Source organism: Mercenaria mercenaria, chromosome 2 (assembly GCF_021730395.1).
Source record: "Mercenaria mercenaria strain notata chromosome 2, MADL_Memer_1, whole genome shotgun sequence".
NCBI lineage: Eukaryota > Metazoa > Mollusca > Bivalvia > Venerida > Veneridae > Mercenaria > Mercenaria mercenaria.
In genome coordinates, this window is record NC_069362.1 from 60,025,860 (window position 1) to 60,170,038 (window position 144,179).

Below are 144,179 nucleotides of genomic sequence, written 5' to 3' on the forward strand. Positions count from 1 at the left end.
TACGGATTGTGGGGTTGTGAGGTCAATCTTTGGGCTAGGCGTATGCTCTTCATGGTGATTTGTTGAAAGATATTGTGTCAGACATCCTTCTACCACCACTTTTGACTCATGTGGGGAAGTTGGCAGTTACTTGTGGAGAAGAGGTTTGTACTGGCACAGAATCCAGGGACACTGGATAGGTTAACTGCCCACCATTACATAGCTGAAATACTGTTGAAAAACAGCATTAAACCCCAATCAAATAAACAAAATATCTTGTTGTATATTTTCAGGATCTGCCTACTTTTACACAGAACTTACAAAGATTTGTGAATGATCTGCGATACTATAGACTAATGAACAGTAGTTTACCTGAGGGCTCAGTGCAATTTTCATGATGTCAACTGATCTTAGGACATCTTTAAAAGCAAAACTACAAGACAGTATTTCCGTGATATCAGCTGAACGTAGCATGTCTTTTAAAGCAAAACTACAAGACAGTATTTCCATGATATCAGCTGAACGTAGCATGTCTTTTAAAGCAAAACTACAAGACAGTATTTCCGTGATATCAGCTGAACGTAGCATGTCTTTTAAAGCAAAACTACAAGACAGTATTTCCATGATATCAGCTGAACGTAGCATGTCTTTTAAAGCAAAACTACAAGACAGTATTTCCATGATATCAGCCAAATGTAGCGTGTCTTTTGAAGCAAAACTACAAGATATATTCTGATTCTAGTTTACATTGAAATGTGAAACTTCCAAGACAGCATTTCCAGTTTTAAACAGTCAGAAGTCAGTCAGCATGTTTGCATTTTGTTGATGCAATATAATGTATTGGTGCACATTTTATGTTAAAATGCTCACCAGTATTTCCTCAATGTAAGCTGATAATAGGTGAGCTACAAATTGAGTACATTATGGTTATAATTATGCCCCCCTTCGAAGAAGGAGGGTATATTGTTTTGCAGATGTCGGTCGGTAGGTCTGTCGGTCTGTCGGTCGGTCGGTCGGAATGTAGACCAATCTGTTTCCGGATGATAACTCAAGAACGCTTGGGCCTAGGATCATGAAAGTTGATAGGGAGGTTGGTCATCACCAGCAGATGACCCCTATTGATTTTGAGGTCTGTATGTCAAAGGTCAAGGTCACAGTGACCCTGAATAGTAAAACGGTTTCCGGATGATAACTCAAGAACACTTGGGCCTAGGATCATGAAATTTGATAGGGAGGTTGGTAATGACCAGCAGATGACCCCTATTGATCTTGTAGTCAGTATGTTAAAGGTCAAGGTCACAGTGACCCTGAACAGTAAAACGGTTTCCGGATGATATCTCCAGAACGCTTAGGCCTAGGGTCACGAAAGTTTATAAGGAGGTTGGTCATGTCCAGCAGATGACCCCTATTGATTTTGAGGTCAGTATGTCAAAGGCCAAGGTCACAGTGACCAGGAGCAGTAAAATGGTTTCCATGCAATAACTGTAGAACGCTTGGGTCTAGTGTCAGGAAAATTGATAGTTAGGTTGGCCATGACCAGCAGATGACCCCTATTGATTTTGAGGTCATTAGGTCAAAGGTCAAGGTCACATAGGCCAGGAACAGTTAAAACGGTTTCTGTTCTTGTCCAAAACCATAGGGCCTAGGGCTTTGATATTTGGTATGTAGCAAAATCTAGTGGTCCTCTACCAAGATTGTTCAGATTATTTCCCTGGGGTCAAATATGGCCCCATCCTGGGGGTCAAGTGGTTTATATAGACTTATATAGGAAAAAACTTTGAAAAACCTCTAGTCCAAAACCACAGGGCCTAGGGCTTTGATATTTTGTATATGATATCATCTACTGGTCCTCTACTATGATTGTTCAAATTATTCTCCTAGGGTCAAATATGACTCCGCCCTGGGGGTCACATGGTTTACATAGACTTATATAGGGAAAAACTTTGAAAATCTTCTTGTCCAAACCACAAAGACTATGGCTTTGATATTTTATATTGTAGCTTCATTTAGTGGTTCTCTACCAAGTTTGTTCAAATTATCCCTCTAGGGTCAAATATGGCCCCGCCCCAGGGGTCATATGGTTCATATAGACTTATATAGGGAAAAACTTAGAACCTTCATGTCCATAACTTACACCATTCAAGTTTGGACCACATGTATAGTTTTGAGTGGCAAGATGAACCTTGACATGAGTTGACCTTGATCTTGACCTAGTGACCTACTTTCACATTTCTGTAGCTACAGCCTTCAAACTTGGACCACATGCATACGTTTGTGTACCGAAAAAAACTTTGACCTTGTTATTGACCTAGTGACCTACTTTCACATTTCTGAAGGTACAGGCTTCAAATTTGGACCACATGCATAGTTTTTTGTTCCAAAATAAAATTTGACCTTGATTTCGACCTAGTGACCTACTTTCACATTTCTCAAGCTACAGCCTTCAAGTTTGAACCACATGCATAGTTTTGTGTACCGAAATGAACTTTGATCTTGAGATTGACCTAGTGACCTACTTTCACATTTCTGAAGGTACAGGCTTCAGATTTGGATAGCGGGGATATTTTTGTGTTCTGAAATAAAATTTGACATTGATTTTGACCTAGTGACCTACTTTCACATTTCTCAAGCTACAGCCTTCAAATTTGAAGCACATGCATAGTTCTGTCTACGGAAATGAACTTTGACCTTGAAATTGATCTAGTGACCTGCTTTCACATTTCTCAAGCCACAGCTTTCAAATTTGGACCACATACACATTGTTTTGTACCGAAATGAAGTTTGACATTGATTTTGACCTTGAGCTAGTCTTGAAATTTGGAACATTCAAAAATGGCTCAGTGGATGGTGCCAAGATCAATCACTCTGTAATCTCTTGTTAGGTTAATAGGTTAAAGGTCAAGGTCAGATTAAACCAGAATGGTAGAACTTTTGTTTACAGTGAGCATATAATTTCTGTCGCTTGTGCAATTACTGAATGCATCAAGGGGGGCATTTCGTGTTCGACGAGCTCTTGTTTATCCAATATTAGTACAGCAGCTTTTTAAGTTATACAAAAAATAGGAACATTCAGGTGGTATTTAGTTAATTAATTAATTGATTCAAGGCAATATCCTCCAGAATTTGGCTAAAAATGACTTTTCTTTAAAACTGAAGATTGGTAAGATTGGTGCTCTCCATTGAAGCTACAAATAGACATTGTTAGCTGATGTTAAACCTTTTTTTAAGTTAAACTGCAAGATAACATTTTCTTGATAAAATCTTGAAGTTATTTACACTGTTAAGCTGTGTGAACTAAGAGTTAACATTTTTCATGATGAAAATGGATGTTATTGTATCTTGTACTACAACAGTCTGATATTTTATATTTGTGCTTCAGTGATGGTGATGTAACAGTTTAAAGTAATTGTCTGGTGCTATTGTATAGTGTACTCTATACTTTACTGTTACTTTATAAAATTTTTGCTATATATTTATATTTTAAATATAATAGTGCTGAACTATACCACTGTAAGGAAATACAAATTTTAGACTTTCAGTCGTCCTAGATTTACTGTCAAGCTGATATAGTCAGATATAATAAGAAAAAAAAAACAGGTCTATTTAAAGCTTGATTTTTTTCTTCAAATCTTTTCATTTTACATACTTTTGTGCTAAGTAAGATATCCAAAAAGTTCTGTGTCAGTCTGTGAACAAAATAAAGTCAAAATATTAATTTGTAAATTTACAACTTCTTGTCTTTTATTGTCAATTTTTTTTTAGGATTTATTCTAAATAAAGTTATTTTTGAAAATTTTAACACTGCCTATACCATTCTCATATTTTTTTTAAATTGATGATACAAAGCAAGAAATGATATTGCCTTATCTTTAAGGAGTAATAATGGGTAAACTTGTTCTAGAAAACATTGATCAAACACTGTGAAATTTTTATCAGCATGTCTAGGGACTGCTATATTAACTTTAAGTATACTGACTTAAAGTGCATTTTTCTGCAAAGTCACTGATAGTTAAAATTACTAACAAGACATCTGACTTTATTGTTATGTAGCTTTTAGTAATTATACTGTATGTTTATATGATAATCTTTTTGACGCCAGAAGTATTATTATTATATTACTTCTTATAAATATAAATTGTTGGTCCGTTGTTTGTACAAGTGACAGTACGTTTGCCTTAAGTCAAAACTTGGAGAAATGAAACCCATGAAAATGTATTTATGATGTAATGTAATAAAACTCTTATTGAATTGCTTACCAGTCTATAGTCAGAACTATTGCCTGAAGTCTAAAGGACCTAGGACAAATAGTTTTGACTATTGATTGGCAAGCCATCTTGTAAGGGTATAGATCTACTATTGGATTGTTATGTATTGTAACATGCTGAAATGTTACTTTCTGTTTGTAACACAGTTTTTCTAATTTCCTTTTTTTCATACCTGAAAAATTTACGTTCTTTGCTTCCAAAGGATCTTCTTATAGATTTTATCATGTATTTCTAGAGATCTGAAGAAGGCCTAAATGTTTCTAATTCTTCTGACTTTATTTATATATCAGTATATACATATTTGGATTAAACACACTTTAAAATTAAATACTATACAAACTGTACACTGGTCAGCATTGAACTTTGGTATAGACTTATGGCTAACGTATTTGAGAAATTTAAGATGCTCCTACATTATATATGCTTTATATAATGCCCTGTATATCTTGCATTCATAACTGGAGGATTAAAGAAGAAAATTTTGAAAACTGATGTTAAGAAGAGGTGTATTTGGCATTATTTCTTTCTTCTGTGATATGTTGTATAGTGTCTTGTCCAAATTAAGCTTATGTGATTGTTAAACCCAGTGGTATGCAATCAGTTTTATCTATATAATATATAATCATTAAATTTCATGGGCATGAGATTTCATGGTTTGGGCCAAAAATGTTCTAATGGAATATAAATTCATGGATTTCAAATGTTGAACATAAAATGAAAATTAGGATTTAATATCATGTATTCACCAACCATGAAATCCATTAAAGTTAGTCCCTCATGAATATTAATGAATTCACAGTATAAACTTAATTAATAGAGTGTATAAGTGGTCAGTCAAAAATATATACCGTAGATACCCATGTATAATGCGCTGTTTTTTTACCCCTGGGACCACCCCCGAATCGTGGGTGCGCATAATACACAGGTATAGACAATTTTCCAACTTCAAAACAAGTTTGTTACCGATGTTCGCCATTTTGGTAAAGGGAAACTACTCCCCGCGCTTACTGTCATCGCTAAAATCTAAGATTGCCGTTACGTTCCGTAAAAGATCGAATGGTTTACTTTTCTTTCAAACAAAAATAATTTCATATAAATTTAAAAGTATTTTGATGAAGGAAATGTTAATAAATCACAAAAAATATGATACTAATTAAAGATCGAGAATTATCGTCAACCGAGATCAAACTGTGAACAACATAATTGACACGAGGTGACACGTTAATTGCCGATAATTACTGGCTATTTGATCGTGACAAAAAGACTATCACACCTTTTGTTATCGGTTTGAATTGAGAAGCTCATGTCATTTTGAAAGATACCATTCTGAAATATTGAATCAGCTGCTATTTATTTATTCAAAATAGTTAATTAAAAAAGGTAAAACAACAAATACAACAATATTTTACTGGTTTTATTTTCGAGAAAACAAAAATCGATAGTACCGCGAGACCGATGCGGCTCTCCGCCGTGGAGATAAAATTTATTACCGGTGTCGATGTAAACTCTACTTTCGTTTTCCATCCATCTCAAAATTGACTAAAAATGTTTTTTTCCCAGGATTTTGGGCTAAAATCGGGGGTGCGCATTATACACGGGTGCGCATTATACATGGGTATCTACGGTACTGTTGTATTAAATACAAGGTTACCCAATTTAAATGCAATTCAGATATATTTGCACATGGTTTATTTTTTTATCAGTACCCATCCTTTAACCTGCTTAAGTGCTTAAGTGAAAAGCAATAAAATATGTTGAGATTGTCAAAATTTAACCTGCGTATGAATACAGTGGGATTAATAACTTTATCGGTTGTTTTAGAATATCTGCCATTGTTATTGTATTGTTAGATTTTGGCAGAAATAGGAAATGCTTTCATTACAACTGAAACGAAAAAGAAAAAGTTACTTTAGGGGAAAAAGATCATGGCCAGACTTTGCGGATGTTGTCATTATATAAGCATAATAATTGTTACTGTGTCTTTAACTGTACTTGTCAAACTATATTTTTCCATCTGTGGTATTTTATGCTTGCAAATAAAATATTTAATAAAAAAATACTTTTCTCTTTAACAATTTACTTACAAAATATGTATGTGTTTGCTCTGCTGTTAAGCAAACCTATGACAAGCAGTTGTAAACTGTGGTAGCCCCATGTGTATATGCTAAGTGGCAGGTTGAAAAGTAAATGGATAGTTGGAAAGCAAAATTTCCACAGAGTGAATGTTTGCATATATTTAGCCTTTACATACAAACCTTTATTATATACAGTCAAAATCCTACAAGACCATATGTAATAAGCGACTTTTAAATTAAACCACCATTAAAAATTCATCCCGAACATTTTCACTATATAAATTAATTCTACTAAGTGATTTTTAGCTCATCTGATTTTTTGAAAAAAAATGATGAGTTATTGTCATCACTTGATCGGTGTCAGCGTTGGCGTTGCCTGGTTAAGTTTTATGTTTAGGTCAGCTTTTCTCCTAAACTATCAAAGGTATTGCTTTGAAACTTGGAACACTTGTTCACCATCAATATCTGACCTTGTACAGCAAGAAACATAACTCTGTCCTGCTTTTTGCAAGAATTATGGCCCCTTTTGGACTTAGAAAATATCAGAGGTTAAGTTTTATGTTTAGGTCAGCTTTTCTCCTAAACTATTCAAGCTATTGCTTTGAAACTTGCAACAGTTGTTCACCATCATAAGCTGACTCTGTACATCAAGAGACATAACTCCATCCTGCTTTTTGCAAGAATTATGGCCCTTTTTGGACTTAGAAAATTATGGGTAGGACAATTTTTCTATTATACAAAAAAAAATCAGATGAGCGGCAGCACCTGCAAGGCGGTGCTCTTGTTTCTTATGCGACCAGCAGCCACAGAAAATATGTTCCAATCTGTAAAGATATATCTGTTAAGAGACTATTAGATTTAACGGCCAATCTTCCCTTAAGGCATTTTGAACCTGTCTAAAGTCGGCTGGTACTTTTGCGATTGTACATGGTATAATTATGGCAATTAAATCAAGATTTCAAACTCATTTGGCGGTCATTTAACTATGAAATAGCTGTTCACCACAAGAAAACATGTTTTGATGATTTGACAAATAAGGTTAGACTTCAGTCACTTACTTTCAACCAAATAATATTATCATTTCCGGTTTACTTCCAGGTCTAGGTTAAGGATGTTTTTCATTTTAAAAAAATTAAGGCCAAGTCATACTTAAATTGAATCTGTTGGCTTTTTAGGGCCACTGACTATTGAGCGAGCCATGGCTATTGCATGGGACTTGGGGAACATGCAACTTTTTCAAGAAAAAATGATGATGATTAATAATAATGACTGATGGTGACTGGTTAATATATCTAATATATCGATTCATGCAAAAAAAAAAAAACAAAAAAAAAAAAACATTTATTTTACATAATTGGTTAATTGACAAACATTGTAATAGAATGTAAAATTAATGTATAATTATAGTATACATAGTTTTTTAACAGTACAATAATACTAGTGTTACTAAAAAAATCTGTTAAGAGACCTTTTTGAGGGACTCCTCGGTGGTCTCTGTTACAGTGCTGTATAATTATTCTGTCAAAAATATGGCTTGCATTTTACAAGTTAGTACCATCTGGCAGAAAAATTTTGTATTGTGTCTTTTGTATTGCATGTTACCGGACTACTTTAATATGCAGAACCCGATAAACTTCTATAGATAGCACGCATAAAAACTACCAGTATCGTACATTCATATTCGGCAACTTTCACTGGAGTCAAATACAGCATTTCTGTTCAAGCTACTATTATAATGACCCAATTTTATTTCATCCAGTTACTGTAAAGAATGTATACAGTGCAAAGTTTTGATTGGTTTGTTATGTTGCTTTGTTTGTTTTGATTTAACACCTTTTTCAGTTTATTTACAGTATTTCAGTTATGCCAACCTTACCAGTGTTCCAGGATATGTACCAGTACAGACAATCAGAGGCGGAGGACGAATGATCGCCAGTGATCGATCCTGCAATCTGTTGATCTGCACTCTCCCTACTAAGTGGATTGGTAATTTGCACCACAGTGGCACAATTATAGGCATTATAGCAACTTTCCAGTTTTTTAGCTCACCTGTCACATAGTGACAAGGTGAGCTTTTGTGATCGCGCAGCGTCCGTCGTCCGTGCGTCCGTGCGTGCGTGCGTAAACTTTTGCTTGTGACCACTCTAGAGGTCACATTTTTCATGGGATCTTTATTAAAGTTGGTCAGAATGTTCATCTGGATGATATCTAGGTCAAGTTCGAAACTGGGTCATGTGCGGTCAAAAACTAGGTCAGTAGGTCTAAAAATAGAAAAACCTTGTGACCTCTCTAGAGGCCATATTTTTCAAAAGATCTTCATGAAAGTTGGTCTGAATGTTCACTTTGATGATATCTAGGTCAAGTTTGAAACTGGGTCACGTGCCGTCAAAAACTAGGTCAGTAGGTCAAATAAAAGAAAATCCTTGTGACCTCTCTGGAGGTCATATTTTTCATGGGATCTGCATGAAAATTGGTCAGAATGTTCATCTTGATGATATCTAGGTCAAGTTCGAAACTGGGTCACATCCGGTCCAAAACTAGGTCAGTAGGTCAAATAATAGAAAAACCTTGTGACCTCTGTAGAGGCCGTATTTTTCATTGGATCTGCATGAAAATTGATCAGAATGTTCATCTTGATGATATCTAGGTCAAATTTGAAACCGGGTCAGCTGCGGTCAAAAACTAGGTCAGTAGGTCAAATGATAGAAAATCCTTGTGACCTCTCTAGAGGTCATATTTTTCATGGGATCTGCATGAAAGTTGGTCTGAATGTTCATCTTGATAATATCTAGGTCAAGTTCGAAACTGGGTCAACTGCGGTCCAAAACTAGGTCAGTAGGTCTAAAAATAGAAAATTCTTGTGACCTCCCTGGAGGTCATATTTTTCATGGGATCTGTATGAAAATTGGTCAGAATGTTCATCTTGATGATATATAGGTCAAGTTCGAAACTGGGTCACGTGTGGTCAAAAACTAGGTCAGTAAGTCCAATAATAGAAAAACCTTGTGACCACTCTAGAGGCCATAATTTTCACAAGATCTTCATGAAAGTTGGTCTGAATGTTCATCTTGATGATATCTAGGTCAAGTTCGAAACTGGGTCAACTGCAGTCCAAAACTAGGTCAGTAGGTCTAAAAATAGAAAATTCTTGTGACCTCCCTGGAGGTCATATTTTTCATGGGATCTGTATGAAAATTGGTCAGAATGTTCATCTTGATGATATGTAGGTCAAATTATAAACTGGGTCACGTGTGGTCAAAAACTAGGTCAGTAAGTCAAATAATAGAAAAACCTTGTGACCTCTGTAGAGGCCATATTTTTCATGGGATCTGCATGAAAATTGGTCAGAATGTTCATCTTGATAATATCTAGGTCAAGTTTTAAACTGGGTCACATGCGTTAAAAAACTAGGTCAGTAGGTCAGATAATAGAAAAACATTGTGACCACCCTAGAGGCCATAGTTTTCATGGGATCTGCATGAAAGTTGGTCTGAATGTTCATCTTGATGATATCTAGGTCAAGTTTGAAACCGGGTCAACTGCGGTCAAAAACTAGGTCACTAGGTCTCAACATAGAAAGACCTTTTGACCTCTCTAGAGGCCATATTTTTCAATGGATCTTCATGAAAATTGGTCAGAATTTTTATCTTGATGATATCTAGGTCAAGTTCAGAAGTAGGTCACATGAGCTCAAAAACTAGGTCACTATGTCAAATAATAGAAAAAAACGACGTCATACTCAGTTCATGTGGGGGCAGGTGAGCGATTCAGGACCATCATGGTCCTCTTGTTGTGAAGAAGACGTTCTCAGGTAAAAAAACTGACTTTTACGAAATTCAACAATGATTGTTTGGAACGTTATTGTTACTATGTGTTACAGTAAAGAAAAGCAACGTTTGTTTTCCTTTATTTTAAAATTCTAAAGTTTTAAACGGTCATATTGCACAATATTTTATCAATATCTTGAATGAAGATTTTCTTGATTAACTTGTTTTTAGCTTGACTATACGAAGAAAATAGAGAGCTATACTACACGCTGGCATGGGTTAAAGTTTTTTTATAATGTCAGATATCTTGAACAATATAAAAGATATTCAACTGAGACTTGGAGTACTTGCATATAGTGACAGTGTGTACATGAATGACAAGGGACATTACTCTGTCAGCAATATTTTCAGAGTTATGTCCCTTTTTAACTGAAAACATTTTGGTAAAAATTTGATAAAGTCAAATATTTTAAAACACTATCAAAGATATTCAACTGAGACTTGGAGTACTTTCATACAGTGATAGTGTGCAAATTTATGACAAGGGATATTACTCTGTTAGCAATATTTTCAGAGTTATGCCTCTTTTAACTTAGAAATTTGATTTAAATTATTTATAATGATAGCTGTCTCTGCAATGCACTGATATATTGGATTCAGACTTCACTCATGGTCAGTAAATATAGTCACAGGTCCAGGTCCTAGAATTCTAACGTTTTTTAACAAAATTATGTGCCATTTAATACTCAGAAAATTCATGTGTTAATACAGAGTACATTTTTCTGCCTTTGTAAGTACTTGGGGGTGGGGGGTGAGGGGGGGGGGGGTATTGTATTGAAACTTCACTTATGTCTTGAAGTTATAGCAGATAGTCACTGGTCAAAGTCCAATAATGAAATATATTTTAACAGATCTTTACCCCTTTGTCTACTTAGTCCATATTGAGGTTTTGCATGTCAAACTCACAGAATGGATGTTTGATGATGTATTAGAGGTACGTTTTTGGTCCATATTCCACTTCTTTGTGTATTTTAGGACCCATGACAGTGTTAAATTGACCATCAACATGTTAGATTCAGATACTCCAACTTACTTGTATTTGTATAGACTAGGCATTAAAGACTTTTACAAAATTTCAACTTTTTTATTTTTTGATTAATATGTTGTACAAATGCCAGTCTTTTTCAGGGAATTTTGCAGAAAACATAAAATAATATTATGATAATGGACATATGATATAGACTAGATGTATAGACAAATTTTACAAATATAAATAAAAAAATATTGTATAGTCTAGGAGCTAGTCTAGTATTTATACTGGACATTATATTCCTTGTCGTTTTTGTGTATATATACACAACTATACATATATATTTATATGATTTTGTCACTTTAAAGTACAGCTGATATCAATAATTTTTGATCATTGAAAACAGTCTTTTGATAGAACTGTTTTAGTACTTTTACATAAGAATCTATAAACTTTTGCTTAAGACATTCCTCGCAAGAAATTTAACTTTTGAACTTTGTAATCAGCTAGTATACACATTATTGTATACCATTAATTTCATATGTGTATTATACGAGTTACATTCATTGGTGAATTAAAGGCTGTCTGGAATGCTGCTTTTCGACATGTTCGAAATATGACTATATATATTGTTAGACACAAGTCGCAATAGAATATTTGCCTTACCCTTACCCTTACATTACGCCTACATTTACACCTTCATCTTACCTTACCTTACCATAATACTTAAGTCTTTACTTTAAGAGCTTAGATATTTGGTGTTTAGCATTGCCTAGTGGATCTCTACCAAGTTTGTTCAAATCATGACCTTAAATGCAAATCTTCATAGTAACCATTCAACCAGGTGAGCGATACAGGACCATCATGGCCCTCTTATTATTTATTTGTGCAGTCTTAGTGAAGTGCTATTTAACTTTTTTTTTCAGTTATGTAGAGAAGTTCACAGACTTTTTGAGGTTGTTTGTTAGCTATACATCTGTGGAGATTCGAGTCAAGCACACAATTTCCTGTAATAGAATTCCTGGCTTTACTCTTCAAATACACATTTAGACAGGTAAAATTGGTACAGTTTTTAGCTTGACTATTCGAAAAATATTGAGAACTATATCTACTCACTCTGGCGGCAGTAGCCTAGGAATCCAGTCTGACAATTTCTAACTTTTTCTACCTGCAAATTGTCAGCCTGGGGAAACCTGTTTTCTGATTGCAGCGCCACCGGAAATAAGCAGATGTTTGATAAAGAACATTAACTCTGAAAGCAATAATCCATGGCTAAAAATAGAAACGGAATTCTCACAGAAAAGACGAGATCGGAATCATGTATTTCCAAAGGCTTCCAAACATTTCCAGGCCATAGACAAACACCAGTTTGTAATTCCCATAGCTTTTTCAGCAAATTGTTACAACTTTTAAATATGTTAGTATAAACTTAAATTTGCATCATAGCTATCAGGATGTTACATAAATGCAGACCTAGTGATCTATGAAAATTGCAGAATTTTTGGCAGTATTGCCTCATTTTCATTTCAAACAAGCGCAAAATATGATCACATGTATATTAGGCTAATTATAGAAAATCGATAATCAGTGGTGACATGGAAACTCCTTCAGATTTCCCCAGGCATTGATAGTATCAGAAACTTGATGAATGACAATTTAAACTTATTAGTGCAAATCAAGTGGGATCTTTAATGCATAGATATTAGGTATAATTTCTTCTGACAAAGCACAAATATTATCAATGGCTTCCCATGCTATGGCGACGGCATTGGTTAAAGTTTATTATAATGTCAAATATCTTAAACACTATCAAAGATATCCAACTGAGACTTACAATACTTGTATATAGTGTCAGTGTGCACATGTATTACAAGGGGTATTACTCTGTCAGCAATATTATATGTCTCCCACAATGGTGTGGGAGACGTATTGATTTACTCCTGTCTGTCTGTCTGTCTTTGTGTGTTTGTCTGTCACAAAGGTTGTCTGCACTCTAAGTCGCACATTTCTCATCTGATCTTCACCAAACTTGAACAAAATGTGTTTGCCAATAAGTGCTCGGCCAAGTTCGATAACTAGCCAAATCTGCCCAGACACTTCAGAATTATGGTCCTTGAATTACCAAAAAAACGCTCAGATTTCTTGCGCATTTTTGACCTCAAAAGGACCCATATACTACTTTTAAAAGTAGTTTAGGGATCCTTTTGGTGTCAAAAAAGCACATGCACATGTGCTCTAAGTAAACAGTATATAAAGACTGACTTACTATTTAGATGATTAGGTAGTTGTGGGAGACATGTGCTTTTCTCAAAAGCATCTCTAGTTTTTAGAGTTGTACCCTTTTTAACTTAAAAATTTTGGTTAAAGTTTTTGATAAAGTCAAATATCTTGAATACTAGATCAAAGATATTAAACTTAAATGGAATACTTGCTTAGAGTGACAATGTGTAGACATATGACAAGGGAGATTACTCTGTCAGCAATATTTTCAAAGTTATGCCCCTTTTTAACTCATAAATTTGATTAAAATTACTCATAATGATAACTATCTCAATGGGTTCAAACTTCACACATGTCTTAAGGGTCAGTTAACATAGTCACAGGTTCAGGTCCTAGAAGTCTAACTCATATTTTAACAAAAGTGTGCATTTTAAGCTTGACTATTCGAATAGTCTAGCTGTTCTACTCACCCTCGCGTTGGCGTTGGTGTCACACCTTGGTCAAGTTTTTGCATGTAGGTATATACACCTATCTGCATGCAGGTATATACAGCTATCATTTAAAGGCGTATAGCTTTGAAACTTATTTATTCTTTTTCTAGATCAATTACCAACCTCACTGGGTCAAGTTCCATAACTCTGACATGTATTTTGGGCAAATTATGCCCCTTTTGGACTTAGAAAATCCTGGTTAAAGTTTTACATGCAAGTTACTATCTCCAAAACTAATGCAGATATTGAATTGAAACTTCACATGTGTCCTCGGGGTTATAAAACTAGTTGGTAGTATCAAGTCCCATAACTCTGACCTTCATTTTGGCCAAATTATGCCCCCTTTTGGACTTAGATAATTCTGGTTAAAGTTTGCATGCAAGTACATACAGCTATTACTTAAAGGCATATAGATTTAAAACTTATTTTTTTCATTTTCTAGATCAATTACCAAGCTTACTGGATCAAGTCCGATAAGTGTAACATGTATTTTGGCAAATTATCCTCCCTTTTGGACTTAAAAAATTCTGGTTAAAGTTTTAAATGCAAGTTACTATCTCCAAAACTAATGCAGATATGGAATTGAAACTTAACATGTTTCTTCGGGATTATAAAACTAGTTGTTAGCGTCAAGTCCCTTAACTCTGATATGCACTTTGGTCAAATTATGTCCCCTTTTGAACTTAAAAACTGTTTTGATATTTAACATTTTGGGTAATATTTTCCTGCTTCTGGGACAATATTTCGAATAGTCGAGCTTGGCTGTCTTACGGACAGCTCTTGTTTAACTCAGAAAATTGTGTTAAAACATAGGACAATTTTCTGCCTTTATAACACTTGGGGGCTATTGTGTTGTAATTTCACACATGTCTTGGGGTCTTTGCATATGGTCACTAAGCCAAGTTTAATAACTCTGAATTATAATTACTAAAGTAGAAAAATGTTTTCTTCAAACTTCCTTGCTTCATGGCACTGCAGTGTTTCTAATTAAACTTGTTTTTGCAGAAAGTTTCACCAATTATGACAGACTGTGATGCTAAAAAGAAGAACTATTATAATGGGAGTTTTCTGTTTGTATCAACTTGTTTGCATTGCCCAATGTAATGTCAGGGTTGCCACTTAATGTTGAAAAGTCAGGGAAAATGATTTTTTTTCAAGGTCATTGAATTGTCAGGGAAATCTTGATGATTGTCATTTCAGAAAAGTCAGAGAAAAATGAAATTCTGGGTTTACGTTTTAAAATGCTCATTGGCGATGGCAGTCTTCAAGCAGTATTTATAAGTATTTCCAAACATATTTTGTATTAACATAAATTAAATGTGTTGAATCAATTATGTTTTTATGTTGATGAAAGTTTGTAATATCTGAAACAAAATAAATATAAAAAGGTGGATCATGGGCTGTGGGAAATGAGGAGGCCGAAGAATGTGGTAGTATTGATCAGTGAAAAGTATGGTTTAGTCAGGAAAAGGTCAGGGAATTTCATTTTCTCAACTAAGTGGCAACCCTGAATGTGGTAATGGTTAAAGAATACTTGAGAAAAAGTCAGAAATATTTAGAAAATGCTAATGTTTCTACAAAATGGATAGTAAAGCTGTTAAAATGATCAATAATTTGAAATAAGAGTTCCTAGTCATTGTTCTGCAACATAATATGCAAATAAACAATATTATCAGTAGCTATTTTGAACACTGCATGATACACTAGTTTAAAACTGTTTGGATATTTTTTTAAATGTGTAAAAAATGGAGGTAAAAAACATGAATTGACTGCTTCTGTTTATTTCCAGCCTATATATGCACCTTCATAACATTGTGAAGTCAGATGGATAAAACTCTGGCTTGCAAATTATTTCAGTAGTTGAGTCTGGTGTATATCCAAGCTTGTTGTTTTATGTGCAATTTAAATGAGAATACAAATATATGAAGATTAACTAAAAATGACTTTTACATTATTTTGATGTTGTTTGCACTTTGATTCTGTATCAGTATAAAGTCAGTTCTCTAAGTTATGACATTTTGTAGATTTGAATGAAGTTCATTTCTTTTTTGTCATCACTCCAGTTACTGACATAAATTGTTTTGGTTGCATTACACCAGCAAATAGCCGCTGGACGATCTAAATCCTTCAGTACAGTTGTACTCTTTTTACAGTCACCATTTACATTGAGTATGTTCCTTTTGTTTTTTTCCTTATCAGTCACAAAGAAGGATCCTTCGTCTAACATGGCAAGACCTTTTGGAAATCCCATTCCTTCATAACTACCCATTATTTCTCCTTGCCAGTTTAACCAGATAACTGCTTTCATTCCATAGTCAGATACATAGATAGCATTGCTGTTGGTGGTCACATACTCTGGTGCACTGAAAATATTTTCACCATTTGAGTTTGTTATGACTGTTGTTAGTACAGTGCCTTTCAAGTCCATGATTTGCAGTTTTGCAGGAATCTGAAATGTTACTGCAAGTTTTCCCTGACAATAACTGATACCATAACACTTTCCATCTACTTTAAGTGTGTTTTTCTTAGAGAGTCTGTTTGAGGAGTAGGATATCAACTGTATTGTATGGTAATCTGGCATTGTAACAGCAAGTTCATCTCTGGTGGTTGTGATAATATCCCATGGCCATGAATCTAGGTTCAGTTGTTGAACAGCTTTACTATTGATGTCTACCATTTTAATTGAGTGATTGTTATAATCTGCTAGAAATATTTGGTTTGGAAAAGAAGCTGCAATTCCTGTTATATAACAATTATATTTATCTGATGATGTCTTGACACAGATGTTTTTATGATGTGAAATTGTTCTTGATTTTAAAGCTGGGGTTGAAGGAGGACTTGGCTGTTTTAGTATTTTTGCTGTTAATGTACCAAGTGACTTCTCGTTTTGAAGAAGTGTTTGAATGGCTTGATTTGGATCAAATGTATATTCTTTTGTAACTCCAGTAGTTTTCAGTTGGGATATTCTTTCTTCATTATCTTGGAGCAGTTGCTCAGCATTTTTAAGCTCAGTGAAAAGTCTGTCTGCTTTCTTGGTTTTGTTGAGGTGTTTTATCATATCAGATGATGCTTTAAGAGATTTTATCATACTGTCACAGGTTTCTTCTGTAGTCTTCAATCTTGTTTCATTCTCTCGTTTTAGAGCATTTGCTGCATCTGAGGCTTCCTTTTCAAGTTCATCTAATTTTCGGTTGATCTCTTCTCGAAACTTTGTTATTTCTGCGAGAACATCTCTCAAAGAAGTGTTTGATTTTGCAACCATTTGCTTTAGACCTGCTGTAATCTTCTGACATTTTTCAGTTATTTTGTCAAGCTCTTTAAGAGTATCTTTGAACTCAGTGCTGTCGATGGTGTGCCCAGATATATCAGGTATATAATCAACTTGGCAGGATGTACGGGTATGGTCAAGGGTCACACATACACTGCATAGAAGTGCTTTATGGTCATGGCAGTAGAACTTGATCATTTCCTTTGTGTGTTTAGAGCAAGGAGATGTAAGATCATCTGGCTGTTCAACAGTAGTAGAACTATACATTGTAGAAAGATTTTGTGTGTGTGGCATGTTGTCTTTATCTAGGAGTTTATGATGTCGAAGTAGTTTTGGTCTTCTGTGGGTGTTAAAGCACGAGTCACACAGGTGCTCTTGACAATCTACACAGTAACCAGCAGCAGGTAGTCTGAGGTCATCTCTGTCACATGGCTGACAGAAAACTTCGAAATCTTCTTCAGAACCTGGAGACAGAGTTGAAGATAATTTCTTTGATACTTTTTTACCAGGGACAGCCATGTTTCTCTGAAATTAACAAAATAAACATTGTGAAAATCATAATTTACGTGTTTATACATACACAGTCTTTGTGTGAAAACTTGACCTTTTGAAATGAAATAATTTATTTTATTAATCCCCCGCCACAAGTGGTGGGCGGTTATAGGAATGGTCTCCGTCCGTCCTTCTATCCGTCCATCCGTCCTTCCGTCCGTCTCTCCGTAACACTTTTGTGTCCGCTCCATATCTCCTAAACCCCTTGATTGAAGGATTTTCATGAAACTTGGGTTTGAGCATTCCATTTTGTGACTGCTCTATATCTCCTAAACCCCTTGAAGGAATTTTATAGAACTTGGGTCAAATGATCACCTCATCAAGATGATGTGCAGAACCCATGAGTCAGCCATGCCGGCTCAAGGTCAAGGTCACAACTTGGGGTCAAAGGTTTGAGCCTTCCATTTTGTGTCTGCTCTATATCTCCTAAACCCCTTGAAGGATTTTCATCAAACTTGGGCCAAATGATCACCTCATCAAGGCAATGTGCAGAACTTATGCGTCAGCCATGGTGGCTCAAGGTCAAGGTCACAACTGAAGGTCAAAGGTTTGAGCCTTCCATTTCATATCTGCTCTATATCTCCTAAACCCCTCGAAGGAATTTTATAAAACTTGGGTCAAATGATCACCTCATCAAAACAATGTGCAGAAATTATGAGTCAGCCATGCTGGCTCAAGGTCAAGGTCACAACTAAGGGTCAAAGGTTTGAGCCTTTCATTTTGTGTCTACTCTGTATCTCCTAAACCCCTTGAAGGATTTTTATCAAACTTGGGTCAAATGATCACCTCATCAAGAACTCATGAGTCAGCCATGTCAACGGAAGGTCAAGGTCACAACTGAAGGTCAAAGGTTTGAGCTGTTTATCTCCTAAACCCCTTGAAGGATTTTCATGAAACTTGGGTCAAATGATCACCTCATCAAGACGATGTGCAGAATTTTTGAGTCATCCATGTCAGTTCAAGGTCAAGGTCACAGCTAAAGGTCAAAGGTTTACCCTTTCACTATCCATAGCAGTGGCGGGGGATTTAGCTGTCTTTCAGACTGCCTTGTTTTATGAGTTTTGGCATTTATTTCCATAAATCAGTTCCCAGTTGATTTACTTAAGAAATGAAACTTTTTTGGTGTTCATGCGAAATGAACTACAGAATAGGATCTGAAAATCCATGAATTATGCTAGCAATTCATGTTTAATTTGCCAATCCTATTTTGTCGTTCATTTCGCATGAATACCAAAAAAGTTTTATTTCTTATATTTACATTAAAATACCTTTCCATTTTTAAATAAGATACTGTTATAAAGTGTGCACATTTTGTTGCATTTAACATTAAAATCAGCTTCCCAGCCATTCTATTCACCGATGGAACAATTATGACGTCATCTAAGGAACGTTCTCCCTGGACGTCATCAAAATAGCAGTCTGTTATAATATCACTAAGCAACGATGATGTAACTACTGCGCCTTTCCTTCTGCTGTTCATACAAAATGAAGGTCATAATTTTTTTCAATGGAAAAGACTAGGGTGAATTTAAATATTATGTCATAAGCTAGTGTAACTAGTTGAGTTACTGGTGTAAACTAGTGTTACCTGTTGATTTACTACCAAGAACCAGTGTTTAATACCAGTTTATTTACTTAACCACAAACTAGTGTTACCAATTGATATACTACCACTTACAAGTGTTAAAAGTTGATTTTTATGCCCCACTTCGAAGAAGGAGGGGTATATTGTTTTGCAGATGTCGGTCTGTCTGTCGGTCTGTCTGTCTGTTGGTTGGTTGGTCTGTCTGTCTGTCGGTCGGTCTGTATGTAGACCAATCCATTTCTGGATGATAACTCAAGAACGCTTGGGCCTAGGATCATGAAAGTTGATAGGAAGGTTGGTCATCACCTGCAGATGACCCCTATTGATTTTGAGATCTGTATGTCAAAGGTCAAGGTCACAGTGACCCTGAACAGTTAAATGGTTCCGGATGATAACTCAAGACTGCTTGGGCCTAGGATCATGAAAGTTGATAGGGAGGTTGGTCATGACCAGCAGATGACCCCTATTGATTTTGAGGTCAGTATGTTAAAGTTCAAGGTCACAGTGACCCAGAACAGTTAAATGGTTTCTGGATGATAACTCAAGATTGCTTGGACCTATGATCGTGAAAGTTGATAGGGAGGCTGTTCATGACCAGCATATGACCCCTATTGATTTTGAGGTGAGTAGGTCAAAGGTCAAGGTCATAGTGACCAGGAACAGTAAAACAATTTCTGGGCGATAACTCAAGAACGCTTGGGCCTAGGATCAGGAAAATTGATAGGGAGATTGATCATGACCAGCAGATGACCCCTGTTGATTTTGAGGTCAATACTGTGGAATCATTAATATTCGTGGGGGACTAATTTTCGTGGATTTCGTGGTTGAGTCAATCCACGAAATTTAATCCCAACGAATAAGTAAAATTCCCATTCATTTCATGTTCAAAAGTTGAAATCCACGAATTCATATCACCACGAAATTGCCGCTCTGATCAAAACCACGAAATTTCATGCCCACAAAATTAAATGATTTCACAGTAGGTCAAAGGTTAGTGTCACATTGAACCAGAACAGTAGAACTTTTGTTTACAGCGAGGAAATAATGTCTGTTCCTTGTGCAATTACTGAATACATCAAGGGGGGCATTTTGTGTTAGACGAGCTCTTGTTACCAGTTGATTTAAAACCACAAGGTTAATACCAACTGAATGCATTGAAATTTATCTTGATATCTGTAGGATAGGAGGCCTTGACAAGAAGTTTTGATATATTTTCAAATTTCTGCAGTCATCAAATAAAATTATTAGAGAGATAGTTGTGGAGGTCATAACGCAGCAAATTACTTTTGATTATATAATAATGTCTGCTAAAATCTTCTGATGAATTATGTCTCCCCCCATAAAAATTCTTGTTCAGCTTTCACAGGTCAAACTGCTTGCTGAAGTTCAACAATACTTCAGAGGAGTGATCAGTAGAGACCCTAGTTGTGCTTATCACTGTCACGTTCTGCTTTGTTGTACAAAATGACCACCAGAGCTAAAAATAGAAAAATCTTGTCCGGCTTTTACAGCTCAAACTGCTGGCTCACCAGGATTTCATCGAAACTTCATAGGAGTGATCAGTACCAACCCTAGTTGTGCATATTGCCGACACGTTCGTCTTTGCTGCACAAAATGGCCACCAGAGCTAAAAATAGAAAAATCCTGTCTGGCTTTCATAGGTCAAACTGCTTGCTGGATTTCGATGAAACTTTACAGGAGTGATCTGTACCAAGCCTAGTTGTGCATATCGTTGGCATGTTCTGCTTCACTGCACAAAATGGCCACCAGAGCTAGAAAAATTTTGTCCGGCTTTCACAGGTCAAACTGCAGGACAGATTTCGATAAAACTTCACATGAGTTATCAGTACCAAGCCTAGTTTTCCATATTGCCGACACATTCTGCTTTGCTGCACAAAATGGTCGCCAGAGCTTAAGGTATACATAGGGGGGAGACATATGTTTTTATGACAAAAACACCTTCTAACACCTTGATAGTCAAGTGGTAGAGCATCTGCTTCGAGTGCAGGAGATCGTGGGTTCGATCCCCGGCTGCGTCATACCAAAGACGTGAAATATGGTATAAAATGTGAAATATGAAATATGCTTGGAGCTCAGCATTAAAAGGGAAACTAGCTTCTTCTCTCATACCCTCGTGGCGATGGATTCCATCAGGAATGAGGTGTCGAGAGTGATAAATGTAAGTTGTAGAACTTCCTTCACAATCGGCCTAAAATAAATTATGTATAAACATAAAACACACAAGTTCTGCACAAAATGGTTGCCAGAGCTAAAGGTATACATAGGGGGGAGACATATGTTTTTGTGACAAAAACACCTTCTAGTTTTATTGTGTTGTTGGCTACAGGTAAATCAACACCTTTAAAACTTTTGAATTAAATTTTGACACAAACAGCTTTTCAGTTGTCTGAACTTTTTGTCCCAGAAGCTTGAAATAAAGACAACTCATTTAAGTATGAAATACCAGATTGAATGTGTATTTTCTTAGTATTGAAATATTGCAGTACATTTAACATTAAATAGAGACTTACCCTAGCCTTCTGTTACAGAGAGGAAACAATCTGTTTATATAGTGAAATTGTTGAGTGAACACCGTTTGTTAATCCTAATCCTGTACCTATTAGATCAGTGCAAAGGAAAAGTAACATATCTATGTTAAATACCATGCTTGATAACACAGGTATGCATCTAACAGTCCTGAAATTGATTTCTTTGATTTTCATATATTTCTAGATATTTTTCCCATACTTTGACGCATATGTATGGGTAGTTGAGATTGTTCTCTATCCAGCTGTACAACCTTTTCAACATATTTCACCTTGTGAAATTCTGTGGGTTTTGACGAAGTGCGTGCTCAAAGGTGAGCTTTTGTGATCACCCTGTGTTCGTCGTCCGTCCGGCGTCAACGCATTTGGGTCATGGGTCTTATAGCATACCTAGGGGTAAGGTATAACATGTACAGAGGCATTTTCTTTCTGTTCTGGTGTCAGTGGGTAGGGTAATCATTTATTTGATCTTTACCTATTTTTCTATTCAGGTTGCTAATCAGTGTGGCAATTATGCACACTTTTTCCATGCTTGCAGGTAAAAGTGCATAGTTTGCATGAGGTTCTAGGTCAGTAGCCTCCTAAGCCAGTATCATAAAGTCTTAGGAGAGTTGTCTCCATTTTTTTCCAAATATTTTATCTGGGATCATTTTTTTCAGCTCAAATAACTCTTTTTCAGGAAATGATATTTTAATAATTTTTTTCAGTCCTTGTATGCTGATGCAGTTAACTACACATATATCTTATATAGATAGCTCCTACTTGAAGTTTGTATTTTTAGTTACAATGCCTACATTAAGGATTTATTTTGTTTAGATTTTGTGTTAAAGGTCCATTACTAAAACCCGAACGAGTATTATATGAAAACCAGAGTTTGTAGCTGAGACTTCCTATTTACTGAAAATATGGCCCACTGCATCGGATCTGACCAAATAGTCATGAATATGTTCAAGAATAACTAACAAATAAACAAAAAATGTTGCCTATGTCAAACCGAAAGTATGTTTTCCGACTGCTTACGAACCCGTCGAGCATCTTCGGATTTTTTCGGAAGAATCCTTCGAAACGAGGCTATAAGTTATAAATAGATGCAAAATATATTATATGCCCAAACGATAACGCGATTTTTACAGACTTAGCACATGGAATTCAACAATTTTATAACTCACAAAAACTTCATGAAAATCATTCTTATAATACAGTTAATAAACAGCTATACTACAAGTTTGCGGGAGGACAATTCAGGCCCTTCCCGAATAAAAGTGTTTTTACAACTTCGTCTGCAAATTTTTTCAGTTAATCTCTTTTCAGTAAAGTTTTAAGAATATAAATGAATAACTGTCTTACACTGCAGAAACAAAATGTGATTGAAATTTACCTAAATACACTGCTTTATGTACATATGGCTACATTAATTTAATAAGATTTTAGACATTAAACACATTGTCTTGACCTAATATATGTCACTGTCAATTTTAAACATAAATTTTATACATTTCATATTTTTCGTGCAAGTCGTGTATAATTACCATCATGGAAATACAGTTATTTTGTCTGCATCTTTAAACAGATATTCGTTCGAAACAATTTTAAAATCACGTGATCCCGAAGAATTTCCGACCGATTACGGAAAAACGATAAACATGAAAGTAGGACAAAATGACCCCCCATGTCAGTCTAAGAAAATACAGAAACAATCATTTGTTTCTCTGTTCTTGTGTTGATTTCAAGGGAATATTGCACGGCTATCAATTGTTTAGTACTATATTTCAAAATGTTTAGTCTTTTTTTAAGATTTATGTCTATTCATTTGTCTTTATTTTGCACCTTTAAGGGTTAGGCCTAAAAAAAAAAATTGCTTGTTTCCAGTGACATGGCCCAAAAAAATAGGGTAGGTAGGTAGGGATTTTTTTTTTTTTTTTTTTTTTTTTTTTTTTTTTAACCCAACATCATCGTAGTTTCAAACAGGGAGATTATAAACCTTATAAACATGCATCCTATTGTTATGTTTGATTTACACCTGAATGTACAATGACTTTGATGATGTTAATATGATGTTTTAGCAATATAAAGTGCCATTTGATTGTGTATTTAAATATTATGAAATAAATATTTGCTTTACATGTTTGCGTTTTGTTGTTGTTGTTTTTTCATTTCCAGATTAGCCCATCTGATTAGCTCAATAGGTAGAGCAGTCGATCTACGGATCAAGTGGTCATAGGATCGTTGTGACCTATATCATTCATTCTCCGCCGCTAATTCATGTGGAGAAGTTGGCAATTTCTTGCGGAGAACATGGTTTATATTTGATTAAACATGAAACTTGAATAAAATCTTGCTGTGGATTCTCTCTTTAAATAATACATTTAATGTTGAATATTATTCAACAACCAACATTTATATTTCAAACTAAAACCAAATTAAAGCCCACTGGCCATGAATATTATTTGCATCTTTTAGCTGCATTGAGATTAATACCATCACCCCCTACCCCAATCTAAAATTCTGGATTAACTGGAAATGCCAGACAATGGATTTTTGACTGGTATGCCCAAATTGTGAATTAATAAAGCTTCAAATGGTTGTTCAATGTCTTACTACTATAAATCCCATCTTAAACCTGACTTTTCAAGACTCTACAGGCCTCGACCTTAACTTTTTTCAGCAGGTCCAACAACTGCTGAAATCTAGTAGACCTGCTCAGACTTTAGTGGACCTCCAATTCTATCACATAAATTGTGTTATCGCATAGTGCGGCAATTTTCCTTTGATCTTTGCAGCATGTTATACATAGTAACACACATTATTACTACAAAACTGTGCTGATATCTTACAAAACTGTTGCGATATATATCAACACGGAAATCTCTATGGAGTTTCATAAGAAAAAAAGTGTTCCGATATATATCAGCACAGTAAAACTGTTCCGATATATATCGGAACACTTTTTCTCTATTGAGGCCCTATCAAGGGAGTATAATTTTTTCCTTTCAAAGAAAAGATGATTTTAGCTCCAATTTACAGTTCAACGAGCAAGAATTGTCACAAACACCTACATTTATAAAGTAAAAGAATAAATAAACTAGAATATTTCAAAAACTTGATAGTTATTGCCAAATTCAGAAATACATGAAATATATGAAATTCTGAGATTTCTCAAATGTTTCTTTTTCTTTGATTTTTTTTTACAAACAAAACAACAAGTTTTACAATATGTCTGGCCAATGAAATGCAAAGATTTAAAACCAATGCAGAAATTTGTTGGGTACTTTTATCTGGGGAACACATTTTCTAAAACAGAAGTTTTAGTGTTTCAGTCAGCGAGGCGCAGAAAGGGAATCAAAATAGTAAAAATAATAATAAACAAATTTAAATGAAAATGATATATAAATTTTAATGATAAACTATGCGATAAAACAGTTATAATATGTAGTGCTCGTGTGTTACCAGGATATATCAGAGCTAGGGGTACATCTCGTTATTTTTCTCTTCACATATCTGTCTCGGCCTACCGGCCTCGACGATATGTGCAGAGAAAAATACCCTCGATGTACCCCTAGCTCTGATATATCCTGGTAACACACTCTCACACATACTATAACTATTACATATTGTAGACGTGATAACTTCATATGACTCAAAGAAACGGGACTTATTTCTAAAATAATTAAAAATGGAGGACTGTAGCAATCTGTTATCCCGAAAAATAATTATTTTGAAGTGCCCCAAACTACGGACACAATAATCATCATCCACCCGACCCGTGTTGAAAGTGAAAAAAAAAAAACATTAACAATTATCAGTAATTATTCTGATGATAAACTAGGTAATTAGCCTTGTTTTCGTCATCAGTTAACACCCCCGCAAAGAGCTAAAAGAAGTGTGTCGGTTATTATGGCATCTGAAGTGGAGATCAAAGCGGTATAGTTGCCCGAGATTGTCATGGCATTACGTCATGTTTTCGCGCCATGTGAGACATCACTGTCTGGTCGTACTTTCTCGATTCCTTAAATTGTTGAGAAGAAATCAATAAAAAGGTTTTTCTTTATCTTTTTTTAAAAGCGAATGTGCAATATCCGGAATAAACTGACATGTAAATGTGTCAAACCGTGAAAGATGATAGTGGATAGCCTATCTCTCTGACCTATTTGCCCTCAAGGAATTTACATTATTGTTTGAAAAGAATATCTAACAAAGTGTTGTGTCAAAAAATACATGTACAAAGAATCATTTAAAACTTATTAAAATCCGCAACAACGTAATACTGCTTTATTTTAAAACCACATTTCTATTTACGTTCACGAGGTCACGTAACCTATTCTGCCGTGCTAACAGAAATCTGTTTGCCAAAAATCGTTTTACTCCATGTATTTAAATTGCTGCCGCTTTTTCATTATTTAAGATTTTTTAATTGTGTTTTTTGTACATTCTGGTCAAAAGTCTGAATTTTATTACCATAGTAAGTACCGTTTATTTACTTTAAGAAAGAAGTAAATAATCAAGATCGCGCTGTTTGAAATTTTACAAAACATTATATGAAAATTCGATCGTTTTTAAAGAATTTTGCCCACATTCCTGTCGATATCTTATTAAAATTGTTATAGAACTCAAACTGTATTAGTTCTCAAGCAGTGTTGAAAATTTGAAGCGATTATATTAAAAAATGAATGCACTACGCGCGTTTTTTTTGTGTCAAAAGTAACCGCGATGTAAATTAGATATTACGATAGGGCGCACGTGCTTGTGGAATGGAAAATTACCAGCATGACGTTTTGATATTTGTACGATTCGTGGGTAAATTCCAGTCAATCCAGGTAATTTTGCCTGATTAATTTCCTAATTTGGTAAAGTTACCACGTAAAAAACACTCGCCCGATCGGTGGAGTAGTCCATTCGTGCAAAGAGCTATAAAAATAATAATATACTTATTTGCAAAAATATGTGGCCAGATTTTACCCCTAAAAAAGTTTAGGGTCAGCGGTAAAAAAATAGGGTAGGTCGGGCCACTGGAAACAAACAACTTTTTTTTTTACGCCGTATACATATTATACAATCTTGTTTATGATAATACTGTGTTCTAAATTCTGAATAATCACTTTAAGATTAGAGGGTCAAATTTCTTAAATGATATTCTTTAGCGCAAATATATCATTTACAAGGACACAATTGCGCAGATGAAAATTTATATGGATTTAAGTTTTAACTTGAGATAGTGAATTATGATAACAGATAAATTAATATAAACTCACCTGTTTTACTATTACACTGTCAATATTTTTAGCGACAAAACTAGATTTAACAAGTTTACACAAGTTTAGGGGTATAATATACTTCCTTTCATGGAATAAATGCTTGACTGCAGTTCGTTGGCGATTACAAACCTGATTGTTATTGATATATGATACTTAGGTGAAAAATAAAAATTGTATGGTTTAGGTAATGATCATATCCCCCTTCCCCAAACAAAAAGAGAACATTTTAAGGTAGGCAGAGATTTTTTTGCTCACCAGAGCACAAAGTGGTCAAGGTGAGCTATTGTGACCGGTCATTGTCCGGCGTCCGTCGTGCCTCGTGCGTCAACATTTGCCTTGTGAACACTCTATAGGTCACATTTGTGACCCAATCTTTATGAAACTTGGTCAGAATGTTTGTCTTGATGATTTCTAGGTCAAGTTTGAAACTGTGTCATGTAGGATCATAAACTAGGTCAGTAGGTCAGATCAAAGGAATAGTTTGTGAACACTCTAGAGACCACATTTTTGACCCAATCTTTAATAAACTTGATCAGAATGTTAGTGTTGATGATCTCTAGGTCAAGTTAGAAACTTGGTCATGTAGGGTCAAAACTAGGTCAGTAGGTCAGATCAAAGGAAAATTTTGTGAACACTATACAGACCACATTTTTGACCCAATCTTTATGAAACTTGGTCAGAATGTCAGTCTTGATAATCTCTAGGACAATTTTGAAACTGGTTCATGTTTGGTCGAAAACTAGGTCACCTGGTCAAATCAAAGGAAAGGCTTGTGATCACTCTAGAGGCCACAGTTGTGATCAAATATTTATGAAACTTAGTCAGAAAGTTTGTCTTGATGATTTCTAGGTCAGGCTTGAATCTGGGTCATGTGGGGTCAAAATCTAGGTCACCTGGTCAGATGAAAGGAAAAGCTTGTGAACACTTTAGAGGCCACAGTTGTAACTCAGTCTTTATGAAACTGGATCAGAATGTTTGTCTCAATCATTTCTAGGTCAGGTTTGAATCTGGATCATGTGGGGCCAAAAACTAGGACATTAGGCCAGATCAAAGGAAAACCTTTTCAACACTCTAGATACCACAATTTAAGTTTGAAACTCATGAGAATAAGTCAGAATGTTTGTTTTGATAATCTATAGGTCAGGTTCAAATCTGGGTCATGTGTGGTCAAAAACTAGGTCACCCAGTCAAATCAAAGGGAAATCGTGTGAACACTCTAGAGGCCACGGTTCTGGGACGATCTATGTATGAAAAGAATTGGAACCACTGCCTTACCCTTGCATGATCGTAAGAGGCGACTTATAGGGTCTTAACACTTGGTTTCGCTGTAACTCTGTGATTCCAGCAGGTGTGCAAATTTTGATTCCATACCTCATGTTTTTATTTCGATGTAAATGAGATATGGAACCAAAATTTGTAGTCCTGTTTGGCGCCATATTATCTATACTGTGTTGGTGCGCTGTTAAACCCAAATAAATAAATAGTTGTAACCAAATCTCTATGAAATTTAGTCAGAATGTTTATCTTGATGATCTTTAAGTTCGACTCATGGTCATGTGGGGTCAAAAACTAGGTCAGTAGGTCAGATCAACTCTAATGAGTGTTATCGCATAGTGCGGCAATTTTCCTTTGATCTTTGCAGCATGTTATACATAGTAACACACATTATTACTACAAAACTGTGCTGATATCTTACAAAACTGTTGCGATATATATCAACACGGAAATCTCTATGGAGTTTCATAAGAAAAAAAGTGTTCCGATATATATCAGCACAGTAAAACTGTTCCGATATATATCGGAACACTTTTTCTCTATTGAGGTCCTATCAAGGGAGTATAATTTTTTCCTTTCAAAGAAAAGATGATTTTAGATCCTATTTACAGTTCACAGAGAAAGAATTGTCACAAACACCTACATTTACAAAGTAAAAGAATAAATAAACTAGAATATTTCAAAAGCTTGATAGTTATTGCCAAATTCAGAAATACATGAAATATATGAAATTCTGAGATTTCTCAAATGTTTCTTTTTCTTTGATTTTTTTTACAAACAAAACAACAAGTTTTACAATATGTCTGGCCAATGAAATGCAAAGATTTAAAACCAATGCAGAAATTTGTTGGGTACTTTTATCTGGGGAATACATTTTCTAAAACAGAAGTTTTAGTGTTTCAGTCAGCGAGGCGCAGAAAGGGAATCAAAATAGTAAAAATAATAATAAACAAATTTAAATGAAAATAATATATAAATTTTAATGATAAACTATGCGATAAAACAGTTATAATATGTAATGCTCGTGTGTTACGAGGATATATCAGAGCTAGGGGTACATCTCGTTATTTTTCTCTTCACATATCTGTCTCGGCCTACCGGCCTCGACGATATGTGCAGAGAAAAATACCCTCGATGTACCCCTAGCTCTGATATATCCTGGTAACACACTCTCACACATACTATAACTATTACATATATAGGGCCATCATGGCGTGGCCCTCTTGTACTGTCTAAGGGTCCAAAGTACAAAAACATATCATTGTGAAGTAAACTTGCACTTAATGTATTGAAATAGTGTACTATTATACCTGGCTTAGGATTAAAAGCTCTTTGAAGTTATACAATAACAAAATGATATTTATAACAAGATGCTCAGATGAGTTTTTAAGATCACCCTGTGTCCGTCATCAGTCCTTCAGTCAGGGTAAACATGTTGCTTAGAAACCACTTGTCAGAACTACACTAAGCTTGGTCTGTAGCATTTTGGCAGTATTATCTCTTAGATTTGTTCAAACGGTTCGATTTGTCTGAAATTAGGTTCTCCTAGAGGTAAAAAATAGAAAAACCTTTATAAATGTGCTGGCAGGAAGTAATTCTGCCTTTGTGACCAGTGCAAACCAAGATCAGCTGCTGCAAATCTGTTGCGGGCTGACCATGGTCTGCATTGTTTGCTATTCAGTCAGTAACTTTTCAGTGAACACCCCTTCCAGTTATACATGGTATTGCCCAAATTGAATGATGGACCAGTCCATTTTAGAAATTTAGCAGACTTAAGCTCAGGCACCATATGATGAATCTTTACCAAACTTGTTCTGTATCATCCTTGTATTATCCCTGTTCAAATGGTTCCACTTGGCCACTTTTTGAGGCCGGCAGAAAGGTGTTTAAACATAATTTTTCATGAACCAAAATTAATGATCTTTGATTAGACCTCTCTCAAAAACGTTTGTCTTTCTTAAATATATTTTGTTACTACTTGCTATGAAGTTATAGGGGGAATATAGAAATGTTGTTTATACATTTGTGCATAAAATATGCATTAAAGGTATAAAAGTTTTTGTCCCATGTATCTGACCAACATTACAGGATTGATAAAGAGCATGTGAAGTTGCACACCTGGGGCCGTATTCATAAAGCATCTTAAGTATAAGTTTTGACTTAAGTTTAAGATTTTACTTAAGTTTGTGGTGATTTCAACTTAAGTCTAAGTAAAAACTTAAGTTCTAGTCATAAAACAGCTAAAACTTAAAATACGTAAGAAATGACTTAAGTCAGAAAATAAAATACTGTAAGTGTACTTATATCAGTGTGTACATACCACGTGGTTTGTGACGTCATTTTCGGGTATTACGGCAAGAAAATTTATAAACAAATCCGTCGATTCAGAACTTAAAAGCACCGTAAGTTTTTCATTTTTTCACCGATTTGAATAATTCTTTTACGAGGCTCAAGCCAAGATAGTGGGCTATAAACACAAGACCAAGTTTTCCTGAAATTTTAAGCAGTTTTTGCAAAGGTCGGTTCCAACCCTGAAATTCGGCAAATTCTTGGATGGTAATACGGCAAGAAAAACCCGTATTTTACAAAATAATGCAGGATTGCTTTTCTTTACATTGTTGTGCCTTACACCGCTGTTGATTTCGGTTCCAAGAAGGCCTGTGGACCACTTTACTTGACATAAAATGGTATGTTTCTCTGTGAAAACATATGTCTTCGGAAAATTCTAATACAGCAAGAATGATGTGACGGCAAGCAGATTCATGAATATGCATATTGTTCCTTTACGAACAGTTTCACGAATTATTGAGTTTGAGACTCTTTTCCTCATGTATAATACCTGTTTGCAGATTTCTTTAGATTCTATTCAGATAAATTTAGGTATGATGTGATATGAAGGAACGGCTTTTTTCAATGCTTCTTAAAGACTGTTTAGTAGATCTACTTTTTTCTGTTTCATTACTTGTTATCTAATTAGAGCTTTCAAGAGAAGTTTCCTAATTTCTACTTTATTTATAGTCTCAAGAGGTATCTTATAAATGAGTTCCTATGTGTCTATACTGTTGCATCCGCGAATGCTAACAACCATCTTAAAAGAGTCAAACTGCTAAAAAGTCTACAAAAAAGGTTTAAAATTGAAAATATATCCTACATACATGTATTCACATTATGTGTTTACTTATCAATCATTAGTGATAGCTGGGCCTCTGAACAATGCCTGTCTATAATAGTAATTGATAATGTATCGAAACTGTATTTCGAAATAAGTCTTTGAGATTTCGAGATTATAGTGACATATCTACTAAACTTTGATACAAAAAAAGCAAAAAGAAACAACAACTTGATGTTAGCAAAGACAAATACTCGGACGACGTATTTTTAGCCCACCATCATCAGATGGTGGGCTATTAAAATCACTCTGCGTCCGTGGTCCGTCCGTCCGTCATTCCGTCCGTCCGTTAACAATTTCTCGTTATCGCATCTCCTCAGAAACTACTGGGGGGATTTTGACCAAACTTTGTCAGAATGATGTATTGGTACCCTAGTTGTGTCCCCCTGAAAATCAGACTGATTCAACAATTCTGAGTGAGTTATGGCCCTTTGTTTATTTCTATAATTTACATAGATTTATATAGGGAAAAACTTTGAAAACCTTCTTGTCCAGAACCACAGAGCCTAGGGCTTTGATATTTGGTATGAAGCATTATCTAGTGGTCCTCTACCAAGATGATTCAAATTATTTCTCTGGGGTCAAATATGGCCCCGCCCTGGGGGTCACATGGCTTATATAGACTTATATAGGGAAAAACTTTGAAAAACCTCTTGTCCAAAACCACAGGGCCTAGGGCTTTGATATTTTGTATGTGACATCATCTAGTGGTCTTCAACTAAGATTGTTCAAATTATACCCCTAGGGTCAAATATGGCCCCGCCCTGGGGGTCACATGGTTTATATAGACTTATATAGGGAAAAACTTTGAAAAACCTCTTGTCCAAAACCACAGGGCCTAGGGCTTTGATATTTTGTATGTGACATCATCTAGTGGTCTTCAACTAAGATTGTTCAAATTATACCCCTAGGGTCAAATATGGCCCCGCCCTGGGGGTCATATGGTTTACATAGACTTATATAGGGAAAAACTTTGAAAATCTTCTTGTCCAAACCACAAAGCCTAGGGCTTTGATACTTGTAATGTAGCATCATCTAGTGGTTCTCTACCAAGTTGGTTCAAATTATCCCCCTAGGGTCAAATATGGCCCCGCCCCGGGGGTCACATGGTTCATATAGATTTATATAGGGAAAAGCTTTTAAAATTTTCTTGTCAATAACTACAACATTCAAATTTGGACCACATGTATATTTTTGAGTGGCAAGATGAACCTTGACATGAGTTGACCTTGATTTTGACCTAGTGACCTACTTTCACATTTCTGTAGCTACAGCCTTCAAATTTGGACCACATGCATAGTTTTGTGCACTTGAAAAAACTTTGACCTTGATTTTGACCTAGTGACCTACTTTCACATTTTTGAAGGTACAGGTATCAAATTTGGACCATATGCATAGTTCCGTGTTTCAAAATGAAATTTGACATTGATTTTGACCTAGTGACCTACTTTCACATTTTTGAAGGTACATTCTTCAAATTTGGACTACATGCATAGTTTTGTGTTCCGAAATGAAATTTGACCTTGATTTTGACCCAGTGACCTACTTTCTCATTTCTCAAGCTACAGCCTTCAAATTTGGACCACATGCATGGTTTTATGTACCGAAACAAACTTTGACCTTTACATTGACCTAGTGACCTACTTTCACATTTTTGAAGGTACAAGCTTCAAATTTGGACCACATGCATAGTTCTGTATTTTGAAATAAAATTTGACCTTGATCTTGACCTAGTGACCTACTTTCACATTTCTCAAGCTACAGCCTTCAAATTTGGACCACATGCATAGTTTTGTGTACCGAAATGAACTTTGACCTTAAGATTGACCTAGTGACCTACTTTCACATTTCTGTAGCTACAGGCTTCAAATTTAGACCACATGCATAGGATTGTGTACCGAAACAAACTTTGACCTTGACATTGACCTAGTGACCTACTTTCACATTTTTGAAGGTACAGGCTTCAGATTTGGACCACATGCATAGATTTGTGTTCTGAAGTGAAATTTGACCCTTGATTTTTGACCTAGTGACCTACTTACACATTTCTCAAGCTAAGCCTTCAAATTTGGACCACTTGCATAGTTTTGTGTACCGAATTAAACTTTGACCTTAAGATTGATCTAGTGACCTACTTTCACATTTCTCAAGCTACAGCTTTCGAATTTGGACCACATGCACAGTGTTGTGTACGAAAATGAAATTTGACCTTGAGCTAGTCAGTAAGTCTTGAAATTTGGAACACTCAAAAATGGCACATTGGTGGGCGCCAAGATCACTCTGTGATCTCTTGTTACATTTTAGCGTAATGACGCGAACAAAGACTAAACTTAAACTTGGGAAACAATCTAAGACGTCAGTGTTAAGACACAGAAACCAACAAGCGAGTTCAAGTGTAAAGTTTGTTACATTATGGATACACACAGAAATTGAAATTTTCAATAAAGTTACTTATTTTAATAAAATAAACGTGTTAAACATTAAATTGTGACAGTATAAGCAGATAGTTACAAATTTTAGAAAATGAAACGTTTTGAAAACACAGCAGTAAATTTTAAGTAAAATTGAACAACTCATTTTATCAGACCCAATAAAGCAACGGTAACACAACAAATGCAAAATCAACAAAGGTCACCAAGCCAGCTTTGAAGTTTCCATATACGCAAGTAACACAACGACATATTATACACATTGAAACTTAGTAATCAACGTTCATAAATGAATACTGGGCAGCATCCTTTTGTGATAAATTTGTATTTCAAAATTATCTTTTATTCAAACAAAAATTTCACTGACGATGGGCAAACTAGCACATAAATATGATATAAAATTATTGTAAGTGCAAAGGATTTCCATCTCAACTCTGCATTTGTCGTATCGTCCATTAATCACAGTTTAATCAGTGTAAACCATATAATCATTAGTAACAAAAATATGCATGTGTACTTCTAGTATGTCATACTAGAGTGTAAAATGCAGATGCACCTTTAAAAAATAAAAACAATATACAAAACGTAATGTGTTAAAATATTTTCTTAAATATTTGGACACTTTCAACGCGTAAACCAACGATTCTTTGTATCTCATAAAGACCACACCGAACGTGAGAGAAAAAATTATTGCATGACCTTTGAATAAAGCGTTAGTAATTAGTCAAAGAGCACACATCAGTGCGATATAGATCTGCTCCTGAGGCATACCAATCTGTTGGAAAATAAAACATAGTTGTCACAGACGGAATCAGGGGTCGGTGTAACATCTTCTTAATACAGGTCATGTCATGAAACAGTTGTTTACTAAGTTATGACCCTAGTTATGGTAAGGATCGCAGAATCATTACTGAAGATAACTTGGGCTTAACATAAAACTTAAGAATCATATAATGATGAATCCAGAAAACTTTACGTCCTAAAAGGGGACATAAAAGTAAAAGTATGAAAAGAAAAGAAAAGAAGGTTTATCCTGTTCGGTAAACGTAACATTATTTATGTGCATCTGTTCACAACGAAGCACTGACCCTGGGGACTATGTATGGGAAAATATAAGAGTGAACTAAGTGTTGACTGAAAAAGGGCAATATTTATTTTGCCGAACAATACCTTAACAAATATATATTTTCACATATCTGGGCGAAAAATACCGCCCCGTACCAAAATACTTAACAAATATATATTTTCACATATGCTAAACAATACATTAACAAATATACATTTTCACATATCTGGGCGAAAAATACCTTAACAAATTTATATTTTCACATATCTGGGCGAAACATACCGCCCTTAACAAATAGATATGTCCTCATAACTGAATGAAGTTACAGCCCAATACCATAACAAATATATATATTCACATATTAGGGCGGATAAAACCGCCAAAAGCATATCAAGAAATGTAGATGAATTTGCATATTAAGAGAAATCTTTCAAAATTAGAAAATTGTCACTTGAAAGAGGAGGTGGAATGGGAGGTGGTGGTAAGATAAAACCAGAAATTAGCCAAAATAAAATTAAAGAAAGAAGCGTGCTATTCACTCTTGAATGCTGACGAAGAAGGAAGATGCCGTTTCTCGATTGGTTCAACGGTATCACGTGATAAAAGGAATTCATTGATTGGCTTTTACCGTAGTATATAAATTAACATAATTCAGAATAGGACCGATTCGTCCCAAATGAATCCGTGCTGATGACAGATAATTTGAGTCATCAACCCGGTGATTACACCGAGAAGTGTAGCGGCCTGTTTCAGAAGGTTGTCATTGGCAAATAAAGCAGATTAGCACTCTTTTGACGTATTTAATAAATATTAACCTGTCCGCAAGATCCAAATTCATGAAGTAACAGTGTTGAGGTCCGCCTCTGTTCAAGAGAAATCGTTTGTTCTAATCATGAGAACCATAACGTCCGTAGAAAAATTATCAATGTCCGACAAATTATTCCGTAGTGTTTCGACGTTAGCTCCAGGATAACAAGAATATTTGACCAATGACGACGACGATAGTTTTAAATGGAAATGTCACAAAAGAATGACCCAAAATCTGGATGTAAACAGCCATTCTGAATTATTTAACAAAGTTTACAGTCCAACACCGTGTACAGGAAAACATTGAAATTTACAAGTATATCCCATCCGTACTGCAGTAAACCAGAGTGTAACTGTTAACAAATATGTTGTGTATTAGATTACCGTAGATATTCAACCAAATCACTTAAGATAAAACCAGAAATTAGCCAAAATAAAATTAAAGAAAGAAGCGTGCTATTCACTCTTGAATGCTGACGAAGAAGGAAGATGCCGTTTCTCGATTGGTTCAACGGTATCACGTGATAAAAGGAATTCATTGATTGGCTTTTACCGTAGTATATAAATTAACATAATTCAGAATAGGACCGATTCGCCCCAAATGTACAACAATGACATAAATCATTTTATCTACCTATAAAATTCATAAATTTGAATTTACTTAAGATTTTGCATAATCTAATATCAAAATTGTACAGTATTACATGCTTTCTTCAGACTCCTATATGTAAGTTGTCATAGTATCAAATTATTTTTGACAAATGATAAATATCTTTTAGAACAAAATTACAATCGTTCAAAATATCGTTTCAGAATCATGTTCGTAAAATAGAATGTAAAACTATGCCTATGCAATCACTTTACTTGCCAAAACGTATTTTCAAGTTGTGTTAAACAGACAGACTTTAAAAAATAATCTTGAGACGGCTATGACCGTCCTCAAATTATCGCTCTCATAGTACAACTGCTTGTACAGCAAAGCTCCCATTTTTAGCTCACCTGAGCAATGCTCAGGTGAGTTTTTCTGATCTTTTCTGTCCGGCGTCTGTCTGTCATCTGTCGTCCGTCAACATTTAGCTTGTGTAGGCTGTATTTTTTAACTGATCTTCATGAAATTTGGTCAGAATGATAACCTTGATGAAATCTAGGCTGAGTTCGAAAATGGGTCATCTGGGGTCAAAAACTAGGTCACTAGGTCAAATCAAAGAAAAACCTTGTGTATGCGATAGTGGCTGTATTTTTCAATTGATCTTCATGAAATTTGGTCAGAATGATAACCTTGATAAAATCTAGGCCGATTTTAAAAATGGGTCACCTGGGGTCAAAAACTAGGTCACTAGGTCAAATCAAAGAAAAACCTTGTGTATGCAATAGAGGCTGTATTTTTCAACTGAACTTCATGAAATTTAGCCAGAATGATTACCTTGATAAAATCTAGGCCGAGTTTGAAAATGGGTCATCTGGGGTCAAAAACTAGGTCACTAGGTCAAATCAAAGAAAAACATTGTGTATGCAATAGAGGCTGTATTTTTCAATTGATCTTCATGAAATTTGGTGAGAGTGATTGCCTTGATGAAATCTATGTCGAGTTTGAATATGGGTTATCTGAGGTCAGAAACTATGTCACTAGGTCAAATTAAAGAAAAAAACTTGTGTATGCCATAGAGACTGTATTTTTCAATTGATTTTTATTAAATTTGGTCAGAATGATATCCTTGATAAAATCTAGGTCGAGTTTGAACATGGGTTATCTAGGGTCAAAAACTAGGTCACTAGGTCAAATTAAAGAAAAATCTTGTGTATGCGATAGAGACTGCATTTTTCAATTGATTTTTATGAAATTTGGTCAGGATGATTGCCTTAATGAAATCTAGGTCGAGTTTGAATATGGGTCATCTGAGGTCAAAAATTAGGTCACTTGGTCAAATCAAAGAAAAAACTTGTGTATGTGAAAGAGGCTGTATTTTTCCATTGATCTTCATGAATTTTGGTCAGAATGATTGCCTTGATAAAATCTAGGCCAAGTTTGAACATGGGTCATCTAGGGTCAAAAACTAGATCACTAGGTCATATCTAAGAAAATGCTTGTTTAATCTCAAGAGACCAATTTTTTGGTCCAATCTTAATGAAAATTGGTCAGAATATTTGTTTCCATGAAATCACTAGGTCAAACATATTTTACACTGTTATGGTGTGTTTCTTAGGTGAGCGACCTAGGGCCATCTTGGCCCTCTTGTTTCCTATGGACTGAAAGTGCATGAAAACGTAACAATAGTTTTGAAAACAGACCACTGAATTATTCGTTTTAATAAATTTCAGGCATACGGAAAAATGTTTTGTCAAAACTTCAAAAATGAAATAGGGCTTTACTGTTTATAAACGGTTCCCTCTAGTTTAGCATACCATGCACTTATAATAATGTAGGTATGCCCTATTTACTAACCTGCAGACAGAAGTAAGTAAGTCTCAACCGCTGTTAGGGACAATAGGAGTATTCGTGAATCTGCTTGCCGTCATATCATTCTTGCCGTATTAGCATTTTCCGAAGACACATGTTTTCACAGAGAAACCTACCATTTCATTTTCAGTCAAGTGATTCACTGGCCTTCTTGGAACCGAAATCAACAGCGGTGAAAGGCACAACAATGTAAAGGAAAGCAATCCTGCATTATTTTGTAAAACACAGGTTTTTCTTGCCGTATTACCATCCAAGAATTTGCCGAACTTCAGGGTTGGAACTGACTTTTGCAAAAACTGCTTGGAATTTCAGGAAAACTTATGTTTATAGCCCACTATCTTGGCTTGAGCCTCGTAAAAGAATTATTCAAATCGGTGAAAAAATGAAATACTTACGGTGTTTTTAAGTTCTGAATCGACGGATTTGTTTATAAATTTTCTTGCCGTAATACCCGAAAATGACGTCACAAACCACGTGGTATGTACACACTGTATATTAGCGCAGCTAAATTTTAGCGCAAATGCCTTGAATTGAGTAGTTTCGACTTATTAGCACGTACTTGTATTAGCACAGTATCACCAGCGCTAAAATGACCAGTTGGTGGCTGAATGGTATTCATAATGAAATCGACCAGGCACGCACATAAAAATGCATAGGTCTACAGTATGACATAAAATCTACATTCGTTTAGATTAGTGTTAATCTGTATACTGTAAATTTGTACATGTACACAGTGCAGAATGGTGAATATTGTTAACCAGGTTTTCAACGAAAACCTGAGTTATTAGATTGGGGTAGATGTCGGTCAGGCGGGCGGGCGGTGGTGGCGGTGGCGGCGGCGTCAAACTGGTGTTTCCGGTCAATAACTTTTGTTTCGGTAAAGATATTTGAATAAAACTTGGTATGTATGTAGCTTATATCAAGACAAAGGCTGGGATTGATTTTGGGGTTTCTGGGGTCAAGGTCAAGGTCACTGTTACTTAAAATAGAAAAAGGGTTTCCGGTCAATAACTTTTGTTTCGGTAAAGATATTTGAATAAAACTTGGTATGTATGTAGCTTATATCAAGACAAAGGCTGGGATTGATTTTGGGGTTTCTGGGGTCAAGGTCAAGGTCACTGTTACTTAAAATAGAAAAAGGGTTTCCGGTCAATAACTTAACTTAGGAATGAGCTATCATGATGAAACTTGGTGTATAGGAAACTTATATAAAGTTGTAGCTTTGGATTGATTTTGGGGTTTCTGGGATCAAGGTCAAGGTCATTGTTACTAAAAATAGGGTTAGGGTTAGGTTAGGGTTAGGGTTAGCATATCTTCTACATGCATAGAGGGATTTTGATGTAAGTTGGCACAATTATACACCATCATGAGACGAAGTGTCTTGCGCAGTTCCCTTCTTTAGAATTACTTCCCTTTGTTGTTACTATAAATAGCTTATATTGTAACTTTTTCATTACTAGACGTAGGGAAAAATCGAGACCACTTTTCTGTAGTACAACATGCATGTTACATCCAGTTTTGAGGTGTATTTTGACCAATCTCTACCTGGTAAGGATTTCTGTGTGGACTTGCAATTTTTTTTTTTTGTATTTTTTTTGTATTTTTTTTTTTTTTTTTTTTTTAAGATTAACTTCCCTTAGTTGTTACTATAAATAACTTATATTGTAACTTTTTTATAATTGACCATAGGGAAAAACCAAGACCACTTTTCTGTGGTACAACATAGTTGTTACTTTCTAAGTTTAGGTGTATTTTAAGGTATCTCTACCTGGTAAGGAGTTTTTTTGTGGACTTAGAAAAACAAAAGAATTACAATGATTACTAAACAACCACAAAATTAAAATTACATCTGCAAATACAGGTGCTAGAGTAAAGAAATTTGCTGTGACGGGCGTATATTGTGACATTCTGGCACACTTGTTTATTCTTATGAAAAGTGTTGAAAACCTGGTTTCGTGGCATTGCCGCGTTTCTTGTTTGTTTTCAAATTTGCGCTTGGTTTTCAAAGCAGTATAATGTTATGGTGACACTTGTTATTAGCGCGACCGGACAAACTGGCGATCTACTCCGAAGGTGTTATATACCGTGTTTATGGACAGTGGCGAAGAAAAAAAAGCAGCTTAATTTACAAAAATAGATGACTTTTGTACTAATATTCAAACAGGTTAAATTATTCTATTAAAAAAATCTGCAGAATAATAGTTAGGAATGCAGTTATTGCCGTATTTACACAATTAGTATATATTTCTCTGTGTTCTGTTGCATTGTGATTACAGTATTTTCAATATTATAAATATCACTTTTTTAAGAAAAGTCTTTCATTTCAGTCTAATATTAGCGCTAGATATGAATTAGCGCATGCCCGATCCCGCTAATAACGCGAAAATTAGTACTCCGCTAATATTAATACACTTACAGTAGTGTTGCGAGTACGATTAAAGTGTTGTTTTCAGATAAAAGCACTTTAAACATAATTGTGTATGTTGTATCTGTCTGAAATTAATGTTCTTGTTTTAATGCTTTCGTCCACAATAAAAAACAAGAATTACTTATTAAGTTGTTTTATGAATAACAAATATACTTAAGTAAAATAAATTTCTCACCTAAGTAATACTTAAGTAAATAATTAATTTCTTATACTTAAGATGCTTTATGAATACGGCCCCTGGTGTTCTGTTTGAGATTTCAGTCAGCCAGACCAGTGTTACATTATACACATAGAGTGCTTAAAAGATTGTGTTGTATATATATCTTAAAAAGTATTTCACTTAGAGTTATGAAACCATGTACACTAGCTGACAGAAAGTTGGGGCACCAGTGAACTATAGACTCACATCTAGATATTAAGCTCATCTGATTTTTTGAAAAGATTAGTCATTGTCATAATTTGATCATCGTTGGCATCTGTGTCGGTGTTGGCTGGTTAAGTTTTATGTTTAGGTCAGATTTTCTCCTAAACTATCAAAGCTATTGCTTTGAAACTTGCAACTCTATGTTTATGTCAAGCATTTGCAAGATGAGTGCTGGCACACGCAAGTGGTGCTCAAGCCTTATTCAGTATGCTCAATGGTTTTTGTTTCAGTTATAATTAACTTTTAGGGAATATTAGAAAGATGACTTACCTGGTGAGATTTGTCTTGATGCTGTTGTTGAAACTGAATAAAATTGGGTCTTAAGCGCGCCGTTGCTACCAGTTGAATACTGTGAAGCTGCAAACATAAAATTGTCATGATCTTTGTGCCTTATGAATGCAGTTAAGAAGACAAATCCTACATAGACACAAAATTCAATATAATGTTACCAACTTTTTATGGTTGGCAGGTAAACAAAGTAATTTTCCTACAAGTAATTCAACAATTAAAAATTGCAGTAATTGCAAGTGACAAATGATTAAACAGAATGAGCTAAAAATCCAACACAATATACCTCATTTCATCTGCATTAAGTGTCTCGATCTTGCGAAAATTAAAATTTAGAATGAGATATTTTAGTCTGTTTTACGTGCAGTTTTATCTTACAGGTAGAATTCTTGATCAATATTTAAGTTGCTATCAGTTACTTAGTGCTGGTTTCAGATTACTGTAAATTATTATAAACTGCCCATATATAAACTTTTGAACACTGTCAGATTTAAATTTAGCCAACATAAATATAAAAAAAAATGTTTCAGTCAATTTGTAGACCTGGATTGATTTTCTTTTTGTGATCATTGTGCATCAGTTGGGCCACTTTGATGCACTTTCTATAAGCTCACCTGGACTTAGTTCAGAGTAAGCAGCTTGGTATGATAGGTGGATGGTCTGTTTGTTCCTTGTTCTGCTTTATCACTTTGTCTTACACGGCTTCTCATCTTAAACTACTGGTCAGAATTACACCAATCTTAGTCACGTCTTGCAATCTTACATCCTGGCATGGACCTCTATCGAGTTTGTTCTGCGAGAGTTAAAAGTAGAAAATAACTTTAAATGACTTTCTTTTATGAATGCTTCATGCATCTTCATCAGACTTGGTCTGTAGCATGACATTTTAATTTAAAGTCCTCTTCAAAGATTGTTCAGATGGGGGCACTTGGCCTCTATTGAGAGCCACTTGAGCTAAACATAGAATTATTGTTTACGGTTTGTGTTACACATGTGTCAAAAAAGTGGGATTTACACCCTCCCTCAATCTGACTAAAGTACATTTAACGCTACGCTTTGGATCTAAGATGTGCAATTGATAGACTTGTTCTGACGACCCTTCCACTAGCCAGTCAAAGCCTTACTTACAACTTTTGAAAGTGAAAGTAGAAGTTTTAAAAAATCTATATTAAGACTGTGTTTTTCATGTTTATTTTGATGACCACTTCATGACTGCCCCATCATGTTTTGAGAGGTATTATGATTGTCACGGTATGGACTTGGTCACCTAAGGGGAGAATATGTGTCAGGCAGCTGGTTAGCTCAGTCCCTAGGGCAGTCACCCTGTAAGCAAGAGGTCCTGGGCTCTAGCTCTGGACTGACATTCGAAACTATTTTGATGATTCAGCCAAATGCTTGTTGAAACGAGTCATCTGATTTGTTCAAATAAAAATAGATTTGCGAAATAGCAAGAGTGGAAAATCTAAATATACAGAAAGATGAATGTGAATATGTCATTCTCAGATCTTCGTTTAGAAGATCAAGTACTTTAGTCAGATTGCACCCTCCCTCCTCCTACCACTAAGTAGTATGTCTTGTAATTTTGCCTTGAATTTTAATTATTTATAACAAAGAATGTTTTGTCATTGCTTTCTGCATTTAGGTACAGGTATTGCTGTACAGATCTCTTAGTCTACACTTACTGTTACCCTGGAACAATGTTCCTGATTCAGAACAAGACTGGAGTAATCGAGCAAGCACACACCAGAGTTTCTGCCACCAGATGGCAGCACCATATTTCCAGTTGAAAGATACATCTTCTTTGATAAACAACAAGACTGCACAAGATGCAGGTATATAACATTGTACTATAGTGATGTATGTCATGTTGAGACTGTCTGACTGTTTAGAATCTTCACATAATGAGATTAACTCATAATCTCACAATAGTGGTGACTTGTTTGTACTTGCATTATGACGTCAGCATTTATGCCATACTTGGAAGATTATGTCTACAGTGGTGCTCCACAATTATAAGATAAATATCATAAGAAAGAGATATAAAATAAAAATCTTCAGTTAGATATGATTTTTTTATTATTATTAAACACTAGCTATTAAACACCCATGGCGATGGATGGGCAGGCAGTCAGTTCCAAAGCATGTCCGCTTACTAAATCAGTTTTCATTTGATCTTCACCAAACTTGCTGACAATGTTTGTTGGCATAATATCTCGGCCAAGTTCGATAACCACCCAAACCTCCTCAGGCACTCTTGGACTATGGCCCTTGAATTACCAGAAAAACTGCGAATATAGCCTTGTCCGCTTTCCAAGTCAAACAGTTTTCATCCAATTTTTACTAAATTTGCTGACAAATGTTTGTGGGCATAATATCTCGGCTAAGTTTGATAACCAGTCAAATTGCTCCAGGTAATATTGGATTATGGCCCTTGAATAACTCTAAGAACTGCTAATTTAGTCTTGTCCACTCTCTAAGTTGAACAGTTTTCATCTGATCTTCACCAAACTTTCTGACAATGTTTGTGGGCATAATATCTTGGCCAAGTTTGATAACCACCCATTCAAATCACCCCAGGCACTCTTGGATTATGGCCCTTAAATTAGACCAGGTTCGATGATGGGCGTATTTTGAGACAGTCTGGCACTCTTGAATTAACATGATTTTTCAATTATCTGTATTATGTAGTGATGTACATGATTGTCCAAATGTTCTAAATGTATCAAGTTAGACCTGAAGCAGTGTCAGTGAAAAAAAGCGTTTTCCTTCATAATACATTAGCTCAATAGTTTACATATATGTTTACATTCCAGCCAAATTGGTGATCAGTAACAGTTTGAAGCTGATGGTAGACTGGATCGAGTGTGTGTCAGGAGAGGTGGTGAAAACAAAACAGATCTGTTACCAGTCTATGTCAGAGATTGTCAGTATCAGCCTGGCTGTTTTTCCTGTCTTTATTCACCAACCAGGTAAGAAAATTGTCTGTACCCTAGTACAAATTTACTCTGGTTAGTTAGTCTAGTCAGATGCAAGCAGACACCTGAATATAATGTCTGGAAGGGCACTTATATTATTATAATGCATTTTCTGCAACATTTAAAGATGAAAATTTGTCATATGACCTTAACTGTCAGTGTTGCATAAAAGATTTCAAGAAGTGTTCCTTGCTTTTATAATGGCGTATGGTTTGTATAACATATGGTTGTTTCCAGGATGACTGTTTCAGTATTATGTTTTTAGATGTTGTAGAGGACCTGATGACATTTTTCCTGGCCTTGTTCCAGTCGTGTAGGGTACAGATGGGTGTCCCATTTACAGAACATGCCATACAAACATTCATGGGACTGTTCAGCAAGTATGAACTTGAAATATTTTTTTGATAATACTTGAAATTGGAGATGTGTCTGTCTTGTCTGTTGTTGCCATTGTTATGTTTAGAACCAAGTCTACACTTCCCATTTGTTAGGTTGCAGAGGCAGCAAGATTATCTTTGCCTTGTAAGAAGAAACCTTTTAGCTCACCTAAGCCAAAGGCTTATGTTGAGCTTTTGTGACCATTTGATGTCTGTCGTGTGTCCGTCCACAATTTCTAAAAAAAAATCTTCTTGACTGGGCAGAATTACACCAAACTTCACAGGAATGATCCTTGGGTGGCCTCCTTTCTAAATTGTTGAAAGAATTTAATTCGAAGCAGAATTCTGGTTGCCACTGCGACCGAAAGGAAAAACTTTATAGAGGATATTTCTTTGTTTTGAGTGAATATGGAATATATCTCACTGAGAAGTGAGAAAATTTCAAATATACTGACCTCCTTTCTAATATCAGTTTGCCATTTTAAACTTGGGTATCGTAATACTCAGAAGAGCGATTTAGGGTCAACATGACCCTTTTGTTTTCTTCGCATTATAGTTACATATTTGTTCAAGCTTGAATGTGTTTTTTCTTTCTTTTGAGTCTGCATTATTGAGAAATCTAGCGGTAATTTTTAGCATCTGTGAGATATAAGTCAAGTCCTTTGGGTTGTGTGAAGGCCGCCTTCAGATATTTAACATGTTTACTGAAAAAGCATTGAGCATTGCTTTTGGAATAAGATTATAAATATATTTTGGGGATTAAAATTTGAGGATTTTGTGTCAGTCCACAAATTTCAATTCCATTGAACAGGTTAAATTCCTATTTATTTTATATTCAGTAGAGAAAACCCATAAATTCTTAACCCTGAAAAATAGCAATTTCTGCCAAAACCACAAAATTTTATTCCCACAATATTAAATGATTTCTCAGTAATTTTGAAAAAGATTGAGAGTAACTGCTTTAAATCTAACTGTAGACAAACGCATTTATACCTCGAGTACTCACTAATGTACAAATCACATTTTACACATTGTCAAATGATTTTATTGTTTTCAGAGAGCAGTTAGCTGAAACAATTAGGCATGAGAGCACTGCTGCACACAGGGTTATAGAAAAGTAAGTTGTTCTTTAAAATCTTTAGTTTACTTGGTGAATTCTGATATAGCATACATAAACCATGACAAAGAAACTGAAACAGTGTGATAGAAGTTGTAAAAGTGTTGGTTAAAGTTTTATGGCAAGCTTATTGGTTTCAATATTTTTTCATAACTTCTGTGCCAAAATGGCTAAGCCTTACATACGGCTTGGTCTTTAAAAGTGGCAGACATCCTTTGATTTAAGGTAGAATTCCCCAAAAGTCAAAGACATTGGGGTGAGACTTTGTGATGATATTAGTTAAAGTTTTATGGCAAGCTCCTCATTGTCACTGTATCGTTTAAACTAAAAGCTTTTATATTGTTTCTTAGAATCCCACGTAATGATATTACATCTGACTCAGTTGTGTCCTCTTTCCACATTGTTCCTTGGTACAACCTTACTACAGCACTCTAGTGTAATGGTGATTTGAATAAGTTTTCTGTGGAAACAGTTCTGTTGATAAGTACAGTATTCCTGAATGTCAAGGCTATAATTTTCCACACTTTCTTTGACATATTTTTACAGGTTTTTGAAGATTTTACAGATAATTATACAGGAGCCCGGTTCAGCGTTCAAGAGATTCCTACCCAGTATAATTGATATATGTATGGAGCATATCTACCCTGTTATAGCACAGGTATGTACAGGCCATTTAAGTCTGGTTCTTCAGTTTTATATCCTTAAATATAATCTACCCAGTTATAGCACAGGTATGTACAGGCCATTTAAGTCTGGTTCTTCAGTTTTATATCCTTAAATATAATCTACCCTGTTATAGCACAGGTATGTACAGGCCATTTAAGTCTGGTTCTTCAGTTTTATATCCTTAAATATAATCTACCATGTCATAGCACAGGTATGTATAGGCCATTTAAGTCTGGTTCTTCAGTTTTATATCCTTAAATATAATCTACCATGTCATAGCACAGGTATGTACAGGCCATTTAAGTCTGGTTCTTCAGTTTTATATCCTTAAATATAATCTACCATGTCATAGCACAGGTATGTACAGGCCATTTAAGTCTGGTTCTTCAGTTTTATATCCTTAAATATAATCTACCATGTCATAGCACAGGTATGTACAGGCCATTTAAGTCTGGTTCTTCAGTTTTATATCCTTAAATATAATCTACCATGTCATAGCACAGGTATGTACAGGCCATTTAAGTCTGGTTCTTCAGTTTTATATCCTTAAATATAATCTACCATGTCATAGCACAGGTATGTACAGGCCATTTAGTCTGGTTCTTCAGTTTTATATCCTTAAATATAATCTACCATGTTATAGCACAGGTATGTACAGGCCATTTAGTCTGGTTTTTGTTTTTTAAATCCTTAAATATAATTAAGTGTTAGAATGATAAGTTCTTGTCAACAAAAGACAGTAAACCTAACAAGATCAAAAAACAAACTTGTTTAATGATGTTATTGGTAAACCCATCAAGATCAAAAAAACAAACTTGTTTAATGATGTTATCGGTAAACCCAACAAAAAACAGAACTTGTTTAATGATGTTATTTTTATATATCTCTATAATTGTGCTTAGAAATGGACACACTAAACCTTTTTATCTCTTCTGTATATAAAGCTGCAATAAAATTGTAATATATCTTTCAGCGTCCCTCGCCAGACATGAAGCAAGTGTTGTATGAATTACTGCACGAGTTCCTAATCAACAATTGGAGATATTTCTTCAAGGGTTCTGTATTGACAAAATTGAACAACAAGGAGGAAACTATTGAAAATGAAGCTCAATTCTCAGCTATCATGCAGGTCAGGAAAAAGTCCTCAGATTAAATCTGTATTTATTTATACATGAATGCATAACTTAGGTTAATTGTGCAAAGTGACAGTATCCCAAGTTTCTTACCTGGACTTGCATCTTGGGAGAGGATTATGGAGGCAGATTTTAGCAAAATTTTACCTTTTGACCTCTGAATCAGGAATCCACTGTGTGACTACTTTGCATTTGTGCCTCTGTTTTGAGAATTTTGTTATGAGATTTTTATTTAGGAAGTTATAGGTCAATACTGGAATGACTGCCTTCAGATCCTAAAGTTACTGGTTATACTTTTGTTTTTGCCTTTGCAAGAGCTAGACTCAGCAAATAGACTTCCCCCTACATACATTGTATATTAACACTAGAATGTAGAATAATATTTGCAAGTAACAGTTTTGTCACTCGTTACGCATATCGTCCTAAGATTTTGACAAGAATAAAAAAGTAGAAATAATTTTTTTCATGTCTGGGTGTTTTCCTGTACTTCTCTACATTAAGGTTGCAGCTGTGTTGGTTGAAAAAAAAACTTTTGTATTTCAGGCATATGGCCAGTCTTTCTTACAAACAGATATAGCGGTTTTTAAACAGAATCTAGAGTCACTAGAGAAGCTTCATTCAAAATGGAAACTTTTTAAAAAGGTAAACTGTTTTATAGTCCCAAACTTAGTTTTATCAGTTATATTATGTATAATAGTTTTATTTTGTGCATCATCTTAGAAGGCAGAAATATTTTTAAGTAATGTTGATTGGGTCTGTTAAGTGTGTAGAATAATATTGGTTTTGATCAGCAACTTTAAAACGGTTAAAGTCATAAGATGATATACTGTAGTCAGTAGATTTATCCTAGCATTTTGCTGGTCAGTAGACCAAAGGTCAAGGTCACAGTCTTTAAATTGAAAATGGTTTCTTATCAACAAAACTTAAAGCTGTCTTCATAGGATTATAACCTGTGGTCAGTAGATGACCACTTTTATTTTGGGGTCAGTAGGTCAATAGTTAAGGTCAATAACTTTGAAATGCTTGGGTCTATGGCAACAAACTTTATATAATGTGTTACCATTTCAGTAAATGAACAATGTCCACTGAAAAGCTTTCTTATCATTAACTGTAGAACATTTGGGTTCAGGACTATATAACATAATAGGATGATTGCCTTTGGATATTGGATTGAATCTATAGTTGAATGGGGGTGGGTAGGTCAAAGGTCAAGGTCACAGCATACTAGAGACTGAAGATTACATACCTTTCTGTCTCTGACAGGCCATCATGGGAGACATTTCTGTTCTAACAGCTGTTGTTTAAATCTTTTATCATGTTTACTCCAACAGTTCTATACCTGCACTACATTGGCATACTTTTTCTTACTTAAAATAGATCTACTTACTGCAATCAGATTGATAAAAATGATGTTAAAACAAATACAGAAAAAAACATACAAGGTTTTATGATGAATTAGTGATTAACTGTTAAGGTCATTGATATTTTGCCATTTAATATATCATAAAATATTTCAGCCAATATTTTATAACGGAATGCAGTCACAGTTTATGAATGTACTCCTACAAGTATTAGTTCACAAGTCACATGACCTGCTTCAAGAAGAGGTGGTTGTGGTTGTATATGACATGGCCTCTGTAGACTTTGATAGATTCTATGCAGAATTCTTGCCACAGTTCCTGTCTGGATGTGAAGGTTTAGATAACGGACAGAAACATATGCTGGGTCAAAATTTCAAACTGGAGAAGGTATGTACACTTTTGTTCAGCATTGCAAAAGTCATTATTACATAAATATTCAAATGTTGATATTTTGTTCTAAATGCAGGTACTAGTTTATATGCATCAATCAGTTCTTAAGAATCACATGCATGTATTATTAAGGTAAAAGATGCCATGTAACAGACAAGTTTGTTCAAGTTTAACATGTGATAGGACAGTCAGCTCAGGATTTTTAACAAGACATTTTACTCAGGATTTGTGACTGAACATTTTACTCACAATTTGTGACAGGAAATTTGACTTGGAATTTGTGACTGGAAATTCAGCTTGGCATTTATGACTGGAAATTATACTTTGAATTTGTGGCAGATCATTTGACTCTTGGTTTGTAACAGGACATTTGACTCAAGATTTGTGAAAGGACTTTTAATTTGGGATTGGTTGTTGGACAGTCAATTAAGGATTTGTGACAAGACACTTGACTCAGGATTTGTGACAGGACATATGATTCAGGATTTTAGACAAGGCATTTGATTCAGAATTTGACACAGGATTTGGAACAGTACATTGAAATCAAGACTTTTTTGCAATGCATTTGGTTTATGAAATGACATTAGAATCAAGATTTGGGATAAGACATGTGACTTGTGATTTGTAAAAAGACACTTGACTAAGGATTTGTAAAAAGACACTTGACTAAAGTTTGTGAAAAGACACTTGACTAAAGATTTGTAAAAAGACACTTGATTAAGGATTTGTAAAAATACACTTGACTTAGGATTTGTGAAAAGACACTTGACTAAGGATTTGTAAAAAGACACTTGACTAAGGATTTGTGAAAAGACACTTGATTAAGGATTTGTGAAAAGACACTTGACTAAGGATTTGTAAAAAAGACACTTGATTAAGGATTTGTAAAAAGACACTTGACTAAGGATTTGTAAAAAAGACACTTGACTAAGGATTTGTAAAAAGACACTTGACTAAGGATTTGTAAAAAGACACTTGACTAAGGATTTGTGAAAAGACACTTGACTAAGGATTTGTGAAAAGACACTTGACTAAGGATTTGTGAAAAGACACTTGACTAAGGATTTGTAAAAAAGACACTTGATTAAGGATTTGTAAAAAGACACTTGATTAAGGATTTGTAAAAAGACACTTGACTAAGGATTTGTAAAAAGACACTTGACTAAGTATTTGTGAAAAGACACTTGACTAAGGAATTGTGACAACACATTTAACTCAGGTTTTTGGTTTTAAAAGTTATATTTTTATAGCTTTGTTTTTATCTGTCTTTTATATTTTTCTTTCCAAAAATCATGAATTAGTTACCAGTAACTGATTTTTCACATTTCTGTTAATATGTTTTAAATTATAGCAGTTCTAATGAGGACAAAATTCCATTCTTTATATATCTTATAAACAATTCCATTCACTCTAAAGCATATTAGTCTCTTTTGGAAATACCTCAGTTTCTTTTTGGTAGCCCGCTGGCTTGGCTTAGTAAGGTGAGCACAAATCTACGGATTGTGGGGACATGAGTTCTATCTTTGGGCTAGGCGTATGTTCTTCATGGTGATTTGATGAGAAAGATATTGTGTCAGACATCCTTCTACCACCACTTCTGACTCATGTGGGCAAGTTGGCAGTTACTTGTGGAGAAGAGGTTTGTACTGGCACAGAATCCAGGAACACTGGATAGGTTAACTGCCCACCATTACATAGCTGAAATACTGTTGAAAAACAGCATTAAACCCCAATCAAATAAACAAAATATATTGTTGTATATTTTCAGGATCTGCCTACTTTTACACAGAACTTACAAAGATTTGTGAATGATCTGCGATACTATAGACTAATGAACAGTAGTTTACCTGAGGGCTCAGTGCAATTTTCATGATGTCAACTGATCTTAGGACATCTTTAAAAGCAAAACTACAAGACAGTATTTCCATGATATCAGCTGAACGTAGCATGTCTTTTAAAGCAAAACTACAAGACAGTATTTCCATGATATCAGCTGAATGTAGCATGTCTTTTAAAGCAAAACTACAAGACAGTATTTCCATGATATCAGCTGAACGTAGCATGTCTTTTAAAGCAAAACTACAAGACAGTATTTCCATGATATCGGCTGAATGTAGCATGTCCTTTAAAGCAAAACTACAAGACAGTATTTCCATGATAGCAGCCAATTGTAGCATGTCTTCTGAAGCAAAACTACAAGATATATTCTGATTCTAGTTTACATTGAAATGTGAAACTTCCAAGACAGCATTTCCAGTTTTAAACAGTCAGAAGTCAGTCAGCATGTTTGCATTTTGTTGATGCAATCTAATGTATTGGTGCACATTTTATGTTAAAATGCTCACCAGTACTTCCTCAATGTAAGCTGATAATAGGTGAGCTACAAATTGAGTACATTATGGTTATAATTTATCCAATATTAGTACAGCAGCTTTTTAAGTCATACAAAATATAGGAACATTCAGGTGGTATTTAGTTAATTCATTAATTGATTCAAGGCAATGACCTCCAGAATTTGGCTAAAAATGACTTTTCTTTAAAACTGAAGTTTGGTATGATTGGTGCTCTCCATTGAAGCTACAAATAGACATTGTTAGCTGATGTTAAACCTTTTTTTAAGTTAAACTGCAAGATAACATTTTCTTGATAAAATCTTGAAGTTATTTACACTGTTAAGCTGTGTGAACTAAGAGTTAATATTTTTCATGATGAAAATGGATGTTATTGTATTTTGTACTACAACAGTCTGATATTTTAGATTTATATTTGTGCTTCAGTGATGGTGATGTAACAGATTAAAGTAATTGTCTGGTGCTATTGTATAGTGTACTCTATACTTTACTGTTACTTTATAAAATTTTTGCTATATATTTATATTTTAAATTCAATAGTGCTGAACTATACAACTGTAAGTAAATACAAATTTTAGACTTTCAGTTGTCCTAGATTTACTGTCGAGCTGATATAGTCAGATATAATAATAAAAAAAAAAACAGGTCTATTTAAAGCTTGATTTTTTTCTTCAAATCTTTTCATTTTACATACTTTTGTGCTAAGTAAGATATCCAGAAAGTTCTGTGTCAGTCTGTGAACAAAATAAAGTCAAAATATTAATTTGTAAATTTACAACTTCTTGTCTTTTATTGTCAATTTTTTTTTAGGATTTATTCTAAATAAAGTTATTTTTGAAAATTTTAACACTGTCTATACCATTCTCATATTTTTTATGCCCCCGAAGGGAGGCATATAGTTTTTGAACCGTCTGTCAGTCTGTCAGTCTGTCGGTCTGTCAGTCTGTCCGCAATTTTCGTGTCCGGTCCATATCTTTGTCATCGATGGATGGATTTTCAAATAACTTGGCATGAATGTGTACCACAGTAAGACGACGTGTCGCGCGCAAGACCCAGGTCCGTAGCTCAAAGTCACACTTAGACATTAAAGGATAGTGCATTGATGGGCGTGTCCGGTCCATATCTTTGTCATTGATGGATGGATTTTCAAATAACTTGGCATGAATGTGTACCACAGTGAGACAACGTGTTGCGCGCAAGACCCAGGTCCGTAACTCAAAGGTCAAGGTCACACTTAGACATTAAAGGATAGTGCATTGATGGGCGTGTCCGGTCCATATCTTTGTCAACCATGGATGGATTTTCAAATAACTTGGCAGGAATGTGTACCACATTAAGACGACGTGTCGCGCGCAAGACCCAGGTCTGTAGCTCAAAGGTCAAGGTCACACTTAGACGTTAAAGGTCATTTTTCATGATAGTGCATTGATGGGCGTGTCCGGTCCATATCTTTGTCATTCATGCATGGATTTTAAAATAACTACGCATGAATGTGTGGCACAGTAAGACGACGTGTCGCGCAAGACCCAGCTCCGTAGGTCAAAGGTCCTAAACTCTAACATCGGCCATAACTACTCATTCAAAGTGCCATCGGGGGCATATGTCATCCTATGGAGACAGCTCTTGTTTTAAATTGATGATACAAAGCAAGAAATGATATTGCCTTATCTTTAAGGTGTATTAATGGGTAAACTTGTTCTAGAAAAGGTTGATCAAACACTGTGAAATTTTTATCAGTGTGTCTAGGGACTGCTATATTAACTTTAAGTATACTGACTTAAAGTGCATTTTTCTGCAAAGTCACTGATAGTTAAAATTACTAACAAGACATCTGACTTTATTGTTATGTAGCTTTTAGTAATTATACTGTATGTTTATATGATAATCTTTTTGACGCCAAAAGTATTATTATTATATTACTTCTTATAAATATAAGTTGTTGGTCCGTTGTTTGTACAAGTGACAGTACGTTTGCCTTAAGTCAAAACTTGGAGAAATGAAACCCATGAAAATGTATTTAGGATGTAATGTAATAAAACTCTTATTGAATTGCTTACCAGTCAATAGTCAGAACTATTGCCTGAAGTCTAAAGGACCTAGGATAAATAGTTTTGACTATTGATTGGCAAGCCATGTTGTAAGGGTATGGATCTACTATCGGATTGTTATGTATTGTAACATGCTGAAATGTTACTTTCTGTTTGTAACACAGTTTTTGTAATTTCCTTTTTTTCATGCCTGAAAAATTTATGTTCTTTGCTTCCAAAGAATCTTCTTATAGATTTTATCATGTATTTCTAGAGTCCTGAAGAAGGCCTAAATGTTTCTAATTCTTCTGACTTTATTTATATATCAGTATATACATATTTGGATTAAACACACTTTAAAATTAAATACTATACAAACTGTACACTGGTCAGCTTTGAACTTTGGTATAGACTTATGGCTAAAGTATTTGAGAAATTTAAGATGCTCCTACATTACATGTGCTTTATATAATGCCCTGTATATCTTGCATTCATAACTGGAGGATTAAAGAAGAAAATTTTGAAAACTGATGTTAAGAAGAGGTGTATTTGGCATTATTTCTTTCTTCTGTGATATGTTGTATAGTGTCTTGTCCAAATTAAGCTTATGTAATTGTTAAACCCAGTGGTATGCAATCAGTTTTATTAGCTCACCTGTCACAAAGTGACAAGGTGAGCTTTTGTGATCGTGCGGTGTCCGTCGTCCGTCCGTGCGTCCGTCCGTAAACTTTTGCTTGTGACCACTCTAGAGGTCACATTTTTCATGGGATCTTTATGAAAGTTGGTCAGAATGTTCATCTTGATGATATCTAGGTCAAGTTCGAAACTGGGTCACGTGCCATCAAAAACTAGGTCAGTAGGTCTAAAAATAGAAAATCCTTGTGACCTCTCTAGAGGCCATATATTTCACAAGATCTTCATGAAAATTGGTCAGAATGTTCACCTTGATGATATCTAGGTCAAGTTTGAAACTGGGTCACGTTCCATCAAAAACTAGGTCAGTAGGTCTAAAAATAGAAAAACCTTGTGACCTCTCTAGAGGCCATATATTTCACAAGATCTTCATGAAAATTGGTCAGAATGTTCACCTTGATGATATCTAGGTCAAGTTCGAAAGTGGGTCACGTGCCGTCAAAAACTAGGTCAGTAGGTCAAATATTAGAAAAACCTTGTGACCTCTCTAAAGGCCATATTTTTCATTGGATCTGTATGAACGTTGGTCTGAATGTTCATCTTGATGATATCTAGGTCAAGTTCGAAACTGGGTCACCTGCGGTCAAAAACTAGGTCAGTAGGGCTAAAAATAGAAAAACCTTGTGACCTCTCTAGAGGCCATATATTTCATGAGATCTTCATGAAAATTGGTCAGAATGTTCATCTTGATGATATCAAGGTCAAGTTCGAAAGTGGGTCACGTGCCTTCAAAAACTAGGTCAGTAGGTCTAAAAATAGAAAAACCTTGTGACCTCTCTAGAGGCCATACTTGTGAATGGATCTCCCTAAAAATTGGTCAGAATGTTCATCTTGATGATATCTAGGTCAAGTTTGAAACTGGGTCACGTGCCATCAAAAACTAGGTCAGTAGGTCAAATAATAGAAAAACCTTGTGACCTCTCTAGAGGCCATATTTTTCATGGGATCTGTATGAAAGTTGGTCAGAATGTTCACCTTGATGATATCTAGGTCAAGTTCGAAAGTGGGTCACGTGCCGTCAAAAACTAGGTCAGTAGGTCAAATAATAGAAAGACCTTATGACCTCTCTAAAGGCCATATTTTTCTTGGGATCTTTATGAAAATTGGTCTGAATGTTCATCTTGATGATATCTAGGTCAAGTTCGAAACAGGGTCATGTGCGGTCAAAAACTAGGTCAGTAGGTCTAAAAATAGAAAAACATTGTGACCTCTCTAGAGGCAATACTTGTGAATGGATCTCCCTAAAAATTGGTCAGAATGTTCATCTTGATGATATCTAGGTCAAGTTTGAAACTGGGTCATGTGCCTTAAAAAACTAGGTCAGTAGGTCAAATAATAGAAAAACCTTGTGACCTCTCTAGAGGCCATACTTTTCATGGGATCTGTATGAAAGTTGGTCTGAATGTTCATCTTTATGATATGTAGGTCAAATTTGAAACTTGGTCAACTGCTATCAAAAACTAGGTCAGTAGGTCTAAAATTATTAAAATCTTTTGACCTCTCTAGAGGCCATATTTTTCAATGGATCGTCATGAAAATTGATCTGAATATTCACCTTGATGATATCTAGGTCAGTTTCAAAACTGGGTCACGTGCGGTCAAAAACTAGGCCAGTAGGTATAAAAATAGAAAAACCTTGTGACCTCTCTAGAGGCCATATTTTTCATGAGATCTTCATGAAAATTAGTGAGAATGTTCACCTTGATGATATCTATATAAAGTTCAAAACAGGGTCACGTACCTTCAAAAACTAGGTCAATAGGTCAAATAATAGAAAAACCTTGTGACCTCTCTAGAGACCATATTTTTCAATGGATCTTCATGAAAATTGGTCAGAATTTTTATCTTGATAATATCTAGGTCAAGTTCAAAACTGGGTCACATGAGCTCAAAAACTAGGTCACTATGTCAAATAATAGAAAAAAGGACGTCATACTCAAAACTGGGTCATGTGGGAAGAGGTGAGCGATTCAGGACCATCATGGTCCTCTTGTCTATATAATATATAATCATTAAATTTCATGGTTTGGGCCAAAACTGTTATATATGGAATATAAATTCATGGATTTCAAATGTTGAACATAAAATGAAAATTAGGATTTAATATCATGTATTCCCCAACCATGAAATCCATTAAAGTTAGTCCCTCATGAATATTAATGATTTCACAGTATAAACTGAATTAATAGAGTGTATAAGTGGTCAGTCAAAAATATATACTGTTGTATTAAATGCAAGGTTACCCAAGTCAATTTAAGTGCAATTCAGATATATTTGCACATGGTTTATTTTTTTATCAGTACTCATCCTTTAACCTGCTTAAGTGCTTAAGTGAAAAGCAATAAAATATGTTGAGATTGTCAAAATTTTAACCTGCGTATGAATACAGTGGGATTAATAACTTTATCCGTTGTTTTAGAATGTCTGCCATTGTTGTTGTATTGTTAGATTTTGGCAGAAATAGGAAATGCTTTCACTACAACTGAAATAAAAAAGAAAAAGTTACTTTAGGGGAAAAAGATCATGGCCAGACTTTGCGGATGTTGTCATTATATAAGCATAATAATTGTTACTGTGTCTTTAACTGTACTTGTCAAACTATATTTTTCCATCTGTGGTATTTTATGCTTGCAAATAAAATATTTAATAAAAAATACTTTTCTCTTTAACAATTTACTTACAAAATATGTATGTATTTGCTCTGCTGTTAAGCAAACCTATGACAAGCAGTTGTAAACTGTGGTAGCCCCATGTATATATGCTAAGTGGCAGGTTGAAAAGTAAATGGATAGTTGGAAAGTGAAATTTCCACAGAGTGAATGTTTGCATATATTTAGCCTTTACATACAAATAAGCACCTTCATTATATACAGTCAAAATCCTACAAGACCATATGTAATAAGCGACTTTTAAATTAAACGACCATTAAAAATTCATCTCGAACATTTTCTCTATATAAATTAATTCTACTAAGTGATTTTTAGCTCATCTGATTTTTTGGAAAAAAAAGATGAGTTATTGTCATCACTTGATCGGTGTCGGCGTCGGCGTTGCCTGGTTAAGTTTTATGTTTAGGTCAGCTTTTCTCCTAAACTATCAAAGGTATTGCTTTGAAACTTGGAACACTTGTTCACCATCAATAGCTGACCTTGTACAACAAGAAACATAACTCCATCCTGCTTTTTGTAAGAATTATGGCCCCTTTTGGACTTAGAAAATATCAGATTTCCTGGTTAAGTTTTATGTTAAGGTCAACTTTTCTCCTAAACTATCAAAGCTATTTCTTTAAAACTTGCAACACTTGTTCACCATCATAAGCTGACCATGTACAGCAAGAAACATAACTCTGTTCTGCTTTTTGCAAGAATAATGGCCCCTTTTGGACTTAGAAAATATCAGATTTATTGTTTAAGTTTTATGTTTAGGTCAGCTTTTCTCCTAAACTATTCAAGCTATTGCTTTGAAACTTGCAACAGTTGTTTACCATCATAAGCTGACTCTGTACATCAAGAGACATAACTCCATCCTGCTTTTTGCAAGAATTATGGCCCTTTTTGGACTTAGAAAATTATGGGTAGGACAATTTTTCTATTATACAAAAAAAATCAGATGAGCGGCAGCACCCGCAAGGCGGTGCTCTTGTTTCTTATGCGACCAGCGGCCACAGAAAATATGTTCCAATCTGTAAAGATATATCTGTTAAGAGACTATTAGATTTAACGGCCAATCTTCCCTTAAGGCATTTTGAACCTGTCTAAAGTCGGCTGGTACTTTTGCGATTGTACATGGTATAATTATGGCAATTAAATCAAGATTTCAAACTCATTTGGCGGTCATTTAACTATGAAATAGCTTTTCACCACAAGAAAACATGTTCTGATGATTTGACAAATAAGGTTAGACTTCAGTCACTTACTTTCAACCAAATAATATTATCATTTCCGGTTTACTTCCAGGTCTAGGTTAAGGATGTTTTTCTTTTTAAAAAAATTAAGGCCAAGTCATACTTAAATTGAATCTGTTGGCTTTTTAGGGCCACTGACTATTGAGCGAACCATGGCTATTGCATGGGACTTGGGGAACGTGCAACTTTTTCAAGAAAAAATGATGATGATTAATAATAATGATTGATGGTGACTGGTCATATCAATTCATGCAAAAAAAAACAACAAAAAAAACATTAAAATTACATAATTGGTTAATTGACAAACATTGTAATAGAATGTAAAATTAATGTATAGTTATAGTATACATAGTTTTTTAACAGTACAATAATACTAGTGTTACTAAAAAAATCTGTTAAGAGACCTCTTTTTGGGGGACTCCTCGGTGGTCTCATGATAAAGGTTTGACTGTTACAGTGCTGTATGTAAATTCTGTCAAAAATATGGCTTGTATTTTACAAGTTAGTACCATCTGGCAGAAAAATTCTGTATTGTGTCTTTTGTATTGCATATTACCGGACTACTTTAATATGCAGAACCCGATAAACTTGTATAAATAGCACGCATAAAAACTACCAGTATCGTACATTCATATTCGGCAACTTTCACTAGAGCCAAATATAGCATTTCTGTTCAAGCTACTATTATAATGACCCTATTTTATTTCATCCATTACTGTAAAAGAATGTATACAGTGCAAAGTTTTGATTGGTTTGTTATGTTGCTTTGTTTGTTTTGATTTAACACCTTTTTCAGTTTATTTACAGTATTTCAGTTATGCCAACCTTACCAGTGTTCCGGGATATGTACCAGTACAGACAATCCGAGGCGGAGGATGAATGATTGCCAGTAATCGATCCTGCAATCTGTTGATCTGCGCTCTCCCTACTGAGTTAAGTAGGTGGGTAATTTGCACCATAGTGGCACAATTATAGGCAATTTGCCAACTTTCCAGTTTTTTGTGAAGAAGAAGACCTCAGGTAAAAACACTGACTTTTACGAAATTCAACAACAATGATTGTTTGGAACGTTATTGTTACTATGTGTAAAAAAAAGCGATGTTTGTTTTTCTTTATTTTAAAATTCTAAAGATTGCACAGGATTTTATTAATACCTTGAATGAAGATTTCCTTGATTAACTTGTTTTTAGCTTGACTATACAAAGAAAATGGAGAGCTATACTACCCGCCCTGGTGTTTGCGTGGGCATGGGTCAAAGTTTTTTTATAATGTCAAATATCTTGAACAATATTGAAGATATTCAACTGAGACTTGGAATACTTGCATATAGTGACAGTGTGCACATGTGTGACAAGGGACATTACTCTTTTGGCAATATTTTCAGAGTTATGCCCCTTTTTAACTTTTACTAAAAATAGAAAAAATAGCTTCCGCTCAATATCTTCTGTTTAGGTGGTAACTTGGTTTGTAGAGGGCTTAAAATTATCGAGACATAGGTTGACATTGTATTTTGGGTCTGTTGGGTCAAGGTCATTGTCTCTAAAAATAGAAAATTGTTCCAACTCATAAATATTTGGTGCATATATAGATTTTATTAAGACAAAGGTCGGGACTGTTTTATGGTTTCTTGGATCAAGGTCACTGTCAACGTTCAAAGATCCTCCTAGCTTCTTGATGAACTTGTTTTTGCAGAAAGTTTGACCAGTCATATGACAGACTGTGATGCTAAAAAGAAGAAATATTATAATGGGAGTTTTCTGTTCTTGTCAACTTGTCTGTATTTCCCATGCTACTTTTAAGATATGTAATGTGGTCATAGATAATGAAAATATGAGAAAAAGTCAGAAATATTTAGAAAATGCTAATGTTCCTTTCCATATTGTCACACAAAGTACACTGTAGAGCAGTTAAAATATTCAATAATTTAAAATAGGAGTTCCTAGTCATAAACATTTCTGTCTTTTAGGGATATTTTGTTCTCCAACATATGTAAATAAACAATATTATCAGTAGCTATTGTGAACACTGCATGATACACTAGTTTATAACTGTTTGGATATATTTTAAACATGTAAACAATGGAGGTAAAAAACTAAATGAATCGACTGCTTCTTTTTATATGTACACTTTCATGAAATTATGTACAATGAAGTCAAATGTATATAACTGTGGTCAGCACACTAATTCAATAGTTGAGTCTGGAGTTCTATCCAAACTTGTTGTTATTTCTTGGGTAAATGTAACATTATCTAAAAGTTGATGTTTTTTTGCACTCTGATGTTATATCAGACGAAAATCAGTTCTCTGTATTATGACCTCTTGTAGATTTGAATAATGTTCATTTTTCTTTCGTCATTACTGATACTACAGATATAAAATGTTTTGGTTGCATCACACCAGCAAATAGCCACTGGATGATCTAAATCCTTCAGTACGGTTGTACTCTCTTTACAGTCACCAGTTACATTGAGTATGTTACATTTTCCCATATCACTCACATAGAATGATCCATCATCTAACATGGCAAGACCTCGTGGAGATTCTATCCCTCCATAACTACCCATAAGTCTTCCTTGCCAGTTCAACCATATAACCGCTTTCATTTCACAGTCAGATACATAGATAGCATTACTGTTGCTAGTGACATATTCTGGATGTTTGAAAATATTTTCACCATTTGTGTTTGTTATGACTGTTGATTGTACAGTGCCTTTCAAGTCGATGATTTGCAGTTTTGCAGGTCTCTGAAATGTTACTGCAAATTTCCCCTGGCAGTTACTAATACCATAACACAATCCATCTGCTTTAAGTGTGTTTTTCTTAGAGAGTCTGATTGAGGAATAGGATATCAACTGTATTGTTTTGTTACTTGGCATTGTGACAGCAAGTTCATCTCTGGTGGTTGTGGTGATGTCCCATGGCTGTGAAACTAGACTCAGTTGTTGAATAGATTGAGTATTGATGTCTACCATTTTAATTGAATGATTGTTGTAGTCTGCAAGAAATATTTGGTTTTGAAAAGAAGCTGCAATTCCTGTAATGCAACAATCTCCTCCATCTGATGATGTCTTGGCACAGATGTTTGTATGAGAAATTATCCTTGATAGTGTTTTAGCTGTTAATGTGCCAAGTGACTTCTCGTTTTGAAGAAGTGATTGAATGGCATTACTTGGAATAAATATATATTCTTTTGTAACTCCAGTGGATTTTACTTGCAACATTCTTTTTTCATTATCTCGGATTAGTTGGTCAGCATTTTTTAGCTCAGTGAAAAGTCTGTCTGCTTTCTTGGTTGTGTTGAGTTGTTTTATTATATCAGATGATGCTTTCAGATCTTTACTGACATTATCACATGTTTTATCTATGGTCTTCAACTTGGTGTCATTCTCTTGTTTTAGGGCATTTGCTGCATCTGAAGCTTCCTCTTCAAGTGCATCAAACCTATAGTTAATGTCGTCCCTGAACTCCTTTATTTCTGCAAGAACATCTGTCAAGGAAGTGTTTGATTTTGCAATCATTCGCCTCAGATCTGCTGTAATAGTATGACATTCCTCAGTTATTTTGTTAAGACATGTAAGAGTGTCTTTGAACTCAGTGCCGTCAATGGTGTGTCCAGATATATCAGGTATGTAGTCGACCAGGCAAGATGTGCGGGTATGGTGAAGGCTCACACATACACTGCATAGAAGTGCTTTATGGTCACGGCAGTAGAACTTGATCATTTCTTTTGTGTGTTTAGAGCAAGGAGTTGAAAGATCATCTGGCTGTCCAACATTAGTAGAACTAGACATTGTAGACAGATTTTGAGTGCGTGGAATGTTGTCTTTACCTAGAAGTTTATGATGTCGAATTGGTTTTGGTTTCCTGTGGGTGTTAAAGCACGAGTCACACAAATGCTCTTCACAATCTTCACAGTACCCGACGGCAGGTAGTCTGAGGTCATCTCTGTCGCATGGCTGACAGAAAACTTCAAAATCTTCTCCAGAACCTTGAGACAGGGTTGAAGATAATTTCTGTGGTGCCTTTTTACCAGGGACAGCCATGTTTTCTCTGAAATAAACAATGTTAAAAACATTATTATATTTTAGACCTACAAATTATGTGAGCAAAATATCTTGACCTTTCATAATGAAGTAATTTATTTCATTTTATGATTTTTTTGCATTTATTTCCATAAACCAGACTTGATTTACTTTATCATAAACTAGTGTTACTGGTTTAATTACTGTTGCAAACTAGTGTTACCAGTTGGTTACTACCACAAACCAGTGTTAAACCAGTTAATTTACTGTAACAAACTTAACAAGTGGTAAGAGTTGATTTATACCATTTGATTTACAAACCGCAAACTTACCAGTTGATTTGTTACCATAACGTTAATACCAGTTTAATGCATCTGTAGGATAGGAGGCCAAATTGACAAGAAGTTTTGATTTATTTTTAATTTACTGCAGTCATCAAAATAGAATTGCTAGAGGGGTAGATGTGGTGGCCATAGCACATTAAATCACTTTTAATTACACAATAGTGCCTGCTAAAATCTTCTGTGAATTATATTGTGTTGTTGGCTACAGGTAAATCAACACCTTTCAAACCTCCAAAATTAAATTTTGACACAAACATATTTCCTTTGTAAATCGGTTGCATTTGTCTGAATTAAATCTTTCTTGAGCTTGAGAAAAAAGGACTGAAACTCATTCAAGTATGAAATACTAATCTGTATTTTCTTAGTTTTGAAATTTTGCAATACATTTAAGTTTTTATTCTTAGATTTCAAGTTAATGGTTATACATATTATACAATCTTCAATGTTTATGCCAATACTGTGTTCTAAACTTTGAATAATCACTTGTAAAATCAAAGTATCCAATTTCATGAAAGGTATTCTTTATGTGTCAGTCACACTACACCGTATAGCGTTAACGAACGCTCATCGTATGGCGCATAAAACGCATTATGATCGCAAGATCAACCCACATATACAGGACGATTAACGTTCAATTAACGGACATCACCTTACTAGTAACGGGCCTGTACCATGTAAAACATAAGCGCAACACGTGAGAAATTGATAAAACATTCTTCGAAGGTTTGACGAATGTATTGTCAGTTATCGTCCATTGAACATACGTTACATACATTGCATGTCCGGTAGTAGTCCGGCCGTGAATCAGATCCACCGGACAAGAACGGATGCGAACCGGACAAGTACAGAATAAGGAACGCACGAGTAACGAACAAAACGCATACCAGCGCATGGCTACCGTACATCTAACAGTCAACTTTGTCCTATGGACTGTACGTTCCAAATTTTGAACATGCTCAAAACCGTCCACTGGATGGAACGACCATCGCCGTACAAGGAGCGCAGGCGCCGCATGAGAAACGGAAAAGAAATGCATGCAAACAGGCGCCTAGCTACCTATACACCAGTACGCCCGTGAATCCACATAATTCTGCCATAAATTTTTATTTCTGTTACTACATCTTTATCCTAAATCTAGACTGGATGTGTTCCAAATCGTAATTAGTGTACTTTATATGATTAAAGGGGCCTTAATTCAAAGCCCGGGTGTTAGCTTTAGAACATATCTGGGTATTGGTGGTGGTATGATTGTTTTGTTCTTTTAATGTTTTAGGTGTTAACTTTCCAGAGTTCCAAATTTCAAATAGATGTTACAAAAATGTTTTAATACTGTCAGGCGCGTAGCTGCCTTTACGCAGATACGCAGCTGCGTAGTGAAAATCTGGCAAACATACACAATTCAAATTGCTATTCTATGTCGTTTCAATACGAAGTCTAAATCATGCAACAGAGATTGCTGCATATACAATCATTGCTTACTTCATATTCTGTTTTTAATAAGTAGAATAGCGAACTCAATGGGACATGCAAAATGTGATTGTTAAACATATATTACATGTTCCTTACCAATAGGAATTATTTGTATAGCGAACTGATTTATAATAAGTTGATTCAACATGCATTTAAATTCACCAATTGTCTTTATAGTTTTAAAACAATTTTTGTATAGGTTTGAAATTTATTTCATTATCATTCTATTTGATTACTTATTTTGTAATAATCCTGAACATGTGAAATATTACAATCATACGATGTCTATTCTAACGGTTTAAAGAGGCGAACTTCTATAATAAAATTTTAACACAATGTTAAAAAAAAATGAAACAAATTTTGGCCTTCAAGTCTAAAACGAATTTCGAATAGAATATTTTTTGAAATAGTACAGACATAATTTTCGCACATAATAATTATCAAGTTGTTTTCAGACGTCAAAGAATATCTGCTATGTCTAATAATTGTACTTAAATGTATACAATTATCAATAAGTCCATGGTCACATTGTTGTAGAAAATAAAATCCTATAGAAATCAAATAATTACGCCCGATTAAATATTACGCTATTGCCCCACAAGTCGTAGGATACTACTGTGACATCCAGTTCACAGTGAGAAAAATATCTTGTTTCTTTTATAATTGGTGATTATATATTTTTATTGGCCTATTACTAACTGAATTATATATATTATATTTCAGAAGACATTAAACTACATTCAGATCAAGATTTCAGTGTAATACTTAATTGGTTTTAGATGTTGTTCAGATATCAACTATCACGCTATGATTTCAATATTTGTTTTACGAATCAATATGTTATTACAATGTCTGCCCAAAGCTAATGTTAAAGCCTCGTATAAAACTTCTGAAAAAGACTTTTTTGGTTCGCTATATCTTAATATGTGTTATTTCAATGTATATATATTTTAACATTGGGGCATGGAAATATGTTCCTTACAAACCATGTTTGTTTACATAGATCAAATAAGAGCTAAAACTTTGCCATCGTGATCTAGCTCTCCACCATCGTCATTTCACTGGGCAGGCAAAACATGAAGCGCGGGATCACGAAGGCAAAACTAGAGTTACGGTAAAATTCATTTACTATCGTATATTTACTTATAGACATATCCCTTGAATGATATATCCAATTATAATGATATTTCGAAAGTTTGTTACTACGAAACATCTGTTTTGAATAAAAACTTGCACACATGTATGTACACGTGTAATATTACACGGATACAAAATAAACCATACATTTCATATAAAATAAATGAGAAAAATAAGTTATTTATGCAATATTTTTGCTTCAAAAAATATCAGGAGGATACCCCGACCCTCACATTACCTCTGTGTACTATGAAAAATGCCCCAGCTACGTGCCTGACTGTTTAATACTGCAAGTTATTAATTTACGAATTCATCCACAAGGATTCCCGCGGTTTCCCTTCCTGACTTACACACAGTACATCCAAGGGGACAACTGTCACGGCCATGAACTGTCTATACTCTACTTTTTATCATTAAAAACAACATAATAAAATTAAGAACAAAGATTTATTTAAAACTTATTAAAATCCGCTATAAACTTTACACGCACGATGCAGCTATAGGTAATTTAACAGAAATTTGTTTGACAACACTGTTCACTCTATGTTTTTAAAATGCTGCCATTTTTTAGTTTTTAAAGATTTTTCAATTCTGTTTTTGATAACTTCTGGCCGTAATGTATTGCATTTATTTACTATAAAAACGAAATAGCTTTTTGCGCTGTATGAAATTGTGCAGGTAATTTAAAAAACAAAATCGGTTGTTTCTATTCAATTTTGCTTAAAACATTCTGCTATTATCTTATCAAAATTGCCTTAAATTTTCTAGCGGTACTGAAAGTTTCTAGTGATTATATTAAATAATAAATACATTATCGCTGTGTAAGTAACGCCTAAATTTTGCGGTGTGTACATCATCACTACTAGACTTTCCTATGGTTGCCGGTGTCCCGGACCGTGCGCTTGTATGCCACCATAGGTCCCTAACACATACACAAAAGAATGCTGACCTAACTTTTAATGTTTATTTTGTAATGTTCTTAATTGTGTCCTTCAAAAAGTTATTTTGAAGCCATTTATATTAGTTCTATTTAGATTAAAGATTATACTGTTTAAAATTTGCTAAAATTTAGTAAAATTCGATAACATTGGTAAGTTTTGATAAAATCAGAGTCGGCCTTTGCCGAAAAATGAAAACACAAAGACTCGGATTTCTGACTTTTATTTGTACCAAAATATCTTTAAAATTCTGTTCTAAAATTAAAGTTAAAAATAATTTAGTAAAAACCGATGACCATCTTTGCCGAAATGTAAAGTGGGTGCGAGCTTTTGTCTCCTAATTTTTAAAATCATGGTCTAAAATTGGGTTAAATATGGCTTAAAATTTGTATTGGTTTATAAGGTTTCTTCAATTAGAGGGACCATAACACTTTTCTGGCACATGCAAGTGGTGCTCTTGACTTACATGTTCTTTTAAAGTCTTTCAGTATGCACAGATGTTTTTGTTTCAGTTATATAACTTTTAGGGAATATTGGAAGAAGACTTACCTGGTGAGAGTTGTCTTGATGCTGTTGCTGAAATGGAAGACAATTGGGTCTTACAGTGAGTGCCGTTGCTACCAGTTGAATACTGTGAAGCTGCAAACCATAAAATTGCCATGATATTAAATCATTTGTGCATTATGAATGCAATTAGAAGCCAAATTTCTACTTTGACAAAAAGTTAAATAATGTTGCTAAAGTTTTATAGTTGCTAATGCTAGGTAAACAAAGTAATTTACTTACATGTAATTCAACATTTAAATATTGCAATAAATGATAAAAGTGTTTGTAACTTCTTAACTAAGTAGTATCAATATATATAATGATTTATGTCCTTACAACTGTGATCTAAATTTTAAAATTGTAATTGATTATAGACAAATATTGAGCTAAAGAGAAATCCAACACATACCTCCCTTGAGTTTGCATTAAATATAACTTGCGAAATTAAAATGAACGGTTTGTTCTGCTTACAGGTACAAAGTCTTGATCAGTATCTATGTGCTGTAAAGACTACCTCAAAATAACTATTCTATTGTATTTCTATAACGGTAATCATGAAAAAGTTTAGAAATAACAAGTATCTAGTTACAAATTGACAGTGGTATAATTATATAAGGCCAAGACAACGTGATTTAATGTGTAAATATATATTGAATTATCAATGTAGTAGTATGCACAATACTAAATGTATTAGGTGAAGTTTAGACCACACTTTATTTCTACAGTGTAAGATAGTTATTATTTTATGTTTCATACGCCCGAAGGGACGTATTATGTTATACCCCCGGTGCCCGCCTGTTCGTCCGTCTGTTAGCAATTTCGTGTCCGCTCTGTAACTCTTGAACCCCTTGAAGGATTTCGAAGAACCTTGACACAAATATTCACCACATTAAGACGACGTGCAGAGCGCATGTTCCATATGGCTTGCTTCAAGGTCAAGGTCACACTTGGGGATCAAAGGTCATATGACTTTGTTTCGTGTGTATATTACTCCGCATTGCGGTGTTCTTGTTTTTATCTGGCAGATTGTTCACGTACAATAATTTTTTTATGAATTTCACTTTTATGTTACTATAAATAGTTTATCTTGTAACTTTTTTATTATGGGCCATAGGGCAAAAAGTCGAAATTACTTCTCTGTGGTACAGCATGGATGGTACCCTCAATTTTAGGTGTATTCTGACATATCTATACCTGTTAAGGATTTATTGTAGACTTACAATTTCCTTTTTGGAATTTCTTTTGTTGTTCCAGACCTTTAGGCTTCAACAGACAAGTTCTTTAAATTTTGCTCCCATCCTCTGATATAACCCTTTGGGCGTATATTGCCCCGCTTGGTGGAACTCTTGTTAAAAGTATACAGAAAAGAGATTGACTGAATAACTTTGCAGACACATTAATTCAGGGAGGACATAAATTGTCCACCTGTCATCTTGTAGAATGTATTATACCAGTAGTATCAGAATAATTTGCAGAAGTTCATGTTAGAGGATAAAGTAGCTCACTAGGTGTGGTGACCGGTCTTTAAATGACCTACAGAAGTGCTTATTTAAGATTGATACAGCATATTACTATAGATTGGCCATGTATAAACCTTTCGAACACTGTCAGAGTTTAAAAGTAGCCTACATAAATATAAAAAAAATGGTTCAGTAAGTTTGTAGACCTGGATATATCTTTTCTTCGTAAAAAAAAAACAATTACTGCTTAGAAATTTGTTGATTAAAGTTAACAACCCCCCGCCCCACCACGCCTCCTCCTCATCCTATTTGGGGAGACATATTGCTTTTGCCTTGTCTGTAAATCCATCATTTTTCGATTCCGATCAATAACTGTATAAGCATTTGACCTAGAGCCTTCAAACTTCATAGGGTGATAGGGCTTATGGTGTGGGTAAAGATCACAGGGACCTGAACATGAAAAGCAGTTTTTCAATAACTCTTGAACCACTATTTCTAGACTACTTAACCTTTAGCCTGCTGGTGGCAAGTGACTCTGCCTTTGCGACCAGTGCAGACCAAGGTCAGCCTGCACATCTGTGCAGGGTGATCATGGTCTGCACTGTTCGCTATTCAGTTAGTAAATTTTCAGTGAACACCCCTTCGAATAAAAAATGGTATTGCCCAAATTGAATGACGGACAAGTCCATTTTAGAAATTTAGCAGGCTAAGGGTTAAACTTCATAAGATGATTGGACGTGCAGAGCAAATGACCACTATTGATTTTTGGGTCACTCCATTAAAGGTCAAGGTCACAGGGGCCTGAACATGGAAAACTGTTTCCAATCAATAACTTTCAAACCACTTGACCTGCAATACTGAAACTTTATAAGATGATTGGACCTACAGAACAGATGATCCTTATTGATTTTGAGGTCACTCCATCAAAGTTCAAGGTCACAGGGGCCTGAACATGAAAAACAGTTTTCAGTCAATAACTTGAGAACCACCTGACCCAGAATGTTTAAACTTCATAGGATGATTGGACATGCAGAATAAATGACCCATGCTTTTTGGGTCCTTTCATTAAGTTTGGGTCAACAGGGCCAGAACATTGAAAACTGTTTCCAACCAATAGCTTGACAACAATTTGACCCAGAATCTTCAAACTTCTTAGGGTGATAGAAATTACAGATTCGATGACACCTATTCTTTGGGAAGCTTGTTTTGCTTTTAGTTTCTTGTGCTTATTGATATTGTCTCTTGTTATCCTGTCACTGCCACTCTTATTATTCTATCCTCACCTACTACTCCATACACAACCATCCCTCTTCCCTATTTTTTCCTTTAATTTCTTATATTTCTTGATATCTTGATATGCTTTCCCCTCTCAAAGAGATATACGTTTAGTAGCTCACTTGAACTTCGTTTAAAGTAAGCTGTTATTATAGGTGAGGTATTGTGACTGGTCATTGTCCGGCGTCTGTCAACATTTTGCCTTGTGAACACACTAGAAGCCACAGTTGTGACCCAATATTTATAAAGCTTGGTGAGAATGTTTTTCTTGATAATCTCTAGGTCAAGGTTGAAACTTGGTCATGTGGGGCTAAAAACTAGGTCAGTAGGCTGATCATAGGAAAAGCTTGTGAACGCGCTAGAGGCCAAAGTTGTGACCCAATCTTTATGCAATTTTTAGCTGGACTATAAGAAGTATGGAGAGCTATCCTACTTGACCCGGCGTCGGCGTCGGCATTCTATCACGTCCGCACTTTGGTTAAAGTTATGATGCACTTTCTCTTTATCTTTGTTATTACTTAATGGATTTGCTTCAAACTTAAAATGACTGTTCCTCATCATCACCCACATCATATGACAGAAGGGTCATAGCTCTTGCACCAATATTTCATGCATTATCTCCTTTTTACTTAGAATTTCAGGTTAAAGTTTTGGTGCACTTTCACTTTATCTCAGTTATAACTTAATGGAATTGATTCAAACTTAAAATAGTTGTTCCTCATCATCACCCACATCATATAGCTCAAAGGTCATGACTCTGGCACCAATATTTCATGAATGATCCCCCTTTTTACTTAGAATGTCACGTTAAAGTTTTAGTGCACTTTCAATTTATCTCAGTTATTACTAAATGGATTTGATTCAAACTTAAAATAGTTGTTTCACCTTACCACCCACATTATATGACACAAGGTTCTTACCTCTTGCACCAATTTTTCATAAATTATGCTCCATTTTATGCCCCCACTTTTTTTTTTGTTGGGGGGGGGGGGGGCATATAGATTTGCCCTTGTCCGTCCGTCATTCTGTCTTTCTGTCTGTCCTCCGTCCGTCCGTCCTTCCGAGAATGTTGTGTCGCGCATAGCTCCAAAAGTATTTGACGTAGAGTCACAAAACTTTACAGGAATGTTGGTCAGCATGTGTAGTTGTGCACCTGGGGTTTCGCGTCCGGATTCATTCAGTCTTGTAGGAGTAATGACCCCTGACTTTGTAAAAATTGGTCATTTTAATGTTGTGTCGCGCCTAGCTCCAAAAGTATTTGACCTAGAGTCACCAAAGTTTACAGGAATGTTGTTCAGCATGTGCAGTTGTGCACCTGGGGTTTCGCGTCCGGATTCACTCAGTCATGTAGGAGTTATGGCCCCTGACTTAGTTAAAAATTGATCATTTTAATGTTGTGTCTCGCGTAGCTCTAAAAGTATTTGACCTAGAGTCACCAAAGTTTACAGGAATGTTGGTCAGCATGTGCAGTTGTGCACCTAGGGTTTTGCGTCCGGATACATTCAGTCGTGTAGGAGTCATTGCCCCTGACCTAGATAAAAATTGGTCATTTTAATGTTGTGTCGCGTGTAGCTTCAAAAGTATTTTACCTAGAGTCACCAAAGTTTGAAGGAATGTTGGTCAGCATTTGTGGTTGTGCACCTGGGGTTTCGCGTCCAGATTCATTCAGAATTGTAAAAGTTATGGCGCCTGACCTAGGAAAAATATTCTCCTTTGACATGTAGTTGGGGCATCTGTGTCCCATGGACACATTTCTAGTTTACTTAGAAATTTATGTTAATTTTGATGCATTTTCAATATATTTCAGTTATATGGAAATGGTTTTAAATTCAAACTTGAAGTAGTTGTTTATCACCAACATACATGTAATATGACACAAGGTGCATAACTCTTGCACCAATATTTTATTAATTATGCCCCCTTTTTGCTTGAAATTATACTTATATAGTATTTTGATATACTTTATCTTTACTTAACACTTTTGACACAGACTCAAGCTATTGTGCAATATTTTCATCCACCAGGAGTCATTAAATACTTCAGTGACAGCTCCAGTTTCCTCAGATGTGCCCATTTTCACTATCCAGCTTCGAAATAGTCGAGCGCGCTGTCTCCTGTGACAGCTCGTGTTTTCGTGCCCCGGTTATTTTGGCTGCCGGAATCTTAAGGCAGTACACGATTGTTTTATTTCCTGCTCATAGGTGTGTGTTTGTGTGCTTGTGTGTCTAAAGCGGTGCCCTACAACTAGTGTTCTTGTATCTTGTCTGTTTTTCTTTGTTAGTTTGTTGAGTGTTCTTTTGTGTTTTGTGTTTATCTTTGGTACATGAATGTCTGTCCTATTGTGGTTTACGTTGTAGTGTAACTGTGATTGAGGAACGTAGCATTCCCTTTGTATATTCATCCTTGTTCTACTGTCCCCTTCAACCTCCTCTCCCACCTCATTCTACTCCTTACCACTTTCTCCTCCTCTGTCTATATTTGGCATAAATTTATATGTACTTGTTTGATTTTTTAAGCAATCGGACTGTAATATATTTTTCGTTACAGCTTCTTTTTGTTGTTGCCCTATTTTGCAAATGTGTGGCTCCTAGCTATATGTTTATAGTGCTTTGTGCTTTACCCTTACCTATCATCTTTTGGTTAGAATGTTTGTCTTGATGATTTCTAGTTCGAAATTGGGTCATTAGGGGTCAAAAACTAGGCCAGAATATAGACATGTTGTTTATACACTGGTGTGTCCGTCAACAGCTCGCAAACCCCCAACCCCAATTCAGCTATAATTTCTATTTCTTATTTCTAGTGTTCTTTAAATTGTCTGTTAGCATCTTCCATCCACTCATATTCACATTACTCCCCCACTCCGCCCCCACTTTACACTGTCACCACATAAAACATTGTTTTACTGTTTGTTTAGCTTGAATATTTGGATATTCAAATAGTCATGCTTTTGTCAGTATCTGTGTCTAATGCTTTCAAATTTTACACATATATTCAGAGCCTTATTAGAAAGTTACATAACTTTAGTTTTCATTTTGTCAGAATTACGACCTTATTTAATCAGAATTTCTGGTAAAGGTTTTGCATGTAAGCAGGTTTCTCAAAATATACTATGCCAAATGCTATCAAACTTCACACCTGTCTTCAGGTGCCCCTTTTCAACATGGAAATTTTGGAATGACAACAGATTTCTCAAAAATCACTAGACCAAAAACTTTCAAACCTCATACAAGTCTATGGCATTGTAAGATGGCCTCATGTGGTAAGTAACATAACTCTAGTGAGTGTGTGAGTGTTTTTTTTTTGTCAAAAGTATGATTCTTTTTATGCTCCCTTTTTGGAAAATTGGGACATATTACGTGATGGCACTCTCTGCATCCCTATACCCATCATAATAAGTGTCTGGAGCGTAACTTTTTAAACAACAAAAGTATTGTCTTTACACTTGGCATATATGTACATAGTGGTGAGACAATGCGCAGAGCGCTAAAATCGGCTGTGCAGGTCAAAGGCCAAGGTCACAAATTGTGCTGAAAGGTCAAACAGTTCTTCATATTATGTGTCCGGAGCAATACTAAATATCCATTCAAGATATTGACTTCGAACTTGGGTATGTAGGTCAGAGGTCAAGGTCACAAACTGAGCTCAAAGTGACATCTGTCCTTCATATTTCATGTCAGGAGCATAATTTATTAACCATTTAAGGTAAGGAATTCAAACTTGACATATAGGTAGGTAGTTGTGAGACGATGTTGAAAGAACATGAACCTCAGATCTGTAGTCTTAGGTCAAGGTCACATAATCTGTCTGTCATATTTACATGTAATTAAGTATGTTCTCAGATTGTCCATAAAACTTTTACGTATAGTTTATAGACCATTTATTGAAATTTTAATGCAATTACGTTTTCCGAAACAGAGCATAGTGAAGGCACAACTTAATGCATTAGAAGTACAATAATTGTATCTATAACTGACTTATAGTTAAGACACACCATTTTATTTTACTTACAGGTTAAAGCAACAAAAAGCTCTCATTGAAGATAACTAAACCACGCCTTCTTCAGTCTCTAATGGAATTCATTGGCTAGTCTTATCTTCACTCATGATCTAGAAGTACATGTTTGTTACAACTTTATACAAGTTCATTTTAGTGCCAACCTTTAGCAAACTGGCGGTTGATCCAGTTCTGGAAGATTTTAATTTAGTTATTATAAATGCATAGTAGACAACTCACTTACCGAGTAGTTTGTAGAACACAATATTATATTCTTATTCTCTTATTCAATAAAAATGTAATATGTAGGTTTAACTCGTAATGATCTAACAGTACAATTTAATCAACTACATTTATAAATAAAACTAGACAAAGTAAGTGCACCCAGGATTAGTTTTAGACCATTAGAGGTAATTGATTGAGAGTGAAAGGTGCAGAAGAGTCAAACTTGAACTATGAAAGTAAAGCTTGCATTAAAAAGAAGCTAAAAAACACAATTCGATATTTATATATTTCTTGTATACAGTCCCTGTTTTGGTAATTCCTCCACCTCCTTTAATGCGGGAAATCTATAGTAGGTGGAACAATGAATACTCATTCATGATTAAGTGGATCAAATTCTTCAGTTATGAAATAATATGAAAATAAGTTGGTTACTTTTTTGAAAATCCCTCGCTTGTCGTTTGATAAAAACGATGTTTGAACTATAAATCATTGTATAACCTCACAAGGCATATTTCATAACTCTGGTTTAGCAAAGTATGCCCCCTTTTCAGCTAAGATAATTATGCTAAAGTTTTTATATAAAAGCTGTGCTTCTAAGTCAAGCGCACAGTCAGTAGACAGCTCTTGTTTACTTCACTAAAAATTAAAGCAAGAACATCATAAGTGAACATTTCAAAATCCAAAATTGTTTCTCCTTTTCTGCATGTCTTTTTAGCTCACCTGTCACATAGTGACAGGGTGAGCTTTTGTGATCGCCCTTTGTCTGTCGTCCGTCGTCCGTCCGTCCGTCCATCCACAATTTCATGTGAACAAGATAGAGACCACATTTTGCAAGCAGTTTTTATCAAACTTGTACAAAACTTGTATTGGCATAGTATCTTAGTTCCTTTTGAAAACTGGCCAGATCCCATCATCGTTTCTATTGCCCCTTAAAGGGCCAGAATTTGCTATTTTTGTGCGTCAACAATTTCTTGTCTGCACGATAGTGGTTTCATTTATGATTTTTTTTAACCAAACTTGCACACAACTTGTATCACCATAAGGTCTTGGTTCCTTTCTTGAACTGGCCAGATCCTGTTATGGGTTCCAGAGTTACGGCCCCTAAAGGGCCAAAATGAGCTATTTTGACCTTGTCTGCACAAAAACAGCTTTATTTATGATTTGATTTTTACCAAACTTGCACACAACTTGTATCACCATAAGATCTTGGTTCCTTTCTTGAACTGGCCAGATTCCATTATGGGTTCTAGAGTTATGGCCCCTTAAAGGGCCAGAATTAGCTATTTTGACCTTGTCTGCACAATAGCAGCTTTATTTATGATTTGAATTTAACCAAACTTGCACACAACTTGTATCACCATAAGATCTTGGTTCCTTTCTTGAACTGGCCAGATTCCATTAAGGGTTCCAGAGTTATGGCCCCTGAAAGGGCCAGAATTAGCTATTTTGACCTTGTCTGTACAATAGCAGCTTCATTTATGATTTGAATTTAATCAAACTTGCACAAAACTTGTGTCACCTTAAGATCTCGGTTCCTTTATTGAACCAACCAGATCCCTTAATGGGTTCCAGAGTTATGGCCCCTGAAAGGGCCAAAATTAGCTTTTTTAGCTCACCTGTCACATAATGACAAAGTGAGCTTTTGTGATCACCCTTCGTACGTCGTCCGTCGTCCGTCCGTCCGTCCGTGCGTCAACAATTTCTTGTCTGCACGATAGTGGTTTCATTTAAGATTTTATTTTTACCAACCTTGCACACAACTTGTATCACCATAAGATCTCGGTTCCTTTCTTAAACTAGCCAGATTCCATTATGGGTCCCAGAGTTATGGCCCCTGAAAGGGCCAAAATTAACTATTTTGACCTTGTCTGCACAATAACAGCTTTATTATCCCCCGACAAAAGTCGGAGGGATATAGTTTTGGCGTTGTCCGTCCGTCCGTCTTTCCGTCCGTCCGTCCGTCCGTCCGGAGCCATATCTAGGAAATGGTTGGGAATATTTATTTAAAACTTCATATACCTGTTCACCACTATGAGTTCTTGCGGCTTGTCAAGTTTCAGTCAGATTGCCCAAGTAACAACAGAGTTATGGCCCTTAGAAGTTTCTAGTGTTAACTATATAGGGTACTATAAATATGGCAATTTCGGCATCATAACTTTTGATATATTTGACCTAGAACTATGAAACTTAAACAGAATTTAGATCACCATAATGTGGTTGTGTACACACAATTTCGTTCGGATTTATTTGTAAATTAAGAGTTATTGCCCTTTAATTGTATAAAAATCCACATATTTGTACATAACAAACTTACCATTTGGTAAAATTTCATTAAATTTCTTTCATTCTTTTCCATGAACATTTATTGTAAACATGTGAAGTTGTGTACCCACACCTCGTCAACCCGATACCTTGATCACACCCCTACCCCCCCCCATCCCCCCTACCCCCCCCCCCCCCCCAAAAAAAAGAAAAAAAGAATCATTATTTTAGATTTTTTTCAAACAAACTTCATATACCTGTTCACCACTATGAGGTTATGGGGCCCATCAATTTTCAGACAGATTGCCCAAGTAACACCAGAGTTATGGACCTTAGAAGTTTCTAGTGTTAACTATATAGTGTACTATAGATCTATAGATATGGCAATTTCTGCATCATAACTTTTGATATATTTGACCTTGAACTATGAAACTTTAACAGAATTTAGAACACTATAATGTGGTTGTGCACACACAATTTCGTACGGATTTCTTTTGTAACTTCAGAGTTATTGCCCTTTAATTTTCTAAAAATCTACATATTTGTACATAACAAACTTACCATTTGGCAGAATTTCATTAAATTTCATTCATTCTTTTCTGTGAACATTTTTTATAAACATGTGAAGTTGCGCACCCACACCTGGACACCCACTTGCCTTGGTCCCCCTCCCAACACCCCCCCCCCCCCCCCCCCCCCCCCCCCAATTTTTTTTTTTCATTTCTTATTTTAGATTTTTTTCAAACCTTCCATGATTATTTATCAACATGCAAGTTGTACCATTCCCCCACCTCACTCCTCCACCCAGTCATGCCCACCACTGATCATGCATCCTTTGCCCCTTTTTTCATTTTTAATTTTCCATCAATATTTATAATCAACATGTGAAATTTTGTTTCCTCTCCCGTTCCCCGGCACCCCCACCCCCTAAAAAAGTAAATATATACATATATATATATATTTCCATTCCTTTTTTTTTTTAAATGTTCAAACCTTCAACATGTTAAGTTGTGACCGCACAAACCTTGCCCTCAGCCATGTTCAAGATATCTTACCTGTGTTCTCTTAAGGACATTCTGTTCTTTTAAGTTCAAATGTACATGTTAAACAGCAACACCTGGTGCCAAACCACTCAAAGACAATATTTTGTTCCAGTTAAACTTCAAACTCACATTTCAATTAACTGCATTTAATTTTAAAAGCTAAGCTTTTTACAGTAAGCATATCCCATTCAAAATAAATTCTTTAGTCAGGATCAAAGTATCATACATTTATTATGTACTCTTTAATTAAACATTTGTTTTCTGTTAAATTGATTTTGACTAATGAAATTATTTGCTTCTTATTAACATCCTTAACGTTTTGCCGGATATATTTTTTTGCCATTCCTCACCACAAACCCTTTCGGCGGGGGATACCAATTCATCGAATTTGCTTGTTTATAACTTGAGTTTTACCAAACTGGCACACAACTTGTATCACCATAAGATCCACCAGAATTAGCTATTTTGACCTTGTCTGCACAATAGCAGCTTCATTTAAGATTTGAATTTAATCAAACTTGCACAAAACTTGTGTCACCATAAGATCTCGGTTCCTTTTTTAAATGCCAGATCCCTTTATGGGTTCCAGAGTTATGGCCCCTGAAAGGGCCAAAATTAGCTATTTTGACCTTATCTGCACAATAGCAGCTTCATTTATGATTTGATTTTAACCAAACTTGCACACAATTTGTATTACCACAAGATCTTGTTTCCTTTCTTGAACTGGTCAGATTCCATCATGGGTTCCAGAGTTATGGCCCCTTAAAGGTCCAAAATTGGCTATTTTGGCTTTTGCAGCCATATAGATACTTCATTATGCCCCCCTTCGAAGAAGGAGGGGTATATTGTTTTGCAGATGTCGGTCGGTCGGTCGGTATGTAGACCAATCCGTTTCCGGATGATAACTCAAGAACGCTTGGGCCTAGGATCATGAAAGCTGATAGGGAGGTTGGTCAACACAAGCAGATGACCCCTATTGATTTTGAGGTCTGTATGTCAAAGGTCAAGGTCACAGTGACCCTGAATAGTAAAACGGTTTCCGGATGATAACTCAAGAACGCTTGGGCCTAGGATCATGAAAGTTGAAAGGAAGGTTGGTCATGACCAGCAGATGACCTCTATTGATTTTGAGGTCAGTATGTTAAAGGTCAAGGTCACAGTGATCCTGAACAGTAAAACAGTTTCCGGATGATAGCTAAAGAACGCTTAAGCCTAGGGTCACGAAAGTTGATAGGGAGGTTGGTCATGACCAGCAGATGACCCCTATTGATTTTGAGGTCAGTATGTCCAAGGTCAAGGTCACAGTGACCAGGAACAGTAAAATGGTTTCCGGGCAATAACTCCAGAATGCTTGGGCCTAGTGTCAGGAAAATTGATAGTTAGGTTGGCCATGACCAGCAGATGACCCCTATTGATTTTGAGGTCAGTATGTCAAAGGTCAAGGTCACAGTGACCAGGAACAGTAAAATGGTTTCCGGGCAATAACTCCAGAATGCTTGGGCCTAGTGTCAGGAAAATTGATAGCTAGGTTGGCCATGACCAGCAGATGACCCCTGTTGATTTTGAGGTCATTAGATCAAAGGTCAAGGTCACATTGACCAGGAACAGTTAAAAGGTTTCTGATTTTCTTGTCCAAAACCATAGGGCCTAGAGCTTTGATATTTGGTATGTAGCAAAATCTAGTGGTCCTCTACCAAGATTTATTAGATTATTTCCCTGGGGTCAAATATGGCCCCACCCCGGGGGTCACGTAGTTTATATAGACTTATATAGGAAAAAACTTTGAAAAACCTCTTGTCCAAAACCACAGGGCCTAGGACTTTGATATTTTGTATATGACATCATCTAGTGGTCCTCTACTAAGATTGTTCAAATTATTCCCCTAGGGTCAAATACGGCTCCGCCCTGGGGGTTACATGGTTTACATAGACTTATATAGGGAAAAACTTTGAAAATCTTCTTGTCCAAACCACAAAGACTATGGCTTTGATATTTTGTAATGTAGCATCATTTAGTGGTTCTCTACCAGGTTTGTTCAAATTATCCCTCTAGGGTCAAATATGGCCCCGCCCCAGGGGTCATATGGTTCATATAGACTTATATAGGGAAAAACTTAGAATCTTCATGTCCATAACTTACATCATTCAAATTTAGACCACATGTGTAGCTTTGACTGGCAAGATAAACCTTGACATGAGTTGACCTTGATCTTGACCTAGTGACCTTAGCTTTCACATTTCTGTAGCTACAGCCTTCAAATTTGGACCACATGCATAGGTTTGTGTACCGAAACAAACTTTGACCTTGTTATTGACCTAGTGACCTACTTTCACATTTTTGAAGGTACAGGCTTTAAATTTGGACAACATGCATAGTTTTTTGTTCCAAAATAAAATTTGACCTTGATTTTGACTTAGTGACCTACTTTCACATTTCTCAAGCTACAGCCTTCAAATTTGAACCACAAGCATAGTTTTGTGTACTGAAATGAACTTTGATCTTGAGATTGACCTAGTGACCTTCTTTATCATTTCTGAAGGTACAGGCTTCAGATTTGGACCACTTGCGTAGTTTTATGTTCTGAAATAAAATTTGACCTTGATTTTGACCTAGTGGCCTACTTTCACATTTCTCAAGCTACAGCCTTCAAATTTGAACCACGTGCATATTTTTGTGTACCGGAATGAACTTTGATCTTGAGATTGACCTAGTGACCTACTTTCACATTTCTGAAGCTACAGGCTTCAAATTTGGACCGCATGCATATTTTTGTGTTCTGAATTGAAATTTGACATTGATTTGACATTGATTTTTACCTATTACCTACTTTTACATTTCTCAAGCTACAGCCTCCAAATTTGAAGCACATGCATAGTTCTGTCTATCGAAATGAACTTTGACCTTGAAATTGATCTAGTGACCTGCTTTCACATTTCTCAAGCCACAGCTTTCAAATTTGGAGCACATAAACATTGTTTTGTACCGAAATGAAATTTGACCTTGATTTTGACCTTGAGCTAGTCTTGAAATTTGGAACATTCAAAAATGGCTCAGTGGATGGTGCCAAGATCACTCTGTAATCTCTTGTTAGGTTAATAGGTTAAAGGTCAAGGTGGGATTAAACCAGAATGGTAGAACTTTTGTTTACAGTGAGCATATAATTTCTGTTCCTTGTGCGATTACTGAATGCATCAAGGGGGGCATTTCGTGTCCGACAAGCTCTTGTTTATGGTTTTATTTGATACAAACTTCCAAAATATCTTCAGCAACAATAAATCTTGGATTCCATGACAAATCAGATCCAATCGTAGGTTCCAGAGTTATTTTATATCTGATTACCTCCCCTGATTGTAATCAAAATGGATTTATATCAGTAAGTACTTATAGGACTTATTTGAAATTTCATTATTGTCATTTGTTGGACTGAGCCAATCATGGTAGATAACTATGGACTGATTTTATGTCAAATTACCTTTATTTCAAATTAAAATGGGTATATCTCCGTAACTAATAAAGATACTGATCTGAAATTTCATTTATGTCAACAGATTTAATTGGCAGATCCTTCTTTTGTTCACTTACAATAATTTTTTTTTTTAATTACTTCCCTTTTACGTTACTATAAATAGCTTATTTTTAGTAACTTTTTTATTATTGGCCGTAGGGAAAAACCGAGACCACTTTTCTGTGGTACAACATGGATGGTACCTCCAATTTTTAGATGTATTTTGACATATCTGTACCTTGTAAGATTTTTTCTTTCTTTTTGGTTAAATTTCTTCCCTCTGTTGTTCCTGTCCTTTGGACTTAGATATTTTTTTCTGAGGACCTTCTTGTCCTCAAGTGCAGTGATAACAGGTGAGCGATATAGGGCAATCATGGCCCTCTTGTTGACCTTGTCTGCACAATAGCAGCTTCATTTATGATTTGATTTTAACCAAACTTGCACATAACTTGTATCACCACAAGATCTTGGTTCCTTTCTTCAACTGGCCAGATTCCATTATGGGTTCCAGAGTTATGGCCCCTGAAAGGGCCAAGATTAGCTATTTTGACCTTGTCTGCACAATAGCAGCTTCATTTATGATTTGATTTTAACCAAACTTGCACACAACTTGTATCACCATAAGATCTCGATTCCTTTTTATTCGCCTGAAGGGACATATTATGTTATCGCCTCGGTGTCCGTCTGTCTGTATGTCTGTTGGTTAGCAATTTCCCTTCCGCTCTGTAACTCTTGAACCCCTTGAAGGATTTCAAAGAAACCTGACACAAATGTTCACCTCATCAAAACAATATGCAGAGCACATGTTTCGGATGGCTCACTTCAAGGTCAAGGTCACACGTAGGGTTCAAAGGTCGTATGACTTTGTTTTGTGTGTATATTGCTCTGCATTTGCGTCGATTGCAGTGCTCTTATTTTTATTTGGCAGATCCTTATGTTACTATAAATAGCTTATTTAGTAACTTTTTTATTATTGGCTGTAGGGAAAAACAGAGACCACTTTTCTGTGGTACAACATGGATGGTACCTCCAATTTGTAGGTGTATTTTGACATATCTGTACCTTGTAAGAATTTTTTTTAAATTTTGGTTAAATTCTTTCCTTTGTTGTTCCTGTCCTTTGGACTTAGATTTTTTTCTGAGGACTTAGATTTATTTTTAATTTCTTCTCTTTGTTGTTCCTGTCCTTTGGGCTTCATCAGTCAAAATTTTGCTCCTAACCTCCTCTGATGTAATCCTTCAGGCATGAAACTACTGGCCTGATTTGAAAATAATTTTATTGGAAGTAACTTTAAGAAAATTTCAACTATATTTTCTCATAATTCTTTTGATTGATCTTGATTATGATTTTTTAACCTTCTTGTCCTTAAGTGCAGTGATAACAGTGAGCGATATAGGGCCATTTTGGCCCTCATGTTACATCATTTTAACTTTCTTGAGTGACAAGGCTTTTGAATTTTTAATAGTCATAAAATGTTGTTCTCCAACAGCTCTTGTTTTGTAGTGGAATCTAAAATATTTGAGCCATTGGGAACAGTATAAATTATCAAGAGGCACCCATATACTGTGTGACATTAATAAAAACTTTGCAATGAAGTTTATGGTAAATAAGAAGATAATTATTGGTTCATAATTATTGAGTCACTGCCATATTGACTATCTAATTATTATTTTTACACTGAAAGAACTCCCAATGCCACAAATAACCGCTTTATCAAACTTAATTTTGCAGAAAGTTTGACAAGTCACATGTCAGATTGTGATACGAAAAGGAAGGAATATTATAATGGGAGTTTTCTGTTTTTATCAACTTGTTCGCAGTGCCCATGTTTCTTCTAAGAAATGTAATGTGATCATGGTGAAGGAATACATTAAGAGAAGTCAAAAATATTTAGTTCTAATGATTCCTTTCCATATTGTCACACAAAATATACAAAAATATACATGTTTATAGAGATGTTAAAAAAATTAATAGTTTGACAAGATCCTTGTTTATAAATGTTAAAGTCTTCTTTAGTAGTGATTAATTTTGTTCTGTCAATAAACAGTATAGTCAGTAGCTATTGTGATTACTGCATGATATGTATCTTTAACCATTATCCTACTAAACTTCTATAATGAACTTGGCCATCTTTCAAGCTGAACAGTACCATCAACTGTTAAAAGGGGTTCTTACTAAAATGAAACAGATTAAATGGCGACAAGTGCAGTGGTCGCAAAGGCAGAATCAATTGTGTCATGCATGATAAGGGTTAAAACTGTTTGGATATTTTTTAAACATGTAAACAAATGGGGAAAAATAAATGAATATCAACTGACTCGGTAATAAGCTATCAGCTTGTTTTCCAATCCATGTATTTGATATGTGAAAATTTGTTGTACATGTTATGTGTATGTTGCTTCAAAAATAAAATATTGTTTAAACTAACTGACTCGGTATGTGCACCTTCATAAAATTGTGTATACTGAAGCCAAATGGATATAATCCACTGGTCAGCAAATTATTTCGGTAGCTGAGTTCAAGCTTTTTTTCCATGTATGACTATAAGAATATGGCAATTACCTAAAATAACTTTTACATTATTTTGATATAATTTACACTTTGATGTTATATCTGAAGAAAATCGTTTCTCTGTGTTATGACATCTCGTAGATTTGAATGATGTTCATTTCTTTTTTGTCATCACTGTGGTTACTGACTTGAAACGTTTTGGTAGCATCACACCTGCAAATAGCCATTGGACTATCTAAATCCTTGAGTACAGTTGTACTCTCTTTACAGTCACCAGTTACATTGAGTATGTTACATTTGCCTGTTTGCATGTCACTCACACAGAATGATCCATCATCTAACATGGCAATACCTTGTGGAGCTCCCATCCCTCCATAACTACCCATTACTTCTCCTTGCCAATTTAACCAGATAACTGTCTGCATTGCATAGTCAGATACATAGATAGCATTGCTGTTGGTAGTCACATATTCTGGGTTACTGAACATGTTTTCACCATTTGAGTTTGTTATGACTGTTGTTAGTACAGTGCCTTTCAAGCCGATGATTTGCAGTTTTGCCGGTCTCTGAAATGTTACTGCAAATTTCCCCTGGCAGTTACTAATACCATAACACAATCCATCTACTTTAAGTGTGTTTTTCTTAGAGAGTCTGTTTGAGGAGTAGGATATCAGCTGTATTGTATGGTTACCTGGCATTGTTACAGCAAGTTCATCTCTGGTGGTTGTGGTGATATCCCAGGGATATGAATCTAGGTTCAGTTGTTGAATAGCTTCACTATTTATATCTACCATTTTAATTGAGTAATTGTTATAATCTGCTAGAAATACTTGGTTTGGAAAAGAGGCTGCAATTCCGGTTATGAAACAATCTGTTTTATCTGATAATGTCTTGACACATAAGTTTTTATGATGTGAAATTATCCTAGATTTTAAAGCTTTGACTGAAGGAGGACTTGGCTGTTTTTGTATTTTAGCTGTTAATGTACCTAGTGACTTCTCATTTTGAAGAAGTGATTGAATGGCTTGACTTGGATCAAATGTATATTCTTTTGTAGCTCCAGTGGATTTTACTTGCAGCATTCTTTTTTCACTGTCTCTGATCAGTTGCTCCGCATTTTTAAGCTCAGTGAAAAGTCTGTCTGCTTTCTTGGTTGTGTTGACTTCTTCTATCATATCAGATGATGCTTTTAGAGCTTTACTGACATTATCACATGTTTCTTCTGTAGTCTTCAACCTTGTGTCATTCTCTTGTTTTAGGGCATTTGCTGCATCTGAAGTTTCCTTTTCAAGTTCATCTAACCTGTGGTTAATCTCGTCCCTGAACTGTTTGATTTCTGCAAGAACATTTGTCAAAGAAGTGTTTGATTTTGCAACCATTTGTCTCAAATCTACTGTAATCTCATGACATTTCTCGGTCATTTTGTCAAGCTCTTTAAGAGTGTCTTTGAACTGGATGCTGTCGATAGTGTATCCAGATATATCAGGTATGTTGTCAACCTGACAGGATGTACGGGTATGGTCAAGGGTCACACATACACTGCATAGAAGTGCTTTATGGTCATGACAGTAGAACTTGATCACTTCTTTCGTGTGTTTAGAGCAAGGAGATGTAAGATCACCTGTCTGTCCAACATTAGTAGAACTAGACATTGTAGACAGATTCTGAGTGTGTGGCATGTTGTCTTTATCTAGAAGTTTATGATGTTGAAGTGGTTTTGGTCTTCTGTGGGTGTTAAAGCACGAGTCACACAGGTGCTCTTCACAATCTACACAGTACCCAGCGACAGGGAGCCTGAGGTCATCTCTGTCGCATGGCTGACAGAAAACTTCAAAATCTTCTCCAGAACCTTGAGACAGGCTTGAGTTCAGTAGTACTTTTTTACCAGGGACAGCCATGATTGATCTGAAATTAACAAAACAAACAAGCTTAAAACATTATTGTGTTTTAAGACATACAGATTCCATGTGCTAAAACTTCACCTTTCATAATGAAGTAGTTTATTTTATTTTATGTTTCACATACCTACTATGTTTGACATTTATTAGCTCGACTATTCGAAGAATAGTCCAGCTATTCTACTCACCCTGGCGTCGGCGTCACACCTTGGTTAAGTTTTTGCATGCAGTACATACAGCTATCATTTAAAGGCATATAGTTTTGAAACTTGTTTTTTCTTTTTCAAGTGAATTACCAACCTCACTGGATCAAGTCCCATAACTCTGACATGTATTTTGAGCAAATTATGCCCCCTTTTGGACTTAGAAAATTCTAGTTAAAGTTTTACATGCAAGTTACTATCTCCAAAACTAACGCAGATATTGAATTGAAACATCACATATGTTCAGATTACTAGAGCAGAGATAAGTCATATGATGCATTTAGCAAAAAGTCTGTTGGAATAATTTGGTTGAATCATTTACGAGATTTCATATGGGACTCATTCATTGATAAACAGCTTCAGTGAACATCTATAATTATTGAACAAAAACTGAATTAAGCTAAGTAGTACACTTGTAATTGCATTCTGCAGTCTAAGAAATATTAGTGCTTTTAGAATTTCAAACACAGTGCATGTTAATGGCAACAAAATAAATATTTTTCCTCTTTGTCTATTAAACACAATTTTCTGGCTATGGCAGCTTGCAGCAAATTTCCACTACACTCATTTCTGTTATAACCATTCCTTTAATTCTGTGTGGAAATATGTTACATGCTGAAAGAGACATGTCACACCTCTTGCCTTCAGGGTGACAAAGTAACTGTTGATATTTTCTTAAAACTGTCTATTTCTATTTTCAGATTAAATGCACAATGGAAGACAAAAAATATTAGACAGTATAACGGATCTAGAGCTTCAAATTCTTGGGATTGCTTATAAATTGAAGCAGAATAAAAGTGTTCCAGAAGCAACACATACTCTAGAAACTCTAGCCAGAAGAGTCAGATGTAATTCGATGTCTCTGAACATTAGAAATCAAAAGGCAGTAGAAGAACTACATGCCCTTAGGAGTGAAGTACAAACCTTGAAGAAAAAACTTAATAACACTGCCCGTGAAAAATCTAAATCAGTGGCTGAAAATGGAAAGCTGTTATTCAAGTTAGCAAACATAGACAGGGAACACAAGCAGTTACAAGAAAAAAAAGCTATAGAAATAGCCAACTTGGAAGAAGAAACTAAAAAATTACTGGAAAAGACTACCAATCTCCAAACACAAATTGAAAGCCAGGCATCTCAGGACTTGTTTGGAGAAATGGATCAAGATCAGGAGGATGACGACATGAGTAATAGTGATAACAGTAGTGATGATGAAGGTAGCAAGAAAAATAAAATGAACATTGCTGATGTAAATAATGGAGATGTAAACAAAACTGAGGATGAAATCAACAATAATAACCAAAATAACAATAGTGATGTGAGCAGTGTTGATAGAAACAATGTTCATGTGAAAAAATGGGGAGGATGAAAACAGGAATGAACCACCTCAGAAAAAAAAACCAGAAAACTTTAAAAAGCTCTAAGTGCACACATCTGATGAGACCTTTCATGTGAATTGTGGGGAGGATGAAAACAGGAATGAACCACCTCAGAAAAAAAAACCCCAGAAAACTTTAAAAAGCTCTAATTGCACACATCTGATGAGACATTTCATGTGAATTGTGTAATCGTGTCTTTTTTTGGACAAAACTTCACTTTGAATTATAGTTACAAATTATCTGTAGACAATACCTGGTTTGATTTTCTTACTCTATACATGTATATACATTTGTAATACACAGTTGCTAGATTGATAAAACTTGGCATGGTAACCTGTGTCCAATGGACACATTCCTACTAGTTCTAAACGTCTGTTGTATTTGTGACATAAATTATCACTAAATGAATAAAATAAATTTCAGAAGTTTTGTCATGGAAGTACGTAAGTAAGTCAACATTTTAGAGGTGATGGATTGTCATTACCAAAATACATTTTGGCAAAAAGCATAAACATTCTTATTTTTAAATAAACATACATTTATCTACTGTTTGCAAATAAATTAATTTCTTTTATATACTTAACATATGCTTACATTTAAATGAAATTAAAGCCAAAATGTGTTTTGGACAATTGTTTTGTTTACCGGTACGTTCTTACATATTTAACTTGTTTGCTTGTACACTATCAGAAATGTAGATGATACACATAGTTGATAGTTTTCTAGCTTACTTGTTTTAAACTTGACACATCTAAATGACTTACTTATTCTAATAGCTTTTTTCAGAAGAAATAGTTCGCAGTCTAATAATCACTTTTAGAGGTTCTGGTGAAAATTATGTTTACTTCATCTTCAACTGACTGTCAGATGACCAGAGCAGACAGATTCCATTCTTTTACTCCAGTTAAAACCAAATATTAATACTGCTACTTCTTATTTTACTAAAGAGTGGAACTTATTGTTATAACAAACTATGATGCACTGTAACAATTAAATCACTTTGGTCATGATAATTCATTTACTTACCCTAATTCCAGGTAGCAGGGTAGAAAAAAATTTGACTGATTACCTTATACATGTCAGATGTTCAGGTACTGATATTCTTATATTTGATATACTTCAAATAAATGTCTTGGACGCTGGATGGCAAGAACATCAAATATTTATGGACAATTAATATCTTATAAATAATAATCATCAGTTTTTACACATATTTAAAAGTAATTATTTTCTGATTTACAGATTTAGTGTTAAGCTGTCTGATTTATATAAAACTACTTTACCTAACTTGTCTTTAGTAAGTCTGCTATTTTCACAGTTTCTTTTGACTCAAGTGTGTCCGAAGGATCTCCTTATTTGATACATTATACATATACACCGATATTAAAACTTTATTTATAATTGCTTATTTCTTTTTCAGCTCACAGACACTTCCTCCTATCAAACAGAGGAGCACAAGCTTAATTTGGAAATAAAAATTGACCACAGTGTCATAGAACATTTAAAGCAAATCAGAAATTCATTGAGCATGAATGCTATATTTGTTCTGCATGTAGAAAAAACGTTCACACGGAAGTTTAACTTTGTCAATCACCACTGGTCCAAAGCTACCACATTCACCTGCCAACAGTGTAAAAAACAGTACAAGTCCAAAAGTAATTTAGTGAAGCATAAATGTACATATATATTGTTTACTATGTGAAAGGATTTTTTCATCATTTCAAATAAAAATTCTCATAAAGCAAATCATAGACATCTACAGTCCAAGTTTAAAAAATCACAATCACTTGAGCCTGGATTCTTCACATAAACAGGAGAAATTAGTCCCTGCTACTCATAATGAAATTCCTGCCAGCCATCAATTAAGTGATGAGCCTTCATTTATATCATCACATTCAATTTTAAAAGAAAAGACATATTTACAGAGGATTTGGTAGAAATAAATAGTCTTGATGAAGAAAGAACTGCTCGGTACTTTGAACCTGTCAGATCTTCATGGCAGAGGCAACAGTGTAAAATCTTAAATCTGTCAGGACATACTACATTTGAATCTGATCATGTAAGGAAAGTCATTGGCATCCCATCAAATATTGAAACTATAAAAGGTGATGGAAATTGCTTTTTCAGAAGCTTATCCTATGTTGTGACTGGAACTGAAGAAAATTACACATTTTTTCGATCAGCAGTGGTGAAACATCTGAAAAAAAATCCAAAATTAGGCAAATCTTTATTTGATAGGAATCAAACAACACAAGAATATTTAAGAACTACCAAAATGGACTGTGATAAAACTTGGGCAACACAAGTTGAAATCTTTGCCATGGCCCGTTTACTGAAAACGAATATCTTTGTGTATTCACAACCAGAAAGAAGTAATTCATACAACTGGTTGCTCCACTCTGCAAGTTTTGTATACAAAAAGTTTGAACCACACAATCACAGTATTTACCTCAGTCATAAAAACAGAAATCATTATGAAGTTGTACTAGATGTACAAGCAACAACATTGGATATTCCGGAACATTTCAGACATGAAAGTCAAATATACAAAGAAATTCAAAATCAGTTTCAAATGTCTCAAAAGTAAAAAGATATTCATACTGTAGTGGATGAACAGCCAAATAAATTTAATGAATGCATTCAAAACAATGATAACAACAGTAACCTGTCCAAAGGGGAAAAAAGCTGAGAAAATGAGAAGGAGAAGCGTGTCAAATAATCGACATTCAGAAAATGCTTACAAGAGACAAAGTCTTACAAACAGAACAAAGGAAATGCTTCATAAGAGAGAAGTGAGATCCTTAAAAGAAATACGGAATGAGGAAAGCGGGAAAAAAGAGCAAGTATCAACAGCAGAACTGTCGAGAAGAAATAAAAAAGTAGAATCAGAAGATGAAGAAGAACAAGTAGAAACAGTATAAAAACTAGACACGGAGAAAAACGTAAAAAGAAAAAAAGAGAATCTGAAGTAGTCAGAAATGAAGAAAATATGAGGAAAAGAAAAAAATCCAAAAAGTACAGACATGGAAAAGGACATAAAAAGAGAAAAAGAGCATCTCAAGAAATGAGAGATGAAGAAAATGATAAGAAAAGATGTAATATCAGAAGCAGAGATGTAGAAATGAAAATAAAAAGAAAAAACAGAGCTTCAGAAGAAATCAGATTTCAGGAGAACAAAAGGAAGAGAGAAAATCCCAGAAGCAGGTTTGTGGAAAAGGAAATACAATGTCAAAGAAGATGCTCGGAGGAATTTAGAGCTTTGGAACATGAGAAGAAGACAAAAGATATGTCTAATAGATACAAAGAGAAAAAACACAAACAAATGAAAAGGGCAGACAACACATACAGGAAAATTGAAAAGCAAAGAAAACATAAGTCAGCAACCTCTGAAACAGTGGAATCTCTCATTCACACATTCCATGATTTAGTGAAGTCCGGCCCATCTTATATCTGTGCATGTTGTGACCAGTTGTCGTACCATGAAACCAAAACAAAAAGAATATGTAAGCTTGAACTCAGAACTAAAAGAGAACATATTTGTTGGTAGACAAAGTGTAGATGGAAAGCAATGGATCTATTCTACATGTTATTCATATGCCAAGAAGAACAAATTGCCTCCATTGTCAGCGATCAATGTTAGCTTTCCTGTTAAACCTGAATTTTTGAATATTACCCATCTTGAAGAGAGGCTTATAGCACCAAGAATTGTTTTTATGCAGCTACATGAATTGTCGATAGGGGGTCAGGTAAGTTTGACTCGTAATGTTGTAAACATACCAGCCAACATTAATACAACAGTGACACACCCGCCACGAAAGACTGATGGAAACGCCTGCATAGCTCTAAAGCTTAAAAGGAAAATTTCCAACAAACATCACATTCAATTTCAGAGCATGCGGCCAAGCAATGTTCGTCAAGCCTTGTCTTACCTTGTGAAAACAAGTGAATTATACAAGGAAGAAGGAATTACTATAGATGAGGATTGGGATGTTCCAACTGAGGACCCTGAAGATCATTTTACAGAAGTGCAACAAGAAGATGACGGGTGGGAAGAAACAACATTAGAACAGCAACCTGCTGGCAGTCGTGATACAATGTTGCAGCCAGCGGATTTATTTTCTGAAGTGTTTTTTTGTTAGATAAATATGCTGAAGAATTAGCATTTCCAACAATTTTTTGTGGTCAAAAAAAGACAAAATAGCAGCAGTCTTTCATATAATGACATATGTAAATCTGAATTAAGAAGATTAGACAGGAGAGTTGCTGAAAACATCCCAAATATAGTTTTCAAATTGAAAAAAATACAAGCTAAACACATATATGCAAAAATCCAACTTAGTGCTTAGAAAAACAAGCAATTTAAATAAAAATGCATGTGACTTGGATCAGCAAGAATTTGAGCCACAGTAGCAAGACTAATAGTTACAAATTTTATAAGATCTTAAGTCTTCCACCATATTGGGAAAAGACAAAAAAGGATCTTTTCGCTATGCTTAGAGTACTTAGAATTCCGACATGGTTCATGTCATTTTCCTCAGGTAAGACAAAGTGGTCATATTTGCTACAAATTCTTTTACAAACAGTCAATGGGAAAATACTTTCATCAGAAGAAATTGCTAATCTGACTTTCTTCCAAAAATCTCTACTTATAAGAAAAGATCCAGTGACTTGTGCAAGACACTTTGACCACCAGGTAAAGAAACTTACCAATATTCTCTTACTAAGCTCTTTTAATTCAGTTGGAAAAATTGTTGACGTCTTTTATAAGGTGGAATTCCAGATGAGAGGCTAGCCACTTATGTTGGTATGGGTAGATGGAGCCCCAAAGCTACAGGAAGATGAAGAAAGTAAAAAGGCTGTTCTTCACTTTGTGGACACATATGTGACATGTAAGAGAGACACACACTTGGACAATTTTATAATCTTAAGAGCACAACCATAGTAGATATTGCAAGAAGAAGGACGAGTGCATCTGCATGTTTAATTATCGATTACCACCAGTGGAGGAAACCTGTATTCTTGACCCTTTAGAAGAATGCACAACTTAGGAAGATAAACAGAAACATTTAGAGAACTGGAAAAGATACCAAAAAAAGATGGATGATATGAGAAAACAAACTACAGAAATTAACAATTTTACAGACTTCCTTAAAACCATGGAAATGACAAAAGAAGATTACATAAATGCCATTAGGTCTTCAGTCACTACAAAGAAAATCTTTTTAAAAAGAAGTGTTCAAGAAACACGACTTAATTCTTACAATGATACCTTGCTGCAGTGCTGGAGAGCCAATTTAGATATCCAGTATGTGTTGGATGCTTATGCCTGTGCAGTATATGTTGTTACATACATTGCAAAGTCTCAGCGTGGCATGTCCAACTTGCTTTACCATGCAGTCAATGAAGCCAAAGAAGGGAACACTGGTCTTAGACAGGGAGTTAATCAGGTCCGCTTGATAGGACACACATTTTTAAATCATGTTGAAGTTTCAGCACAGGAGGCAGTATAATTTATTCTTCAAATGCCGTTAAAACAGTCTTCAAGAGACGTTGCCTTCATCAACACTTCACCACCACAAGAACGTGTTATGATGTTGAAAATTTTGTCTATAATACAAAGCTTACCTCATGATTCACATGTTGTAAATGCTAAAAGTATTATTGACAGATATGCAGAAAGACCAAAGAAACTTCAAAATCTTTGCCTGGCTGACTTTGTTAGAAAATACAAAATTGTTTACAAAAAGAAAATTGACAGAAATGAAACAGAAAGTGATGAAGATGCTGATGACACTGATGAAGAAAACCATGATACATTTAATCTACCCGATAAGAACATTCTGAAGAAAAGAAAACAAAGACCTGTCATCATCAGGTATGTTCGATACCAACAGTCTGTGGACCCAGGAAATTTTATTACTGTTTCATCCATGGAGATCAGAAAAATCAATCATTGGTGACTGTCTAACATTTACTGAATACTTTTTTGCAATAAAAGATAAAAGTGCCATTGAGGAGAAGATAAAACAATACAACCACAATTATGTTGAAATTGAGCAAGCAGTGGAAACTGCCAGTACATTACTCAAAGAACAAATTCTATCAGGTTGGTGTAAGATTGCTCCTCAAACTCAAGCTGATGAAGAGATGGACGAGCAAAAAGGTCACAGAGAAAGTGTTTAGTATGGACCATTAGCAGCAACTTCAGAAGAATTAGAAGTATATTCTGAATTCATCTGTGACAGCACTTCCCAGAAACTTGAAATCATACAGAATGCAATTCCAGATGAAGAATATTACAAACAAGTGGCATCCCTAAACACAGACCAACGCAGATTTTTTTCTGTACTTACTTCATCACTTCAAAACAACTGAGGAACCATTGTATGTGTTCCTCAGAGGAGCTGGTGTTGGAAAACAGTAGTGGTAAAATTGATCTACCAGGCTCTCATAATTGATGGAATCTCAATAGTTGGAAACAGAATGTTTTCATTTATCAATAGCGTCTCTAACAGATAATGGGATCCACAAAAATATTTGGTGAAACATTCTTGCAGTGGGAGACCTCTTCCAGCTGAAATCAGTCTCCGATGGTTGGATATTTTCAAACCTAAAAGATGAATATGGTCCTCTTGCAGTAAATTTTTGGAATGAAAATTTTCGTATGTTTGAACTGCTACAGATAATGCGTCAAAAAGACAGTAAACAATTTGCTGAACTTCTGAATAGACTTAGAGAAAACAAGCAGACTAAATCTGATATTACAGTTCTTCAGAAACATAGCATCCAGACAGATCTACATCATCCAGATTATCTTATCCATATTCCACATATATATCTAACAAAGGCAAATGTCCAGAGACACAATAAAGTGGTATGTGAAACCCATCAAACACAGAAGATAAGAAACAAGTAAATAGATGTGTTTCTTGGAGATGTTACACCTGAAGTAAAACAAAGAATACTTCTGAAAATCCCAAAAGACCCTTCTAAAACCATGAACCTGGAAGAAAATCTCAACACTGCTATAGGTCTTAGAAATGAACTTTCAACATTATGGTGGAGTGTGTCGTTTAACGTCTTTCACATTTCGTATATAACGACGGTACTGTACTGTGGCACAAGATGTGAGACGCCGCAATGGGCACTGTATTCTAACTGCATGTGGGCCAGTGGATAAATCGGGACGTTACAAGTATTTATGGGTGCAGTTAGAAAATACTGAAATGGGTAAACAGTGTTGACTTCAGTACAAGAATCTGTACACTAAAGGCATCAGTCTGACTTGGACATTATTACATCGGATCAAAAGGCAATTTTCTGTAGGAAAGTATAAGTCTGCTAAGGTTTTGAGAGAGCAGTTTCCTCTACGTTGTGCGGCTGCAGAAACTAGCCATAGATGTCTTGGAGACACTATGGATTTTTCAGGAAAACATTTCCCACATTCCCATTATGTAGGCTTATCGAGAGTTACAAAACTAGAAAAGCTTAAAATCAGAGATCTAAATATGAAAGCATTCAAAGTTGATAATGATGTAGTCAAAGAAATGGAACGTTTAAGATTGTCCTCACTTTCACTTACTTGTCCTATTCAGACAGTTGATTACTTCAGTATTGTATACCAAAATGTGAGATCCCTCAGGAAACATTTCCAAGACATTCTAGTTGGTGAATGCTACAATTCAGCTAATATTACTATTTTTGCTGAAACTAAACTTTGCACTCAAGATGAAGCACAAACTTACTCCATTTCAAACTTCAAACTACAAAGGTTTGACAGTCCTGTCAACAGAAGCTATGGATTAGCTGTTTATTCAGAAGATTCTCTGGATATTTCTATGCAAAATGGACATGGATGTTCACAGAACAATAATGTGGAAATGGTTAACATTAAGGTAAATTGTGATATACAACAGATGCCACTGCTAACCATAGTTGCTATGTATGTGTCGCCATAAACAACTACTAGCTTTACCACACTTTATGCCAAAAGGATCAACCATTCATTGTCCTTGGTGATATGAATTTAAATATCTTAAGCCAAGAAACCAATTTCATTGAGGAAATACTCCACTGCACTCAGTGTATCAAAGTTCCTACTACATATTTTGGATCAGTTCTGGATCACATATATGTCAGTTTACACATGACAATACCATATGAATGTAGTGTGATAGAAAGCCACTTCTCAGACCACAAGGCAATATATATTTCTTTTAAACAAAAAGAAGAGACAAAATTAACTAATATCTGTGACAGTATAATATATACATACATATATAAGTATCATGTGTATATATATTTATTAGTGTGTGACATTCCACACCAAAGGAGTACCAGTAGCCTAAGATCTGTTTTAATATTTTATAATCAGCATATACTGCTCACTGTTACATTTGTTTCTCTGTGCTCTTTAATCATTTATACTACTTCCTAGTGAACAGACTTCGTGCATTTTGATACATCTCAATTCTGAAGAAAGTGACTATATCGAATAAAGGAATGGGCTTCATGTCAAGTAACTTACTAACTTATGATGCAAGCGTGTGACATTATGAAAATGTCAGAACTACACTACCTTTGCAATATCAGATACATTTTACACCTGATTATGTCAATATATCAAAACACTACACAGATCTTTTGCGGTCTATTCAAGAAATCCATTTCCTGATGTGTCAATACATTATGGCAAAGGAGTGCAGACTTTTACTTTAATAAAATGGTATGTTTTACTAATTTTTTTACAGTTTTCTATGACAAAAGCATTCTACTTTATTTTGTTTCTATAGTTTGATAGTGGCATTTTTGTAGTAAATAAACTGTTTCCACAACTACCAAATGATCTGTCCTTTATAACTCCTTTTATTGTATCAGGTCTCAACTTTAACCACTATGATAATGAAATACCTGTAAAAGTTATCTTAATACACAATGATAAATTTATATTGAACTATTGGTTTAGAAGTGAAAAGTCTCCAGAACTAATGTGCATATTGCATTGAAACTACAGATGTTTTATGACTTACTGTAATATTCCTGCTTCTGGGACAGCAGTTCGAATAGTCGAGCTCTGGCTGTCTTACGGACAGCTCTTGTTTACATAAGCCAATGCTACCGGTTGATTTACTATTATAAAAAAAATGTTAGAAGTTATTTACTACCACACTTACAATACCAGTGTGACCAGTACATTTCTACCACAAACTGATGTTACCAGTTAATTAACTATCACTAATCAGCATTACCAGTTGATTTACTACCACAAACCGGTGTTTTATACCAGTTCATTTTCTACAACAAAACCAGTGTTACTAGGTAATTTCTACCACAAACCTAGTGTTACCAGTTGATTTACTACCACAAGCCGGTAATAAATACCAGCAAGTTTGCATGCATCGAAGTAAAATGTCTTGATATCTGTCGGATTATAAGGCTTTGACAAAGAAGTTTTGAAGTATTTTCAAATTTCTGGATTTGTCATATTACAATTGTAATAGAGGCTGTTGTGGAGACCAAGGTGAGGCAAGTGCCATTACATAATAGTGTCTGATAAAATTTTCTTATCAATTTTATTATGTTGTTGGTTACACAAGAAAAATTTACATCCTTCAAAACTTCAGAATTACATTTTGACACATACAGCATTACTGTGTGAATAAATTGCAGTTGTCTGAATTTTATGTCTCAGGAGTTTGAAATAAAGATTCTAACATGGCTCGATTTCATTGCCAATTGAACAAAGAAGAATTTCAAGCTCTGGACAAGGGTTGACGCACGGACCGGTAAGAGACATAATGATCTGTGGGCCAGTTTCTGTAAGATCTCTAGATTTTCGATTTCGTTACCCAGGAATTAGGTAATGTTTCATCCACTTCAGCCATAAATACATTCATTCCGGGATTGTTTAAGACCGGATTTCACTTTCTACCATATGTCAAACAAAAACTAGACTTATTTGAATAAACCTTGTGTATGAAAAATGCGGAATTCTCTCTCTTTGAAAGTACTTTTTGCTAAACACGACTTTTCAGTAGATTGTTCCATTACTGTCTTTCAGATATTAGCGTTTTGCTTATGTAACTGTTCTAAATCAATTAAAGGCTCACTTGTGAACAAATAAAAGAACCCGGAGATTTTGACCTATATCCTAATACTGATTGATGAAAACAAGCTATAGCTGGGTGGATTATAATTTTATTAAATGGGAAATGGAATGCAGCAGAAGTTAATAATCATATTAACTGTCTTGAATTGTTGGCTATCTTTTATGGTATCCGTGCCATTTGCAAAGACTTGCATGATTTACATGTTCAGGTCCATTCTGATAATACATGTGCTATTTCGTATATCAATGCCATGGGTGGTATAAAATCTTTAACATTTGGCAAGAAACCTATGGCTGTGGTGCATATAAAGAAATATTTAGATTTCAGCCAGTTTTATACCTGGTAGATCCAATATTGCTGATCTTGGTAGTCGAAAATGCAATGAAAATGTTGAATGGATGCTTGATAGAAATGTTTTTGATCAAATAGTTAATGTTTGTACTAGACCTTCTATCGATTTGTTTGTATCCAGACTTAACGGACAAGTGGACTCACTTATCTCATGGCACCCAGATCCAGATGCAATTTTTGTTAATGCTTTCTGTTATGAATGGTCAAATAATCTGTTGTATGCCTTTCCACCTTTCAGTTTGGTGATGAAATGTGTACAGAAGATTCGCCAAGATATGGCCAGTTGCATTTTGGTTTGCCCGTTGTGGAAGACTCAAATTTGGTGGACACCATTGATGAATCTATTAGTTGACTTTCCAAGAGTTTTACCTCGAAGGAAACATTTGCTGATCCTGCCAGGAACAGACAAGGTACATCCTTTACACAACAAACTGAATTTAATAGTATGCAAAGTATCAAGAATTCGTTCATTAACAGAAGAATTTCAGCCAAAGCTGCCGATATTATCATGTGTTCATGGAGAAAGTCCACACAAAGACAGTATAATACAGTCATCAGAAAATGGATTTTATTCTGTAATCAAAGACAGGTTGATAGTTTTCAAACATCTGTAAATTGTGTTTTGGAATTTCTGACAGAGTTATATTCCTTGGGTCTTGGTTACAGTGCAATTAACACAGCAAGAAGTGCATTATCTTCCATAGGAATTGTGTTGGATAGTTTTGCGGCAATACTCATTCATAAGTTATTAGATTTGTCAAGGATGTCTTCAATTTGAGACCTTCTATGCCAAGATATAAAGAAACATGGAATGTTTCAGTTGTTTTACGGTATTTGCAGACTTTATCTCCTGTAAATAAATTATGTCTCAAGTAACTAACTCTTAAATTAGTCATGTTAATTACGTTAATTGTAGCCCTCAGGGTGCAGTCTTTATATCTTTTGGACATAAGATATATAAAAAAGCAAAAGGATATGCTTATATTTTGTTGTATAGTATTTTGAAACAGTCTAGACCAGGAAAGGACATTGCAGAAGCTGTTCTTTGGTCATACCCTCCAGATAGGAGACTTTGTGTGGTTTTTGTTTTGAAAGAATATTTGAAAAGGACAGAGAATTTGCGTGGACATGTTACAAGTTTATTCATAAGTTGTTCAAAACCTTATAGACGTATTTCTAAAGATACCATTAGTCGTTGGTTAAGGGCAGTTATGGCTGCTGCTGGTATTGATTGTCAGCTTTTCAAAAATCATAGTATAAGAGGTGCAGCAACTTCCAAAGCAAAAGTTAATAATGTACAAAAATAGAAAAAAGTGGAAACTTCACAGGTCGCTCCACACGACAAAAACGAAAATGTTGCAGGCTCGGTTTGATTGAGCCTGTTCACGGACGGTAGTGGAAATGCATGCTACCGTCCACGCCCTCTAGTCCCGGGTTGAGCAGAACTCAACATTTAAACATGCTAAAAGTACAAAAAGCAATTTAGAGACATCCGCAGATGTATTCAAACGGCGGTGAACATGGAACCTTCAATGATACACGTGTTGAGGCGTGTAATTCCATGAAGAGCGGCGTTTGGTCCTCAGATAAAATAATAGGTTTGCCCCAAACGAGAAAACTATGGGCAGAAATACACAAACTAGAATTTAGGAAGGGGATCTGAGGTTATGGAGCCTGCGTATCACAGGAACTGTCAAAAGACAAAATTAAAAAGCAGGCACCATATCCAAGGGGTGATTATACAATACCCAATGCTATGAAAGCGGGAGTATTGGAACCACCCAGACTGAAATGGTCAAGTTGAGAAACTAAATAGTACCAATAACACGACATAAAAGTATGTCCAACACAACATATACTGGACACAGCCGGTTGGAGTAATTCTGTAACATTCGCCAAATTCTACAAAATAACCAATAAATACAGAGAAGGATAGCTTCCCAACAGCAGTTTTACAGCTGTAAGGTAAATGATTTTAATTTATTGTTTAACTGCGTGATGTCCTTAACAAAAGCTTTGAATTTCTCATTTGAGCACGGAAGTTATTATGACGTAATAAAATCCAAAAAGTAAACGAGACTTACCTTGGTAAAAGTTGAAGTTTGGTTTGGATTTTATGTAGTCATATAACTGGAGGGATCAAATGCCCACCCTCCCTCCCATATTTGCTCAGTAGTTTGGCATTTATTGTAGAAATCTCTTTTTGTGCCCCCCATGAGTGGTGGGGGCATATAGATTTGCTCTTGTCCGTGCGTCCGTCCGTCCGGGGTTCGTGACGCGCCTAGCTCAAAAAGTATTTGATATAAATTGATGAAACCTTGCATGGGTCTTTATCATGATATGAACTTGCGCACCTTCTATTTTTCGTCTGGTCCGCCCCCTAATTTTAGAGTTATGGCCCCTGAAATAGTCAAAAATGCACATTTTCACCTTCTGACACGCCTAGCTCAAAAAGTATTTGATATAGATTAATGAAACCTTGCACGAGTCTTAATCATGATATGAACTTGCGCATCTCATTTTTTTGATATGGGTCCGCGCCCTATTTCTAGAGTTATGACCCCTGAAATAGTCAAAAATGCACATTTTCACCTTGTGACACCCCTAGCTAAGAAAGCATTTGATATAAATTGATGAAACCTTGCACGAGTCTTTATCATGATATGAACTTGCGCACCTACTATTTTTCATCTGAGGCCATCCCCTATTTTTAGAGTTACGGCCCCTGATATAGTAAAAAAATGCACATTTTCACTTAATTATGTGCCTCGCTCAGAAAATATTTAATGTAAATTCATGAAACCTTGCTTGAGTCTTTATCATAATGTGACCTTGCACACTTGGCATTCTTCTTGAGAATTTTAGCATTTATTACAGAGTTATGGCCCATGAAATAGCCAAAATAGAGGATTTTTTGTTTCTGATGCTCATAGCTCAAAAAGTATATGGTATAGAATAATGAATCCTTCTCATATTTTTTTTGAGGCTATACCCCATTAAGACTGCAGACATTTGAATTATTTCCCCTTATTTGTGACAAATGTACCAGTGGGGGATACACCCTGTGTCCTACAGACACATTCTAATTTCTAGTTGTTATATGCATTGTAAATGTATATTTTGTAAAAATTTCCTACAATTTAGGAATACTGTTTTTGTTAAGGCCATTTTCTGGCTTTAAATTCTGATGATATTGACACGGTTCGGCGCGCATCTCATTTGATCCAATGTATTATATCTATTCTTGTAGTGTTGTTCATTGGATATCGTAAACAAGAGAAGGTTTTAATATTGGCTAAAGACATTCAAAAGTTTTGGTTGTTTATTTCAGCAGAGCACCAGTAGAAATAAGAATAGTCAATAGAGTCTAAACTCATTTACCAGAGTTTCATGACAAGTTTTCACGAACTTGTTTTATGTCAGCTTAGTTGAAAGTGTTTCAAATGATAAATGAAGTCTGGCTTGTTGACAGGATTTTATTAAAATGGCAGACCATGTTGCAAGGAATGTTTTAGAAAAAGTGAATTTACATAAATGATATGAATGACGATATGCTAAAACACTTGAAGAACAAGCCTTACTAGGTATTTGAAGTGTATATGAAAGTTCATAAATGGAAGGAATTATTGAGAAATCGAAATTCCTAGCTGCCATCAAGCTGGCTTACGGAAGGTCGGTGGTTCTACCCATGTGCCCGCTCATGATGAAATAATGCACGGAGGGGCACCTGGGGTCTTCCTAGAGCCACCACTAAAGCTGGAAAGTCGCCATATGACCTATCATGTGTCGGTGCGACGTTAAATCCAACAAAAAAAAAGAAATTCCTAGCTGCTAGGAATTTTAATATTCCCGCCTGCTAAATGTTGAGGTAATTGCCGGACACATCATTATTACAAAATACTGCAAGAATAGCTGAAAAGTGAAAAAGTTACAAAGGTACTAGATGAGAAAACATTAAAAGGTTCCTTTTGACACATAATATGTAAAAATTAGCAGCTAATTATTTATAGAGAGGCCTTGGAAGTATGATCCAAAGTAGACAACTGTCGGCCATTTTTAGGCCAGTTGATAACAAGGTAAGAAAACCAATAGTTTCCTGTATGTTCAAAATGTCCTTTAACATTGTATTTATACCCCAGCTTGTAGGAAAGAGTAGGGGAAACTTCCCGTTCAGGAAACAGTCTATGGGTGTTTCCCTCCTTCCCGAACAGGAAACTTGATACTTAATATAGTAACTTGCTTTCGTTTGAGCAAAATCACTATTTTTTCTTTGTTTCTTTCAGAAGGCCCTGTACATAAAGATACATATAGTTGAAAGTTTTATTGAGTAAAACACACCACTGTGAACCCAAGATATGTTTAATTTCTACTGTTCAAATATTTTTAAATGTCCCAATGAAATTTTTATTCAACTAAAAAAAAATTTTAATTTCAAAGTTTCCTGCTACAAGCCGTAAAATAAAGGCTGCAAGTAAATTCTACAAACAGAAAATGTGAACTTGGTTGGAAAACGCGGGGGAAAAGACGTAACGTTTTAAGTGTCCTTAAACTTCCCAATTTTCTTAGCACCGTAGCGTGAAAATGAACCCGGAATTCAAGGAGTTTTGGTGATCCTATTTCATTCAAAAACATTTCAGAATCATTTTCATAAAATTTCTAAAATCTGTGGAGAGATCGAGCAGTAAAATGAGTAATACAAAGTATCATTTTTTCATTACGCTTTTTGTGTGTGTGTTTGTGTAATATGCATTCAGGCATACAAGTGTGACAATACAAATCGGAAAGAAATCGGAAAATTGCTTAAAACATTAAAGTAAGCTCAAAATGAAATTTATGTTGATGTAAACTTTTTGTATTTTCCCCTAAAATACAAACAGTTCTTTGTGAAATTTTGATGCACAAAATCTGCGCGTGAAAAGGAGGGTAGGGGGAAATTGAAGACAATACAGCGAAAACAAAGTTGGAAACCCCAGTACTTTTCTCTCACAATTTACAGTAAAATAAATTTGTATTATAATTTTAGTTGTTAGCTCACCTGAGCAATGCTCAGGTGAGTTTTTCTGATCACTCGATGTCCGGCGTTTGTCTGTCGTATGTCTGTCCGACAACATTTAGCTTGTGTATGCGATAGAGGCTGTATTTTTCAACTGATCTTCATGAAATTTGGTCAGAATAATTACCTTGATCAAATCTAGGCCGAGTTTGAAAATGGGTCATCTGGGGTCAAAAACTAGGTCACTAGGTCAAATCAAAGAAAAACCTTGTGTATGCGATAGAGGCTGTATTCTTCAATTAATCTTCATGAACTTTGGTTAGAATGATAACCTTGATGAAATCTAGGCCGAGTTCAAAAATGGGTCATCTGGGGTCAAAAACTAGGTCACTAGGTCAAATCAAAGAAAAACCTTGTGTATGCGATAGAGGCTATATTTTTCAATTGATCTTCATGAAATTCAGTCAGAATGATTGCCTTGATAAAGTCTTGGTCAAATTTGAATATAGGTCATCTTGGTGAAAAATCAGGTCACTAGGTCAAATCAAAGAAAAACCTTGTGTATGCGATAGAGGCTGTATTTTTCAATTGATCTTTATGAAATTTGGTCAGAAATGTTGCCTTGATAAAATCTAGATTGAGTTTGGTTATTGGTCATCTGTGGTCAAAAACTAGGTCAAAAACTAGGTCCCTAGGTCAAATCAAAGAAAAACCTTGTGTATGCAATAGAGGCTGTATTTTTCAATTCATCTTCATGAAATTTGGTCAGAATGATTGCCTTGATGAAATCTAGGTCAAGTTTGAATATGGGTCATCTGTTTCAAAAACTAGGTCACTAGGTCAAATCAAAGGAAAACCTTGTGTATGTGATAGAGGCTGTATTTTTCAATTGATCCTCATGACATTTGGTCAAAATGATTGCCTTGATAAAATCTAGGTCAAGTTAGAATATGGGTCGTCTGGGGTTAAAAACTAGGTCACTAGGTCAAATAAAAAAATACTTGTGTTTGCTCCAATTTTAATGATACTTAGTCAGAATATTTTTTTCCATGCAATCACTAGGTCTATGTTTACACTGTTATGGTGTATTATGATGTGTTTCTCAGGTGAGCGACCTAGGGCCATCTTGGCCCTCTTGTTTTATTTAATCTATGGAATGGTTTTTTACACATTACTTAGTCATTCCGCACGAAAATAATAATTTCGTAGAAAGACTTTGGCATGAATTTTGCATAAAGTAAGAATTCCTTCGGCGAATAGTCGGAGTACATGTTTGAAAATTACATCTGTTATATTAAATGAAAAAAACCAAAAATTTTTTGAATGAAATGGGAGCCCGAAACTAAATTAATCGCCGTAAAAACAGCAACGTCTCAACTATTTAGGTTAAAACGTGATTTTTCGATGCCATTTGCGTAAAAAATGTGCATTAGACCTTTTCAATAATTGTACATCGGGTGAAGATCAGTTTTTGCTATTAATTTAACAAGTTATCAAGGATGCAACTTGTTTTTGAAATTCCCACTCATTACCGTAATTATGCCTTCTTTACCTTAAAATTGTCAATAAACTACAGACACAGCGGTTGGTCAGCTGTCAACAGTTTTTACTTTTACAATTACTTATCGTATGACGTTTAAGTAAAGCGTTCAGCTATACAGACTATTTCAATGTTATACTCAACGTAGTTCGATCAAAAAATGAAGAAAACTGTCACAAACTCAACACGCTGTAATATATCTACCTATCTTCAAGCCCCCAGTTTTTGTCTTTAAGTTATCGTTTAATCAAGTACGTTAATTTCCTGATTAACAGTAATCAGTTAGCGCGTGCGCATGTATTTCGTGAAATGGACTAATGAAAATTCTACTTCCCGATCGAGAAACTGAGATAAATATTTTGCATCAAATCGCATGTAAATTTGCGGGCAAGTACATTTACTGAAGTGTTCTCATATTACATTAAGAGCTGATGTAAACAAAACTGAACAAAGTCCCTTAAAGGAGGTAGGAAAGCAACACAGAAGAGAAAAAAAAATGAAAAATGTACATTTAAATTGCCACGGAAATCCAAAAAGTTGAATAAAATTTTATTAGTACAGTTAAAAGAAATGAATGGTAGAAACTTAAAAAAATACGTCAGGTTCACAATGGTGTAATTTATTTTATGATATCATGTATAGTCTTTTACACAAAACCTTTTGAAATGAAGAATTAAAAAAAAACGGGTGATTTTGATTCCCGAACGGTAGGCAAGTTACTATAATTAGTATCAAGTTTCCCGTTTGAAAGTAGGGGAAACTTCCTTTTCGGGAAACAATCTATGGGTTTTTCCCTACTTCCAAACGGGAAACTTGATAGAACAGTCTCCGGATTTAGTTTGCAAATCCGGAATTTTCGCAAACTCAGCTACCTTTTATCTTTGACTTTTATGTGATCTTTTGACAGCTAACAATAGTTCGTGTCTCATAGAGAAATAATTGGCCATTTCCTTTCACATATCTCAAACAACGAACTCTTGGGACGGCTTCAAAGTTGGTCCTCCCATGGGAGTATTTTTTTCTCAGGCGGGGTTTTCGCTATCCCATGGGAGGTCCAACCGGAGGTTTTCTCCCACTTCAAGAATTGCGGGAGAAATTCCCCACTGGGTTTTAACAAACATTTTGAAATTTATTATTTATCGCTGGTACGTATTTCTTAGTCTTTACTGTCGTGTTGTTTTTATATTAAACCTGAAAATAAGCGTTTTGAAAATCTCCCACTGGAGGTTTCCTCCCACATGTGATACTGGCGAACTCCAGCGGGAGAGTTCACCTGCGGGAGAATTTCTCCTGTTATGAAAATGGGGTTATTCTTTTGTTTTGAAAATGGGGTTATTCCCCCATTTATTCTTACTTTCGTATATAGAATCTGTTCAAAAACAACAACAACAACAACATTAATAATAATGATAATAATAACAATAACAATGATGATAATAATAACAAGACCTCTAAATGCTTATTTTCCTGTAAAGTTATTTATGCTTATAAGAGATATCACCTCAATTTACTGTATGCTAGTTATCTTCTATTAGAGATTTTCAACTTACTTCGACGCGGACTGCGGACAGCGGATGCGTACTTACAGTAGGGGTTTTCTCAAAATATTTAAAGGTTCGCAAGAAAAAAGATACTTATGGTATATATGTTTCTTTTACCTATATGTGTAGTTACTTTTGCCTTCATTGTAGAAATTAGTGTATTGTAATATAATTATCTGCTAATACAATACATACGTTTGAAAATATATGGATAGTGAACAGGCTACATCTAACACATGTAATCGCAATTTTCAGATGTCATACTCTATTATTTTTAGTTCATGTCACATTTAAACGAGTCGGCACATAAATGTCTACATGTAGGATGCCTCTAGATTCAGCTTAATACCGGTACTCTGTCGCATTTTACTTGCCTTTAGCATGTTCTTCAAATATCCGTATGCTTTAACATTTTGTTTTGATATTGAGACATTTTTCTGCGCGACGCTAACGACTTCGAATCCCCAGTGCAACGATAATACTTCACCTTAATATGTTCATGCATTAAAAAAGTCAACTTGAAACATGGATTTGAAGATAACGGCGATTCCTATAAAAAACAACAGTTTGGGTTTAATTTGTGTTCGTCCATACGGTTCCTTGACTTGTATTTCCTAGCAACAACATAAGAAAAACGGCAGTACAAAATATTATTGCGAAAAAAATTGATACATTTTGAATAAAACAAACGTCCGTTTAATTTGTGTTGCATAGTATAAATACTGTGTTCTCGTAGACTTCTGTACTGAAAAAGTCATTGTTTTTCATTTATTTTGATAACTGTAGAATGTTACATAAAATCATGAGAAGTTTAATGAAATATCTTAAATGATTTAGTGTCACACTTTGTCAAAACATACGGGAAGTTCTCATACATGCATCTTTGATCCCTGTCGAAACGAGATCCGATATATTACCATAATTTAGCGGCAACATCCTGAATTAGTTATGTATCAGCATGTTTGAAAATTAAAGAAAAGAATATCCACTTCATATTAACATAATCTGATATCAGATTTTGAAAAATGATCAAGACAGGCTCGATCTTGATTACTGAGATCACGCCAAGACTGAATTCCCGGGCTTCTGTTTTCAAAACATTTCGGGTCTCAGTTGAGTTTGATAATGAAACATTGTTATTGATATCAATATTGCATGTTAAAATTTAAGATTTAAATTCATGACTATTTTCAAGTGACTATTCAGTATGGATTGTCAGTCTCAACTGGAATTTAATTTTTAAAACTAGCTGCCATCATTTCAATATAAAACCCAGCTGAGACCGAAAATTGTTTTGTGAAGAAAGGGCCTGTGAAGCGTCAAGGGTCAAAATTCCGATCATATTCCAAATGTTTTATGGCCAGTAAATACATAGAATTGTCAACGAGATTATATTTTTGAATAAGTCAACTCCTATGACGCCATTTGAGCAATTCTGTGTGGTCATTTGATACAACAAGCTTTGAAGTCGAGACTAGCCTTTTATCATTATTTACAAAGCCTTTTTAGTCGAACACATGCAAAAAAGGGGTATGTGTAGATACTTGTCTTCAGGGAACTTTAACAAAGATTTAAACTCATGAAAACTCAAGGTCTATATTGGTTTAAAAATTCATTATGTAGCCATCATGAATATCAGTGTAGGGTGACCGGGAATACTGAATGAATTCAGTATCGTATAAATTTGAATTTGTAGGGTTTTAAATGGTTAAGAATATATAATACCACGCGCGGCATATTTTTACCGCGATGCATTACAATGTCACGCATCGTACCGTGCATATTCAAAACTATGCGTCGTACAATAGCATTTCAGCGTCGCGCGTGCTATAATACGAAAGCTCATGCTCCATATACACTATATACATTTTTGATACCAAAAATGTTGTGTGATCCCCTACTGTAAGGGTCAGTGAACCTCTTGCGGCGCAGGGGAAGAGTGTCTTTCTCCTCACCAGAAGGTCATTGGTTCAAATTCTGGTTTATAGGGTATGTTGATCGTTGAATCAACAGCCGTTTCACTTCAAGAGAATACTAGCTAGAACCTCACAAAATTGACAGCAAGCATATAAGTAAGTTGCAGCACTTCAAATAAAAAAGAAGTTTGCGATACAGATCTTGTTCATAAATACGGTAGTCGAAAGATTTGAATATATACATTAACCAAAAAGCGATATAAAAAAGTATAAGGGTGAACAATTTTAAAAATGCCCCCACACTGTTAAGAAAATATATTGGTAATTCATATACAATAAAACGGATATTGATAAATCTTATAGCTGTCTTTTCTCAGATATTTTAAATGAAAACAGTATTACGGCATTAGAACCGGATGCTAAATATGCAACTGTTCAGTTATGCATAACTTCCTCATATACAGTTTGAGAAAACCCCTATAGTAAGTCCGTAGTCCGTGGTCCGCAGTCCGCGTCGAAGTAAGCTGAAAATCTCTATTAAAGCTAATAAAATGTTAACACACACTGAAATAGCCAGAGGGCGGTTTTACAGCTTCTGCAGGAATTCACCCGTGACGTTTTTCTCTTGTTACCTGTATGTTCAAAATTAAGATTTTCATTAGTGTTTGCTAAGCCTCAATTCTTTATGTCAGATTGTTTCTACGCTTTTACTGAAAACTTTGTGCAGCCGCATCGTTTTATCAAACTGAATTTAGCGGGGCTTTTTGGCAGTCAACTCTTAATTTTCAGTCTGCTTTTCAAGTTTGAATTTTGTTTCATTCAGGCCTGCTGTTTTATTTTTCTTTGCTTTTCTTTTTCTAAAATAGCTTAGCCTTGATTTCTATTTTGATATTTTAATATTTCATTTTTACATCAGAATATTTTACTGTTAATGAAAATACTTTTGTAGTTTGTTTAGTTAACTTTACATGTTCATTTCCAAAGAAACCTTAAGTAAACAGAACTAACATTAACAATTGTGTAAAACTAATATTGTACCACAAACATTAATCATTAAATGATTTTCGATGAGCAAATAAGTTACGTTTACGGTATTATTATTCTTTGCTGACATAATTTTGATTTCATACAAATGTGCAGCTAATAAATTAGCTTTTTGCGCAATTTATCGTCATGGTATAAATATTCGCAATTACATGATATTGCACTTTTAAACGATAACAAAATTAACAAGAAATATCTTTAAAAATGATGGTCGGCGAATTGTAGTAAGGAAAAAATTTATGAATTTTTCATCTAACATTCATCTTTCATCTAACATTTTTCAAATTGCAAAACTAAACATCGCACTTTAACAATTTAAATGGTTCTCTTTTAATTTTTCGCAAAGGTTTCGTAGGGTTGCAATTTTGTTTCGTTTATCCTTAGACGAATAATTACAGCAGTAGTTTGATGAAGATTCATGAAGCGGTTCATGAGAAGAGGTGTTTAAACGTGTTTATATTTTAGCTAAATTGGTCCCTATCCCCATTTGTAACAAAATAGCAGGAGACCTTACGATATTGTTACACATCGAGTTTGATAAAAATCCATTACATTTTAGTGGTTAATGCGAAGAAAGGCATATCTACTTTTAGCTATAGTGGTCCCTAATAAGGCCCAAGTTCCTATATAAATAAATTTGGAAGAGGACCTTATAATGATGCTCCAGACCAAGTATGACAAAGATCCACCAAGCTGTTCATGAGACGCTGTATAAAGGCATTTCTAGTTTTAGCTCTAGCAGCCCCTAAAAGGGGTCAAATGTCCCAGCTGAACAAAGTTGGCTGCGGGCCTAATAAAGATGCTACAAATCAAGTTTGATTAGAATACATGAGAAAAAATCAATTAACTCCCTGAGGCCGATATCGTAACATACCTGCTGCGGCGGGATAAGAATTACCACCTGACGTCGAAGAACATTATCTAACCTTATCATAATCACACTCGCATACAGACTCAGTCAGTTGAAATCATGCAGGGATTAACTTGGGTGTAAACTGAAATCATGATTAACTTGGGTGTAAACTGAAATATACATTGAAATTTTCACTTCGAAATATTCATAATTTTAACACACCTACTGCGTTTAATAGATATTTGAACATTAAATTCCCATAAATAGAAATGCATCATTAACACTGAATATTTACATCAGCATTACATAAATTTACACCTGTTTTTGTGTTAATATCAGTGGTTTATTTTGATGTATAATCTATTTCTAAACATGTACACAAATGTTGTGTGTCACGCGCTGAGACAGTTAAGTTGTAATATTTACATCCATCTTTGAATAAATATTAAAGTTACAAACATGCGTTTATTTACATATACTTTTTTGTATTTTATGAAACATGCTTTGTTGTGTTATTTTTTATCCATTTGTATCGTATGTAATGTAAGTGTACCAATATTTCAGCCTTCTAAAACTTAACATTTTCCGACCATATATTATCTGATAATGGAATCGCATCGTCCGAATCATCATCCGACGGAACTGATATTTCAGAATCAGCATGATAATAAATAAATATTTTCATCATTTTAAGAAAGATCTCTGGCCGACGACGTTATTTTACTCTTTTGAAATACAGTATGAACGAAACACAGCGGAGATCGTCTTTTTATTTCATTTACATTACCGCATAGTTACAGACATTTATTTTAACAAGGGAACTAATTATTAGCACAACTAGTAATTATTACATCAAAGAAATAATAGCCAGTATGCAAAGAAATTTTGCTTTTGTCAAGATTATCAAAAATCAACAAGTACTTATCGCAATCATCATGATCTCGGTGCCGCGACTATACTCGTCAATCGCCATCCTGGGGAGTCCTGATAACGCGCGTATAGTCGCATATCGACGCTACAGGGGTAGAAAATATAACGCCTATAGTCGCATTTCGGCCCCAGGGAGTTAAAGGATTTTTTTATTTATTATTTTTATTTATTTCTAAAATAGGCCAACTGATCCCGATTTAACAAATGCATATTCGTTATTCATGAATCTTTGGACAATGACGTCACACCTATAAAAAAGTGAAGGTCAAGCAAAACATACAATTGTAATTATTTCAATATTTCTATTTCATAAGCAAAGTTTGACCGTAGTCATATCACATAGATAAACTGTATGCAGCGTAGCTTCATTTCCGTGTAATGAGATTCAGTCATTATATAGCATATACATAATAAAACAGATTTCAACTGAGTTCAATATTTGCATACCATACTAAAGAAAAATATTCATATATAATAAATCAGTTAAATAATTTATAACAAATATATCAAAGCAAACAAGTACTCATTTTAATATGCAATCTGAATAAGTCACAAAAGCAAGAAACCTTTTCATATACAGACGACAATTGTAACAAGGAAAATCTTTTAAAAAACACTTCTCTACATAAAAGCCTCTTATCACACCCTTATTCATGTGATACGCAGACCGTATTCAGCTCTCTCTTTAATTTGATATATGTTGGTATTTGAACAGGTTTTTATCATATTTATTAAACTTACTTATCATTTTGAGATATATCAATATTCTTGCTAAATATACTGAGCCAAAGTTAGCTTTAAAACTGTGAACAGCGTAGTTTAGGATAAACGCTTTGTCTACATTTCACTCAACGTAGCACAATCAACAGAGTGAAAGAAATTGACACTCGTCCAATCAGGCAGAGTGTTGCATAAATCTTCCATTTTGATAAATTATCTATAATGCGTTATCAAGTAGTTTGATTTGCAAACTGAAGTCACGTGGCATAGGTAACGAATTCGTTCTTAGACGGCGTTCGCCGAAAAACAGGCAATGTCCTTGACACATCCTTGAATTTTAATCAATGTAAAAATCAGCCAGTGAACACAATACTGTAACTGTGAATATATCCTATCAGTGTTTTCGAAAAATAGTTTTTTCTTTCATATTCTTTTACTTCGGTGACCTTACAAACTGTTAGATAAAAAAACAAAAAAATAAATATAAATGTCTGTTTTTCAAAATTTATTTGTCCGTTTTCGTTTCTCAGTCTGTGAGAGGTATATGTCGCAATTAAACTGATTGCTAGTTTTCTTTGTATTATTTTCAGTTTAATCCCGTTTTTCAACATTATTTCATATAAGTAACGACAGGCATAATATTGTCAATAGGTCAGTGCTCATCAGAGATGGTGCAACACATTTAGGGCATCCTTTTTATCACATCAGGATGCAAACGGCTAGCCCATTGATCGTATTCATGACTCAAAATCCACACCTGCCTTATTGGAGCGGCTAAATATGAGAGGGGTGTGCAGCTACATCTACGAAGATTCAAAGCACACATTAATCAGTAGATCGCATTTATACGGAATTCCGTGAGGGTCATCGCCTTTGAATGTGTTCATCTGAAACGCGATACTCTATAGTACGATGATGAAAACGCGAAATAATGAAACTACGATAACGAAAGCGCGACAACACGATGTTAAATACGCGATACTACGATAACGAAAACGCGATAATACGATAGTACGATGATGATAATGCGATATACTGTCGGTTTTACCCATTGCACTGTCGTGTTTTCGTTATCGCAGTATCGTGCTTTCGCGTAATCATCATCGTACTATCGCGTTATCATCGTCGTACTATCGCGTTTTCATCATCGTACTGTCGCGTTATCACCTTCGTACTGTTGCGTTAACACTATCATACTGTCGCATAATTATTATGGCATCATCACCTTCCGGTGCGCATGTGCATGCTCAAAATTTTAAGATTAGAAGTTTGAACTACAGCTCCCGCTCTCAAGATAGGCGATACGCAGATTCGAACCCGGGTCATCATGTATGAAAATCATGATTTTTATTGATGATCTCCTCTAGCTACAGGTGCCAGTTAGCCAAAAACAACATAATTAACTATTCATTTTGTATTGACAACTTAAGAGATATTTACAGAGAATGAGTTTAAAGAGGCGAACAGGTTCAAAAGGCTTTGAAAAAAGTCAAAAAGACAAAAAGTCTCTTGAAATACATAAAATAGTGAAAAAAAAAGGAACAGTCGCGAAAAATTCAGAAGTCCTGGCACTGGTAAGTGTCTTATATAGTGTTGTATCCAGGATGGAAAAAAGGCATAGGGCATTCAAAAAAATGGCATGGGTCTACGGGTTCTGGGGGTATGCTCCCCCGTAAAATTTTGAAATCGAGCAAGCCATTTCGCGCGATTTGGAGGCATTCTGTGTGTATTTGTGTGATGATGTACCATTGCATTTTATTGTATTTCTCTCAAATTATGCCGATTAATCCCCCGCCATAAATGGTGGGGGTTATAGGAATGGTCTCCGTCCGTCCTTTCGTCCGTCTTTCCGTCTGTTCGTAACACTTTCGTGTCCGCTCCGTATCTCCTAAACCCCTTGAAGGATTTTCATGAAACTTGGGTCAATGATCACCTTATCAAGACGATGTGCAGAACCTATGAGTCAGCTTTGTCGGCTCAAGGTCAAGGTCACAACTCAAGGTCAAAGGTTTGAGCCTTCCAATTTGTGTTCGCTCTGTATCTCCTAAACCCCTGGAAGGAATTTCATAAAACTTGGGTCAAATAATCACCTTACCAAGACGATGTGCAGAACCCATGGATCAGCTATGCCAGCTTAAGGTCAAGGTCACAGCTTAGGGTGAAAGGTTTGAGCCTTCTATTTTGTGTCCGCTCTATATCTCCTAAACCCCTTGAAGGATGATCATGAAACTTGGGTCAAATGATCACCTTACCAAGACGATGTGCAAAACCTATGAGTCAGCTATGTCGGTTCATGGTCAAGGTCACAACTGAAGATCAAAGGTTTGAGCCTTCCATTTTGTGTCCGCTCTGTATCTCCTACGCCCCTTGAAGGATGATCATGAAACTTGGGTCAAATGATCACCTCATCAAGACGATGTGCAGAACACATGAGTCAGCCATGACGGCTCAAGGTCAAGGTCACAACTCAAGGTCAAAGGTTTGAGCCTTCGATTTTGTATCCACTCTGTATCTCGTAAACCCGTTGAAGGATTTTCATCAAACTTGGGTCAAATGATCCTCTCATCAAGAACTCATGAGTCAGCCATGTCAACTCAAGGTCAAGGTCACAATTCTAGGTCAAAGGTTTGAGCTCTGTATCTCCTAAACCCCTTGAAGGATTTTCATGAAACTTGGATCAAATTATCACCTCATCAAGACGTTGTGCAGAGTTTATGAGTCAGCCTTGTCAGTTCAAGGTCAAGGTCACAGCTAAAGGTCAAAGGTTTACCCTTTCACTATCCGTAGTAGTGGAGGGGGATTTAGCTGTCTTTCAGACTGCCTTGTTTATATATCAACTGTATTCAAACATATTATTGAAAATATCTGCTTGTGTCTTTCTTAACACAGGCAATCGACTGAGGTGTCCTCTGAAGCTCAGTGCGATTAATGGTTGTCGCATGCAAACTAACAGCACCATCTTCAGTAATTTCTTATAACATCCCTCAAGTTGAGTATTCTTGCGATATCTTGTATCTCTTTACCTAGTTTCAGTTTCGCGAAATCAAATCAAATAAGCGAAATCAAATCATAAAATTTAAAGTAATAAATATTTTTAAAAATCCTTTTGAGCTTTTATTAAGAATATAATTTTGCATGTGTAGAATCTATGTCAATTTTTAAGGAAAAAATATTCATATTTAGTATGGTTATGAAAGCAAAAACATATATATAAAAAGATATATACGGGTGTTGATTTCGCCCGATTCTATATGCGCGGAAATCTCAAGTGACAGAATATGTTTTAAAATCCTTTTAAACTTTTATTAAGCATATAATTCTACGTGTGTATGCCAATTTTTAAAGTAATTATTAGTTACCTGAATTGGAAAATAAACAGTATCGATTGTATTGTGGTAAACTGCTACATTATCAAAGTGTATTAATATAACAGGTATTATTTATAAACTCACCTGTGTTACTCTGTATGAATATCCAAACACTGCCAAAATTTTAACAAGTTTAAACCAGTTTGTAGGTGTATGATATATTAATACTTCCTTTATGGAATAAATGCTTGACTGCAATTCAATGAAGATTACAAAACCAGATTGTTGGCAAAGGTCCAACATCCTTGTTTAGACCTCGCTCATTTTTCGGCGAATGCCGTCTAAGAACGAATTCGTGACCTGGACTGACCCAGCTAGTTGATAACGCATTATAGATATTTTTTCAAAATGAAAGATTTATGCAACACTCTACCTGATTGGACGAATGTGTCTTTTTCTCACTCTGCTGATTGTGCAGAGCTGAGTGAAATGGCAAACGAAGCGTTTGCCCTTAGTGACGCTGTTTATAGTTTTAAAGCTAAGTTTTGTTCAGTATATTTAGTAGAATATTGTTATATCTAAAAAAAGTCAGTTTAATAAATATAATAAAACCTGTTCAAATACCAACATATATCAATTTACAGAAAAAGCTTAATACGGTCTGCGTATCACATTAATAAGGGTGTGATTAGCCGATCGAATAAGGTCTTCCAGGTAGAGAAGTGTCTTCCAGACCACTGCTGTAATTATTCGTCGTAGGATAAACGAAACAAAATTGCACCGCTACGAAACCTTTGTGAAAAATTAAAGGGGAACCATTTAAATTGTTAAAGTGTGGTGTTTAGTTTTCCTATTTTAAAAATGTTAGATAGATGATAGAATAACACAAATGATATGAAAACCTCATAAACTTGTCTTATTACAATTCGCCGATCATCTTTTTTGTGCCCCCATGAGTGGTGGGGGCATATAGATTTGGTCGCGTCCGTCCGTCCGTCCGTGCGTGCGTGCGTGCGTGCATCCGTCCATCCGTCCGAAGTTCGTGACGCGCCTAGCTTAAAAAGTATTTGATATAAATTGATGAAACCTTGCATGAGTCTTTATCATGATATGAACTTGCGCACCTCCTATTTTTTGTCTGGCTCCGCCCCCTATTTTCTGAGTTTTGGCCCCTGAAATAGTCAAAAATGCTCGTTTTCACCTTGTGACACGCCTAACTCAAAAAGTAATTGATATAAATTGATGAAACCTTGCATGAATCTTTATCATGATATGAACTTGCGCACCTCCTATTTTTTATCTCCCGTCCCCTGTTTTCTGAGTAATGGCCCCTGAAATAGTCAAAAATGCACATTTTCACCTTGTGACGCGCCTAGCTCAAAAAGTATTTGACATAAATTGATGAAACCTTGCATGAGTCTTTATCATGATAAGAACTTGTGCACCTCCTATTTTTCGTCCGGCTCCTCTCCCTATTTTCTGAGTTTTGGCCCCTGAACTAGTCAAAAATGCACATTTTCACCTTGTGACGCGCCTAGCTCAAAAAGTATTTGATATAGATTCATGAAGCCTTGCATGAGTCTTAATCATGATATGAACTTACGCACCTTCTATTTTTCATTTTGGTCCGCACCCTATTTTCAGAGTTATGGCCCCTGAAATAGTCAAAAATGCACATTTTCACCTTGTGATGCACCTAGTTCAAAAGTATTTAATATAAATGATTGAAAACTTGCATAAGTCTTTATCATGATATAAACTTGCACACCTCTTATTTTTTGGCTGGCTCCACCCCCTATTTTTAAAGTTATGGCCCCTGAAATAGTAAAAAATGCACATTTTCACCTAATTATGTGTCTAGCTCAAAAAGTATTTGATGTAAATTTATGAAACCTTGCTTGGATCTTTATCTTGATGTGTCATTGCACACTTGGCATTCTTCCTGAGAATCTTAGCATTTATTACAAAGTTATGGTTCTAGAAATAGCCAAAATAGTGGATTTTTTGTTTGTAATGCTCATAGCTCAAAAAGTATATGGCCTAGAATCATGAATCCTTTTCATAAAATGTTTGTTCAGGCTATACCCCATAAGACTGCAAACATTTGAATTATTTCTCCTTATTTGTGACAAATGTACCAGTTCAATGGGGGGGGGGGGGCGGTGTGTGTGTGTGGGGGGGGGGGGGGGGGTCACACCCTGTGTCCTACAGACACATTCTAGTTTAAAAATATTCCTTGTTTAGTCTTTCTTAAATATATATTATTATTACCAGTGCTATGAAGTTGAGGGGAGAATATAAAAATTGTTGTTTATACATTTGTGCCTAATATATGCATTAAAGGCATACATGTTTGTGTCCAATGTATCTGAAAATGATTTGACCTAGAGTCATAAAACATTAGAACATTAGAAGATTGTTATATAGCATGTCGAGGGGTGAATGCGACAAAGTGCTAAGTGCATTTCATGAAATTTTACAGGAGAAGGAAAAAAACATTCCTGTTGCTTTATAATTCTGGCAGCTGTTGTAATATTTTTAAATCTGATTGAAAACAATTTTAATTTTTTTTAAATCTGGTAGAATTTTTAAAGAAATGTCTGACAGAAAAGAAATTTTAATCAAAATGTCACTTAGAACTTTTTCGCACTCCAAATAGATACAATTTTGCAAAAAGAAAAGCGCGACAAAATTCTAAGTGATTTTATATTTTATTATTAAAGGGACATAAATTCATCATTTTGTACCCAGTTTTTTGTAGTGTTTGAAATCATTGAATAAAATGAACCTTACTAAAAGCATGTCACTTAAAACTTTTTCGCAGTCATTTTTGTTTACTATTATAAAACTTTGTGACTTCGAAAAGAGTCTAAGTGACATTATAAGTAATCCCTAAAATTGTATAGGTCATCCAAAGTTTTTGTTTTTGAGTTTATTATTTTTCTTTAGAAGGAAATATTTTTCATGTATCTAGTAAAACAACATGGTATTTGATGGCTGGACACAAGAAGTGCGCCCTTTAATTTCTTTCACAGTAATCAAAAGTAGTGTTCACTGTACAGAGCATAGCATAACGAATGAAACTGCGTTATCTGCTGATTATCTTTTCAATAAACATGAAAATATTTATCACACTAAGAAACAACACATAATTGTTTTCCATTTTATTGATTTAAAGCTTTCAAACTTCAGTAATTTCTCAGACTCACAATTACACTGAACAAAAATGGCTAGCCAATCACAATGTATCTTTATAAATTATATTCTTTGGCTTAGTTAGTGTATCAGTTTTAAGAGAATTATAAAAACTGTATTTCAGACATGATATTTTCCTCAGTGTAAAAAGTTCATTCTGTTATGACTAGCAATGCATTAATCATCACAACGTTATTATGTTAACGTCATGTCAACATGATATTTAGCACCATGATAGTGCTTTCAAATTTGATTCAGTATTTTACTTATAAATAGCATTTTTAAAACGAAATGTAACACTGCACAACTGTCTAGATTAATTTACGCACATTACTAATCTGGTAAATTCGCTTTAAAGAATAATTTGCCATCATTTTCGCCCAAACTGAACTCTTCCGCAAGACGTATAATCATTTCCAGTCCTGGTGTGTATAAACAAAGGAGCGTGATGACACGTCATGCATACACGAGGAAACAGTTCCATAATATTGATCTAGATTTTACAACAAAAACACAATAGAAAGGAAATTTTCTATAGCAAAATTATTTATACAATCTGGCAGTTATGATTATTCGAAATAATTTCACTCCAGCTGCGCCCTCGTGAAATTATTACACCTGATGTATAACCGACTACCATGCATAAATAATGTTAAAACTCTGCTTTGGTGTAAATTATTTCTAAATTACTGTATCACTAGAATTAAATATTTCTAGAAAAATTTACAGATGTTGGACAGCTGGTATTGTTCAGTATAATGCTTTGATTCAGTAAAACAGTTCTCTTTCAATAGCAAAATTATTTTTCTTGTTAAAAAAACTGCTTACAATAAATAAAGTTTAAATCATTATGCATTTTCCTATTCTGTACTTAGATTAATGTTGAGTACAGAAAACAGTGTTTCAATTTATTTTTGCCCAATGAAGCTTCAATACTTTAATTATTGAGAAATATACATATAAGTTGGAAAGCTTGTTTCAAGATCAAGTCTCTCAAAACAGTATAATTGAATAACTTAACCTGACTAAATAATCTATTATAAGGTATGACGGGAGTAATGCGCCGGTATTCCTCCGTGGTCCACTCGAATGTAGTCCCTGACACTATATAGTTCAAAATTTTTTGGGGGTAAAAAAGGCATTTTCATGCTAGATATTGCTTTTATTTTTAATTTGATCAGTAATTATATCCTTATAGAGTATTTTAGAAGAGGTCAGATATATGGAAATTGGTAATATGTAGTTTAAGGATGTTGCTAAGTGACAGCTGCGGATGCTGGGAAAGTTTGCGGAAGAATACAGTGTTTACAATAGTGATGTGATTCAAAGTCAGCTGGTGCTCTTGCATTATGGTCGACATATTGTTTTTTTCTGTGTTTTCAATAGCATTTGGATTATTTTGTAAAAGGAACATGGTCTGGCAAGAAGTGAAAGAATGGAAAAGTAAAATAAAACACTGTAGACTTTGACAATTTAATATGACTCAAAGAAGAAATGTTTTTAATACCGTCATACCTAAAAGTACTTCCGGGTCAGTATCTAGTTCACTATTATTTTTGTCGTCTGTAAAAATAATGGAGTTAAATGTGTTTTATGAGCAAACTGGAGAAAGAATATTGGAAAAATGTGAAAATTTTGGTGAAATTGGATGCCTGAGGTGGGGTTGGACCCTCAGAGATCAAAAATCTGTAAGATACGGGAGGCTGAGGGTAAAATTTCCAGGATCACCTGTTTCAAAGTATTATTATGTACACAGACTTATGTATCAGATTGACAGGCACTTAGAATCTTTACCTGGAAACATGCATGTTTCTCATTTGTGTCATTTTTCATTGTGCTGTAACCCAGATCACCTAGTTTTAGAGCCACAGATTACTAACAATGAGAGACAAAGATGTACAGAAGTCTGTTTTGGTCATTTTATTAATGGTGAAAGACAGCCATATTGCTTAATGTATGTATTTTATCATAAAATGTGTTTATAAAAGAACATCTTTGTACACTATTTACACTACTAACACCATGTAAATAATCTGACGGCCAATCATATTCATGAATGTATCCGCTAGCACTAGTACATGTAAACACTAAATCTTTATACATTTTAGCACATTTCTATATGTAGCAATGGTCCTGAAGCTCTGAAATACCAGAAAAGTTTGGTTTTGGATCAGTTAGCCCCTTTGAATAGTGTGAGTCTGAGTGTAAGCAATACCGACGCTGTCTGGCGGCATACCTAGCAGCCTTTGACCGTAGCATTAATTGACTTGCTTTACGTAGCCGATTGTGCTTCTCGGTCCTAAGTAAATAATGGATAACCGAAGAATCTTTTGCCAGATTTGCACCCAAGTACACAGATTTTTTTAAGATTGAGTTTGTCAGTCCATGGTTAAGTTTCAGTATTGTGCCATGTATCCGACCGAAGGAATTCCTTGGGTATGTAACAGTCTTTGACACACAGAATTGGTAGGCTCTGTTTACTGCTTCACATTTCTGTGTTAAAGTCAATAGCCTAGTATTTTCAAGGGTGTCAGGACCTAGCAGCACATTAATGCAAGAAACTAGAAGTGATTCATCAGTTTCAGTCATTCTGAGCTTATATCTTGCAGGCATAAAGGCTTTACTTTTATGGAAGCTGCCATTACACACCAGACTATTTTTCAAACAGTTTGTCCCACAATACCCCTTGTAACACATAACAATGCTAGCTATGATACTGGGCACTTTCTGTTTTATTAGAGTAATGTCATTGTTGAATTTTCTGTGAGCTTTTGTTAGTTCTGCAATGCATCTGGCTTTAACAGAAAGAGCAAAACCTATTGCGGAAATTTGATTTCTGACCGGTGGCACAGACAAACATAGATTTGCTAAATGGGGCCTTATTTATTGCCCGCTTTAATGAATTTCCGATGTGTCTGATGTCTTTTAATGCAGTTATAGACTGTGTCTGCCCTTTCTGAGCACCTTTAACAGCTTTAGAATCACCATCACTTGTAAAGGAAGCAATAGTAAGATCCTGATTCACTTCCTCACTCACAGACTTACACCATTTTTCTTCATTGCCAATAGATGCAGACTCAGAAATGGTGGCAGTACAGTGACCAGGGTGATCCGGACATGTTACATCAATGCCTTTGTTTCTCAGGAGAGATGCTTTTGTACATAGCTTGTTACCAATATGGACACCTATTATTCTTTTTGATTTAGTGTTGTTTTCACACATTGTTGTTGCAACAATGGTACCAGCCTGAAAAGGGGTGCTCTCACTGTTAAACAAGGGATTGTTGTAGCATGAATCTGCTTCCACATTAACCAAATCAGGATTTTTATAGCCACAAAGCTTATTGTCAGATTTAATGCTTTTTCTGATTTCATGCATACTTGTTTTGTTCAGTTTAGTGATGGCTGCTCCAACTCTGTTACTGTGCTGCTGCATAGATTTTATGTTAGGAGGGATTATATCAGCACTAGCCAAAATTCTGCACACTGCTGTGTTAGAAATGGGGGTAGTCATTAACCCAGACTGCACACCTATGTTAGGTTTTGCTGGCTTCCTGCCTCTTTTTCCAGTATTAACTTCCTCATAGAGTTTATAAAATTGGCTAACAAAACAGCAGTTTGTACATTTCAGACGTTCACGCCAGCACAGACCCCACCGCTGAGATACAGCAGTATCGATCATTAACGTTCCTGTGCATGACTCATTTTCTAACATATGACTTCTTATTTCAGTGTTAAACATTAAACTGACTTCAAGTGGCCTGTACAGTTTATTTACAAACATATCTGGGTGTGCAGTTCCTGGGTCAGGTTGTGTGTACTCCTCAGTCAGTGTTTCACTACTAGTCAGAGTGCGAAGAGGAGTAACATCGGTTTCAGTGTTGTCAACATCTTTAAATGTGAGTATGTTACTTTTCTGAGAAACACGGTCATCAAATGTCGCCTTCGGTAAACGGACATAGCTTTTCATTGAATTGGAACTGGCAATATAACCATGTTTTCTGCCTGAATTTACCTTGTGTTTTTTTTAAAGCCATAATTCTTGGCAACTTTCTGGCGTGCAGACAGAGCCGGCATTTTTCAATATGAAGTTACACTGTAAGTTACACCAGATGTTACACCAACTTACACTTTTTTGAAACACTCACTGGTGAGTGGCACACAACTTACTTGATGTTATTACCATTGCTTTATATACTGTGCAAGAATAATTGATTACAGTTTGCAAACATGTGAGAGGTGAACTGTTTGCTGGCTTTCACATTTTTTTTTGTTTTTAAGCCCATTAACTTAATTGGTGACATTGTATGAAGAAAACAAGGCTGCAGCTATAGCAGCTTTTCATTACATAGTGTTAATATGTCAACTTGTTTGAATAAATTACTTCTAAAGACATTTGTTACTCAAAAAGTGAAAAAAAATATGACAATTTTGAAAGAAAAGACTTTTTTTTATATTTTTTTTTCATGATTTTTTTAGGTGTAGCTGGCCTAATATTGGCTGTTCTGGAAAAAGAGTATAAAAATTACTCCTTATGGTACTTATTGTACTATTTCGCATTCCTCAAGACCAGATTTAGTTCAAACTTTGACGTGTTTTTTGAAATAGTGCTAAAAATCTATGAATACTGTGTTATGGAAAAACAGCCGAAATGATGATGTTTGAAACCGGTTTTGGTAGTCGTACAGAAATTGCATTTGTGAAGTCTCCATTGAGCAGATTAGGTTGAAACTTCTCAGATTTATTCATTATACATTATAATACCAAAAAATGGGCATATTTAGGAAATCTTGGATAATAATTTTTTGTTATAGGTATGACGGGAGTAATGCACCGGTATTCCTCCGTGGTCCACTCGAATGTAGTCCCTGACACTATATAGTTCAAAATTTTTTGGGGGTAAAAAAGGCATTTTCATGCTAGATATTGCTTTTATTTTTAATTTGATCAGTAATTATATCCTTATAGAGTATTTTAGAAGAGGTCAGATATATGGAAATTGGTAATATGTAGTTTAAGGATGTTGCTAAGTGACAGCTGCGGATGCTGAGAAAGTTTGCGGAAGAATACATTGTTTACAATAGTGATGTGATTCAAAGTCAGCTGGTGCTCTTGCATTATGGTCGACATATTGTTTTTTTTCTGTGTTTTCAATAGCATTTGGATTATTTTGTAAAAGGAACATGGTCTGGCAAGAAGTGAAAGAATGGAAAAGTAAAATAAAACACTGTAGACTTTGACAATTTAATATGACTCAAAGAAGAAATGTTTTAATACCGTCATACCTATAAGAGTTAAAGTCTCAGTTACACTACACCGTATAGCGTTAACGGACGATTAACGGATAACAAAATTTTCATTCCGTTCGTGTCCGTTTGCGTGCGTTTCTTTTCCGTTTCTCATGCGGCTGCGCTCCTTGTTCGGCGAAATTCGTTCCATCCGGTAGAAGGTTTTGAGCATGTTCAAAATTTAGAACGTACACCAGCGGACTAATTTGTCCGTTAGATGTACGGTAGCAGTGCGCTGATATGCGTTTTGTTCGTTACTCGTGCGTTCCCTATTCTGAACTTGACCGGTTTGCATCCGTCCTTGTCAGGTTCGCATTCGTTCTTGTCCGGTGGACCTGATTCATGGCCGGACTACTACCGGATAATGCAATGGATGTAACGTATGTTCAACGGACGATAACTGACAAGAACGTTTTGTCAGTTTCTCTTGTGCTGCGCTTTTGTTTTACACGGTACAAGTCAGTCACTAGTATTGTGATATCCGTTAATTGAACGTTGTTCGTCCTGTATATATGCATAAATCTTGCGGTCATTGTGCGTAAATCTTGTGTTCCTAATAATTTGCTGAAAGCCATGGTCATGCAGTCATTTCAGTTTCATCATTATAGCAGTTACTGTAATGACTGTTTAAATGTCATTGAACACTACTGATGTAAAAGTTGTATTATACTTAAGAAATAATTTATAGCAAAACAGTGCTTTATCACTATTTATACACGATGGGCGGCTATACGTCGGGCGTAATAATTTCACGAGAGCGCAGCGATTCTAGTATGTTCTTTATTATAAAATTGATATCAAATTGATGGAACTGTTTCTTCGCGCAAGCATGGTGCCAATAGTAGGTATTTGTTAAAACACGCCAGGACCGGAAACGGTAATACGTCTTGCGGTAGAATTCAGTTCGAGCGAAAATTATTGCAAATTATTTAGCAAAGCGAATGACTAAGTCAGTATGTGTATAAATTAATCAAAACATTTGTGCAATGTGACATTTCGTTTAAAACATGTTATTAACGCAATTTCTTGATGCGTACATGGCGCTAAATATCACGTTGACGTGTCAACAATACATCGTTAGATGATTAAAGCATTGTTAGTCATATTAGAATTAACAAATAATCAAGGCATTCGAGTGGTCTATCATCTGATTTACCACGGTTCAGAGTTCAGATGCGTGGGAATTGACCTCGTGGTTAAATACTGAAGCATCTGAACGATGTACCATGGTAAATTAGACGATAAATTACAAGAAGGCCTTGATTGTTTTCATTCTGACATGCTCATTGGTATATTTTAATAAATATTATGCTGGTTCTCATTTACCCGAGGAGTAATGTACCGGACGTCATGTGGCAATTTGACGTCATAATTGACGTCATAATGCTCTCTTACCTGTCCGCGCGTCAACCGTTGTTTATCGCAGAATATACAGAGCTTGATTTCCTTCTTTGTTTAACTGGAAATCAAACCGAGTCATGTTAGAATGTACTGTTTGTAATCTAAAAACTCATAACAGTATATGAGTAAATTTATGAATACTTAAAAAGTACAGATTTTCCTAAAAAAACCTGTTTTTCTTATCCAGAGCAGTAATCACCAGAAGCTCCGATATATGCATTCATTCACTGTTACTGGAGACATACAGAAATTTCAAAAGACACCTGACAAGGTTTAAGTTAACTGTGAAATGACAAAAAGATGAGCAATGAATCTAAATTCCAGGCCAAGATGAACTTATTTGTATATTCTTGTGATTCAATCATATACTATGAAAATGCTACAGTACAACTGTGATTTACATTAAACAAGAACTGTACAACTGTACAAACAGTCATAACTTGCCGATCGGTCACACATTAAACCCGAATCCACCTAAAAACCGGAATACACTTTCCATAACCGGAATACACCTGTATCTTTTTAATTAGAGGCATTTTTGAAGGTTTTTTGATATAATTAAATCATATATATCATAAATAATTAACATATGAAAGTAAAATAAAATACGTTCACTCAAAACGATTTTATAAGAGATTGAAATTCGGCAACCATGCAGGAAATTATACCAGATACTGATAATGATATCATACTTAAAAGAAACCAACTAAATGGCACAGTTATTGAAAATTATCTCGCCTCCTACAAGTTTCTTGCATTTCTATTGGTCAATAGACGTCACGTGGAGACAGGATATATTCCATATCCTGCTAGTATATTTCAGATATGAATTTAGATCAAAACAAAATGGCTGCCACACTGCTGACGTAATTGAATCAAGTCAGATTATTTATTAGCTCCAACGATAGTATCGTTTCCGAGAGTAAATTTAGTGTTTTCTTGCCGATTTCATTCTATATCTAAGTTGAGGCTCATGACGTTTGACATAATTAGCCGTAAAAGCGGAATAACTCTGTATGGGATAACGGACGTTGAAATCTTGTTTTGGAAGTTAAATAGTTAAATCATTGTGAAATAAAGGAATTGGCATATTTGTTACTCAGCAGTTTGTTGTAGGATCAATTAATCTACGTGCAAGATTAATGATTTAACAAGAAACGGGATGAAAGCCGAAATATCAAGACATTTATGACATCGTGATATCCGGTAACTTTCGAAGGGATGGAACAAGAAGATTTTTTAGTGTTTCTAATTTAAACCAGTTCATAACCTATGTAAATGAGCTTTTGTGTTTTGTGATTTAACCAAAACACAGGTCACTGTGCATTTTATGGCTGGTGTAAATCAACTAGTGATGACCAAACAAATGATTTGTGGGATTCCAGTCTGCACTGTAAGTAGCTTTGTTAAGTTACAAAATGTGTTGATTATAGCATGTAAGTAAAGGGTAGTCGGCAAGATAAAATCCTTACACTGCTTGTTGGTGACAGGATACAGGATATACGCTGTCTCGAAAATCCATATCAGGCTCGAGCTTCGCTCTCGCCTGATATGGATTTCCTCGACAGCGTATACGTATATCCCGTATCCTGTCTCCAACAAGCAGTGTAACTAATAATATTTGTCACCTGTTACATATATTGAGTGCAAACTTGATACAGTTCGCGGCGAAAAAAGTGACGTAAGGCATTTAGCATTGTGTCGCATTCAAATGGTATATCATTTTCACTTAGCACTTTTTGACCATTTTGTTATAGATTCATTTAATGACTTGCTATAATCTTGATATTTTTACGGGACATGGGCAAGGTCATAAACAGTTGATATATGAAAAAAGTATTTTTTTTTTCACACTTAGCACTGTGTCGCATTCACCCCTCGATGTGAAGTTGTGCACCTGGTGTTCTGTTTGAGATTTCACTAAGCCAAACCAGAGTTACAGTCCTTAACTTAGAGAAAAATACACATAGAGTGCTTAAAAGTTTGTGTTGCAAATAAAAAATATATATATCTTAAAAATATATTTCACCCTAAGAATCATGAAACCATGACTGTTCACTGCCAGAAAGTTGGGACACTAGTGAACTATGGACACACATCTAGATTTTTTTTTTCAATACTAAAGCTTTGAAACTTTATACAGTTTTTGTCATTAATAGGCGAGTAAGAAGGTCAGGAACCATAACTCTTTTTTAACATGTTGCCTGATGTCAAGCACTTACAGACGAGTGCTGCCACATGTTAGTGGTGCTCTTGAATTACGTGTTCTTGAATTCAGTATGCACAGAGTTTTTTGTTTTAATATATAACTTTTAGGGAAGAATTGTTGAAATAGAAGAAAATTGGGTCTTACCAGTTGAATACTGTGAAGATGCAAAGTTAACATAAAATTGCCATGATATTAAATCATTTGTGCATTATGAATGCAATTTAGAAGCCAAATTTCTTTTTGACAAAAAGTTCAATAATGTTGCTAAAGTTTTAAGGTTGCTAGGTAAACAGTAATTTTCCGAAAAGTAATTCAACATTTAACTACCACAGTAAATGATGCAAATAATAAATAAAAGTGTTTTTAACTTCCAAATTAAGCGGTATAAATATTGTATAATGACTTATGTCCTTACAACTGTGTTCTAAGTTTTGACATTGTTTAATTCTAATTGATTATAGACAAATATTGAGCTAAAATGAAATCCAACACATACCACCCTCCTGTTTGCATTAAGTGTATCTTGCGAAATTAAAATGATTGGTATGTTATGCTTACAGGTACAAAGTCCAAGGACACATTGTTGATCAATATCTAAGCGCTGTAAAGACCGCCTCAAAATAACTATATTCTTTTGTATTTCCATGATGGTAATTTTACTTGCTTTGCATGCAAAACTTGAGAAATAGCAAGTATCTAGTTACAAACTGACAGTGACAAAATTATTTAAGGCCAAGACAATGTGTTTTAATGTCGAAATATATTATTGAATCATCAAAGTAGTAGTATACACAGTACTAGATGTATTAAGGTGGTCACTTTGTTTCTACAGGCATCAAGTCAACAATTTTATTTTGTAATTAAAGTCCACCAGCCCACAATACACTAAACAATAAACATACAAGTAATAAGACATGTGGTTTGTGCACCCAGCATTTAAGAGATAGACAACTCTTTTTAATAATGCATGTTTGAATCAAGTGAGTATTCTCCCTTTAACATTCACATCAATAATCTATATATTCAGTAAATGTTAACAATCACTGCTATTCTAGAAAAAAAAAAACTGTAGAACCAATGTGTATCAGGTGTATAAGAATTGATTACTTATTGCATCAGATCTTGGACTTTTGAAAAAAAATAGCATGAAATTCACATTTTACAGCATCAATATAAAATTAAATGTTTCAATGTTTTCTATAAAGTGCTGACAGATATTTGTATAAGGAGGTATTTTAATGCCTGCCTGTAGACAACTCTTTTAGGTATTGCATATTAAACAAAGTGAGTATTCTCCCTTTAACATTCACATTTTGTAATCTATGTATTCAGTAAATGTTGAACAAACATTGCTATTCTCTTAATTTTTTCAGGATTATCAGTTTTTAACAATTCATAAAAGTCGTTTACAGTAGTACCTAATATATACCAGTTGTATGGATATAGATTACGAATTGCATCGAATCTTGGACATTGGAAAAATACATGAAATTCACATTCTACAACATTTATATGAATGTTTTCTACACAATACTGACAGACTGACACCTTTGTTTACGACACAGCCATGGTTCCCACGGCTACTGAAAATGGTAACAGCACATTCATTTCTGTTACAAAAGGAAATCACATTCTCCAAAACCCTTTAAACAGGAAACACCATCTGATGAAAATACTACAACTGTGTGTTTTCAAGATATCAGGGCAGAATTGTGCATTCGAGGCATTCCAGAGGCAGCTGCCGACATTATCCTTGCATCATGGAGCTCGACCACTAAAAACAGTATGGGACGCATCTCTCCCAATGGCTGTCATTTTGTAGTGAACAACAGATCCCTCCATTTTCACCATCTGTAAATATGCTAATACAGTTCTTGACAACATTGTATGACCGGGGTTTTCAGTAAAGTGCAATTAACACTGCAAAGTCAGCAATATCTAGTGTAATAAATTTTTTGTGCAAAAACAACTTGGAAATCATATACATGTTAAACATGAGGGGAGTGTCAGAGATTAGACCTGCTCTTTCGAAGTACAACTGTACTTCGGACGTTGTTCTTGTGCTTTAGTTATTCAGTTAACAAAAACCTGTTAATCAGTACACGCGTTATGAACAAAGTTATCGACACTTCTTGCATTAACGACAGGCTAAAGAACTCAAACGCTTTTCTTCATGGATCTTAAAAATATTGTTTTAACAGACACTGACATAAAATATGTATAGGAGATCCACTTAAACAATCAAAAGTAAACTGTCATCTGGGAGAAATATATATTGAAGCATACCCAGATGAAAAACTCTGTGTTGTTAAAACTTTGAAAGAATATGTTCAACCAACTGAGCAAAAACGCGGAGACACAACAAAACTTTTCATAAGTTCTCAACAAACTTTCAAACCAGTATCTAGTTGTACTTTATAGCAAAATGGATAAAATCTGTGTTAAGGTTTAGAATTACGCTTTGGGAAACAAAAATCAAACAACACCAAATCATAGAAAGAAAGAGTTGTTTAACATGAAAATTGAACAGCATGTAAAACATGTATATTACTTTACGAAACAAGTGTCAGTATACTGATATAAACATTGAATTCCGGAAAAGGACTGCCTAAAGGGGACCCCACTTCCGGACAGTCAAACGCCTTTAAAAACTCACCATTTTCAAAGAACTGTTACACATGTTCGTTTTGATGCATTTGCAATAGCGTGCGAGTGGTGAAATTTCACATAACAAGGTGGAACACAGTTTTCAGCAATTGTTTATCTTTATTTCTTTACAAATGGTATTCATTTTCAAAAGGAGACAACTTTTTCTCGACGGATACTTAAAATATTCGGAAAAAGTTGTCTTCCTTTGAAAATGAATTCCATTTGTACTTAAACATTTAACGTATTGACCTTAAATCAATAATTGTCTTAAATGACCTCCGTATCAAATGTGATCTTAGACAGAAGCATAATCTAGTTTTCTGGCAAAAAATTCTACTGTCAATGTGATCTTGACCTTTGACATACTGAACTAAAAATCAATAGGGGTCATCTGCTGGTCATGACAAATCTCCCGATATCATGATCCTACGCGTTATCATCCGGAAACCGATTGGTCTACAGACCGACCAACATCCTTCATCAAACAATAATAATTACAAGTTAAAGCATAGCAAAAATTCCTTCTAGGGCACATCTATATAAATATAAAATGATCATCTTGTAAAATTTTGGCTACAATGTCTGTTTTATACTGCCAAAAAATGTCAGGTAAGTATTTACGCTAGTTATTTAACATAAATATCTGTTCTGTTCTGTTCAGTTCATATATTGTTAAATCCAACAACAAATTAAATATGTTACCACTTTCAGTAGAGAAAATACGGCAATAAAACATTGACCCGGTCGATCCATTACGATTTGATGCGTGAATTTGTTGCGCATAATTAGAGGGTCGCAATGGGGTTTGTTTTCACATATTAACCATGCATTTGAACGTAACGATAATATTTAGTTGTTTACATTTAAATTTGCTGATATATGTCTATCTGGTCGACTGAATGTACATATGTTATGTTCTTCCAGAATGGAGGAAATAAAAGAATCAATCAAACATCCTCGGGTTTAGTAATATGTAATCCATGGAACGCGTTCAGTCAGAGAGTCGCCTCAATTAGAAAAGAATAGTTTAACGTTAGAGGTTATTTCTAAGGTCACGGAGTTTAATTGGCCAGCTTGTAATTACAACAGCTTTCGATATCAGTAGCTCAGTCAAGTGTGACTTACCGAATTAAAATATTCCTTCTCAAGAGGAGGAACAATAATATTTACAATATACCCCTCCTCCTTCGAAGGAGAGCAATTAATTTTCAAATTAAAAGATGCCCATGTGTCCCCCAATGCATAGTCGTAATAGGCAAGAAGTCAATAGAAGATAGGAGTGACAGACAAAGAGACACTAATGGTTGGCTGCAATAGAGATCATCTACTTGCCATGTCCAATCATCCTATGAAGTTTCAAAATTCTGGGTCAAGTGGTTCTCAAGTAAACCGTTTTCCCATGTTCAGGCTCCTGTGACCTTGATCTTTGATCGAGTGAGCCCAAAATCAACAGGGGTCATCTACTCTGCATGTTCACTCATCCTATGAAGTTTCAACATTCTGGAAGTGATTCTCAAGTTATTAATCCGGAAAGAGTTGTTTTTCCATCTTAGGCCTCTGTGACCTTTCCGTTAAGTTAAGTGACCCCAGAAACATTAAGGGTCATCTACTCTGTAATTCCTATCATCGTGATTGAAGGTTCTGGGTCAAATGATTCTAAAGTTATTGGTTGGAAACTGTTTTCAAAGTTCTGGTTCCTGTGACCTTAACTTTTGATCAAGTGATTCAAAAATCAATAGGGGTCATCTCTACATGTCCAATCATCCTATGAAGTTTCAACATTCTGGGTCAAGTGGTTCTCAAGTTATTGATCAGAAACGGGTTTCCATGTTCAGGCCCCTGTGACCTTGACAGGTGATTTTTTTTCAAAATTAATGAGATCTCATCTTGGTAAAAGCAGGCTATGAATATATTATACATAAATTACATAGATAAAAGACAATTCAGAATAAAAGCAACCATAAAAGAATATTTACAATGAAATTAAATGTTTCATTCAGTTTTAAAACAACCAAAACAACTATTACTGTCTCTAATATAAGCACACATCATGATCTTCAGGTTGCATTCAGTCATTTTTCAGCTGTAGATTAATGTAATATGCCTCATAATCATGACAACATGCATGTTTTGTGTTGTTATATTTTCTGGTCCTTTGGGATCATGGAGTCCATTCAACATATGTGTAATAGAGTTCCGCTAAAGCCGGTACTAGGAGGCGCAAGAGATGTTGCACATTTCATTACCTCACATGAACAGACTCAATCAAACCGAGTCTGCTATTATTCTTCTTGGTTGCATTCTATGCTTCCAAAGGATCTTTTTACGAATTTTATTGTTAAAAATGCAAATATTGAAAATTGATATTTTTCAAACTTCGTTGGAATTGTCTCAAATGATTTCATTGCAGTCTTCCGAATCCCGCTATTGTATAATTATCCGAGAAGAAATCGTACGCCAGTACGTGACTATTTGGGGACGAAAACACCGCGAATCTACCGGCGATTAAAAGGCGAACTTGTTAAAAATAATGTTTCTTTCGAATTAATTATACCCTTTAATGATATGTCAATCACAAACACCAGCTAGAATGTAAAATTAAATCAAATTGAAGTGCACATTTACGTATTTTCGGGAAACAGGTCCGAATTTTTCGCTCCCTCCGTTACGCCTGCAATTATTTTCTTAAGTCGTGCAAATAAAAATTATTTACGTAAATATTATGAAAGGATCGTATCTTTCTCTATGAAAAATAAATAAAATAACACCTCTTCTGTTGATTTCATGCAATATATCTTTTCATAAACCGTTTTCTATGCTACAAGCTTCGACGGATACACGGGTGCAATTTTATCATTCAGTATCGTATCGAAATAGAACGCACGCCGTGTAGATAGTTAAATGTTTTCTGGTCATGTGACCAAAACAAGCTCTTTGGTGTTGTTATAATAATAAAATTTCGATTAACTTTTCTAGCAAGAACTGAGTTTTAATTAAAAATGTTTACAAAAGACGCAACTTGGATTTAATACCGATTATAGATCTACGCGGATGGTGCTGAAGTACTGTACTATTTTTGTAGGTTATTTATAGTTTATTTTGGTCACGTGCTGAAGAAATGTTTTGGTCATGTGATCAAAGCAAGCATGCTCAATTCATACGCTTTGTTTTTGTTATAAAATATAGATTACGACAAATATGTACTTAAGCAATGCATTTTTTGATAAAGTTGAATCTCAGAAGCTTTCTGAAAGTTAAACAGACTAACCACACTTGAATGACGTAAAATTTATGGAGGATATGGAACTACTTGTTGTTCGGTTTCAGATAAGCGTATCGTCCGTAAATTTGTGGTATGGTAAATCTGTGGGCACGCTTCGCTGCCCACAAAAAATAGATCAGTGAAGTGTACGCAGTTATTTTTAGCGACTATAGATTAGTCCATTTTACGAGAACAGATAATACTCTGTTTTACAACGCAAAACCGAACAGTTTAGCCGTTTTACTTACTTTTTGCGAAGTAATGGATGCTACATTATAATCGTTCAATATGGTGGAAATGAAAATATTTATGCTGACAGTCTAGTTTAAACATTCATCCAAGTTACTACCTTCTCCTGAGAAATAGACCGTTCCTTCTCAAAACTGCGACACCGGAACTATATTTTAGCATCTATAATAAATACGTAAATGATCATTTCTTAAAGAGCCTTTCGAATGAGCTTTTATTAGTATGTAATGTAAAATATGTAAAATGACCACTCACTCCCTTTAGCAAAACAATTCCCAACTCAATTAGAGACGCCGGCCTCTAGGCCTCTACGCCAATAATATTTGTTACTGTATCTTTTACTATACTTGTCAAACTATATTTTACCATCTGTGGTATTTTAAGCTTACAAATACAATACTAAATGAAAAAATATCTTTTCTCTTGGACCATTTTATACTGAATACTAAAAGAAAACATGCTCTTCTGTAAGCCAAATCCATGACCAGCAGATATAAAGTGTGGTAGCCGGACATGAAGCATATGGTAATGTTGCTAAATGGTACAAATTAAATGAAAGCTGGAAAGTGAAATCTCCTGTTTTCATTTATTAGCCTTTACCTGCAAATATACCTTTATTTCGCACAGTTACTGTAAAATAAGCTGTATACAGTACATAGTTTTGATTGGTTTGTTTTGCTGCATCACAGCTGCAAAATTATTGGCCATATGGTAACTTTCCAGTTGTTTGGTGGTGGAGGAAGACCCCAGATAAAAAAAAAGCTGACTGTTACACTGATTCATAGTTTTCTAAGTATGGCTGGTTATGAAATTTTACAATAATTGTTTGGAACATCATTCTTACTGTACATGTGTAAAACAACAACATTTTAAAATTTTAAAATTCTGAGGTTTCAAAAAATCATATTAATAATAACAGGATTTCTTCAAAACCTCGAATGAAAATTTCCTCGATTGACTTGTTTTTCCATCTACTTGTGTTCTTCTTCAGGGGCCTCCATGGCTGAGTTGTAATGGTTGGTGACTTTAAATCACTTGCCCCTCACAATGAGGGTTGAATTCATCATGTGAGAAAGCCATGCATCCAAATAGCTTGCGGAAGATCAGTGGTTCTCCCCAGGCTCCCGCTCGTGATGAAATGATGCACGGAGAGGCACCTTAATTAGGTCTTCCTTCGCCACCAAAAGCTGGAAAGTTACCATATGACCTAGAATTCTGTCAATGTGATGTTAAACCCAACAAACACAAATCTTTTTAAAGCTTTTAACTGATCGTAACACTTCTTAATTTAAAGTATCTTATTATAATTAAAGACATACTGCTCTTGATTATCAATATTTTCATTAACACAGGACTTATAATCTTTTAGTGACACAATTTCGTTATAATTGTGTTATATGAGGTGGCATTTAAGGTGGCATATGTCGCTTCATAATGTATTAATGTTTGTATCTTATTTCATCATGTTTAGATAGCATATAAATGTTTTCAGTTTTTGAAAGTTTTTTTTTTCTAAACAGATCAAACAAAACTGATCGTAATGTTGGATGACTAAACAGAAACTAGACACTAAAGGTACTAAAATATTTTCAAGGCTCTCAGATAAGGGTACACTCTGTACAAAAATTATACCACATTTTATACAGTACTCCCTGCTTTCTGGGTTTAACATTGCATTGACATTTTTGTAGGTCATATTGTGGCTTTTCAGCTTTTTATGGTGGTGGGAGACAGTAGGCCCCCCTCTGGGCATTATAATTTTTGCAGTCACAGTTGGTCATCTGGGTACAACCACTGATCTTCGGTAAGCCAGCAGTATTGCTTCTTCACAGGAAAGAATTCTACATCCCGGATGAGCTATTGAACCCGCAGCAAGTGATTAATACTCAGCGATTTTAACCAATCCCCTCAAGCAGTGACAGTTGTATAAGTTGCTGCAAAATTTTGGGTGTAGGGAGGGGGGTGGTATTATCAAAGCCTTGTTTAAACATAGCTTGTGAGTAAAAATTATATTCCCTTTAGTGGACTGTTTCTTTTTATAGCTGCCTGTTTAGAAACATAACTCTTTCTAAAACTGTACAGGTTTACATTTAGGATAATATATATCCTTTTCAAAAACGAAAAATGAATGTTTCTGCTTAAACTTGTGTCAAACTTCACATGATGCAAGACCAAAGCCCGTTGTTGAAAAGTCAAGGCCAGACTAAGAGACATTGGTCATAGGTCCTTTTATCTATGCATACAATGATTGATTATATACAGAAGACAACGTATCTCTCATCACTCACATCTAGTCGAAGGTCATTTCCTCTTAGAGGTCAAGTTTTTGTGTTTCCTCTATAACACTGTTGTATAAGGAGATTTTAGAATTTGACCGAGAACTGCACAAAAGCAAAGTGTTCTTTAAAGACGCATTAATATTCTCCGATTGAAGTTCATCCTAGACGTCACAGTTTTCTGTCTCTTTCATAGACCAAAGGCAAATTAGCACGTTTTGCACGTACTGACCAATGTGCAACAACAATCGTACAAGTAGTCTGCATTCGATGAATATGTCATTGAAGCAGCAATCAACAAATATCAATACAACTATATAAATGCGATTTTAAAAATAACTATACTATCCTAACTTAAAGCAAACACAGAATACTTATATAAATATACAAACATGTTAAGGTAAAGTTTACAAGGTGACTATGGAGTAATTGTTTGAGTCTACAGTTTGATTTTGACGCTTCAGAGTTCAGTTTGTCGATTATGGAAGTCAGCATTATTGGCACCTAAGGTATTATTACTAATCAGTGGTTATGGCACTGGCTAATCACTCAGGCTGCTGGGGTTCAATACTCCTACTATATATTTTCATAGAACCATTTCGAGATGAAATTATAATCATTCCATGCTTTTAGTGTTTGTTTTTGTTGTTGCTTTTTCGTTATAATTGTCAATCAAGAACATTTAAATTTTATTTCAATGCGAAATAGGTCTTACACTTAGTTGACGAGACTTTAAATGACAGAGTTTTCAACAATGATTCATTGTTTATTATGTGTACATGTTAACATTTTATTTAGAAATATATATTACGGATTGGGTAATCTTTATTCAATGGAGAATATATCACGAGCTAGGGTGTATAATATACGCATCTGAAGAAGCAATGACAAGCAACATTATTTTATTTCAAGCCAAAAAAACATTAGATATCAATTCTGGCAGTCGGTTTTTTCAGGCTATGGCTGCGCATGACGATATTTAGCAAACATATTTGTATGATTTCATGCTTCCCCTAATAAATAACACTTAAATCTATGTCATTTTAAAAATATTTTAGAATACACTACATGCTTCCATATTATTTCATTTTATCTATTCTGTATTAGAAGAATATATCACTTAACATAGCGCTATGTCAAAGATGAAAATATACGAAAAATATTAGCAACTAGCAACACTGTCAGATATTAAACCAACATCCACAAAATACAGATATTACAATGATTGACACTTAATCTAAAAATTACGTTAATGGAAAATATATTGTAATTATGAGAACAGATCTCGTAATTACTCGTAATAATAAAAAAAAACGATCCGTAATTAAGAGAAAAGTCCCATAGTAATGAGTAAAATCTCGGTATTACGAGAGAAGAGGGGTTTGAAAACGATGGAAACGGATTCCGATCAATAACTTAAGAACCATTTGAAATAAAACCTTCAAACTTCATTGGCATATTGGTCTTGACCCCTATCGACCTCATGGCCAATATGTCAAAAGTCAAGGACATAGGGGACTTAGAAAACGGTTAAGAACCTTTCAAACTTCATAGGCACATCGGCCTTTGTCATAGGATAATCTCCTCTTTTTTGGGACAAGTAGGTCCCGAGCAAACTCCAACGCAGTGATTTCCCTTGCCGCTTCTATGAGCGAAGTGGCAAGGGAGATCACTACGTTTGAGTTAGTGTCCAAAGGTTACCTTCTGATATTTGAACGTTGTAGGTCAAATGTTTCCCTTTTTTAGCTCACCTGTCACGAAGTGACAAGGTGAGCTATTGTGACCGTTTGATGTCCGTCGTGCGTCGTCCGTTGTCCGTCAGCAATTTTTAAAAAAAGAATATTCTTCTTGAAAACCACTGGGCAGAATTACACCAAACTTCACAGAAATGATCCTTGGGTGCCCCCCTTTCAAAATTGTTCAAAGAATTGAATTCCATGCAGAACTCTGGTTGCCATGGCAACCGAAAGGAAAAACTTTAAAAATCTTCTTGTCCAAAACCACAGGGCCTAGGGCTTTGATATCTGGTGTGTAGCATCATCTAGTAGTCCTCTACCAAAATTGTTCAAACTATCCCCCTAGGGTCAAATATGGCTCCGCCCCAGGGGTCACATGGTTTATATAGACTTATGTAGGGAAAACTTTGAAAATCTTCTTGTACAAAACCACATGGCCTAGGGCTTTGATATTTGGTATGTAGCATCATCTAGTGGTCCTCTACCAAGATTGTTCAAATTATCCCCCTAGGGTCAAATATGACCCCGCCCTGGGGGTCCCAAGTTTTACATAGACTTATATAGAAAAAAAAGTTTAAAAAACTTCTTGTCTAAAACCACAATACTTAGACCTTTGATATTTGGTTTGTAGCATTGTCTTATGGTCCTCAACCAAAATTGTCCAAATTGTACCCCTTGGGTGAAAAGAGGCCCTGCCCTGGGGGTCCCAAGTTTTATATAGACTTATATAAGAAAAAGCTTTAAAAATCTTCTTGTCTGAAGTCATACGACCTAGGCGTTTGATATTTGGTATGTTGCATTGTCTAGTAGTCCTTTACCAAAATTGTTCAAATTATGCCCCTGGGGTTAAAAGAGGCCCCGCCCTGGGGTCACTTAGTTATTATGTGAGTTATATAGGAAAAATACTTAAAAAATCATCTGATCCTATTTCCAAGACTGTTTAATTATAATTACCTGATGACCCCAAGTAATATGATGTCACTTGACTGTGACCTTCACCTGCTGACCTACTTTCTTGTTTTTTAAGATACAGCCTTGAAATTTTGATGACGTACACAGTTTTGCACACAAATCGTAAAACCGAATTTCATTGACCATGAATGTGACCTACTGACTTTCTTAATATTTTATCATCATTTTGACATTTAAAACATGTAGCTCATATTACTCAGGTGAGCGATCCAGGGTCATCATGACCCTCTTGTTTATATTAAGTTAAGGTTCGTGACCTTGATATTTGGTCTATCGATCCCAAATTCAATATGGTCATTTACTGACTAATACCAGAGTGCCCATGTACTAGTATTTCACAGGTTACAGGTCATCTGGTTCCGAAGTTACTGTTTGGGGCCTATCTTCTCCGTGAATTACGTAAGTGAGAATATCGCGGCTTCAAAATTTCGCGATAATTCGCGTGAGTCGGCATCAGCGAATATCATAGCACTGCGATTATTTCTACACAATTTCCTAATTATATGTCATATTTTCGCGCAAGTGTGAACGATCTCAATCTAGTCCGTAAATGTCTAGGACAGTTCCAGGTTATCTGGTTCCGAAGTTACTGTTTGGGGCCTATTTTTAGTGTCCTTGACCTTTCGCTTACTGACCCAAAAATCAAAAGGACAAACAAAGAACAATATTTCCATCAAGTTCTAAGGATTTATGTCTTATGGTTCTTCAGTTATTGATGGAAAATCATTTTGTAAGTTCATTGATTGGAAACTGTTTTCAATGGTCAAATAATATTGTTTTGGTTGTGAGACCTTTTCTCGCAATTACGCGATTTTTGTTTTCGTTATTATAGTATTTCGGGTTTTTATGATTTGTTTTTTTCGTATTAACGAGAAACGATTTTGTAATTACGAGAAAATTCATTCGCAATTACGAGATAATAGATACGATAAAATCGCTGACCTTGAAACTGAGCTTTATCTTTTAACAACACGATATCAACCCATATTAGCTGCCCTTTCTTATAAACGTAAACTACTATTGTTTAAGATTTCATTTGTACTTTCAAATAAGATAAAATCTGAATTTTTAATTTATGATAAGGAATAATAATACCAATATAATAACACCAATTAAATATCAGGTTCTTCATCCAATAACTCTAGCGCACATCATGATCGAGTTTCGAGGCCAATCTCAAATATCTGGCATACGACTGGTTGATTCATAAATTGAAGTTTACCAATATAATGCCAGCCTAAAAACCTATGGCCCTATATAAATTGCTGCTCAAAATTGATTTCTGCATATTTTATATTCTTGCTCGCATTCAGTGCGTTTTTCTTTTTTACTAATTTTAAAATAGAATTATATTTAAATCCTTCAAGATACATAACAATTATTTGTATGGGTCTTTTATTGTTCTCTTATCTGACTTAATGTATATACCGAGACATTTGGAATTTATCCCAACGCATATGTTTGTAAAATACTTAATACTATATAACTATATGCAATTTTATGTAAAATAAATTGTATACGAGTCTTGTTTACAAAGGTTTGTCACATTAAGTAATATGAAACTTTATTCTTAAGTGATGATATAGATTATAATACAGACGAGAATAATGTGAGTTTATGCGCAGGTCGCTGTTAAAAGTATAAACACTAAATTGTAAGATATATCAAAATAATAACATTTGCTAGGGTTTGTATAGAAAAAAAATCACCCTATATTTTTGTATAAACACCCGCGGTGCGGTAAAGTCAAGGCTGCATGCGCGATAAATATGAAAATAATCAAAACATCCTTCGAAAAAGCTTCAACTTGACCTTAAAATTCACAAGAATATTAAGTTATGACATTCTGATTTTTTTCTGACGTAAGATTAATGAATCATTATCTGGATTTAGGATTATTTTTAATAACATTTAGGCACGCATTTTATTTGAAGCGAATTTCAGTTTAACGTGGGCAGGTCTTTTTTGGCAGATCTATTAAGTGTTTAAAAGATCAATATTCTGTATTTATTTTGATCTTCTGATAGATAAATGTATCCACTATTTTAGCAAGCTACTGTAAAAGTAAATAAATCAATTAAACTGTTTTTCCACATCTAGGCGGTTATTCTGTATTTGGACTTAACTGCAAATATAGCAACATCACTAGCGCGATCAATGGTTTTGCAAGAGTCAATTGGTTTATACAGAAAAGACTGTAGCCGCGCCATGAGAAAACCAACAGTGACTTTGCGATACATGGATCCAGACTAGCCTGCGCATCGCGCAGTTGGTCAGACCCTGCTGTTCGCTAACAGTTTCTCTAATTGCAATAGACTTTGAAAGGAACAGCATGGACTGCCAGATGCGCGGATGCGCAGCTGGTCTGGATCCATCTGTCGCAAAGCCACTATGTGGTTTCCATGTGCGCTCATTGATTATTAAATAATCATCATGCAAATGATGTATATTACAGTTTACATTTTTAGTTTTAATTTGCAGAAGCCGATGACCAACAGTACGGATCGGCGATACTTTAAACTGCAAATCGAAACCGACACTCTGTGATTTCACCAATCTGTACTTTCAAACCATCAAATCTCACCATGAATCGTTAACGATTTTTGTCGTCGTATTCTGGCTACCGTAAGTTGGCTAGCATAGTTTTTCACTTATTGGTAATCGGTAACTACAGTTTATGGCGGCGCACCACGAGTGTACTTCGCCCATCATGTCGGAGTAGGTTCTCAGTTCACCGTAAAGCATGATGCTGTATAGGTGAACTTACAGACACATTTTCTATATATCACTTTGTGTCAAATATGGACACCTCTAAACGCCTTTGCCGAGATTTTCATACTGTTTTTTGCCAATAACACTGTAGTTTTGATAAACACAAGACTTACAATGGTACCAAAGTACAGAAATCTACCAGCACAATTCTTGCCCAGCGGCGTGAAATATGTTTAATCATCGAGAAAGTTTAGACAGAACTCATAAACCATCCTGAAAACGAAGATAAAATGTTAGAAAGTCTGTGTGCTATTTTTCACAATGAATAATAATATTAATATCTTACGTACAGAAACTCCCACGCAATTTACATGTTATTTTGTCACCTTTTGCGGGGAATGTCATTTGCCAACATTGTTAATTGACGGCTTAAACTATAGATACAACTCCAGCAGAGGGTTCGACGAACCACTATTTTTTTTTAACTATGACTCGTGCTTTCAGACCAACACATGTCGCATTTTACCGTGCAGTATGGCATTTTCTTTTTGTGATATGTCGCACATCTCTAAAAGCCATTTTTAAATACAGAATAAAATCGAATAACAAATGCAAGCTTTATGTTCTGGCACTAACGCCAAGAATGGGCCCATATTCAGCAAGCTAAGTCTTACGAAACATTATGAATGGCTTATATTCAATGTTCCATATCTTTTTCGCACTTCTACACTATAGAAACTTACAGACTTGATACGGTGAGTGACGAATACGGGCACATGACTTTTTTGTCGTGTTTGCGCAGTATAAAGATCTGTCTGAGCTCACTTATTCCATCGGTCAAAAAGTAGCATGAAATTTTCAACTGTTGCACATTTACCTTACAGAACCGATCGTGTTGTCACTGTATTTGGTTTTAATATTCTCATGAATTGTGGTAATGACTTACTTGAGGAAAGGGCACTAACTCCACCAACGATTAGTAATGGTGTATAGTAATCCATTGACCTCTTTACCAGAACAATCGTTGTCAGGACGATGGCTAGTAAACTTCCGACAATAGCTATGATTGACAGCACCTTGAATTCTGTCCAGTGGGATCCCTCTAATGCTATTGGATACAAAACGACACAAGAGAAGCACGTGGTAAAAATAATACAATGTGTATATATAATAGGGTTATTATAACAGTAGCTCGATCTGGAATGCTGTATTCGGCTCGAATGGATTTTTGCCAGATCGGATCTCACGAAGCGCGCAAGCGCCGAGTGTGATCCGACCTTGCAATATAAAATCCCAGATGTAGCTACTGTTATAATGACCCTTTTATCATATACCTCTACTTTTTTGTTTGTTGTTTAGTTATTGAACGAAATCTTCAATGTTTATCGATATTAAATGGAACTGAGTGAACTGTTTATGTGCGTTATTTATAGAACTGTGTCAGGTTATGCATATTAATGAAAGTAGTCCAGCAGCATACAATACGGAAGGTACAATACGGAATTTTAAAAGGTACAATACGGATTTTTTCTGCCTGTTCATATTTAATTGTGAAATACCAGCCGTTTTTTTACAGAATTTATATAGGTATACAATAAATACATATATAATATCAATGTATTTCATTTTATTTTGTTCCATAAAGGAGACGTGTTGTTTCTACAGTTACCATAAAATACAGAATGGCGCATGTTTGAAAACCTGATACTTACAACTGAACAATGCCCGCGATCGGGTAATGACATTCTTATAATTTCTGTAAATTTCACGACTTTTTAAAAACGTCGGTTTTTGACAAGTTTTACTCCACTGGTGCCCATTTTCGCGTATTTCAGCAACCACCAGCCTTAATGATAACACCGTATACACAAGGTTGTAGCGGGACAGTGAATGGCTATTTTTCTTGTTATCAAACAAATAAATGCAACTGAAAAAAAACAACCAATAAGATGCATTGCCATCTTCCAATGAATTAGCAGTAGCGGCAAGAAAATTACAGACACATTTCTGTGTTAATACTTTATTAAAGTTGATATCGAATCTTATCTATTATCGCAAACAACTTTATAACCATAATTTGCATTTAAACGATGTATTAGGGTGAATTTTTCAATGTCAAATATCTTAACCGAACACGTATTTTGATTAGGCCATGGTTATAATTCATTGACCAGGCGATACTTTTTTGTAAATATGCAAATCTGTGTCAATGCGCTGAAGCGTTAGATTAATGTATGGTGTGCTGTCACTGAACGTAGATCATATTTCATTCTTTAATAGAGAAGTGATCAGATTTCGGTATTTTAAATACTTCAAAACAACTTCAAGCTCCTATATACTTTTTACTTTTGTGCTGAAATTCGCATTCATTTTTTTTGTTGGGTTTAACATCCCACCAACACAATTATAGACCATATGGTGACTTTCGAGGTTTTGATGGTGAAGGAAGAACCCAAGTGCATCTCCAGCAATTATTTCATCACGGACAGGAACCACCGACCTTCTGAATGCCAGCTGGATTGCTTCATTCTTTGAAATATTCTACACCAAATGTGAGGTTCGAACCCACACCTTAACCACTCTGCCACGGTGGCTACTAAATCGCGTTCAAGAAGATGGCTTTAGTGACTTTAGTATGAATGAAAATGAACACGAATCCACGAAATTCATCTATTTACATGTCCATGTTTACAGCAAAAATCACAGCATATGTAAGGTGACCACATACTGATGTTGAAAAAAGTCATGAAAATATACCAACCGGACATATATTGTTCCGTTCCAATTCCTTGTAATGCGTGTTCTCTTGTAGATATTTTGCAAGTTGCATTTGTACAATATTTTGCTAGCCAAATTCCTTCATGTAGACTCCACTGTTCTTGATCGTCTTCGATCACAAGCCACGCTGGACCGAATATTCCAACCAGATTGAAACAAAAGCCGGTAATATCGAAAACTAACGCGACTGCCGCAAAAAGTTTCGTAGCGTTTGCATGTCTACCCATCGTCTGCGTTATTTTCTATTTAATGCCCATTGATATACAAAAAGAAAACATCCGGGTATTGAACCAACATTAACATTTTAAAACCTGCGCAAGTTTAGGTAAGAAATAAAATTCACGTAAACTAGACCATAACGTAATACCATGACACGCAAGATTTGTTTTCGACTGTACCGCGCGGTTTACATTAACTTCGATTTAGGTTATACGAAGATTGACAGATACATGTAATTGTGTAAATGTTTTTAAGTAATAAAGCATTGAAAGACAGACTTGGCTTTTAATGTTTTTTTTTTTTGTACATTCATCGGCTTAGAGCACTGTCCAGCTGAACAGGGATGCAAAACAGTTTTATCGGAGGAATAAGTAGCGAAAAACAATACTAAAAAATAATTCATTTCGAATAGAACTTTCATAAAATTTTGTATTTTAAGGTGGATGCAGACTTTCGAAATGTGCTCTTAATATAGGCAATTTACCCCAAAAGAGGTTTACACCGGTCCCTGTGTAAGGAACTGTAAGGTAATTGCTTATGTGTTTCTTTTCGCAGCTACAATGACATTTCTCATCATTACAGGTTCTCGGTATTAGGAAGCGCGTATAGAAACATGATATAATGTTAGTGGAAAATGACAAGGTTTATTCATAAAAGTATAATATGCGTACGCGTATTTTAATGAAAAAGATGTACGTTAATACCTTACCATTCATCATTTTTATGCAAGGCTTGCAGCTAACAGGGATGACCGCCGCTAACAAAAAGCTTTACCGCGATTTATACAGTGTTCTCTGCGTACAATTTTTTTTTATATTTTTCTTCTCATGTCATAATGTTGTATGTCCATATATTTGCAGCGACACGGTGTTAACCTCCCTTTAATCATACAAAGATGGTCACAAAATTAATATTCAACATGTTTTCAAAAAATGTATTCCATGGTTCCCTTTAAGTAGGGAATCTAGCTAGTTGTAGGAAGTCTCACCTCATTAAAACTTAATTAGTTAGAAATAATGCACGGAGGGGCACCTGGGGTCTTTCTCCACCTTAAAGCTGGAAAGTCGCCATATGACCTATCATGTGTCGGTGCGACGTTAAAAAATCCAACAACAACAACAACAACAAAAAAAAAAAAAAAAAACAAAAAAAAAAAACAAAACATTTTATGAGTCCATGCCATGAAAAAACTAAATAGTGGCTTTGGGCCAGTATGGATCCTGACAAGCTGCCTGTCTGTTGCTTTCGCAAAGCCTATCGCAATGGAATCCGAAGCTCAGCGTCTGGTCTGGATCCATGCTGATCGCAACGCCACTATGTTGGTTTTTTCATGGCGCGACCTTTATTTATTT

At 35.1% G+C, this 144,179-nt stretch overlaps 4 protein-coding genes across 6 annotated transcripts; 1 reads left to right on the plus strand and 3 right to left on the minus strand.

Moving 5' to 3' along the window:
- Positions 1 to 15,592: 15,592 nt before the first annotated feature.
- LOC123564051 (transcription intermediary factor 1-alpha-like) lies at positions 15,593 to 41,691 on the minus strand. The gene is made up of 3 exons (XM_053536699.1): positions 41,661 to 41,691; positions 41,357 to 41,443; positions 15,593 to 17,620 (listed from the first exon to the last, which is right to left on the minus strand). The coding sequence occupies exon 3, from the start codon at positions 17,612 to 17,614 to the stop codon at positions 15,836 to 15,838; it is 1,779 nt and encodes a 592-aa protein (XP_053392674.1). The 5' UTR covers positions 17,615 to 17,620; positions 41,357 to 41,443; positions 41,661 to 41,691; the 3' UTR covers positions 15,593 to 15,835.
- Positions 41,348 to 57,120, plus strand: LOC128549427 (exportin-6-like). The gene is made up of 10 exons (XM_053526076.1): positions 41,348 to 41,359; positions 43,017 to 43,206; positions 44,188 to 44,343; positions 44,615 to 44,729; positions 45,784 to 45,843; positions 46,390 to 46,501; positions 47,483 to 47,638; positions 48,186 to 48,284; positions 49,160 to 49,390; positions 51,162 to 57,120. Exons 1-10 carry the CDS (start codon positions 41,348 to 41,350, stop codon positions 51,264 to 51,266), a joined length of 1,236 nt encoding a protein of 411 aa, XP_053382051.1. The 3' UTR covers positions 51,267 to 57,120.
- A 3,094-nt stretch (positions 57,121 to 60,214) lies between these two features.
- LOC123564050 (E3 ubiquitin-protein ligase TRIM71-like) lies at positions 60,215 to 67,355 on the minus strand. Of its 3 annotated transcripts, none has more exons than XM_045357314.2 (3): positions 67,235 to 67,355; positions 66,829 to 66,918; positions 60,215 to 62,418 (listed from the first exon to the last, which is right to left on the minus strand). In XM_045357314.2, exon 3 carries the CDS (start codon positions 62,409 to 62,411, stop codon positions 60,678 to 60,680), a length of 1,734 nt encoding a protein of 577 aa, XP_045213249.2. In that variant the 5' UTR covers positions 62,412 to 62,418; positions 66,829 to 66,918; positions 67,235 to 67,355; the 3' UTR covers positions 60,215 to 60,677. The 3 variants fall into 3 exon arrangements, with proteins under 3 accessions (XP_045213249.2, XP_053392675.1, XP_053392676.1); XM_053536700.1 differs by having other exon boundaries at positions 66,829 to 66,855; positions 67,235 to 67,320; XM_053536701.1 differs by lacking the exon at positions 67,235 to 67,355 and adding an exon at positions 67,066 to 67,160.
- Positions 67,356 to 82,913: 15,558 nt separating this feature from the next.
- On the minus strand, positions 82,914 to 114,176 carry LOC123564052 (E3 ubiquitin-protein ligase TRIM71-like). The gene is made up of 2 exons (XM_045357316.2): positions 114,026 to 114,176; positions 82,914 to 85,004 (listed from the first exon to the last, which is right to left on the minus strand). Exon 2 carries the CDS (start codon positions 84,995 to 84,997, stop codon positions 83,225 to 83,227), a length of 1,773 nt encoding a protein of 590 aa, XP_045213251.2. The 5' UTR covers positions 84,998 to 85,004; positions 114,026 to 114,176; the 3' UTR covers positions 82,914 to 83,224.
- Positions 114,177 to 144,179: the final 30,003 nt, after the last annotated feature.

Excerpts from the sequence above, each read along its gene's own strand:
- LOC123564052 (XM_045357316.2), bottom strand. The coding sequence starts at position 84,997 with ATGGCTGTCCCTGGTAAAAAAGTACTACTGAACTCAAGCCTGTCTCAA.
- LOC123564050 (XM_053536700.1), bottom strand. Across the intron at positions 62,419-66,828 it reads ATCAAGACAACTCTCACCAG|AGAAAACATGGCTGTCCCTG; the intron begins GTAAGTCTTCTT and ends TGTTTATTTCAG.
- LOC123564051 (XM_053536699.1), bottom strand. The coding sequence starts at position 17,614 with ATGGCTGTCCCTGGTAAAAAAGTATCAAAGAAATTATCTTCAACTCTG.
- LOC128549427 (XM_053526076.1), top strand. Across the intron at positions 48,285-49,159 it reads AATGGAAACTTTTTAAAAAG|CCAATATTTTATAACGGAAT; the intron begins GTAAACTGTTTT and ends AAAATATTTCAG. Across the intron at positions 49,391-51,161 it reads AAAATTTCAAACTGGAGAAG|GATCTGCCTACTTTTACACA; the intron begins GTATGTACACTT and ends GTATATTTTCAG.